Raw genomic sequence first — 143,832 nt, 5'->3', positions numbered from 1 at the left:
ATGCCGCGGTCAGAAAAAAAGCTGCCCAGGAGCAAAAAAAATTTTTTTTTCTCAAATGTAAAAACTGATGCTAGAATGTGATTCGGGGTGGAATTCCATGTTTAAAAATATTATTATTAGCTGTTTTTAAAAATCGAGTGTTTTTGCTGCCCGAGGAAGAAAACGCGTGATGCCGCGGTCAGAAAAAAAGCTGCCCAGGAGCAAAAAATTTTTTTTTTCTCAAATGTAAAAACTGATGCTAGAATGTGATTCGGGGTGGAATTCCATGTTTAAAAATATTATTATTAGCTGTTTTTAAAAATCGAGTGTTTTTGCTGCCCGAGGAAGAAAACGCGTGATGCCGCGGTCAGAAAAAAAGCTGCCCAGGAGCAAAAATTTTTTTTTCTCAAATGTAAATACTGATGCTAGAATGTGACTCGGGGTGGAATTCCATGTTTAAAAATATTATTATTAGCTGTTTTTAAAAATCGAGTGTTTTTGCTGCCCGAGGAAGAAAACGCGTGATGCCGCGGTCAGAAAAAAAGCTGCCCAGGAGCAAAAAAAAATTTTTTTTCTCAAATGTAAAAACTGATGCTAGAATGTGATTCGGGGTGGAATTCCATGTTTAAAAATATTATTATTAGCTGTTTTTAAAAATCGACTGTTTTTGCTGCCCGAGGAAGAAAACGCGTGATGCCGCGGTCAGAAAAAAAGCTGCCCAGGATCAAAAAAAATTTTTTTTCTCAAATGTAAAAACTGATGCTAGAATGTGATTCGGGGTGGAATTCCATGTTTAAAAATATTATTATTAGCTTTTTTTAAAAATCGAGTGTTTTTGCTGCCCGAGGAAGAAAAAAGTGATGCCGCGGTCAGAAAAAAAGCTGCCCAGGAGCAAAAAAATTTTTTTTTCTCAAATGTAAAAACTGATGCTAGAATGTGACTCTGGGTGGAATTCCATGTTTAAAAATATTATTATTAGCTGTTTTTAAAAATCGAGTGTTTTTGCTGCCCGAGGAAGAAAAAAGTGATGCCGCGGTCAGAAAAAAAGCTGCCCAGGAGCAAAAAAAATTTTTTTTTCTCAAATGTAAAAACTGATGCTGGAATGTGACTCGGGGTGGAATTCCATGTTTAAAAATATTATTATTAGCTGTTTTTAAAAATCGAGTGTTTTTGCTGCCCGAGGAAGAAAACGCGTGATCCCGCGGTGAGAAAAAAAGCTGCCCAGGAGCAAAAAAATTTTTTTTTCTCAAATGTAAAAACTGATGCTAGAATGTGACTCGGGGTGGAATTCCATGTTTAAAAATATTATTATTAGCTGTTTTTAAAAATCGACTGTTTTTGCTGCCCGAGGAAGAAAACGCGTGATGCCGCGGTCAGAAAAAAAGCTGCCCAGGAGCAAAAAAATTTTTTTTTCTCAAATGTAAAAACTGATGCTAGAATGTGACTCGGGCTGGAATTCCATGTTTAAAAATATTATTATTAGCTGTTTTTAAAAATCGAGTGTTTTTGCTGCCCGAGGAAGAAAACGCGTGATCCCGCGGTGAGAAAAAAAGCTGCCCAGGAGCAAAATTTTTTTTTTCTCAAATGTAAATACTGATGCTAGAATGTGACTCGGGGTGGAATTCCATGTTTAAAAATATTATTATTAGCTGTTTTTAAAAATCGAGTGTTTTTGCTGCCCGAGGAAGAAAACGCGTGATGCCGCGGTCAGAAAAAAAGCGGCCCAGGAGCAAAAAAAAATTTTTTTTCTCAAATGTAAAAACTGATGCTAGAATGTGATTCGGGGTGGAATTCCATGTTTAAAAATATTATTATTAGCTGTTTTTAAAAATCGACTGTTTTTGCTGCCCGAGGAAGAAAACGCGTGATGCCGCGGTCAGAAAAAAAGCTGCCCAGGAGCAAAAAATTTTTTTTCTCAAATGTAAATACTGATGCTAGAATGTGACTCGGGGTGGAATTCCATGTTTAAAAATATTATTATTAGCTGTTTTTAAAAATCGAGTGTTTTTGCTGCCCGAGGAAGAAAACGCGTGATGCCGCGGTCAGAAAAAAAGCTGCCCAGGAGCAAAAAAAAATTTTTTTTCTCAAATGTAAAAACTGATGCTAGAATGTGATTCGGGGTGGAATTCCATGTTTAAAAATATTATTATTAGCTGTTTTTAAAAATCGACTGTTTTTGCTGCCCGAGGAAGAAAACGCGTGATGCCGCGGTCAGAAAAAAAGCTGCCCAGGATCAAAAAAATTTTTTTTTCTCAAATGTAAAAACTGATGCTAGAATGTGATTCGGGGTGGAATTCCATGTTTAAAAATATTATTATTAGCTTTTTTTAAAAATCGAGTGTTTTTGCTGCCCGAGGAAGAAAAAAGTGATGCCGCGGTCAGAAAAAAAGCTGCCCAGGAGCAAAAAAATTTTTTTTTCTCAAATGTAAAAACTGATGCTAGAATGTGACTCTGGGTGGAATTCCATGTTTAAAAATATTATTATTAGCTGTTTTTAAAAATCGAGTGTTTTTGCTGCCCGAGGAAGAAAACGCGTGATGCCGCGGTCAGAAAAAAAGCTGCCCAGGAGCAAAAAAAATTTTTTTTTCTCAAATGTAAAAACTGATGCTGGAATGTGACTCGGGGTGGAATTCCATGTTTAAAAATATTATTATTAGCTGTTTTTAAAAATCGAGTGTTTTTGCTGCCCGAGGAAGAAAACGCGTGATCCCGCGGTGAGAAAAAAAGCTGCCCAGGAGCAAAAAAAATTTTTTTTCTCAAATGTAAAAACTGATGCTAGAATGTGACTCGGGGTGGAATTCCATGTTTAAAAATATTATTATTAGCTGTTTTTAAAAATCGACTGTTTTTGCTGCCCGAGGAAGAAAACGCGTGATGCCGCGGTCAGAAAAAAAGCTGCCCAGGAGCAAAAAAATTTTTTTTTCTCAAATGTAAAAACTGATGCTAGAATGTGACTCGGGCTGGAATTCCATGTTTAAAAATATTATTATTAGCTGTTTTTAAAAATCGAGTGTTTTTGCTGCCCGAGGAAGAAAACGCGTGATCCCGCGGTGAGAAAAAAAGCTGCCCAGGAGCAAAAATTTTTTTTTCTCAAATGTAAATACTGATGCTAGAATGTGACTCGGGGTGGAATTCCATGTTTAAAAATATTATTATTAGCTGTTTTTAAAAATCGAGTGTTTTTGCTGCCCGAGGAAGAAAACGCGTGATGCCGCGGTCAGAAAAAAAGCGGCCCAGGAGCAAAAAAAAATTTTTTTTCTCAAATGTAAAAACTGATGCTAGAATGTGATTCGGGGTGGAATTCCATGTTTAAAAATATTATTATTAGCTGTTTTTAAAAATCGACTGTTTTTGCTGCCCGAGGAAGAAAACGCGTGATGCCGCGGTCAGAAAAAAAGCTGCCCAGGAGCAAAAATTTTTTTTTCTCAAATGTAAATACTGATGCTAGAATGTGACTCGGGGTGGAATTCCATGTTTAAAAATATTATTATTAGCTGTTTTTAAAAATCGAGTGTTTTTGCTGCCCGAGGAAGAAAACGCGTGATGCCGCGGTCAGAAAAAAAGCTGCCCAGGAGCAAAAAAAAATTTTTTTTCTCAAATGTAAAAACTGATGCTAGAATGTGATTCGGGGTGGAATTCCATGTTTAAAAATATTATTATTAGCTGTTTTTAAAAATCGACTGTTTTTGCTGCCCGAGGAAGAAAACGCGTGATGCCGCGGTCAGAAAAAAAGCTGCCCAGGATCAAAAAAAATTTTTTTTCTCAAATGTAAAAACTGATGCTAGAATGTGATTCGGGGTGGAATTCCATGTTTAAAAATATTATTATTAGCTTTTTTTAAAAATCGAGTGTTTTTGCTGCCCGAGGAAGAAAAAAGTGATGCCGCGGTCAGAAAAAAAGCTGCCCAGGAGCAAAAAAATTTTTTTTTCTCAAATGTAAAAACTGATGCTAGAATGTGACTCTGGGTGGAATTCCATGTTTAAAAATATTATTATTAGCTGTTTTTAAAAATCGAGTGTTTTTGCTGCCCGAGGAAGAAAACGCGTGATGCCGCGGTCAGAAAAAAAGCTGCCCAGGAGCAAAAAAAATTTTTTTTTCTCAAATGTAAAAACTGATGCTGGAATGTGACTCGGGGTGGAATTCCATGTTTAAAAATATTATTATTAGCTGTTTTTAAAAATCGAGTGTTTTTGCTGCCCGAGGAAGAAAACGCGTGATCCCGCGGTGAGAAAAAAAGCTGCCCAGGAGCAAAAAAATTTTTTTTTCTCAAATGTAAAAACTGATGCTAGAATGTGACTCGGGGTGGAATTCCATGTTTAAAAATATTATTATTAGCTGTTTTTTAAAATCGACTGTTTTTGCTGCCCGAGGAAGAAAACGCGTGATGCCGCGGTCAGAAAAAAAGCTGCCCAGGAGCAAAAAAATTTTTTTTTCTCAAATGTAAAAACTGATGCTAGAATGTGACTCGGGCTGGAATTCCATGTTTAAAAATATTATTATTAGCTGTTTTTAAAAATCGAGTGTTTTTGCTGCCCGAGGAAGAAAACGCGTGATCCCGCGGTGAGAAAAAAAGCTGCCCAGGAGCAAAAAAATTTTTTTTTCTCAAATCTAAAAACTGATGCTAGAATGTGATTCGGGGTGGAATTCCATGTTTAAAAATATTATTATTAGCTGTTTTTAAAAATCGAGTGTTTTTGCTGCCCGAGGAAGAAAACGCGTGATGCCGCGGTCAGAAAAAAAGCTGCCCAGGAGCAAAAAAATTTTTTTTTCTCAAATGTAAAAACTGATGCTGGAATGTGACTCGGGGTGGAATTCCATGTTTAAAAATATTATTATTAGCTGTTTTTAAAAATCGAGTGTTTTTGCTGCCCGAGGAAGAAAACGCGTGATGCCGCGGTCAGAAAAAAAGCTGCCCAGGAGCAAAAAAAATTTTTTTTTCTCAAATGTAAAAACTGATGCTAGAATGTGATTCGGGGTGGAATTCCATGTTTAAAAATATTATTATTAGCTGTTTTTAAAAATCGAGTGTTTTTGCTGCCCGAGGAAGAAAACGCGTGATGCCGCGGTCAGAAAAAAAGCTGCTCAGGAGCAAAAAAATTTTTTTTCTCAAATGTAAAAACTGATGCTAGAATGTGACTCGGGGTGGAATTCCATGTTTAAAAATATTATTATTAGCTTTTTTTAAAAATCGAGGGTTTTTGCTGCCCGAGGAAGAAAACGCGTGATGCCGCGGTCAGAAAAAAAGCTGCCCAGGGGCAAAAAATTTTTTTTTCTCAAATGTAAAAACTGATGCTAGAATGTGACTCGGGGTGGAATTCCATGTTTAAAAATATTATTATTAGCTGTTTTTAAAAATCGACTGTTTTTGCTGCCCGAGGAAGAAAACGCGTGATGCCGCGGTCAGAAAAAAAGCTGCCCAGGAGCAAAAAAATTTTTTTTTCTCAAATGTAAAAACTGATGCTAGAATGTGACTCGGGCTGGAATTCCATGTTTAAAAATATTATTATTAGCTGTTTTTAAAAATCGAGTGTTTTTGCTGCCCGAGGAAGAAAACGCGTGATCCCGCGGTGAGAAAAAAAGCTGCCCAGGAGCAAAAAAATTTTTTTTTCTCAAATGTAAAAACTGATGCTAGAATGTGACTCGGGCTGGAATTCCATGTTTAAAAATATTATTATTAGCTGTTTTTAAAAATCGAGTGTTTTTGCTGCCCGAGGAAGAAAACGCGTGATGCCGCGGTCAGAAAAAAAGCTGCCCAGGAGCAAAAAAATTTTTTTTTCTCAAATGTAAAAACTGATGCTAGAATGTGACTCGGGGTGGAATTCCATGTTTAAAAATATTATTATTAGCTGTTTTTAAAAATCGAGTGTTTTTGCTGCCCGAGGAAGAAAACGCGTGATGCCGCGGTCAGAAAAAAAGCTGCCCAGGAGCAAAAAAAATTTTTTTTTCTCAAATGTAAAAACTGATGCTAGAATGTGATTCGGGGTGGAATTCCATGTTTAAAAATATTATTATTAGCTGTTTTTAAAAATCGAGTGTTTTTGCTGCCCGAGGAAGAAAACGCGTGATGCCGCGGTCAGAAAAAAAGCTGCTCAGGAGCAAAAAAATTTTTTTTCTCAAATGTAAAAACTGATGCTAGAATGTGACTCGGGGTGGAATTCCATGTTTAAAAATATTATTATTAGCTTTTTTAAAAAATCGAGGGTTTTTGCTGCCCGAGGAAGAAAACGCGTGATGCCGCGGTCAGAAAAAAAGCTGTCCAGGGGCAAAAAATTTTTTTTTCTCAAATGTAAAAACTGATGCTAGAATGTGACTCGGGGTGGAATTCCATGTTTAAAAATATTATTATTAGCTGTTTTTAAAAATCGAGTGTTTTTGCTGCCCGAGGAAGAAAACGCGTGATCCCGCGGTGAGAAAAAAAGCTGCCCAGGAGCAAAAAAATTTTTTTTCTCAAATGTAAAAACTGATGCTAGAATGTGACTCGGGGTGGAATTCCATGTTTAAAAATATTATTATTAGCTGTTTTTAAAAATCGAGTGTTTTTGCTGCCCGAGGAAGAAAACGCGTGATGCCGCGGTCAGAAAAAAAGCTGCCCAGGAGCAAAAAAAATTTTTTTTCTCAAATGTAAAAACTGATGCTAGAATGTGACTCGGGGTGGAATTCCATGTTTAAAAATATTATTATTAGCTGTTTTTAAAAATCGAGTGTTTTTGCTGCCCGAGGAAGAAAACGCGTGATCCCGCGGTGAGAAAAAAAGCTGCCCAGGAGCAAAAAAAAATTTTTTTTCTCAAATATAAAAACTGATGCTAGAATTTGATTAGGGGTGGAATTCCATGTTTAAAAATATTATTATTAGCTGTTTTTAAATATCGAGTGTTTTTGCTGCCCGAGGAAGAAAACGCGTGATGCCGCGGTCAGAAAAAAAGCTGCCCAGGAGCAAAAAAAATTTTTTTTCTCAAATGTAAAAACTGATGCTAGAATGTAACTCGGGGTGGAATTCCATGTTTAAAAATATTATTATTAGCTTTTTTTAAAAATCGAGGGTTTTTGCTGCCCGAGGAAGAAAACGCGTGATGCCGCGGTCAGAAAAAAAGCTGCCCAGGGGCAAAAATTTTTTTTTTCTCAAATGTAAAAACTGATGCTAGAATGTGACTCGGGGTGGAATTCCATGTTTAAAAATATTATTATTAGCTGTTTTTAAAAATCGACTGTTTTTGCTGCCCGAGGAAGAAAACGCGTGATGCCGCGGTCAGAAAAAAAGCTGCCCAGGAGCAAAAAAAAATTTTTTTTCTCAAATATAAAAACTGATGCTAGAATTTGATTAGGGGTGGAATTCCATGTTTAAAAATATTATTATTAGCTGTTTTTAAATATCGAGTGTTTTTGCTGCCCGAGGAAGAAAACGCGTGATGCCGCGGTCAGAAAAAAAGCTGCCCAGGAGCAAAAAAAATTTTTTTTCTCAAATGTAAAAACTGATGCTAGAATGTGATTCAGGGTGGAATTCCATGTTTAAAAATATTATTATTAGCTGTTTTTAAAAATCGAGTGTTTTTGCTGCCCGAGGAAGAAAACGCGTGATGCCGCGGTCAGAAAAAAAGCTGTCCAGGAGCAAAAAAAATTTTTTTTCTCAAATGTAAAAACTGATGCTAGAATGTGACTCGGGGTGGAATTCCATGTTTAAAAATATTATTATTAGCTGTTTTTAAAAATCGACTGTTTTTGCTGCCCGAGGAAGAAAACGCGTGATGCCGCGGTCAGAAAAAAAGCTGCCCAGGAGCAAAAAAAATTTTTTTTCTCAAATGTAAAAACTGATGCTAGAATGTGACTCGGGGTGGAATTCCATGTTTAAAAATATTATTATTAGCTGTTTTTAAAAATCGAGTGTTTTTGCTGCCCGAGGAAGAAAATGCGTGATGCCGCGGTCAGAAAAAAAGCTGCCCAGGAGCAAAAAATTTTTTTTCTCAAATGTAAAAACTGATGCTAGAATGTGACTCGGGGTGGAAATCGATGTTTAAAAATATTATTATTAGCTGTTTTTAAAAATCGAGTGTTTTTGCTGCCCGAGGAAGAAAACGCGTGATGCCGCGGTCAGAAAAAAAGCTGCCCAGGAGCAAAAAAAAATTTTTTTCTCAAATGTAAAAACTGATGCTAGAATGTGATTCGGGGTGGAATTCCATGTTTAAAAATATTATTATTAGCTGTTTTTAAAAATCGACTGTTTTTGCTGCCCGAGGAAGAAAACGCGTGATGCCGCGGTCAGAAAAAAAGCTGCCCAGGAGCAAAAAATTTTTTTTCTCAAATGTAAAAACTAATGCTAGAATGTGACTCGGGGTGGAATTCCATGTTTAAAAATATTATTATTAGCTGTTTTTAAAAATCGAGTGTTTTTGCTGCCCGAGGAAGAAAACGCGTGATGCCGCGGTCAGAAAAAAAGCTGCCCAGGAGCAAAAAAAATTTTTTTTCTCAAATGTAAAAACTGATGCTAGAATGTGATTCGGGGTGGAATTCCATGTTTAAAAATATTATTATTAGCTGTTTTTAAAAATCGACTGTTTTTGCTGCCCGAGGAAGAAAACGCGTGATGCCGCGGTCAGAAAAAAAGCTGCCCAGGAGCAAAAAATTTTTTTTCTCAAATGTAAAAACTAATGCTAGAATGTGACTCGGGGTGGAATTGAATGTTTAAAAATATTATTATTAGCTGTTTTTAGAAATCGAGTGTTTTTGCTGCCCGAGGAAGAAAACGAATTGATGCCGCGGTCAGAAAAAAAGCTGCCCAGGAGCAAAAAAAATTTTCTTTCTCAAATGTAAAAACTGATGCTAGAATGTGACTCGGGGTGGAATTCGATGTTTAAAAATATTATTATTAGCTGTTTTTAAAAATCGAGGGTTTTTGCTGCCCGAGGAAGAAAACGCGTGATGCCGCGGTCAGAAAAAAAGCTGCCCAGGAGCAAAAAAATTTTTTTTTCTCAAATGTAAAAACTGATGCTAGAATGTGACTCGGGGTGGAATTCCATGTTTAAAAATATTATTATTAGCTGTTTTTAAAAATCGAGTGTTTTTGCTGCCCGAGGAAGAAAACGCGTGATGCCGCGGTCAGAAAAAAAGCTGCCCAGGAGCAAAAAAAATTTTTTTTTCTCAAATATAAAAACTGATGCTAGAATTTGATTAGGGGTGGAATTCCATGTTTAAAAATATTATTATCTCAAATTATCTCAAATGCTAAAAACTGATGCTAGAATGTGACTCGGGGTGGAATTCGATGTCAGAAAAAAAGCTGCCCAGGAGCAAAAAAATTTTTTTTTCTCAAATGTAAAAACTGATGCTAGAATGTGATTCAGGGTGGAATTCCATGTTTAAAAATATTATTATTAGCTGTTTTTAAAAATCGAGTGTTTTTGCTGCCCGAGGAAGAAAACGCGTGATGCCGCGGTCAGAAAAAAAGCTGCCCAGGAGCAAAAAAAATTTTTTTTTCTCAAATATAAAAACTGATGCTAGAATTTGATTAGGGGTGGAATTCCATGTTTAAAAATATTATTATTAGCTGTTTTTAAATATCGAGTGTTTTTGCTGCCCGAGGAAGAAAACGCGTGATGCCGCGGTCAGAAAAAAAGCTGCCCAGGAGCAAAAAAAATTTTTTTTCTCAAATGTAAAAACTGATGCTAGAATGTGATTCAGGGTGGAATTCCATGGTTAAAAATATTATTATTAGCTGTTTTTAAAAATCGAGTGTTTTTGCTGCCCGAGGAAGAAAACGCGTGATGCCGCGGTCAGAAAAAAAGCTGCCCAGGAGCAAAAAAATTTTTTTTTCTCAAATGTAAAAACTGATGCTAGAATGTGACTCGGGGTGGAATTCCATGTTTAAAAATATTATTATTAGCTGTTTTTAAAAATCGACTGTTTTTGCTGCCCGAGGAAGAAAACGCGTGATGCCGCGGTCAGAAAAAAAGCTGCCCAGGAGCAAAAAAAATTTTTTTTCTCAAATGTAAAAACTGATGCTAGAATGTGACTCGGGGTGGAATTCCATGTTTAAAAATATTATTATTAGCTGTTTTTAAAAATCGAGTGTTTTTGCTGCCCGAGGAAGAAAATGCGTGATGCCGCGGTCAGAAAAAAAGCTGCCCAGGAGCAAAAATTTTTTTTTCTCAAATGTAAAAACTGATGCTAGAATGTGACTCGGGGTGGAAATCGATGTTTAAAAATATTATTATTAGCTGTTTTTAAAAATCGAGTGTTTTTGCTGCCCGAGGAAGAAAACGCGTGATGCCGCGGTCAGAAAAAAAGCTGCCCAGGAGCAAAAAAAATTTTTTTTCTCAAATGTAAAAATTGATGCTAGAATGTGATTCGGGGTGGAATTCCATGTTTAAAAATATTATTATTAGCTGTTTTTAAAAATCGACTGTTTTTGCTGCCCGAGGAAGAAAACGCGTGATGCCGCGGTCAGAAAAAAAGCTGCCCAGGAGCAAAAAATTTTTTTTCTCAAATGTAAAAACTAATGCTAGAATGTGACTCGGGGTGGAATTCCATGTTTAAAAATATTATTATTAGCTGTTTTTAGAAATCGACTGTTTTTGCTGCCCGAGGAAGAAAACGCGTGATGCCGCGGTCAGAAAAAAAGCTGCCCAGGAGCAAAAAAAATTTTTTTTCTCAAATGTAAAAACTGATGCTAGAATGTGACTCGGGGTGGAATTCCATGTTTAAAAATATTATTATTAGCTGTTTTTAAAAATTGAGGGTTTTTGCTGCCCGAGGAAGAAAACGCGTGATGCCGCGGTCAGAAAAAAAGCTGCCCAGGAGCAAAAAAATTTTTTTTTCTCAAATGTAAAAACTGATGCTGGAATGTGACTCGGGGTGGAATTCCATGTTTAAAAATATTATTATTAGCTGTTTTTAAAAATCGAGTGTTTTTGCTGCCCTAGGAAGAAAATGCGTGATGCCGCGGTCAGAAAAAAAGCTGCCCAGGGGCAAAAAATTTTTTTTTTCTCAAATGTAAAAACTGATGCTAGAATGTGACTCGGGGTGGAATTCCATGTTTAAAAATATTATTATTAGCTGTTTTTAAAAATCGACTGTTTTTGCTGCCCGAGGAAGAAAACGCGTGATGCCGCGGTCAGAAAAAAAGCTGCCCAGGAGCAAAAAAATTTTTTTTTCTCAAATGTAAAAACTGATGCTAGAATGTGACTCGGGGTGGAATTCCATGTTTAAAAATATTATTATTAGCTGTTTTTAAAAATCGAGTGTTTTTGCTGCCTGAGGAAGAAAACGCGTGATGCCGCGGTCAGAAAAAAAGCTGCCCAGGAGCAAAAAAAATTTTTTTTTCTCAAATGTAAAAACTGATGCTAGAATGTGATTCGGGGTGGAATTCCATGTTTAAAAATATTATTATTAGCTGTTTTTAAAAATCGAGTGTTTTTGCTGCCCGAGGAAGAAAACGCGTGATGCCGCGGTCAGAATAAAAGCTGCCCAGGAGCAAAAAAAATTTTTTTTCTCAAATGTAAAAACTGATGCTAGAATGTGATTCAGGGTGGAATTCCATGTTTAAAAATATTATTATTAGCTGTTTTTAAAAATCGAGTGTTTTTGCTGCCCGAGGAAGAAAACGCGTGATGCCGCGGTCAGAAAAAAAGCTGCCCAGGAGGAAAAAATTTTTTTTTTCTCAAATCTAAAAACTGATGCTAGAATGTGATTCGGGGTGGAATTCCATGTTTAAAAATATTATTATTAGCTGTTTTTAAAAATCGAGTGTTTTTTCTGCCCGAGGAAGAAAACGCGTGATGCCGCGGTCAGAAAAAAAGCTGCCCAGGAGCAAAAAATTTTTTTTTTCTCAAATGTAAAAACTGATGCTGGAATGTGACTCGGGGTGGAATTCCATGTTTAAAAATATTATTATTAGCTGTTTTTAAAAATCGAGTGTTTTTGCTGCCCGAGGAAGAAAACGCGTGATGCCGCGGTCAGAAAAAAAGCTGCCCAGGAGCAAAAAAAAATTTTTTTTCTCAAATGTAAAAACTGATGCTAGAATGTGATTCGGGGTGGAATTCCATGTTTAAAAATATTATTATTAGCTGTTTTTAAAAATCGAGTGTTTTTGCTGCCCGAGGAAGAAAACGCGTGATGCCGCGGTCAGAAAAAAAGCTGCTCAGGAGCAAAAAAAATTTTTTTCTCAAATGTAAAAACTGATGCTAGAATGTGACTCGGGGTGGAATTCCATGTTTAAAAATATTATTATTAGCTTTTTTTAAAAATCGAGGGTTTTTGCTGCCCGAGGAAGAATACGCGTGATGCCGCGGTCAGAAAAAAAGCTGCCCAGGAGCAAAAAAAATTTTTTTTTCTCAAATGTAAAAACTGATGCTAGAATGTGATTCGGGGTGGAATTCCATGTTTAAAATATTATTATTAGCTGTTTTTAAAAATCGAGTGTTTTTGCTGCCCGAGGAAGAGAATGCGTGATGCCGCGGTCAGAAAAAAAGCTGCCCAGGGGCAAAAAATTTTTTTTTTCTCAAATGTAAAAACTGATGCTAGAATGTGACTCGGGGTGGAATTCCATGTTTAAAAATATTATTATTAGCTGTTTTTAAAAATCGACTGTTTTTGCTGCCCGAGGAAGAAAACGCGTGATGCCGCGGTCAGAAAAAAAGCTGCCCAGGAGCAAAAAAATTTTTTTTTCTCAAATGTAAAAACTGATGCTAGAATGTGACTCGGGCTGGAATTCCATGTTTAAAAATATTATTATTAGCTGTTTTTAAAAATCGAGTGTTTTTGCTGCCCGAGGAAGAAAACGCGTGATCCCGCGGTGAGAAAAAAAGCTGCCCAGGAGCAAAAAAATTTTTTTTTCTCAAATGTAAAAACTGATGCTAGAATGTGACTCGGGGTGGAATTCCATGTTTAAAAATATTATTATTAGCTGTTTTTAAAAATCGACTGTTTTTGCTGCCCGAGGAAGAAAACGCGTGATGCCGCGGTCAGAAAAAAAGCTGCCCAGGAGCAAAAAAATTTTTTTTTCTCAAATGTAAAAACTGATGCTAGAATGTGACTCGGGCTGGAATTCCATGTTTAAAAATATTATTATTAGCTGTTTTTAAAAATCGAGTGTTTTTGCTGCCCGAGGAAGAAAACGCGTGATGCCGCGGTCAGAAAAAAAGCTGCCCAGGAGCAAAAATTTTTTTTTTCTCAAATGTAAAAACTGATGCTAGAATGTGACTCGGGGTGGAATTCCATGTTTAAAAATATTATTATTAGCTGTTTTTAAAAATTGAGTGTTTTTGCTGCCCGAGGAAGAAAACGCGTGATGCCGCGGTCAGAAAAAAAGCTGCCCAGGAGCAAAAAAATTTTTTTTTCTCAAATCTAAAAACTGATGCTAGAATGTGATTCGGGGTGGAATTCCATGTTTAAAAATATTATTATTAGCTGTTTTTAAAAATCGAGTGTTTTTGCTGCCCGAGGAAGAAAACGCGTGATGCCGCGGTCAGAAAAAAAGCTGCCCAGGAGCAAAAAAATTTTTTTTTCTCAAATGTAAAAACTGATGCTGGAATGTGACTCGGGGTGGAATTCCATGTTTAAAAATATTATTATTAGCTGTTTTTAAAAATCGAGTGTTTTTGCTGCCCGAGGAAGAAAACGCGTGATGCCGCGGTCAGAAAAAAAGCTGCCCAGGAGCAAAAAAAATTTTTTTTTCTCAAATGTAAAAACTGATGCTAGAATGTGATTTGGGGTGGAATTCCATGTTTAAAAATATTATTATTAGCTGTTTTTAAAAATCGAGTGTTTTTGCTGCCCGAGGAAGAAAACGCGTGATGCCGCGGTCAGAAAAAAAGCTGCTCAGGAGCAAAAAAATTTTTTTTCTCAAATGTAAAAACTGATGCTAGAATGTGACTCGGGGTGGAATTCCATGTTTAAAAATATTATTATTAGCTTTTTTTAAAAATCGAGGGTTTTTGCTGCCCGAGGAAGAAAACGCGTGATGCCGCGGTCAGAAAAAAAGCTGCCCAGGAGCAAAAAAATTTTTTTTTCTCAAATGTAAAAACTGATGCTAGAATGTGACTCGGGCTGGAATTCCATGTTTAAAAATATTATTATTAGCTGTTTTTAAAAATCGAGTGTTTTTGCTGCCCGAGGAAGAAAACGCGTGATCCCGCGGTGAGAAAAAAAGCTGCCCAGGAGCAAAAAATTTTTTTTTTCTCAAATGTAAAAACTGATGCTAGAATGTGACTCGGGGTGGAATTCCATGTTTAAAAATATTATTATTAGCTGTTTTTAAAAATCGACTGTTTTTGCTGCCCGAGGAAGAAAACGCGTGATGCCGCGGTCAGAAAAAAAGCTGCCCAGGAGCAAAAAAATTTTTTTTTCTCAAATGTAAAAACTGATGCTAGAATGTGACTCGGGCTGGAATTCCATGTTTAAAAATATTATTATTAGCTGTTTTTAAAAATCGAGTGTTTTTGCTGCCCGAGGAAGAAAACGCGTGATGCCGCGGTCAGAAAAAAAGCTGCCCAGGAGCAAAAATTTTTTTTTTCTCAAATGTAAAAACTGATGCTAGAATGTGACTCGGGGTGGAATTCCATGTTTAAAAATATTATTATTAGCTGTTTTTAAAAATTGAGTGTTTTTGCTGCCCGAGGAAGAAAACGCGTGATGCCGCGGTCAGAAAAAAAGCTGCCCAGGAGCAAAAAAATTTTTTTTTCTCAAATCTAAAAACTGATGCTAGAATGTGATTCGGGGTGGAATTCCATGTTTAAAAATATTATTATTAGCTGTTTTTAAAAATCGAGTGTTTTTGCTGCCCGAGGAAGAAAACGCGTGATGCCGCGGTCAGAAAAAAAGCTGCCCAGGAGCAAAAAAATTTTTTTTTCTCAAATGTAAAAACTGATGCTGGAATGTGACTCGGGGTGGAATTCCATGTTTAAAAATATTATTATTAGCTGTTTTTAAAAATCGAGTGTTTTTGCTGCCCGAGGAAGAAAACGCGTGATGCCGCGGTCAGAAAAAAAGCTGCCCAGGAGCAAAAAAAATTTTTTTTTCTCAAATGTAAAAACTGATGCTAGAATGTGATTTGGGGTGGAATTCCATGTTTAAAAATATTATTATTAGCTGTTTTTAAAAATCGAGTGTTTTTGCTGCCCGAGGAAGAAAACGCGTGATGCCGCGGTCAGAAAAAAAGCTGCTCAGGAGCAAAAAAATTTTTTTTCTCAAATGTAAAAACTGATGCTAGAATGTGACTCGGGGTGGAATTCCATGTTTAAAAATATTATTATTAGCTTTTTTTAAAAATCGAGGGTTTTTGCTGCCCGAGGAAGAAAACGCGTGATGCCGCGGTCAGAAAAAAAGCTGCCCAGGAGCAAAAAAATTTTTTTTTCTCAAATGTAAAAACTGATGCTGGAATGTGACTCGGGGTGGAATTCCATGTTTAAAAATATTATTATTAGCTGTTTTTAAAAATCGAGTGTTTTTGCTGCCCGAGGAAGAAAATGCGTGATGCCGCGGTCAGAAAAAAAGCTGCCCAGGGGCAAAAAATTTTTTTTTTCTCAAATGTAAAAACTGATGCTAGAATGTGACTCGGGGTGGAATTCCATGTTTAAAAATATTATTATTAGCTGTTTTTAAAAATCGACTGTTTTTGCTGCCCGAGGAAGAAAACGCGTGATGCCGCGGTCAGAAAAAAAGCTGCCCAGGAGCAAAAAAATTTTTTTTTCTCAAATGTAAAAACTGATGCTAGAATGTGACTCGGGGTGGAATTCCATGTTTAAAAATATTATTATTAGCTGTTTTTAAAAATCGAGTGTTTTTGCTGCCTGAGGAAGAAAACGCGTGATGCCGCGGTCAGAAAAAAAGCTGCCCAGGAGCAAAAAAAATTTTTTTTTCTCAAATGTAAAAACTGATGCTAGAATGTGATTCGGGGTGGAATTCCATGTTTAAAAATATTATTATTAGCTGTTTTTAAAAATCGAGTGTTTTTGCTGCCCGAGGAAGAAAACGCGTGATGCCGCGGTCAGAAAAAAAGCTGCCCAGGAGCAAAAAAATTTTTTTTTCTCAAATGTAAAAACTGATGCTAGAATGTGACTCGGGGTGGAATTCCATGTTTAAAAATATTATTATTAGCTGTTTTTAAAAATCGAGTGTTTTTGCTGCCTGAGGAAGAAAACGCGTGATGCCGCGGTCAGAAAAAAAGCTGCCCAGGAGCAAAAAAAATTTTTTTTCTCAAATGTAAAAACTGATGCTAGAATGTGACTCGGGGTGGAATTCCATGTTTAAAAATATTATTATTAGCTGTTTTTAAAAATTGAGGGTTTTTGCTGCCCGAGGAAGAAAACGCGTGATGCCGCGGTCAGAAAAAAAGCTGCCCAGGAGCAAAAAAAATTTTTTTTTCTCAAATGTAAAAACTGATGCTGGAATGTGACTCGGGGTGGAATTCCATGTTTAAAAATATTATTATTAGCTGTTTTTAAAAATCGAGTGTTTTTGCTGCCCGAGGAAGAAAACGCGTGATGCCGCGGTCAGAATAAAAGCTGCCCAGGAGCAAAAAAAATTTTTTTTCTCAAATGTAAAAACTGATGCTAGAATGTGATTCAGGGTGGAATTCCATGTTTAAAAATATTATTATTAGCTGTTTTTAAAAATCGAGTGTTTTTGCTGCCCGAGGAAGAAAACGCGTGATGCCGCGGTCAGAAAAAAAGCTGCCCAGGAGCAAAAAAAATTTTTTTTCTCAAATGTAAAAACTGATGCTAGAATGTGACTCGGGGTGGAATTCCATGTTTAAAAATATTATTATTAGCTGTTTTTAAAAATTGAGGGTTTTTGCTGCCCGAGGAAGAAAACGCGTGATGCCGCGGTCAGAAAAAAAGCTGCCCAGGAGCAAAAAAAATTTTTTTTTCTCAAATGTAAAAACTGATGCTAGAATGTGATTCGGGGTGGAATTCCATGTTTAAAAATATTATTATTAGCTGTTTTTAAAAATCGAGTGTTTTTGCTGCCCGAGGAAGAAAACGCGTGATGCCGCGGTCAGAAAAAAATCTGCCGAGGAGCAAAAAAAATTTTTTTTCTCAAATGTAAAAACTGATGCTAGAATGTGATTCGGGGTGGAATTCCATGTTTAAAAATATTATTATTAGCTGTTTTTAAAAATCGAGTGTTTTTGCTGCCCGAGGAAGAAAACGCGTGATGCCGCGGTCAGAAAAAAAGCTGCCCAGGGGCAAAAAATTTTTTTTTTTCTCAAATGTAAAAACTGATGCTAGAATGTGACTCGGGGTGGAATTCCATGTTTAAAAATATTATTATTAGCTGTTTTTAGAAATCGAGTGTTTTTGCTGCCCGAGGAAGAAAACGAATTGATGCCGCGGTCAGAAAAAAAGCTGCCCAGGAGCAAAAAAAATTTTCTTTCTCAAATGTAAAAACTGAGGCTAGAATGTGATTCGGGGTGGAATTCGATGTTTAAAAATATTATTATTAGCTGTTTTTAAAAATCGAGGGTTTTTGCTGCCCGAGGAAGAAAACGCGTGATGCCGCGGTCAGAAAAAAAGCTGCCCAGGAGCAAAAAAAATTTTTTTTCTCAAATGTAAAAACTGATGCTAGAATGTGACTCGGGGTGGAATTCCATGTTTAAAAATATTATTATTAGCTGTTTTTAAAAATCGAGTGTTTTTGCTGCCCGAGGAAGAAAACGCGTGATGCCGCGGTCAGAAAAAAAGCTGCCCAGGAGCAAAAAAAATTTTTTTTTCTCAAATATAAAAACTGATGCTAGAATTTGATTAGGGGTGGAATTCCATGTTTAAAAATATTATTATTAGCTGTTTTTAAATATCGAGTGTTTTTGCTGCCCGAGGAAGAAAACGCGTGATGCCGCGGTCAGAAAAAAAGCTGCCCAGGAGCAAAAAAAATTTTTTTTCTCAAATGTAAAAACTGATGCTAGAATGTGATTCAGGGTGGAATTCCATGTTTAAAAATATTATTATTAGCTGTTTTTAAAAATCGAGTGTTTTTGCTGCCCGAGGAAGAAAACGTGTGATGCCGCGGTCAGAAAAAAAGCTGCCCAGGAGCAAAAAAATTTTTTTTTCTCAAATGTAAAAACCGATGCTAGAATGTGACTCGGGGTGGAATTCCATGTTTAAAAATATTATTATTAGCTGTTTTTAAAAATCGAGTGTTTTTGCTGCCCGAGGAAGAAAACGCGTGATGCCGCGGTCAGAAAAAAAGTTGCACAGGAGGAAAAAAAATTTTTTTTTCTCAAATATAAAAACTGATGCTAGAATTTGATTAGGGGTGGAATTCCATGTTTAAAAATATTATTATTAGCTGTTTTTAAATATCGAGTGTTTTTGCTGCCCGAGGAAGAAAACGCGTGATGCCGCGGTCAGAAAAAAAGCTGCCCAGGAGCAAAAAAAATTTTTTTTCTCAAATGTAAAAACTGATGCTAGAATGTGATTCAGGGTGGAATTCCATGCTTAAAAATATTATTATTAGCTGTTTTTAAAAATCGAGTGTTTTTGCTGCCCGAGGAAGAAAACGCGTGATCCCGCGGTGAGAAAAAAAGCTGCCCAGGAGCAAAAAAAATTTTTTTTCTCAAATGTAAAAACTGATGCTAGAATGTGACTCGGGGTGGAATTCCATGTTTAAAAATATTATTATTAGCTGTTTTTAAAAATTGAGGGTTTTTGCTGCCCGAGGAAGAAAACGCGTGATGCCGCGGTCAGAAAAAAAGCTGCCCAGGAGCAAAAAAATTTTTTTTTCTCAAATGTAAAAACTGATGCTAGAATGTGACTCGGGGTGGAATTCCATGTTTAAAAATATTATTATTAGCTGTTTTTAAAAATCGAGTGTTTTTGCTGCCTGAGGAAGAAAACGCGTGATGCCGCGGTCAGAAAAAAAGCTGCCCAGGAGCAAAAAAAATTTTTTTTCTCAAATGTAAAAACTGATGCTAGAATGTGACTCGGGGTGGAATTCCATGTTTAAAAATATTATTATTAGCTGTTTTTAAAAATTGAGGGTTTTTGCTGCCCGAGGAAGAAAACGCGTGATGCCGCGGTCAGAAAAAAAGCTGCCCAGGAGCAAAAAAAATTTTTTTTTCTCAAATGTAAAAACTGATGCTGGAATGTGACTCGGGGTGGAATTCCATGTTTAAAAATATTATTATTAGCTGTTTTTAAAAATCGAGTGTTTTTGCTGCCCGAGGAAGAAAACGCGTGATGCCGCGGTCAGAATAAAAGCTGCCCAGGAGCAAAAAAAATTTTTTTTCTCAAATGTAAAAACTGATGCTAGAATGTGATTCAGGGTGGAATTCCATGTTTAAAAATATTATTATTAGCTGTTTTTAAAAATCGAGTGTTTTTGCTGCCCGAGGAAGAAAACGCGTGATGCCGCGGTCAGAAAAAAAGCTGCCCAGGAGCAAAAAAAATTTTTTTTCTCAAATGTAAAAACTGATGCTAGAATGTGACTCGGGGTGGAATTCCATGTTTAAAAATATTATTATTAGCTGTTTTTAAAAATTGAGGGTTTTTGCTGCCCGAGGAAGAAAACGCGTGATGCCGCGGTCAGAAAAAAAGCTGCCCAGGAGCAAAAAAAATTTTTTTTTCTCAAATGTAAAAACTGATGCTAGAATGTGATTCGGGGTGGAATTCCATGTTTAAAAATATTATTATTAGCTGTTTTTAAAAATCGAGTGTTTTTGCTGCCCGAGGAAGAAAAAGCGTGATGCCGCGGTCAGAAAAAAATCTGCCGAGGAGCAAAAAAAATTTTTTTTCTCAAATGTAAAAACTGATGCTAGAATGTGATTCGGGGTGGAATTCCATGTTTAAAAATATTATTATTAGCTGTTTTTAAAAATCGAGTGTTTTTGCTGCCCGAGGAAGAAAACGCGTGATGCCGCGGTCAGAAAAAAAGCTGCCCAGGAGCAAAAAAATTTTTTTTTCTCAAATGTAAAAACTGATGCTGGAATGTGACTCGGGGTGGAATTCCATGTTTAAAAATATTATTATTAGCTGTTTTTAAAAATCGAGTGTTTTTGCTGCCCGAGGAAGAAAATGCGTGATGCCGCGGTCAGAAAAAAAGCTGCCCAGGGGCAAAAAATTTTTTTTTTCTCAAATGTAAAAACTGATGCTAGAATGTGACTCGGGGTGGAATTCCATGTTTAAAAATATTATTATTAGCTGTTTTTAAAAATCGACTGTTTTTGCTGCCCGAGGAAGAAAACGCGTGATGCCGCGGTCAGAAAAAAAGCTGCCCAGGAGCAAAAAAATTTTTTTTTCTCAAATGTAAAAACTGATGCTAGAATGTGACTCGGGGTGGAATTCCATGTTTAAAAATATTATTATTAGCTGTTTTTAAAAATCGAGTGTTTTTGCTGCCTGAGGAAGAAAACGCGTGATGCCGCGGTCAGAAAAAAAGCTGCCCAGGAGCAAAAAAAATTTTTTTTCTCAAATGTAAAAACTGATGCTAGAATGTGACTCGGGGTGGAATTCCATGTTTAAAAATATTATTATTAGCTGTTTTTAAAAATTGAGGGTTTTTGCTGCCCGAGGAAGAAAACGCGTGATGCCGCGGTCAGAAAAAAAGCTGCCCAGGAGCAAAAAAAATTTTTTTTTCTCAAATGTAAAAACTGATGCTAGAATGTGATTCGGGGTGGAATTCCATGTTTAAAAATATTATTATTAGCTGTTTTTAAAAATCGAGTGTTTTTGCTGCCCGAGGAAGAAAACGCGTGATGCCGCGGTCAGAATAAAAGCTGCCCAGGAGCAAAAAAAATTTTTTTTCTCAAATGTAAAAACTGATGCTAGAATGTGATTCAGGGTGGAATTCCATGTTTAAAAATATTATTATTAGCTGTTTTTAAAAATCGAGTGTTTTTGCTGCCCGAGGAAGAAAACGCGTGATGCCGCGGTCAGAAAAAAAGCTGCCCAGGAGCAAAAAAAATTTTTTTTCTCAAATGTAAAAACTGATGCTAGAATGTGACTCGGGGTGGAATTCCATGTTTAAAAATATTATTATTAGCTGTTTTTAAAAATCGAGTGTTTTTGCTGCCTGAGGAAGAAAACGCGTGATGCCGCGGTCAGAAAAAAAGCTGCCCAGGAGCAAAAAAAATTTTTTTTCTCAAATGTAAAAACTGATGCTAGAATGTGACTCGGGGTGGAATTCCATGTTTAAAAATATTATTATTAGCTGTTTTTAAAAATTGAGGGTTTTTGCTGCCCGAGGAAGAAAACGCGTGATGCCGCGGTCAGAAAAAAAGCTGCCCAGGAGCAAAAAAAATTTTTTTTTCTCAAATGTAAAAACTGATGCTAGAATGTGATTCGGGGTGGAATTCCATGTTTAAAAATATTATTATTAGCTGTTTTTAAAAATCGAGTGTTTTTGCTGCCCGAGGAAGAAAACGCGTGATGCCGCGGTCAGAATAAAAGCTGCCCAGGAGCAAAAAAAATTTTTTTTCTCAAATGTAAAAACTGATGCTAGAATGTGATTCAGGGTGGAATTCCATGTTTAAAAATATTATTATTAGCTGTTTTTAAAAATCGAGTGTTTTTGCTGCCCGAGGAAGAAAACGCGTGATGCCGCGGTCAGAAAAAAAGCTGCCCAGGAGCAAAAAAAATTTTTTTTCTCAAATGTAAAAACTGATGCTAGAATGTGACTCGGGGTGGAATTCCATGTTTAAAAATATTATTATTAGCTGTTTTTAAAAATTGAGGGTTTTTGCTGCCCGAGGAAGAAAACGCGTGATGCCGCGGTCAGAAAAAAAGCTGCCCAGGAGCAAAAAAAATTTTTTTTTCTCAAATGTAAAAACTGATGCTAGAATGTGATTCGGGGTGGAATTCCATTTTTAAAAATATTATTATTAGCTGTTTTTAAAAATCGAGTGTTTTTGCTGCCCGAGGAAGAAAACGCGTGATGCCGCGGTCAGAAAAAAAGCTGCCCAGGAGCAAAAAAAATTTTTTTTCTCAAATGTAAAAACTGATGCTAGAATGTGACTCGGGGTGGAATTCCATGTTTAAAAATATTATTATTAGCTGTTTTTAAAAATTGAGGGTTTTTGCTGCCCGAGGAAGAAAACGCGTGATGCCGCGGTCAGAAAAAAAGCTGCCCAGGAGGAAAAAAATTTTTTTTTCTCAAATGTAAAAACTGATGCTAGAATGTGACTCGGGGTGGAATTCCATGTTTAAAAATATTATTATTAGCTGTTTTTAAAAATCGAGTGTTTTTGCTGCCTGAGGAAGAAAACGCGTGATGCCGCGGTCAGAAAAAAAGCTGCCCAGGAGCAAAAAAAATTTTTTTTCTCAAATGTAAAAACTGATGCTAGAATGTGACTCGGGGTGGAATTCCATGTTTAAAAATATTATTATTAGCTGTTTTTAAAAATTGAGGGTTTTTGCTGCCCGAGGAAGAAAACGCATGATGCCGCGGTCAGAAAAAAAGCTGCCCAGGAGCAAAAAAAATTTTTTTTTCTCAAATGTAAAAACTGATGCTGGAATGTGACTCGGGGTGGAATTCCATGTTTAAAAATATTATTATTAGCTGTTTTTAAAAATCGAGTGTTTTTGCTGCCCGAGGAAGAAAACGCGTGATGCCGCGGTCAGAATAAAAGCTGCCCAGGAGCAAAAAAAATTTTTTTTCTCAAATGTAAAAACTGATGCTAGAATGTGATTCAGGGTGGAATTCCATGTTTAAAAATATTATTATTAGCTGTTTTTAAAAATCGAGTGTTTTTGCTGCCCGAGGAAGAAAACGCGTGATGCCGCGGTCAGAAAAAAAGCTGCCCAGGAGCAAAAAAAATTTTTTTTCTCAAATGTATAAACTGATGCTAGAATGTGACTCGGGGTGGAATTCCATGTTTAAAAATATTATTATTAGCTGTTTTTAAAAATCGAGGGTTTTTGCTGCCCGAGGAAGAAAACGCGTGATGCCGCGGTCAGAAAAAAATCTGCCGAGGAGCAAAAAAAATTTTTTTTCTCAAATGTAAAAACTGATGCTAGAATGTGATTCGGGGTGGAATTCCATGTTTAAAAATATTATTATTAGCTGTTTTTAAAAATCGAGTGTTTTTGCTGCCCGAGGAAGAAAACGCGTGATGCCGCGGTCAGAAAAAAAGCTGCCCAGGAGCAAAAAAATTTTTTTTTCTCAAATGTAAAAACTGATGCTGGAATGTGACTCGGGGTGGAATTCCATGTTTAAAAATATTATTATTAGCTGTTTTTAAAAATCGAGTGTTTTTGCTGCCCGAGGAAGAAAATGCGTGATGCCACGGTCAGAAAAAAAGCTGCCCAGGGGCAAAAAAATTTTTTTTTCTCAAATGTAAAAACTGATGCTAGAATGTGACTCGGGGTGGAATTCCATGTTTAAAAATATTATTATTAGCTGTTTTTAAAAATCGACTGTTTTTGCTGCCCGAGGAAGAAAACGCGTGATGCCGCGGTCAGAAAAAAAGCTGCCCAGGAGCAAAAAAATTTTTTTTTCTCAAATGTAAAAACTGATGCTAGAATGTGACTCGGGGTGGAATTCCATGTTTAAAAATATTATTATTAGCTGTTTTTAAAAATCGAGTGTTTTTGCTGCCTGAGGAAGAAAACGCGTGATGTCGCGGTCAGAAAAAAAGCTGCCCAGGAGCAAAAAAAATTTTTTTTCTCAAATGTAAAAACTGATGCTAGAATGTGACTCGGGGTGGAATTCCATGTTTAAAAATATTATTATTAGCTGTTTTTAAAAATTGAGGGTTTTTGCTGCCCGAGGAAGAAAACGCGTGATGCCGCGGTCAGAAAAAAAGCTGCCCAGGAGCAAAAAAAATTTTTTTTTCTCAAATGTAAAAACTGATGCTAGAATGTGATTCGGGGTGGAATTCCATGTTTAAAAATATTATTATTAGCTGTTTTTAAAAATCGAGTGTTTTTGCTGCCCGAGGAAGAAAACGCGTGATGCCGCGGTCAGAAAAAAAGCTGCCCAGGAGCAAAAAAAATTTTTTTTCTCAAATGTAAAAACTGATGCTAGAATGTGACTCGGGGTGGAATTCCATGTTTAAAAATATTATTATTAGCTGTTTTTAAAAATTGAGGGTTTTTGCTGCCCGAGGAAGAAAACGCGTGATGCCGCGGTCAGAAAAAAAGCTGCCCAGGAGCAAAAAAAATTTTTTTTTCTCAAATGTAAAAACTGATGCTAGAATGTGATTCGGGGTGGAATTCCATTTTTAAAAATATTATTATTAGCTGTTTTTAAAAATCGAGTGTTTTTGCTGCCCGAGGAAGAAAACGCGTGATGCCGCGGTCAGAAAAAAAGCTGCCCAGGAGCAAAAAAAATTTTTTTTCTCAAATGTAAAAACTGATGCTAGAATGTGACTCGGGGTGGAATTCCATGTTTAAAAATATTATTATTAGCTGTTTTTAAAAATTGAGGGTTTTTGCTGCCCGAGGAAGAAAACGCGTGATGCCGCGGTCAGAAAAAAAGCTGCCCAGGAGCAAAAAAAATTTTTTTTCTCAAATGTAAAAACTGATGCTAGAATGTGACTCGGGGTGGAATTCCATGTTTAAAAATATTATTATTAGCTGTTTTTAAAAATTGAGGGTTTTTGCTGCCCGAGGAAGAAAACGCGTGATGCCGCGGTCAGAAAAAAAGCTGCCCAGGAGCAAAAAAAATTTTTTTTTCTCAAATGTAAAAACTGATGCTGGAATGTGACTCGGGGTGGAATTCCATGTTTAAAAATATTATTATTAGCTGTTTTTAAAAATCGAGTGTTTTTGCTGCCCGAGGAAGAAAACGCGTGATGCCGCGGTCAGAATAAAAGCTGCCCAGGAGCAAAAAAAATTTTTTTTCTCAAATGTAAAAACTGATGCTAGAATGTGATTCAGGGTGGAATTCCATGTTTAAAAATATTATTATTAGCTGTTTTTAAAAATCGAGTGTTTTTGCTGCCCGAGGAAGAAAACGCGTGATGCCGCGGTCAGAAAAAAAGCTGCCCAGGAGCAAAAAAATTTTTTTTTCTCAAATGTAAAAACTGATGCTAGAATGTGACTCGGGGTGGAATTCCATGTTTAAAAATATTATTATTAGCTGTTTTTAAAAATTGAGGGTTTTTGCTGCCCGAGGAAGAAAACGCGTGATGCCGCGGTCAGAAAAAAAGCTGCCCAGGAGCAAAAAAAATTTTTTTTTCTCAAATGTAAAAACTGATGCTAGAATGTGATTCGGGGTGGAATTCCATGTTTAAAAATATTATTATTAGCTGTTTTTAAAAATCGAGTGTTTTTGCTGCCCGAGGAAGAAAACGCGTGATGCCGCGGTCAGAAAAAAATCTGCCGAGGAGCAAAAAAAATTTTTTTTCTCAAATGTAAAAACTGATGCTAGAATGTGATTCGGGGTGGAATTCCATGTTTAAAAATATTATTATTAGCTGTTTTTAAAAATCGAGTGTTTTTGCTGCCCGAGGAAGAAAACGCGTGATGCCGCGGTCAGAAAAAAAGCTGCCCAGGGGCAAAAAAATTTTTTTTTTCTCAAATGTAAAAACTGATGCTAGAATGTGACTCGGGGTGGAATTCCATGTTTAAAAATATTATTATTAGCTGTTTTTAAAAATCGAGTGTTTTTGCTGCCCGAGGAAGAAAACGCATGATGCCGCGGTCAGAAAAAAAGCTGCCCAAGAGCAAAAAATTTTTTTTTTCTGAAATGTAAAAACTGATGCTGGAATGTGACTCGGGGTGGAATTCCATGTTTAAAAATATAATTTTTAGCTGTTTTTAAAAATCGAGTGTTTTTGCTGCCCGAGGAAGAAAACGCGTGATGCCGCGGTCAGAAAAAAAGCTGCCCAGGAGCAAAAAAATTTTTTTTTCTCAAATGTAAAAACTGATGCTGGAATGTGACTCGGGGTGGAATTCCATGTTTAAAAATATTATTATTAGCTGTTTTTAAAAATCGAGTGTTTTTGCTGCCCGAGGAAGAAAACGCGTGATGCCGCGGTCAGAAAAAAAGCTGCCCAGGAGCAAAAAATTTTTTTTTTCTCAAATGTAAAAACTGATGCTGGAATTTTACTCGGGGTGAAATTCCATGTTTAAAAATATTATTATTAGCTGTTTTTAAAAATCGAGTGTTTTTGCTGCCCGAGGAAGAAAACGCATGATGCCGCGGTGAGAAAAAAAGCTGCCCAGGAGCAAAAAAATTTTTTTTTCTCAAATGTAAAAACTGATGCTAGAATGTGATTCGGGGTGGAATTCCATGTTTAAAAATATTATTATTAGCTGTTTTTAAAAATCGAGTGTTTTTGCTGCCCGAGGAAGAAAACGCGTGATGCCGCGGTCAGAAAAAAAGCTGCCCAGGAGCAAAAAAAATTTTTTTTTCTCAAATATAAAAACTGATGCTAGAATGTGATTCGGGGTGGAATTCCATTTTTAAAAATATTATTATTAGCTGTTTTTAAAAATCGAGTGTTTTTGCTGCCCGAGGAAGAAAACGCGTGATGCCGCGGTCAGAAAAAAAGCTGCCGAGGAGCAAAAAAATTTTTTTTTCTCAAATGTAAAAACTGATGCTAGAATGTGATTCGGGGTGGAATTCCATGTTTAAAAATATTATTATTAGCTGTTTTTAAAAATCGAGTGTTTTTGCTGCCCGAGGAAGAAAACGCGTGATGCCGCGGTCAGAAAAAAAGCTGCCCAGGGGCAAAAAAATTTTTTTTTTCTCAAATGTAAAAACTGATGCTAGAATGTGACTCGGGGTGGAATTCCATGTTTAAAAATATTATTATTAGCTGTTTTTAAAAATCGAGTGTTTTTGCTGCCCGAGGAAGAAAACGCATGATGCCGCGGTCAGAAAAAAAGCTGCCCAAGAGCAAAAAAATTTTTTTTTCTGAAATGTAAAAACTGATGCTGGAATGTGACTCGGGGTGGAATTCCATGTTTAAAAATATTATTTTTAGCTGTTTTTAAAAATCGAGTGTTTTTGCTGCCCGAGGAAGAAAACGCGTGATGCCGCGGTCAGAAAAAAAGCTGCCCAGGAGCAAAAAAATTTTTTTTTCTCAAATGTAAAAACTGATGCTGGAATGTGACTCGGGGTGGAATTCCATGTTTAAAAATATTATTATTAGCTGTTTTTAAAAATCGAGTGTTTTTGCTGCCCGAGGAAGAAAACGCGTGATGCCGCGGTCAGAAAAAAAGCTGCCCAGGAGCAAAAAAATTTTTTTTTCTCAAATGTAAAAACTGATGCTGGAATTTTACTCGGGGTGAAATTCCATGTTTAAAAATATTATTATTAGCTGTTTTTAAAAATCGAGTGTTTTTGCTGCCCGAGGAAGAAAACGCGTGATGCCGCGGTCAGAAAAAAAGCTGCCCAGGAGCAAAAAAAATTTTTTTTCTCAAATGTAAAAACTGATGCTAGAATGTGACTAGGGGTGGAATTCCATGTTTAAAAATATTATTATTAGCTGTTTTTAAAAATCGAGTGTTTTTGCTGCCCGAGGAAGAAAACGCGTGATGCCGCGGTCAGAAAAAAAGCTGCCTAGGAGGAAAAAATTTTTTTTTCCCTCAAATGTAAAAACTGATGCTAGAATGTGACTCGGGGTGGAATTCCATGTTTAAAAATATTATTATTAGCTGTTTTTAAAAATCGAGTGTTTTTGCTGCCCGAGGAAGAAAACGCGTGATGCCGCGGTCAGAAAAAAAGCTGCCCAGGAGCAAAAAATGTTTTTTTCTCAAATGTAAAAACTGATGCTAGAATGTGATTCGGGGTGGAATTCCATGTTTAAAAATATTATTATTAGCTGTTTTTAACAATCGAGTGTTTTTGCTGCCCGAGGAAGAAAACGCGTGATGCCGCGGTCAGAAAAAAAGCTGCCCAGGAGCAAAAATTTTTTTTCTCTCAAATGTAAAAACTGATGCTAGAATGTGATTCGGGGTGGAATTCCATGTTTAAAAATATTATTATTAGCTGTTTTTAAAAATTGAGTGTTTTTGCAGCCCGAGGAAGAAAAGGCCTGATGCCGCGGTCAGAAAAAAAGCTGCCCAGGAGGAAAAATTTTTTTTTTCTCAAATGTAAAAACTGATGCTAGAATGTGACTCGGGGTGGAATTCCATGTTTAAAAATATTATTATTAGCTGTTTTTAAAAATCGAGTGTTTTTGCTGCCCGAGGAAGAAAAGGCCTGATGCCGCGGTCAGATAAAAAGCTGCCTAGGAGGAAAAAAATTTTTTTTCCTCAAATGTAAAAACTGATGCTAGAATGTGACTCGGGGTGGAATTCCATGTTTAAAAATATTATTATTAGCTGTTTTTAAAAATCAAGTGTTTTTGCTGCCCGAGGAAGAAAACGCGTGATGCCGCAGTCAGAAAAAAAGCTGCCCAGGACCAAAAAAATTTTTTTTTCTCAAATGTAAAAACTGATGCTAGAATGTGACTCGGGGTGGAATTCCATGTTTAAAAATATTATTATTAGCTGTTTTTAAAAATCGAGTGTTTTTGCTGCCCGAGGAAGAAAACGCGTGATGCCGCGGTCAGAAAAAAAGCTGCCCAGGAGCAAAAATTTTTTTTCTCAAATGTAAAAACTGATGCTAGAATGTGATTCGGGGTGGAATTCCATGTTTAAAAATATTATTATTAGCTGTTTTTAAAAATCGAGTGTTTTTGCTGCCCGAGGAAGAAAACGCGTGATGCCGCGGTCAGAAAAAAAGCTGCCAAGGAGGAAAAAAATTTTTTTCTCAAATGTAAAAACTGATGCTGGAATGTGACTCGGGGTGGAATTCCATGTTTAAAAATATTATTATTAGCTGTTTTTAAAAATCGAGTGTTTTTGCTGCCCGAGGAAGAAAACGCGTGATGCCGCGGTCAGAAAAAAAGCTGCCCAGGAGGAAAAAACTTTTTTTTTCTCAAAAATAAAAACTGATGCTAGAATGTGATTTGGGGTGGAATTCCATGTTTAAAAATATTATTATTAGCTGTTTTTAAAAATCGAGTGTTTTTGCTGCCCGAGGAAGAAAACGCGTGATGCCGCGGTCAGAAAAAAAGCTGCCCAGGAGCAAAAAACTTTTTTTTTCTCAAAAATAAAAACTGATGCTAGAATGTGATTTGGGGTGGAATTCCATGTTTAAAAATATTATTATTAGCTGTTTATAAAAATTGAGTGTTTTTGCTGCCCGAGGAAGAAAACGCGTGATGCCGCGGTCAGAAAAAAAGCTGCTCAGGAGCAAAAAAATTTTTTTTTCTCAAATGTAAAAACTGATGCTGGAATATGACTCGGGGTGGAATTCCATGTTTAAAAATATTATTATTAGCTGTTTTTAAAAATCGAGTGTTTTTGCTGCCCGAGGAAGAAAACGCGTGATGCCGCAGTCAGAAAAAAAGCTGCCCAGGACCAAAAAAATTTTTTTTTCTCAAATGTAAAAACTGATGCTAGAATGTGATTCGGGGTGGAATTCCATGTTTAAAAATATTATTATTAGCTGTTTTTAAAAATCAAGTGTTTTTGCTGCCCGAGGAAGAAAACGCGTGATGCCGCAGTCAGAAAAAAAGCTGCCCAGGACCAAAAAAATTTTTTTTTCTCAAATGTAAAAACTGATGCTAGAATGTGACTCGGGGTGGAATTCCATGTTTAAAAATATTATTATTAGCTGTTTTTAAAAATCGAGTGTTTTTGCTGCCCGAGGAAGAAAACGCGTGATGCCGCGGTCAGAAAAAAAGCTGCCCAGGAGCAAAAATTTTTTTTCTCAAATGTAAAAACTGATGCTAGAATGTGATTCGGGGTGGAATTCCATGTTTAAAAATATTATTATTAGCTGTTTTTAAAAATCGAGTGTTTTTGCTGCCCGAGGAAGAAAACGCGTGATGCCGCGGTCAGAAAAAAAGCTGCCAAGGAGGAAAAAATTTTTTTTCTCAAATGTAAAAACTGATGCTGGAATGTGACTCGGGGTGGAATTCCATGTTTAAAAATATTATTATTAGCTGTTTTTAAAAATCGAGTGTTTTTGCTGCCCGAGGAAGAAAACGCGTGATGCCGCGGTCAGAAAAAAAGCTGCCCAGGAGGAAAAAACTTTTTTTTTCTCAAAAATAAAAACTGATGCTAGAATGTGATTTGGGGTGGAATTCCATGTTTAAAAATATTATTATTAGCTGTTTTTAAAAATCGAGTGTTTTTGCTGCCCGAGGAAGAAAACGCGTGATGCCGCGGTCAGAAAAAAAGCTGCCCAGGAGCAAAAAACTTTTTTTTTCTCAAAAATAAAAACTGATGCTAGAATGTGATTTGGGGTGGAATTCCATGTTTAAAAATATTATTATTAGCTGTTTATAAAAATTGAGTGTTTTTGCTGCCCGAGGAAGAAAACGCGTGATGCCGCGGTCAGAAAAAAAGCTGCTCAGGAGCAAAAAAATTTTTTTTTCTCAAATGTAAAAACTGATGCTGGAATGTGACTCGGGGTGGAATTCCATGTTTAAAAATATTATTATTAGCTGTTTTTAAAAATCGAGTGTTTTTGCTGCCCGAGGAAGAAAACGCGTGATGCCGCGGTCAGAAAAAAAGCTGCCAAGGAGCAAAAAAATTTTTTTTCCCAAATGTAAAAACTGATGCTAGAATGTGACTCGGGGTGGAATTCCATGTTTAAAAATATTATTATTATCTGTTTTTAAAAATCGAGTGTTTTTGCTGCCCGAGGAAGAAAACGCGTGATGCCGCGGTCAGAAAAAAAGCTGCCTAGGAGGAAAAAATTTTTTTTTCCTCAAATGTAAAAACTGATGCTAGAATGTGACTCGGGGTGGAATTCCATGTTTAAAAATATTATTATTAGCTGTTTTTAAAAATCGAGTGTTTTTGCTGCCCGAGGAAGAAAACGCGTGATGCCGCGGTCAGAAAAAAAGCTGCCCAGGAGCAAAAAACTTTTTTTTTCTCAAAAATAAAAACTGATGCTAGAATGTGATTTGGGGTGGAATTCCATGTTTAAAAATATTATTATTAGCTGTTTATAAAAATTGAGTGTTTTTGCTGCCCGAGGAAGAAAACGCGTGATGCCGCGGTCAGAAAAAAAGCTGCCCAGGAGCAAAAAAAATTTTTTTTCTCAAATGTAAAAACTGATGCTGGAATGTGACTCGGGGTGGAATTCCATGTTTAAAAATATTATTATTAGCTGTTTTTAAAAATCGAGTGTTTTTGCTGCCCGAGGAAGAAAACGCGTGATGCCGCGGTCAGAAAAAAAGCTGCCAAGGAGCAAAAAAAATTTTTTTCTCAAATGTAAAAACTGATGCTAGAATGTGACTCGGGGTGGAATTCCATGTTTAAAAATATTATTATTATCTGTTTTTAAAAATCGAGTGTTTTTGCTGCCCGAGGAAGAAAACGCGTGATGCCGCGGTCAGAAAAAAAGCTGCCCAGGAGCAAAAAAATTTTTTTTTCTCAAATGTAAAAATTGATGCTAGAATGTGACTCGGGGTGGAATTCCATGTTTAAAAATATTATTATTAGCTGTTTTTAAAAATCGAGTGTTTTTGCTGCCCGAGGAAGAAAACGCGTGATGCCGCACGGTCAGAAAAAAAGCTGCCCAGGAGCAAAAAATTTTTTTTTCTCAAATGTAAAAACTGATGCTAGAATGTGATTCGGGGTGGAATTCCATGTTTAAAAATATTATTATTATCTGTTTTTAAAAATCGAGTGTTTTTGCTGCCCGAGGAAGAAAACGCGTGATGCCATGGTCAGAAAAAAAGCTGCCCAGGAACAAAAAATTTTTTTTTCTCAAATGTAAAAACTGACGCTAGAATGTGACTCGGGGTGGAATTCCATGTTTAAAAATATTATTATTAGCTGTTTTTAAAAATCGAGTGTTTTTGCTTCCCGAGGAAGAAAACGCGTGATGCCGCGGTCAGAGAAAAAGCTGCCCAGGAGCAAAAAAATTTTTTTTTCTCAAATGTAAAAACTGATGCTAGAATGTGATTTGGGGTGGAATTCCATGTTTAAAAATATTATTATTAGCTGTTTTTAAAAATCGAGTGTTTTTGCTGCCCGAGGAAGAAAACGCGTGATGCCGCGGTCAGAAAAAAAGCTGCCCAGGAGCAAAAATTTTTTTTTCTCAAATGTAAAAACTGATGCTAGAATGTGATTCGGGGTGGAATTCCATGTTTAAAAATATTATTATTAGCTGTTTTTAAAAATCGAGTGTTTTTGCTGCCCGAGGAAGAAAACGCGTGATGCCGCGGTCAGAAAAAAAGCTGCCCAGGAGCAAAAATTTTTTTTCTCAAATGTAAAAACTGATGCTAGAATGTGATTTGGGGTGGAATTCCATGTTTAAAAATATTATTATTAGCTGTTTATAAAAATTGAGTGTTTTTGCTGCCCGAGGAAGAAAACGCGTGATGCCGCGGTCAGAAGAAAAGCTGCCCAGGAGCAAAAAAATTTTTTTTTCTCAAATGTAAAAACTGATGCTGGAATGTGACTTGGGGTGGAATTCCATGTTTAAAAATATTATTATTAGCTGTTTTTAAAAATCGAGTGTTTTTGCTGCCCGAGGAAGAAAACGCGTGATGCCGCGGTCAGAAAAAAAGCTGCCAAGGAGCAAAAAAAATTTTTTTCTCAAATGTAAAAACTGATGCTAGAATGTGACTCGGGGTGGAATTCCATGTTTAAAAATATTATTATTATCTGTTTTTAAAAATCGAGTGTTTTTGCTGCCCGAGGAAGAAAACGCGTGATGCCGCGGTCAGAAAAAAAGCTGCCCAGGAGCAAAAAAATTTTTTTTTCTCAAATGTAAAAATTGATGCTAGAATGTGACTCGGGGTGGAATTCCATGTTTAAAAATATTATTATTAGCTGTTTTTAAAAATCGAGTGTTTTTGCTGCCCGAGGAAGAAAACGCGTGATGCCGCGCGGTCAGAAAAAAAGCTGCCCAGGAGCAAAAAATTTTTTTTTCTCAAATGTAAAAACTGATGCTAGAATGTGATTCGGGGTGGAATTCCATGTTTAAAAATATTATTATTATCTGTTTTTAAAAATCGAGTGTTTTTGCTGCCCGAGGAAGAAAACGCGTGATGCCATGGTCAGAAAAAAAGCTGCCCAGGAACAAAAAATTTTTTTTTCTCAAATGTAAAAACTGACGCTAGAATGTGACTCGGGGTGGAATTCCATGTTTAAAAATATTATTATTAGCTGTTTTTAAAAATCGAGTGTTTTTGCTTCCCGAGGAAGAAAACGCGTGATGCCGCGGTCAGAAAAAAAGCTGCCCAGGAGCAAAAAAATTTTTTTTTCTCAAATGTAAAAACTGATGCTAGAATGTGATTTGGGGTGGAATTCCATGTTTAAAAATATTATTATTAGCTGTTTTTAAAAATCGAGTGTTTTTGCTGCCCGAGGAAGAAAACGCGTGATGCCGCGGTCAGAAAAAAAGCTGCCCAGGAGCAAAATTTTTTTTTTCTCAAATGTAAAAACTGATGCTAGAATGTGATTCGGGGTGGAATTCCATGTTTAAAAATATTATTATTAGCTGTTTTTAAAAATCGAGTGTTTTTGCTGCCCGAGGAAGAAAACGCGTGATGCCGCGGTCAGAAAAAAAGCTGCCCAGGAGCAAAAATTTTTTTTCTCAAATGTAAAAACTGATGCTAGAATGTGATTCGGGGTGGAATTCCATGTTTAAAAATATTATTATTAGCTGTTTTTAAAAATCGAGTGTTTTTGCTGCCCGAGGAAGAAAACGCGTGATGCCGCGGTCAGAAAAAAAGCTGCCCAGGAGCAAAAAAATTTTTTTCTCAAATGTAAAAACTGATGCTAGAATGTGATTCGGGGTGGAATTCCATGTTTAAAAATATTATTATTAGCTGTTTTTAAAAATCGAGTGTTTTTGCTGCCCGAGGAAGAAAACGCGTGATGCCGCGGTCAGAAAAAAAGCTGCCCAGGAGGAAAAAACTTTTTTTTTCTCAAAAATAAAAACTGATGCTAGAATGTGATTTGGGGTGGAATTCCATGTTTAAAAATATTATTATTAGCTGTTTTTAAAAATCGAGTGTTTTTGCTGCCCGAGGAAGAAAACGCGTGATGCCGCGGTCAGAAAAAAAGCTGCCCAGGAGCAAAAAACTTTTTTTTTCTCAAAAATAAAAACTGATGCTAGAATGTGATTTGGGGTGGAATTCCATGTTTAAAAATATTATTATTAGCTGTTTTTAAAAATCGAGTGTTTTTGCTGCCCGAGGAAGAAAACGCGTGATGCCGCGGTCAGAAAAAAAGCTGCCCAGGAGCAAAAAAATTTTTTTCTCAAATGTAAAAACTGATGCTAGAATGTGATTCGGGGTGGAATTCCATGTTTAAAAATATTATTATTAGCTGTTTTTAAAAATCGAGTGTTTTTGCTGCCCGAGGAAGAAAACGCGTGATGCCGCGGTCAGAAAAAAAGCTGCCCAGGAGGAAAAAACTTTTTTTTTCTCAAAAATAAAAACTGATGCTAGAATGTGATTTGGGGTGGAATTCCATGTTTAAAAATATTATTATTAGCTGTTTTTAAAAATCGAGTGTTTTTGCTGCCCGAGGAAGAAAACGCGTGATGCCGCGGTCAGAAAAAAAGCTGCCCAGGAGCAAAAAACTTTTTTTTTCTCAAAAATAAAAACTGATGCTAGAATGTGATTTGGGGTGGAATTCCATGTTTAAAAATATTATTATTAGCTGTTTATAAAAATTGAGTGTTTTTGCTGCCCGAGGAAGAAAACGCGTGATGCCGCGGTCAGAAAAAAAGCTGCCCAGGAGCAAAAAAATTTTTTTTTCTCAAATGTAAAAACTGATGCTGGAATGTGACTCGGGGTGGAATTCCATGTTTAAAAATATTATTATTAGCTGTTTTTAAAAATCGAGTGTTTTTGCTGCCCGAGGAAGAAAACGCGTGATGCCGCGGTCAGAAAAAAAGCTGCCAAGGAGCAAAAAAAATTTTTTTCTCAAATGTAAAAACTGATGCTAGAATGTGACTCGGGGTGGAATTCCATGTTTAAAAATATTATTATTATCTGTTTTTAAAAATCGAGTGTTTTTGCTGCCCGAGGAAGAAAACGCGTGATGCCGCGGTCAGAAAAAAAGCTGCCCAGGAGCAAAAAAATTTTTTTTTCTCAAATGTAAAAATTGATGCTAGAATGTGACTCGGGGTGGAATTCCATGTTTAAAAATATTATTATTAGCTGTTTTTAAAAATCGAGTGTTTTTGCTGCCCGAGGAAGAAAACGCGTGATGCCGCGCGGTCAGAAAAAAAGCTGCCCAGGAGCAAAAAATTTTTTTTTCTCAAATGTAAAAACTGATGCTAGAATGTGATTCGGGTTGGAATTCCATGTTTAAAAATATTATTATTAGCTGTTTTTAAAAATTGAGTGTTTTTGCTTCCCGAGGAAGAAAACGCGTGATGCCGCGGTCAGAAAAAAAGCTGCCCAGGAGCAAAAAAATTTTTTTTCCTCAAATGTAAAAACTGATGCTAGAATGTGATTTGGGGTGGAATTCCATGTTTAAAAATATTATTATTAGCTGTTTTTAAAAATCGAGTGTTTTTGCTGCCCGAGGAAGAAAACGCGTGATGCCGCGGTCAGAAAAAAAGCTGCCCAGGAGCAAAAAATTTTTTTTCTCAAATGTAAAAACTGATGCTAGAATGTGATTCGGGGTGGAATTCCATGTTTAAAAATATTATTATTAGCTGTTTTTAAAAATCGAGTGTTTTTGCTGCCCGAGGAAGAAAACGCGTGATGCCGCGGTCAGAAAAAAAGCTGCCCAGGAGCAAAAAACTTTTTTTTTCTCAAAAATAAAAACTGATGCTAGAATGTGATTTGGGGTGGAATTCCATGTTTAAAAATATTATTATTAGCTGTTTATAAAAATTGAGTGTTTTTGCTGCCCGAGGAAGAAAACGCGTGATGCCGCGGTCAGAAAAAAAGCTGCCCAGGCGCAAAAAAAATTTTTTTTCTCAAATGTAAAAACTGATGCTGGAATGTGACTCGGGGTGGAATTCCATGTTTAAAAATATTATTATTAGCTGTTTTTAAAAATCGAGTGTTTTTGCTGCCCGAGGAAGAAAACGCGTGATGCCGCGGTCAGAAAAAAAGGTTCCAAGGAGCAAAAATTTTTTTTTTCTCAAATGTAAAAACTGATGCTAGAATGTGACTCGGGGTGGAATTCCATGTTTAAAAATATTATTATTATCTGTTTTTAAAAATCGAGTGTTTTTGCTGCCCGAGGAAGAAAACGCGTGATGCCGCGGTCAGAAAAAAAGCTGCCCAGGAGCAAAAAAATTTTTTTTCTCAAATGTAAAAACTGATGCTAGAATGTGACTCGGGGTGGAATTCCATGTTTAAAAATATTATTATTAGCTGTTTTTAAAAATCGAGTGTTTTTGCTTCCCGAGGAAGAAAACGCGTGATGCCGCGGTCAGAAAAAAAGCTGCCCAGGAGCAAAAAACTTTTTTTTTCTCAAAAATAAAAACTGATGCTAGAATGTGACTCGGGGTGGAATTCCATGTTTAAAAATATTATTATTAGCTGTTTTTAAAAATCGAGTGTTTTTGCTGCCCGAGGAAGAAAACGCGTGATGCCGCGGTCAGAAAAAAAGCTGCCCAGGAGCAAAAAAATTTTTTTTTCTCAAATGTAAAAACTGATGCTAGAATGTGATTCGGGGTGGAATTCCATGTTTAAAAATATTATTATTAGCTGTTTTTAAAAATCAAGTGTTTTTGCTGCCCGAGGAAGAAAACGCGTGATGCCATGGTCAGAAAAAAAGCTGCCCAGGAACAAAAAAATTTTTTTTTCTCAAATGTAAAAACTGACGCTAGAATGTGACTCGGGGTGGAATTCCATGTTTAAAAATATTATTATTAGCTGTTTTTAAAAATCGAGTGTTTTTGCTTCCCGAGGAAGAAAACGCGTGATGCCGCGGTCAGAAAAAAAGCTGCCCAGGAGCAAAAAACTTTTTTTTTCTCAAAAGTAAAAACTGATGCTAGAATGTGATTTGGGGTGGAATTCCATGTTTAAAAATATTATTATTAGCTGTTTTTAAAAATCGAGTGTTTTTGCTGCCCGAGGAAGAAAACGCGTGATGCCGCGGTCAGAAAAAAAGCTGCCCAGGAGCAAAAAACTTTTTTTTTTCTCAAAAATAAAAACTGATGCTAGAATGTGATTTGGGGTGGAATTCCATGTTTAAAAATATTATTATTAGCTGTTTATAAAAATTGAGTGTTTTTGCTGCCCGAGGAAGAAAACGCGTGATGCCGCGGTCAGAAAAAAAGCTGCCCAGGCGCAAAAAAAATTTTTTTTCTCAAATGTAAAAACTGATGCTGGAATGTGACTGGGGATGGAATTCCATGTTTAAAAATATTATTATTAGCTGTTTTTAAAAATCGAGTGTTTTTGCTGCCCGAGGAAGAAAACGCGTGATGCCGCGGTCAGAAAAAAAGCTGCCCAGGAGCAAAAAACTTTTTTTTTCTCAAAAGTAAAAACTGATGCTAGAATGTGACTCGGGGTGGAATTCCATGTTTAAAAATATTATTATTAGCTGTTTTTAAAAATCGAGTGTTTTTGCTGCCCGAGGAAGAAAACGCGTGATGCCGCGGTCAGAAAAAAAGCTGCCCAGGAGCAAAAAATTTTTTTTTTCTCAAATGTAAAAACTGATGCTAGAATGTGATTCGGGGTGGAATTCCATGTTTAAAAATATTATTATTAGCTGTTTTTAAAAATCAAGTGTTTTTGCTGCCCGAGGAAGAAAACGCGTGATGCCATGGTCAGAAAAAAAGCTGCCCAGGAACAAAAAATTTTTTTTTTCTCAAATGTAAAAACTGACGCTAGAATGTGACTCGGGGTGGAATTCCATGTTTAAAAATATTATTATTAGCTGTTTTTAAAAATCGAGTGTTTTTGCTTCCCGAGGAAGAAAACGCGTGATGCCGCGGTCAGAAAAAAAGCTGCCCAGGAGCAAAAAAATTTTTTTTCTCAAATGTAAAAACTGATGCTAGAATGTGATTTGGGGTGGAATTCCATGTTTAAAAATATTATTATTAGCTGTTTTTAAAAATCGAGTGTTTTTGCTGCCCGAGGAAGAAAACGCGTGATGCCGCGGTCAGAAAAAAAGCTGCCCAGGAGCAAAAATTTTTTTTTCTCAAATGTAAAAACTGATGCTAGAATGTGATTCGGGGTGGAATTCCATGTTTAAAAATATTATTATTAGCTGTTTTTAAAAATCGAGTGTTTTTGCTGCCCGAGGAAGAAAACGCGTGATGCCGCGGTCAGAAAAAAAGCTGCCCAGGAGCAAAAAACTTTTTTTTTTCTCAAAAATAAAAACTGATGCTAGAATGTGATTTGGGGTGGAATTCCATGTTTAAAAATATTATTATTAGCTGTTTATAAAAATTGAGTGTTTTTGCTGCCCGAGGAAGAAAACGCGTGATGCCGCGGTCAGAAAAAAAGCTGCCCAGGCGCAAAAAAAATTTTTTTTCTCAAATGTAAAAACTGATGCTGGAATGTGACTCGGGGTGGAATTCCATGTTTAAAAATATTATTATTAGCTGTTTTTAAAAATCGAGTGTTTTTGCTGCCCGAGGAAGAAAACGCGTGATGCCGCGGTCAGAAAAAAAGGTGCCAAGGAGCAAAAATTTTTTTTTTCTCAAATGTAAATACTGATGCTAGAATGTGATTCGGGGTGGAATTCCATGTTTAAAAATATTATTATTAGCTGTTTTTAAAAATCGAGTGTTTTTGCTGCCCGAGGAAGAAAACGCGTGATGCCGCGGTCAGAAAAAAAGCTGCCCAGGAGCAAAAAAATTTTTTTTTCTCAAATGTAAAAACTGATGCTAGAATGTGACTCGGGGTGGAATTCCATGTTTAAAAATATTATTATTAGCTGTTTTTAAAAATCGAGTGTTTTTGCTGCCCGAGGAAGAAAACGCGTGATGCCGCGGTCAGAAAAAAAGCTGCCAAGGAGCAAAAAAATTTTTTTTTCTCAAATGTAAAAACTGATGCTAGAATGTGACTCGGGGTGGAATTCCATGTTTAAAAATATTATTATTATCTGTTTTTAAAAATCGAGTGTTTTTGCTGCCCGAGGAAGAAAACGCGTGATGCCGCGGTCAGAAAAAAAGCTGCCCAGGAGCAAAAAATTTTTTTTTTCTCAAATGTAAAAACTGATGCTAGAATGTGACTCGGGGTGGAATTCCATGTTTAAAAATATTATTATTATCTGTTTTTAAAAATCGAGTGTTTTTGCTGCCCGAGGAAGAAAACGCGTGATGCCGCGGTCAGAAAAAAAGCTGCCCAGGAGCAAAAAACTTTTTTTTCCTCAAAAATAAAAACTGATGCTAGAATGTGATTTGGGGTGGAATTCCATGTTTAAAAATATTATTATTAGCTGTTTATAAAAATTGAGTGTTTTTGCTGCCCGAGGAAGAAAACGCGTGATGCCGCGGTCAGAAAAAAAGCTGCCCAGGAGCAAAAAAAATTTTTTTTCTCAAATGTAAAAACTGATGCTGGAATGTGACTCGGGGTGGAATTCCATGTTTAAAAATATTATTATTAGCTGTTTTTAAAAATCGAGTGTTTTTGCTGCCCGAGGAAGAAAACGCGTGATGCCGCGGTCAGAAAAAAAGCTGCCCAGGAGAAAAAAAATTTTTTTTTCTCAAATGTAAAAACTGATGCTAGAATGTGACTCGGGGTGGAATTCCATGTTTAAAAATATTATTATTATCTGTTTTTAAAAATCGAGTGTTTTTGCTGCCCGAGGAAGAAAACGCGTGATGCCGCGGTCAGAAAAAAAGCTGCCCAGGAGCAAAAAACTTTTTTTTTCTCAAAAATAAAAACTGATGCTAGAATGTGATTTGGGGTGGAATTCCATGTTTAAAAATATTATTATTAGCTGTTTTTAAAAATCGAGTGTTTTTGCTGCCCGAGGAAGAAAACGCGTGATGCCGCGGTCAGAAAAAAAGGTGCCAAGGAGCAAAAATTTTTTTTTTCTCAAATGTAAAAACTGATGCTAGAATGTGACTCGGGGTGGAATTCCATGTTTAAAAATATTATTATTATCTGTTTTTAAAACTCGAGTGTTTTTGCTGCCCGAGGAAGAAAACGCGTGATGCCGCGGTCAGAAAAAAAGCTGCCCAGGAGCAAAAAAATTTTTTTTCTCAAATGTAAAAACTGATGCTAGAATGTGACTCGGGGTGGAATTCCATGTTTAAAAATATTATTATTATCTGTTTTTAAAAATCGAGTGTTTTTGCTGCCCGAGGAAGAAAACGCGTGATGCCGCGGTCAGAAAAAAAGCTGCCCAGGAGCAAAAAAATTTTTTTTCTCAAATGTAAAAACTGATGCTAGAATGTGACTCGGGGTGGAATTCCATGTTTAAAAATATTATTATTACCTGTTTTTAAAACTCGAGTGTTTTTGCTGCCCGAGGAAGAAAACGCGTGATGCCGCGGTCAGAAAAAAAGCTGCCCAGGAGCAAAAAACTTTTTTTTTCTCAAAAATAAAAACTGATGCTAGAATGTGACTCGGGGTGGAATTCCATGTTTAAAAATATTATTATTAGCTGTTTTTAAAAATCGAGTGTTTTTGCTGCCCGAGGAAGAAAACGCGTGATGCCGCGGTCAGAAAAAAAGCTGCCCAGGAGCAAAAAAATTTTTTTTCTCAAATGTAAAAACTGATGCTAGAATGTGATTTGGGGTGGAATTCCATGTTTAAAAATATTATTATTAGGTGTTTTTAAAAATCGAGTGTTTTTTCTGCCCGAGGAAGAAAACGCGTGATGCCGCGGTCAGAAAAAAAGCTGCCCAGGAGCAAAAATTTTTTTTCTCAAATGTAAAAACTGATGCTAGAATGTGATTCGGGGTGGAATTCCATGTTTAAAAATATTATTATTAGCTGTTTTTAAAAATCGAGTGTTTTTGCTGCCCGAGGAAGAAAACGCGTGATGCCGCGGTCAGAAAAAAAGCTGCCCAGGAGCAAAAAAAATTTTTTTTCTCAAATGTAAAAACTGATGCTAGAATGTGACTCGGGGTGGAATTCCATGTTTAAAAATATTATTATTAGCTGTTTTTAAAAATCGAGTGTTTTTGCTGCCCGAGGAAGAAAACGCGTGATGCCGCGGTCAGAAAAAAAGCTGCCAAGGAGCAAAAAAATTTTTTTTTCTCAAATGTAAAAACTGATGCTAGAATGTGACTCGGGGTGGAATTCCATGTTTAAAAATATTATTATTATCTGTTTTTAAAAATCGAGTGTTTTTGCTGCCCGAGGAAGAAAACGCGTGATGCCGCGGTCAGAAAAAAAGCTGCCCAGGAGCAAAAAAATTTTTTTTTCTCAAATGTAAAAACTGATGCTAGAATGTGACTCGGGGTGGAATTCCATGTTTAAAAATATTATTATTATCTGTTTTTAAAAATCGAGTGTTTTTGCTGCCCGAGGAAGAAAACGCGTGATGCCGCGGTCAGAAAAAAAGCTGCCCAGGAGCAAAAAACTTTTTTTTTCTCAAAAATAAAAACTGATGCTAGAATGTGATTTGGGGTGGAATTCCATGTTTAAAAATATTATTATTAGCTGTTTATAAAAATTGAGTGTTTTTGCTGCCCGAGGAAGAAAACGCGTGATGCCGCGGTCAGAAAAAAAGCTGCCCAGGAGCAAAAAAAATTTTTTTTCTCAAATGTAAAAACTGATGCTAGAATGTGACTCGGGGTGGAATTCCATGTTTAAAAATATTATTATTAGCTGTTTTTAAAAATCGAGTGTTTTTGCTGCCCGAGGAAGAAAACGCGTGATGCCGCGGTCAGAAAAAAAGCTGCCAAGGAGCAAAAATTTTTTTTTTTCTCAAATGTAAAAACTGATGCTAGAATTTGACTCGGGGTGGAATTCCATGTTTAAAAATATTATTATTATCTGTTTTTAAAAATCGAGTGTTTTTGCTGCCCGAGGAAGAAAACGCGTGATGCCGCGGTCAGAAAAAAAGCTGCCCAGGAGAAAAAAAATTTTTTTTTCTCAAATGTAAAAACTGATGCTAGAATGTGACTCGGGGTGGAATTCCATGTTTAAAAATATTATTATTATCTGTTTTTAAAAATCGAGTGTTTTTGCTTCCCGAGGAAGAAAACGCGTGATGCCGCGGTCAGAAAAAAAGCTGCCCAGGAGCAAAAAACTTTTTTTTTCTCAAAAATAAAAACTGATGCTAGAATGTGATTTGGGGTGGAATTCCATGTTTAAAAATATTATTATTAGCTGTTTATAAAAATTGAGTGTTTTTGCTGCCCGAGGAAGAAAACGCGTGATGCCGCGGTCAGAAAAAAAGCTGCCCAGGAGCAAAAAAATTTTTTTTTCTCAAATGTAAAAACTGATGCTGGAATGTGACTCGGGGTGGAATTCCATGTTTAAAAATATTATTATTAGCTGTTTTTAAAAATCGAGTGTTTTTGCTGCCCGAGGAAGAAAACGCGTGATGCCGCGGTCAGAAAAAAAGCTGCCCAGGAGCAAAAAAATTTTTTTTTCTCAAATGTAAAAACTGATGCTAGAATGTGACTCGGGGTGGAATTCCATGTTTAAAAATATTATTATTAGCTGTTTTTAAAAATCGAGTGTTTTTGCTGCCCGAGGAAGAAAACGCGTGATGCCGCGCGGTCAGAAAAAAAGCTGCCCAGGAGCAAAAATTTTTTTTTTCTCAAATGTAAAAACTGATGCTAGAATGTGATTCGGGGTGGAATTCCATGTTTAAAAATATTATTATTAGCTGTTTTTAAAAATCGAGTGTTTTTGCTGCCTGAGGAAGAAAACGCGTGATGCCGCGGTCAGAAAAAAAGCTGCCCAGGAGCAAAAAATTTTTTTTTCTCAAATGTAAAAACTGATGCTAGAATGTGACTCGGGGTGGAATTCCATGTTTAAAAATATTATTATTAGCTGTTTTTAAAAATCGAGTGTTTTTGCTGCCCGAGGAAGAAAACGCGTGATGCCGCGGTCAGAAAAAAAGCTGCCCAGGAGCAAAAAAAATTTTTTTTTCTCAAATGTAAAAACTGATGCTAGAATGTGACTCGGGGTGGAATTCCATGTTTAAAAATATTATTATTAGCTGTTTTTAAAAATCGAGTGTTTTTGCTGCCCGAGGAAGAAAACGCGTGATGCCGCGGTCAGAAAAAAAGCTGCCCAGGAGCAAAAAACTTTTTTTTTCTCAAAAATAAAAACTGATGCTAGAATGTGATTTGGGGTGGAATTCCATGTTTAAAAATATTATTATTAGCTGTTTATAAAAATTGAGTGTTTTTGCTGCCCGAGGAAGAAAACGCGTGATGCCGCGGTCAGAAAAAAAGCTGCCCAGGAGCAAAAAAATTTTTTTTTCTCAAATGTAAAAACTGATGCTGGAATGTGACTCGGGGTGGAATTCCATGTTTAAAAATATTATTATTAGCTGTTTTTAAAAATCGAGTGTTTTTGCTGCCCGAGGAAGAAAACGCGTGATGCCGCGGTCAGAAAAAAAGCTGCCCAGGAGCAAAAAAATTTTTTTTTCTCAAATGTAAAAACTGATGCTAGAATGTGACTCGGGGTGGAATTCCATGTTTAAAAATATTATTATTAGCTGTTTTTAAAAATCGAGTGTTTTTGCTGCCCGAGGAAGAAAACGCGTGATGCCGCGCGGTCAGAAAAAAAGCTGCCCAGGAGCAAAAATTTTTTTTTTCTCAAATGTAAAAACTGATGCTAGAATGTGATTCGGGGTGGAATTCCATGTTTAAAAATATTATTATTAGCTGTTTTTAAAAATCGAGTGTTTTTGCTGCCTGAGGAAGAAAACGCGTGATGCCGCGGTCAGAAAAAAAGCTGCCCAGGAGCAAAAAATTTTTTTTTCTCAAATGTAAAAACTGATGCTAGAATGTGACTCGGGGTGGAATTCCATGTTTAAAAATATTATTATTAGCTGTTTTTAAAAATCGAGTGTTTTTGCTGCCCGAGGAAGAAAACGCGTGATGCCGCGGTCAGAAAAAAAGCTGCCCAGGAGCAAAAAAAATTTTTTTTTCTCAAATGTAAAAACTGATGCTAGAATGTGACTCGGGGTGGAATTCCATGTTTAAAAATATTATTATTAGCTGTTTTTAAAAATCGAGTGTTTTTGCTGCCCGAGGAAGAAAACGCGTGATGCCGCGGTCAGAAAAAAAGCTGCCCAGGAGCAAAAAATTTTTTTTTCTCAAATGTAAAAACTGATGCTAGAATGTGACTCGGGGTGGAATTCCATGTTTAAAAATATTATTATTAGCTGTTTTTAAAAATCGAGTGTTTTTGCTGCCCGAGGAAGAAAACGCGTGATGCCGCGGTCAGAAAAAAAGCTGCCCAGGAGCAAAAAAATTTTTTTTTTCTCAAATGTAAAAACTGATGCTAGAATGTGACTCGGGGTGGAATTCCATGTTTAAAAATATTATTATTAGCTGTTTTTAAAAATCGAGTGTTTTTGCTGCCCGAGGAAGAAAACGCGTGATGCCGCGGTCAGAAAAAAAGCTGCCCAGGAGCAAAAAAAAATTTTTTTTCTCAAATGTAAAAACTGATGCTAGAATGTGATTCGGGGTGGAATTCCATGTTTAAAAATATTATTATTAGCTGTTTTTAAAAATCGAGTGTTTTTGCTGCCCGAGGAAGAAAAGGCGTGATGCCATGGTCAGAAAAAAAGCTGCCCAGGAACAAAAATTTTTTTTTTCTCAAATGTAAAAACTGATGCTAGAATGTGACTCGGGGTGGAATTCCATGTTTAAAAATATTATTATTAGCTGTTTTTAAAAATCGAGTGTTTTTGCTGCCCGAGGAAGAAAACGCGTGATGCCACGGTCAGAAAAAAAGCTGCCTAGGTGTAAAAAAATTTTTTTTTTCTCAAAAGTAAAAACTGATGCTAGAATGTGATTCGGGGTGGAATTCCATGTTTAAAAATATTATTATTAGCTGTTTTTAAAAATCGAGTGTTTTTGCTGCCCGAGGAAGAAAACGCGTGATGCCGTGGTCAGAAAAAAAGCTGCCCAGGAGCAAAAAAAATTTTTTTTCTCAAATGTAAAAACTGATGCTAGAATGTGATTTGGGGTGGAATTCCATGTTTAAAAATATTATTATTAGATGTTTTTAAAAATCGAGTGTTTTTGCTGCCCGAGGAAGAAAACGCGTGATGCCGCGGTCAGAAAAAAAGCTACCCAGGAGGAAAAAAAAATTTTTTTTCTCAAATGTAAAAACTGATACTAGAATGTGATTCGGGGTGGAATTCCATGTTTAAAAATATTATTATTAGCTGTTTTTAAAAATCGAGTGTTTTTGCTGTCCGAGGAAGAAAAGGCCTGATGCCGCGGTCAGAAAAAAAGGTGCCCAGGAACAAATTTTTTTTTTCTCAAATGTAAAAACTGATGCTAGAATGTGATTCGGGGTGGAATTCCATGTTTAAAAATATTATTATTAGCTGTTTTTAAAAATTGAGTGTTTTTGCTGCCCGAGGAAGAAAAGGCCTGATGCCGCGGTCAGAAAAAAAGCTGCCCAGGAGCAAAAAAAATTTTTTTTCTCATATGTAAAAACTGATGCTAGAATGTGATTCGGGGTGGAATTCCATGTTTAAAAATATTATTATTAGCTGTTTTTAAGAATCGAGTGTTTTTGCTGCCCGAGGAAGAAAACGCGTGTAGCTCTGAATTGGGCATTTGGTAATAGAAAATACTTGATAACCTGTGATCCATTGGGTCATAATTTCAGAAATATTTTTTATCTAAAGAGAGAAACAGAATGACCACGGGTAATGCAAAACAGCAGTGGGAGTGGAAGCAACTTCCTATTTCCTGTTGGCTTCCCCATTGACTTTCCTTGCGGGAAGCTGCAAGAACGCATTGAAAAATGACAATCGGGTGATCACGACTAAGTGTGGCAGAGTGGTGGCATGGCAGCATGGCAACACTGAAGTGGCCACAACCTTGCCAAATTTCAATCCTTCAACCCTACATGGATCCCGGATTTTGGATGCATTCTTTAAATTAGCCCATTCGAGGTACATTAATTCAAAAATTGTTGCCCTAGGATGCACCGTTTTACCCAAACAAAGGTTGCAAACAGACACGGGAGTTTTACTGGTATATAGATCCACCATAAAAGCATTCCCTATAAGTTTATCCCAGCCAACTAACCTCAAAAATGGTCTGAGCTTCTACAGATTGTGTCAGGGTTCCAAGTAATACACCCAATGGAATCAAAACTCCAAGGTAGGCATATCCCTCAAAGTGTAGATTTATTAGGTATGTCATATTGGCACATCTGGGGAAACCTGATTCTACCCCCCCTTCGGGTTTCCCCCTAGTTAAAAGTAAAGTTTTCTTTTCCCTGTCCATGCAGTCCATCACATGGTCCAATCAGGTCACAGGTCAAGGGTCACTTGGTCTCAGATCCCACCTCCTCGCACCTGGTGGGAAAGTCCTTGGTTCTCAGAGGAAGTAATTTTCTTTTGGCTACAATCCCCCAGCTATCTCTACCTTCCCCCTCCCCTTCTCACTCATCTCCAACTCATCTCTACTGTGGCAGACCTAAAGGTGCCAGGGGAAAATGGCTCCAGGTTGCATGGAACACACAAGGTTTCTGGGTGATGGCTCTTTGTATGCTGACTTCTGTGTGAGAAAGAATGTTAAATAATGTTAGATGCAGGGGTGAAATCCAACAGGTTCTGACAGGTTGTAGAGAACCGGTAGCAGAAATTTTGAGCAATTCGGAGAACTGGTAGCGGAAATTTTGAGTAGTTCAGAGAACTGGCAAATACCACCTCTGGCTGGCCCCAAAGTGGGGTGGGAATGGAAATTTTGCAATATCCTTCCCCCAGGAGTGGGGAGGGAATGGAGATTTTGCAGTATCCTTCCCCTGCCACGCCCACCAAGCCACACCCACCAAGCCACACCACACCACGCCCACCAAGCCTCGCCCACAGAACCAGTAGTAAAAGAATTTGGATTTCGCCACTGATTAGATGCTTCTTTACATGGAATATAATAAGCCTCCATTACTCCTGTGACCTTCATAATGAGGAGAACAATGTGCTGTGCTGTTTGTCATTTTGCTTCATGTTAGGGTGTGGCCCATAATGACCCAATTACATTTCCTGTACTTATATTGATACTATTGTCTCTGCATCAATTAAAAAAAATTGCTGTATTTTGCACTAGCCAATGGTGTCATTATGTTTCTAGAGTGCCTTGGATAAGTGTTCTTAATATACCCTCTTCACTCATTGGTTGCCTTCTGACAAACTCTTAATCGGATCAGTCATGAAATCCAGGCAAATTCCCTTTCAGGTGTTTTCTGGCACCCCCACAGTCAGATTACATGGATCAATAATCATTGTTTTGAAAATGGCGACTTTTCCTAGAAAGCAGTGAATATTCCATAAACCCAAGCATCAGGATAATCCTGATAAAGAATCGTTACTTCACTTGTCTTTTCCTCATTGGCCAGCCAGGCAGAAGTGGGAGTGGGGTTGCCACACAGTTGTCAATCAGTGATGGAGGCTGCGTTCAAGGATACCTATAATGAGAAATAGGTCAATGAAAATTCTGAGTCTTCCAGGAAAAAGGTGTCTGAAGGTTGCATCTTGGAAATGGGACTGGGTTTTTTTTTCTTTGATACCCTATTTTTCAGACTATAAGACACACCGGTGTATAAGACGCACCAAGATTTCGAAGAGGTAAATAAGAAAAAAAAAATTTTTTTGCCCTCCCCCAGTCCCCAGGAGCACTCTGCAGGCCTCCCAAACCCTCTGCGCCAGGGGTGAAATGCTCCCGGTTCGGACCGGATCGCCTGATCCGGTAGTGATGGCGGCGGGTGGTTCGGAGAACCGGTAGCAAAAATCCCTGCGCCCCCCCCATGCCCAGCTGAGCCATGCGATCATCAGAGGCTGTTTTTTTTTTTTTAACTTTTAAAAGCATTTTTTCTACAACCACTTTGGCCGAAAAAATGCTTTTAAAAGTAAAAAAAAAAAAAAAAGGCTCTGATGATCATGCGGCTCAGCTGGGATCGTCAGAGGCTTTTAAAAGCATTTTTTTCTGCAACCTCTTCGGCTTTACTCCCCCCACCAAGCCACGCCCACAGAACTGGTAGTACCAAATTTTACATTTCACCACTGCTCTGCACGTCCTGCTTTTGCGAAAAATGGGCCCATTTTTTTTGCAAAAATGGGATGAGCAGGGCGGGGCTTCTGGAGGCTAAAAATGGCTGTATTCGTATATATAAGATGCACCAACATTTCCACCCTCTTTGGGGGGTGGGGGGTGGGAGAAAGTGCATTTTATACTCTGAAAAATACAGTAATTTAAGACATGTTGCTGCTCATCGAAGCAGCTTCATCAGTCAGAACTGGTCAGTGAGGCAGAGAGTTGCTAGAATGTACCAACTCTTGCCACATCAATCTCAGGGGCTTCCTCCCCAAAATGCATTGCAATATGTCGATGAATTTGCAAAATTTCAAGACCATTCTAGTCATTTGTTTTGAACTTTGTAAGTTTCCAGTTGCGGTACATGGGCTGAAAAAATTGTTGAAGTGGTGCGAACTGGCTGAATCCCACCACTGATTCTATTCTATTCTATTCTATTCTATTCTATTCTATTCTATTCTATTCTATTCTATTCTATTCTATTCTATTCTATTCTATTCTATTCTATCCTCCCTGAGATTCTTCCTTTCAAGGAAGCATAAATTCCAGGGAACAGTTGGGTAAGGATTTAATTTCCAATTTTATTTAATGAAAAGAACAACATCGCTAATACTGTGGCCCTGGATAAATAAATCATGATAGGACAGTCTATGAATCACTCAGTTTTTTAATGCTCTCCTTTGGGTGCTACTTGCATTCAGATGGCACCATCTACTGAGAGCATTGAGAACAGCAGCCCGAAGTCTTGTCTCTGCTGGGCTTTAACAGGCTCACTTTTATGCTTGGACCATGGCCAGCACACAGCCACATACACACTTCCTGAGTGCAGAAATAGATCATGATATCTTCCTCCCACTACTTATCCATTGCAAATGCACCTTGTGGGCATTCCCCCCCCCCAACTTTGATTTGAAGCTGCTGTTTTCCAACGCAACTCATCTTCAATCCTTCACAATGGATGGTGTCTAGCACTTGGTCATATGAAACATATGAAGAACGGCTGCAGGAACTGGGTGTGTCTAGTTTAATGAAAAGAAGGACTAGGGGAGACATGATAGCAGTCTCCCAATATCTCAGGGGCTGCCACAAAGAAGAGGGAGTCAAGCTATTCTCCAAAGCACCTGAGGGCAGGACAAGAAGCAATGGGTGGAAACTGATCAAGGAGAGAAGCAACCTAGAACTAAGGAGAAATTTCCTGACAGTTAGAACAATTAATCAGTGAAACAACTTGCCTCCAATTCTATTCATTCTAGTAGAAGCTCCAATTCTGATTAGCTGCAGTGCCTGACACAGCTCCCTGTCTCTCCTCCAGCAGCTGGTCATTGCACTGGACAGCCCTTTCATCCCCACCCTGTGTTTTCCCCATCCTCTCTTTAAGTCTCCCAGGGGAGGCCCTTTCTCCTTCTGCCTAGGCTGCTCCCTTTGCTTTCTCACCTCTTGCCTCAGAAAACCCCTCCTTTCCCTTTATGTTTTTAAACAGCAACATAAGAATATTATCTTAATAATGAGCCTGAGTGGCGTAGGAGGCTAATGCCTCCTACTACGGCAGCATTTAACATCCAGCTGCCTGCAATTACTGCGAGTTCAATTCTCACCAGGCTCAAGGTCGACTCAGCCTTCCATCCTTTCTAAGGTGGGTAAAATGAGGACTCGGTTTGTGGGGGCAATAAGCTGACTTTGTATAAAATATACAAAAGTATGAAGGCTATTGCTTAATGCATTGTAAGCCACCCTGAGTCTCCGGAGAAGGGCGGCATATAAAAATAAATAAAAATAAAAAAATTATCTTAAGGCACAGCTGAGAGGAAGCAGCAATGTGAAAAGCAGGCAAGCATGGGGCGGGGGAGAGATCGCTTCACTCAGCTAGCGCCTAGTTAGGGCTGAAAGAAACCTTCTAAAGAACAGCTGAGAGTCGGAGCAAAGCAAGGAGACTGCTTCACTTGCTAGTGCCTCCTAAAGCACAGCAGAGAGTCGAGGGAGCAGGCAAAGCTGGGAAGATCCTTCACTCGCTAGTGCCTTGTTAGCGCCTCGTTACGGCTGAAAAAAAGCTTCGAAAGAGCTACATATCGGAGTATACGACACACCCAAATTTTCAGCCTCTTTTGGGTGGGGAAGAAAGGTGCATCTTATACTCCGAAAAATACAGTACATCATGAAACATGCAAATCAAAGGGAAGAAAAAAGAGAGGAGGGACTTCATGGCGATATTCCTAATTATTATTATTTTTTAAAAAGTGGCCACTAACATTCAATGGTTTTCATGGGAAGGAGATGACCAGGTTCGATTTAAGTCATGTCAGAACATGGAGGAAAAAAATAATAATCCTGGGTGTTGGAAGCATTTTGGTAATTATGACAATGGAATTTATAAACTCCTTGGAAATTAGAATGTATGTGTGTAGGAATGCCAGCCTATTTATTGTACAAATCAGGAAAGAATCAACTCATGCTCCAGATTTTCGGAGCCCATTTTCGGAGAAGACAGCTAGTGAAATGCTTTTCAAATATAACTGCCCTATCCATTTCTCACTTCTGCGTCATCTTCGCTAGCCTTTGATCTCTCTCACTCTCCAACTGTGGGGTTGCCCCTTGGTTATCTTTGGTGTAACATGTATACATGGACAGTACATCCTGGCAGCAGAAGCAGTACATACTTTCAAGAGGGCCTCTGGCTATTTCAGGTCAACTGTGTCCTTTTGAGTCTGATGGGTTTTTTTTTTTTTGGGTTAATGATAACTCTACTGTTTGTTTTGTCAGGATTCCAAAGAAGTTCCAAAAGAAGTGTCCTATCAAACCCAGCACCAGTTAACAGTGGTGTCCCCCAAGGCAACGTTTTAGGACCGTCACTCTTTCTGCTTTTCATAAATGACCTTTGCGATCATATTATAAGCAGCTGCGTCCTCTTCGCTGATGACGTAAAACTATTTAATACCACCAACAATGCTGCTGCCCTACAAAGTGACCTTGACTATGTGTCAGAATGGTCGCGCAATTGGCAACTCAAAATCTCAACTAACAAATGTTCTGTCTTACACATTGGCAACAAAAATACAAGCTGGGTGGATATGACCTCGTAGTTGACCCTCACTCTGTCAAGGACTTAGGAGTATTCATCTCGAATGATCTAAGCCCCAGAGCTCAGTGTAACAGCATTGCCAAAAAGGCATTAAGGGTTGTTAACCTAATTTTGCATAGCTTCTTCTCCGGTAACATTGTACTGCAAAGTAGGGCATACAAAACCTTTGCCAGACCAGTTCTCGAATACAGCTCGTCTGCCTGGAATCCACACTGTATATCAGACAATTGAGCAGGTCCAGAGGTACTGTATTTCACGAGAAGAGTACTCCACTCCTCTGCTCACAACAGAATCCCTTATGCCACCAGGCTCGAAATTTTGGGCTTGGACAACCTGAAACTACGTCACCTATGGTCTGACCTAAACATGGTACACAAAATTGCCTGCTACAGTGTCCTACCTGTCAACATCTACTTCAGCTTCAACCTCAATAATACACGGGAAACAATAGCTACAAACTCAAGGTAAACCGCTTCAAACTCGATTGCAGAAAATCAGTAACACTTCAGCAACAGAGTGGTCAATGCCTGGAATGTTCTACCTGCTACTTCCTCAATCCCCACAGTTTCAACCTTAAACTGTCTACCGTGGACCTCACCCCATCCCTAAGAGATCCGTAAAGGGGGCATGCATAAGTGCACCAGCGTGCCTACCATCCCTGTCCTACTGTCCCCATTTATTTGTACTCATTTCCTGTGTTCATGTCCATGTTTATACTTATACCTGTTATCTTGTACATGTTTGACTAACTAAATAAAAAAAAAGTTTGGGTTAATGTAATGAAGGCTGCAAGAGCTGTTCCATGGAGAAGAAGAAGGATGTTCTAGGGTGGAAGAGGTATTGACCACAAATGCTCATAAAGGTAAAGAATTTATGCAAGCAGCATAAGTTTGCCAAGTGCAATCTGAAATCCAGAATCTCTGGTCCCTTCCAGAAAACAGGCTCCTGCTGTCCTTCTGCCTTGCTGCTGTCAGACTCCAGAGGCTGCATATAACTATCATATGGCCTTGGCCCCCTCTCTGCCTCTGATGCAGAGCCCTTGTCTGAGCTTTCCCCAGCCCCCGGGACTGGCCCAGGTTCCTCCCCAACCTCCTCAGTGTTTGACTCTGCTGCCAGCTCTGCTGGCCGCCAGCGAGCCACAACAGTGTTACTTGGAACCCTGACATCAGGGTTCTCCATCAAGGGCCCAAACCAACTGGCAGAGGCAGTTTTAAGGCTCTTCTTGAAGGCCTGAAATGTGAGAAAAGATCTCATCTCCAGAAACAAGATGTTCCAAAGGGCAGGGACCATGGCAGAAAAGGCTCTTCTATATCCCACCAGCCAAAATCCTTGGCTGATGTGGTCCACAAGAACAAGTGGGGCTGGCCAATTCCATTGGGGCAAGACATTTCCTCAAATATCCTGTAGTCATATTAGTAGAGCAGAGGAGTGGTGCAGTGGCCTAGAGGTGGAGCTCTCGCCTCACAATCAGGAGGCTGTGAGTTCGATCCTAGGTAGAGGATCAATATTTCTCTCTCTGGACATAATGAGAATATATCTGCTGAACAAAACTCTGCATTGGTGACAAGAAGGGCATCCGGCCATTAAAACACTCTGCTAGCTCCGTTCAGTTGCCCAGACTCCATCCCGCAAGGGATTATGGGGTCATTAAAAGATGATGATGATGATGATATCAGTAGAGCTGAGCTGGACTCCTGCTAACTACATGGACATTCCAGGTACAATATTCTAATACTAGGTTACTTTGTTCTTTTAGAAATTTTAGGATCCCAATTATGTTCGTGCTGATCTGGGCAGTTGTGATACAGAGTCTCAAACGTCCATAGAACTCTACCTTGAAAGAAGGAATCATAGCCTTTCCTATCTAGAGACTAGCCAATCAGAAAAGGCAAGAATGGTTCAGGGTCCAAGAACACTGCTTTCCCTGGGAGAAATGCCAAGCTACAGTGAGAACTGAAATATCTTGATGATTTTTTATTGCACATATTTTAGAAGCAGAATCCAGTATTATGTGTGCAACACCATATAAATCAAGCTTCTAACTTTTTCCACCCGTTGAAAATATAATGGTCAGATAATAATGTCAGCTATTTAGTTGCCAATAACCGTCCTTGACTTATTCCATTATCGCACTTAAATGTTCCCCAGATATACAAACATTTGATTTGGGTAAAAACATGCAGATGTAAACACATGGCAGAACTTCCCTCTGCTTTTCTGTCCTATTTGCTAAATCCTCATTTCCAGACAAGAACAGTGGATCTGAAATTCTATTTTACTGGTGAGTTAGTTCACCTTTATTTTATTTTGCTTTCCTCCCGATAATCCAGTGTCCCACTAAATTATAAAAATAATATAATACGATTGGGAGGGCAAAGGTGAATTTGAGTTGTAGATATGTTCTCAGCATTTTCTTTTAACTAACGGTGTTGTATGGGATGGATTAGATAGCATCAGGGTATTCAATACTATCGTATACTGTAAAATAGTTGATTTGTAGAAAATAATTTGAGAGTGTTTTATAGCCAATCTAGTGAATAATTCTCAGGCTGTGTTGCAGCTGAAGTTTTCTAAATCTTGTGTCTATCTTGTCTAGTGGAGATGGGAAGCCTGTAGATCAGTGTTCTTCAACCTTAGTAACATTAAAACATGTGGACTTCGATTCCCAAGATTCCCTAGCCAGCCATGCCAGCTGGGGAATTCTGGTGGTCAAGGTTGAAAAACGCTACTTTAGACCTTGATATATTGGATTCCAACTCTCATTATCCCTGATCATTGACCACGATCAATAGAGCTTCTGATTGTTTATGCAGTCTACATGCAAAGTTTCTTTTTTCTTTCTCTTGATCGCAGAAACGAGAGTGAAGACAAATGGCAAGATTCCTAGATTTTTGTAGATCAGGAATTCCAGTTTAGCTCATAAGATGTTTGCTACCTTGCAACCTGAAGCATTCCTTGGTTAGAGGATAGAATAAAATAGAATAGAATAGAATAGAATAGAATAGAATAGAATAGAATAGAATAGAATAGAATAGATCTTTATTGTACACTGTATTGTACACTGATAGCATATGCACCAAAGACAAATTCCTTGTGTGTCCAATCACACTTGGCCAATAAAGAATTCTCTTTCTCTCTCTCTCTCTCTCTCTCTCTCTCTCTCTCTCTCTCTCTCTCTCTCTATCTATCTATCTATCTATCTATCTATCTATCTCATTCATCCCATCAGCATTATGAGTTGCTCACTTTACAGCATTCATTGCAAATATTATTAATAGATTGTATAGATCAGGACTAATGGAATACACGTGCTTGTTTAATGACTTTTCTTGTGAAGGTGATCGCTGCTGTAGCAGTCTACCCTTTGTTAACTGGTTTTCCTTTTTAGCTAAACTTATGTGTTGGTCAAAATCACCTATCAGTGTATTCACCATGAATGATGAAGGCCATTGTCAACCATATACTTTTCTTTTCCCAGAATTGGGAATTACATGCTCTGACGATGAGGCATTTCCTTTGGATGTTGTTCATTCCAGGTAAGGAAGTAGGTTTGATTTGTCTCAATCAATATAGCAATAGCAATAGCCGTCTCACTTAGACTTATATATCACTTTACAGTGCTTTCTAGCCCTCTCTAAGCGGTTTACAGAGTCAGCCTATTTGCCACCAATAATTTGGGTCCTCATTTTACCCACCTCGGAAGGATGGAAGGCTGAGTCAACCTTGAGCCTGGTGAGATTCGAACTGCCAAATTTGCAGTCAGCCGGCAGTCAGTAGAAACATGGTTTAAAATACATCACACTCCATTGCTCTCTCAATCTATGGCGAAACAGGGTCTAGAATTTAGATTAATAGGGGTAGAATTAAGGTTAGAGCAAATTACATGGAGTCAACTGGGTAGATGATATTTTTTTCATATTTGCTCAGGATCTGAAGCAACCTGAACATCCTGAGACTGGGATACTTAATGATCACCTTGCTCAATTCTATATGAAGGCTGAAACTACATCTATTAATACTGGCTATAATAACAGAATCTTGCAACTCTGACTCTGCATTCTCCTTCTACTCTTGCATCGATACTCATGTGAATTAGGGCAGGGGTAGGCTTCAAAAATTTTAGCAAGGGGTTCTCTGCCCGGTTGCTGGGTGGGCATGGCCATGGTGGGTGTGGCTTAGTCAGCCTCCTGCATCATCGCGGGGGGTGGGGGGTGGGCATTTTTGCCATCCCTGGGCTCTGGAGGCTTTCCATAAGTCTCCAGGAGGGTGAAAATGGCCTCCCCAGGTTCCGGAGACCCTCTGGAGGCTGGAAACGGGTCCATTTTTCGCCGTCCTCAAGCCTCCATATATGCGTCATGCATTAACCTGCATCCAAAATGGGTTGCGTGGGGACTCCTGGGAGGGGCGGTGTGGGGTGGGCAGGGCCAACCAGGAGTGGGATTTGGGGGTTCTCTGAACTGCACAGAATCTTAGCTAGTGGTTCTACCGAACCCCTATGAACCCGCAACAGCCCACCCCTGAATTAGGGTACTGGCTATTGCTTCCTCCCCCTTGTTGCTTTGGTAATAGATCCTGCCTTAATCTTCCGGTGGGTAATCTTTCTTATTAAACAATATTAGACTTATTATATCTTCCTTATTAGACAATACATAGTGCTTGCATTCTGGAACACACTTCACTTTGAACTTCATGAAGATCCCAGGATTGATCTTTCAGGCATTTTTTAACACTTGGATTTAATTGAGGCCTTGCCTGGGTGTATATAGCATGTATTCGTTTTCTGCATCAATACCAAAACGTTGATCATGATTTCTCCTCCATTGTAGGCTTTTGGTGTTATGAATCCCCGCTGAGGATCAATCCCAATTCCTTGGTGGCCTGGACAGGATCCTGTGTCTTAATCCCATGTCAAATTGAGGAAAGAATAAATTCTAAGAAAATTGTTGCCACTTCTGTGGTTTGGTATTTTCAGCCTATTTTGAATATGACTTTATTTGACTATGTTGGCAGCGTCTTATACAATAATTCCAGAATCCCAAACGAGGATGCAAACCTACCAACTATTGGTTTTGAGGGGCGAGTGAGGTTTGTTGGGGATTTAACCAAAGGAAATTGCAGCTTGATGATTACTCAGCTCCAGAAAAAAGACAATGGCACATATGTGATAAAAGTCACTGCATCTGTGGAAAATCAAAGTAATCCACAGATACTTCATACTTCAGCTACACTGAAAGTTTCTGGTAAGAACTTTGAAGAATGCTTTTCATTTCTTCTCTGACCTGGAGAGGTATTGCTCCTTAATTTGGATATAATCTCCAACATCTTGAAGTCTTGCTTGCAAGGTCTCCATTGAGGGTTTTCCATTCAGAGATGATGTTGAATTGCTATCATCAAGCAGAGAAAGGACCTAGAGGGCTACTCATAGAATAGAAACGCGTTGGTCTACATCGGGGTCTGCAACCTTAAACACTCAAAGAGCCATTTGGACCTGTTTCCCACAGAAAAGAAAACACCAGGAGCCACAAAACCTGGGTGGGCGTGGCCAACTTGACACCACTCACTTCCACCAGTCACATGACTCCCTAGCCACGCCTACCTAGCTGGTCATTAGGACAGAGAAATGGTTGTTAAAAAACACCGGGAACCACAAAACCCTTTTGAGATCTCTTTCTCTCTCCCTCCCTCCCTTCCCCCTCTCCCTCTCTCCCCCCCCTCTCTCTGTATCTCTCTGTCTCTGCCCTGGCCACTTCTCCATCCCCCGCCGTCATCCTTACCTTCTCAGGCCAGGCGAGGAGTGACTGGGAGGTGAGGGCGAGGGGTCAGGACAGCCAGTGGTGGGATCACCCAAAAGGGAGCCATAGAAGAGGGCCCAAAGAGCCGCATGTGGCTCCAGAGTCGCAGGTTGCTGACACCCGGTCTACATCTTGCTGCAGACTGGCAGAAGGATGTGACTTATGGAGAGTCGAGTTGCTGATGTTCAAGAAATTTCTTCTTGTCTAAGAACACTTGAAGTCCATAAAATCAAGCAAATCCTAAAATACGTTGTTTCACTGGCTTTTTTTTTTTTAATTTGATTTATATGCTGCCCTTCTCCGGAGACTCAGGGCGGCTTACAATGTGCTCAGCAATAGCCTTCATCCTTTTGTATATTTATACAAAGTCAGCTTATTGCCCCCACAAACTGGGTCCTCAATTTACCTACCTTAGAAAGGATGGAAGGCTGAGTCAACCTTGAGCCTTGGTGAGATTCGAACCTGCAGTAATTGCAGGCAGCTGGTCTTAATAACCAGCTTAATAACAGGGTGCCTTAGACCACTGTACTACCAAGGCTTTTAGTCTTTCCAACCCTTTCAACCTGATTACATTATCCTGTTGCATTAATACACACGCCATTTAGCATGTTGTGTCCCTTTCTGAATTCTTATTTATCAGGCCACAGTTTTTCTTCCTATTTGTATCCCTTTTTTATTTTCTGGATACAGATTTGTTTCCAAGTCCCAAATTGGAAATCTTGAAATGCCAAGAAAGGTGGGCCCTGCAAGTGGTTTGTTCTGTGCCTTCCCATTGCCCAGAAGATCCAATAACAATGAATTTCAAAGGCCTAGAGAAGCATTACCTGACTTCAGAAACTATGATGATGGATGATGGAGTACTGCGGAAGACAGTCACCATTCAACCAACTGCGAAACCTCGGAAGAAAACAATAACCTGCCAATTGAGCAACAAGGACATGTCACAGAAATCATCCATCATCCAGGAGCTAGACATGAAAAGTGAGTGTGAAGCTGGGAAGAAATGAAGGACCTTGGATGGGTTTTTCTGACAAGAATAGACAAGTCCATAAACCATTGGAAGTCCTTTTCATTTAGTATTGTTGCATTCAAAGTCCATCCTGTCTTTCTCTTTTGTCCTTTCCATATTATTGTCACTGGATTATGATCCGCCCAAATGTTTGAACCAATATTTACTTCTTGTATATTATCTATAAATTCTGTTGACGTCCATATCATATCTATCCTTGACCACGATAAATGTCTATTTGAATAAAAAGTGAATTGTTTTTCTTTCAAATGTTTTTGTCTCCAATATCTTTGAATACTCAGTTCTTCTATCATTGTGAAGAAGGATTTCCGCAATATTTGTCTAGATTTTTTGTTTATCTTCCTTGTTTTATAGTCCAAAGCTTGATTCCTGGTTATGAATATGGCCGTGGAAGTATTTTTTAAAAAAGCAGCTGAGATATACCATTTGACATGGCTTCTTTCAGGGACATTAAAAAAAATTACAAAATGACTGCATTTTTGAGAATATACATTATCTTCTGAAATATTATCCCTGTTTTGTTTTCTATACAAAGCTCCTCACTTTGACCTGTTGGCTTTATTTTTTCCAGATTGTCCCAATGATGTCCAGGTTTTCATTGTGAATGATCCACTCATAAAAGAAGGAGATATTGTCACTTTGAACTGCTCTGTGGGTGGTAGTACCTCTAGTACCATCTGGTTCAACTGGTGGAAGATTGATCTCCATGTAGCTAATTTTAAATACAGCAGTTTAAAGCTGTTGACCTTCCCTGCACATTTTGGACCAGTGACATCATACAAATGTGAAGCATGCAATACTTATGGCTGCACTTCATCTCCGCTGCTCACTGTGGATATCTTCTGTGAGTATTGCCAATTACTTAATCAGCAGAAAGCCCTGAAACATCAATTACTGGCAAATACAGCATGTTCAGGAGATGAAGCTGCTAGAAGAGGGAGATTGTAGGTACCACTCAATCAGTGTGAGTTAAGTGGCACCCAGGTGCAATTGGATTTTCCTCAATCTATTTAGATAGCAGAAAAATCAAAACACATCATGGGTCAAAAATAAAGCCTGGAGAGACTCACCTGGCACCTGTACTCTCTCTGTGTGTATGTGTGCTTTTGAGTTATTGTTGACTCCTGGTCTCTACCTGGACTACTCCTTGCATTTTTCTTAACAAAATTTCAGAAGTGTCTTGCCATTACCTTCATCCTAGGGCTAAGAGAGAGTAACTGGCCCAAACTGGCCGAAAGATGATTAGGGGAATTGGAGGCTAAAACATACAAAGAATGGTTGCTGGAACTGGATATGTCTAGTCTGATGAAAAGAAGGACTAGGGGTGATATGATAGCAATGTTCCAATATCTCCGGGCTGCCACAAAGAAGAGGGAGTCAAGCTCTTCTCCAAAGCACCTGAGGGCAGGACAAGAAGCAATACGTGGAAACTAATCAAGGAGAGACGCAACTTAGAACTAAGGAGAAATTTCCCGACAGTTAGAATAATTAATCAGTGAAACAACTTGCCTCCAGAAGTTGTGAATGCTCCAATACTGGAAGTTTTTAAGAAGAGGTTGGATAACCATTTGTTCGAAGTGGTGTAGGGTTTCCTGCCTGAGCAGGGGTTTGGACTAGAAGACCTCCAAGGTCCCTTCCAACTCTGTTATTCGGTTAAGGTCACCTACCGGGCTTCCTGCCTACTCACGTTCTTCTGGTTTCTATCCCAGAGTCTTAATCACTTTGGCTCTCACTTGCCATGTATTTCAACCCCAGTCCTAATCATCTTAGAACTTCACCATCTTATTGTTACTTACAGAGGATTTGCATATCCCTATGTGGAACCATTTTTACCTACAGTTATAGCCAATAATATGCTGGTCAATGTTTAACAATCAGTTCTGTCATTTCCATTGCTACCACTGCACCATGTTGTCAGACACTACATAGCTGATCAGCGTACTAGGTATCCTGGCTCAGTTCTGTTCTTACCTGGCTTGCAAAATTCAGAAAATTTAACAGTTGGTTTTACAAGCCAAGATGAGTTAGCTCTAACCCAGGGGTCTGCAACCTTAAACACTCAAAGAGCCATTTGGACCCATTTCCCACAGAAAAGAAAACACCGGGAGCCACAAAACCCTTCCCGTGCCTGACTATTTCTTGAGCAGCCACAAAACTAGCATATGTAGTTGAATTAAACATTCTGTTTTTCTTCTGAAACTTTTCTTGGATTTATCCATGGTTGGCCTACCGGGGGTTGAAAAGCTCAATAAATTGCGTGCCAGCAGGGGTTGCACATTGCTGGTTGTGACGCATATTTTGAATGACAAGGAGGCACAGCAGAGGGGTGAAAGAGCCATATGCAGCTCCAGAGCCGCAGGTTGCTGACCCCTGCTCTAACGCATCCTTAGTTCCAGTGCATGAAACCCAAGCGAAAGCAAATGCTTTTGCAGTTGGTGATGTTAATCTTATGCCTTTGTTTTATCTTGTTGCAGTTGCTCCCAGGGAAGTCAACATTCGGAAAAATCCAGGAGGCCAGATTGATGAAGGCATGAATGTTGTGCTGCATTGCGAAGTGGGTGAAGCAAACCCCACAAATCTCTTTTATACGTGGTATAAAGATGGGGAAATGATTTTATTGGATTCTCCCCATGCATACTTGAACCTTACAAACATAGATCCAGCACAAACTGGCAGCTACTGGTGTGAAGCCGGTAACAGTGTGGGCAAGGCACTTTCTCCAAAAATCACACTTCATGTTATCTGTGAGTAAAAGCATGAGACCATATGACAATGGATGTATGATCAAACCTAGTTCCTGTTACTAATCTCTAGTGATGGATGTTTGTGTAGCTTTAGTGGGAATTGGAGGTAAAGTTTCCCTTTCTTGGCCATTAAGATAGGAATCATAACGTGTTGATTAACAATTGGCAGCTTTTGAATGGAAGGTACATTTACACCAATGAAAGGCTTGTCAACTCACGAAGCATTCCTGACCTGCTCTCGAGTTCCCATAGGCAGGGGGATGGCGAATCAAGCCTCGCAGCTGCATCAAGGAACTTGAACATCAGTCAAAACAAAGCACATTCCAGCCAGCGATTGTGAAGGCCAACTCCAAGGAGACCCACAGTGGCCGAAGGGAGTAACTTCTACAGCCTGCGAAATTGCTTTGTTTGGAAATGTGACTGATAACACACCTTGGGGGGAGGGGGGAAACAGGGTCAGAGCCAAGGCACGAATTAAGTGAGGTCAGAGTTGGCTTGCTTTCGGGGTTCCGATTGACGCCCTAATTAAATCATGAGCCTTAAGCCAAGCTTCAGAAGAAATCCAGTTATTTATTAGGAGCGCCATGTTTGCACGAACCAAGTGAAGCCAACTTTGACCTCACTTAATTCGCACCTTGGGTCTGACCCTGTTTTCCCCATCCCCCAAGGTGTGTCACATTCCCCAACAAAGCAATTTCGCAGGCTGTAGAAGTCACTCCCTTTGGCCACTGTGGGTCTTCTTGGAGATGGCCTTGACAATTGCCAGCTGGAATGTGCTTTGTTTTGACTGATGTATAAATTCCTTGATGCAGCTGCGAGGCTTGATTCCCCATCCCTCTGCCTATGGGAACTTGAGAGCAGGTCAGGAATGCTTCGCAAGTTGACAATGCTTGTATTTTCAGATATATACATGTCATGATTTGAAAAACCTTTTCAGTTTGTGCTTTTCAAAGGCAGAGAAAGCCACGCAAAGAGAGAACCAGTCCATTGTAGTACTCCGTACCGTGAGAAAATATTAACATTGGTTCTGTCATAAACAATAAGCATAGAACACCATTGGACTGTGTCTGGCATGAGAAACCTTAATTATACCATGAAGTTGTTTCTGATTCCTAGCTTCGACACAGATATTCTCTATGAGATATTTCACCTAACATCTTATGAATTTTGGCCAAGGATACTAAAAATCTGATTAAAAAAAAAATTAGGACACACCATGTTTTCAAAAGTTGCCTATTCTTAACGTACAACATTTAGACGGGCTACATAAATATTTGTAAACCAGTGGTGAAATCCAATTTTTTTTACTACCGGTTCTGTGGGCGTGGCTTGGTAGGCATGGCTTGGTGGGCGTGGCTTGGTGGGTGTGGCAGGGGAAGGATACTGCAAAATCTCCATTCCCACCACACTCCAGGGGAAGGATACTGAAAAATCTCCACTCCCACCCTACTCTGGGGCCAGCCAGAGGTGGTATTTGCCGGTTCTCCGAACTCCTCAAAATTTCCGCTACTGGTTCTCCAGAGCCTGTCAGAACCTGCTGGATTTCACCCCTGTGGTAAACCATAATGATTTCTCTATTGCAGGTTTCCATTGCGATGAAAATCCAATAAGCATAGTTCCTAATTCTTTGTTTGCTTGGGAAAAATCCTGCGTGGTGATTCCATGCCACATCAATCAAATGCCCAGTTCTGGAACAGTCAACGCCACAGGCATAGTGTGGTATTTTAAGCCTTTTGGAAACAATATCTGGAGCGAGGGGAAAACTATCCTGTTGTACAACAGTTCTCAAACCTCTGGAACCATTACAACTGTATCTGATAATGCTTTACCGAGCCGGACATGGCTCATTGGGAATTTAACCAATAGAGATTGCAGCTTGCTGATCAGTCCAGTGCGAACACTTGACAGTGGAACGTATGAAGTAAAGGTGACTGTTTCAGTTGACAAGCACCCATGGCAATTCAAGCGGTTCCTTACTGCTACACTGAATGTCACAGGTAAGAAATGTTCAGTTTGAATCTCACCTGATAGAAAGCTCTGGGTTTTTTTTTATGTTGGTGTGTGTTTTTCCTGCAAGAAGCATCTTTGGTAATTGATAGCTTCTAGTATACAAATTAATGCAAGATTAAGGACAGATGATGTGTGTTCGCTAAGTTTTTATATATCTTGGTTCCCATCAGACTTTCTATCTCTCGTTGGCTTTAAAAAATAAAAATCTCCCCTCTCTTTTGTCTACATTTTGGATCACCTTCAAAGCTTCAGATCACAGGAAGGATAACAGAAACAGATTTCAATTTATCACAGAATCATAGGGGGTTCATCCCAAAGTGCATAGCTAAATGACTATGGAGATTCTCAGTCATCCAGGTCATGGTTGTCCCAAAGGTGCTTTTTCAAGGGACAACTGGACTTTCTGATTTTTCACTGAAGACGTTTCGCATCTCATCCAAGAAGCAGCTGCTTCTTCTTCTCCTTCTCCTTCTCCTTCTCCTTCTCCTTCTCCTTCTCCTTCTCCTTCTCCTTCTCCTTCTCCTTCCTTCTCCTTCTCCTTCTCCCTCTCCCTCTCCCTCTCCTCCTCCTCCTCCTCCTCCTCCTCCTCCTCCTCCTCCTCCTCCTCCTTCTCCTCCTCCTCCTCCTCCTCCTCCTCCTCCTCCTCCTCCTCCTCCTCCTCCTCCTTCTTCTTCCTTTTCTTCTTCTCCTTCTCCTTCTCCTTCTCCTTCTCCTCCTCCTCCTCCTCCTCCTCCTCCTCCTCCTCCTCTTCCTTCTCCTTCTAGCAAATGGCAAAAACCCCGGTTGTTTTGTCCGCTGATAAGTCAATCTAATGTGCAAACCCAGAAAAAGAATTAATTCACTAACCATGTAGCAAACAAAATAAACAGCTTGGTTTGGTAACCGCATGTAAATTGATTGTTGAATTCGTTTGTTTCCTGGGTTTGAACAATCTATTTTTATTGATTTTGCTAGGCTTATGGACTGCTCCAGTCATCAACAACTGTGTGCAATATATATCCCAACCCCCATAAATTGGTTTAAAAAAAATATAATAATAAAAAAAAGAAAACAAATCAATAATACTATACAAGCTACATATAACCCCAGGGACAATAATTAATATAACTAACAATTAAAAGAGGTTTCCTTATCAGAGACAAGAAGGTCATGGCATCCCAGCCTTTACTATATCACAAGCCAGCAAAAGCTACACAAATAAACCGCTGAGTTTTTAAGAGGCCTGAGTTAAGGATATTGAACAAAACCTCATAACTGAAAGGGCTGTTAGTTTTTAGGAAAAGGCTGCTTAGCCACCTCTCATGGATGGTTTTATTGAGTTAATAAATTAGACCAGATCATCCCTCTGGTCTTTTCCACCCAACAAGTTTATGATTTACAGAATCCAATTTCCTGCTCCTTAGAACTTCCCCAACAGGTCATTTTTTTTCCAGCTTCTGTTTTGGTGTGACTTGCTTGGGAATTCTGGGAGTTGAAGTCCACAAGTCTTAAAGTTGCCAAGGTTGAGAAACACTGCTCTGTTTGGACAGATACAGGAAAGGACCACCCATCATGCTATTGATAAGTACCATTGTTGAATAGCTGTTACCATTGAGAGGTTTTTCCAAATCTGAAATATTGGAGATTTTTTCCTTGGTAATAACGGTTTCATGACTTGGAGAGGAGTTTTATAGCCTCCTCCTTTATAATCTCTTCTGATTCTAATCTCAGCATCTTTTGTGCTTAGTCTAAAAGTATGCTATTGATTTTGCTTCCTCATTTGCAGAGTTACCTCCAGAGCCCACCCTGGAAACTGTTCCTGTAAAGACCCAAGAGAAAAAGCTAACCCAAGTGATATGTTCAGTACCTTACCGCTGCCCTCATAAGCTAGTAAACTTGACTCTCAATGGTTTAGAAGAGGAGCACTTTCCACCGCAAAAAAGGACAGTTGGAAATGGAGTGATTCAGACTGCCCTGAGCTTTGAACCAACGTGGGAGGACAATGGGAAAATGCTGAGCTGTTTGTTCAAGTCAGGGGCAGAAGTGTTATCTCAAAGCACTATGAAGTTGGACGTGAGATGTAAGTGTACAGTGGAGAAGGAAATTGCCCTTTTGAATGATGCTGCTGTCAGGATAGGATTTGGGACTAGAAGTTTAGGAATCCACCCAGCAAATGAACAGAAGGCCTTCAAGCAGGGGTGAAATCCAGCAGGTTCTGACAAGTTCTGGAGAACCGGTAGTGGAAGTTTTGAGCAGTTAGGAGAACCGGCAAATACCACCTCTGGCTGGCCCCAGAGTGGGGTGGGAATGGAGTTTTTGCAATATCCTTCCCCCAGGAGTGGGGAGGGAATGGGGATTTTGTAGTATCCTTCCCCTGGAGTGGGGTGGGAATGGGGATTTTGCAGTATCGCTCTCCTGCCATGCCCACCAAGCCACACCATGCCCACCAACCGGTAGTAAAAAAAAAAAATGGATTTCACCACTGCCTCCAAACATAGCATGGTTAGTTCTGAAACTAATGTAGTCATATCCCACCACTGCCACTACCGGCTTGCCCAAACTGGGGCAAACCAGTAGATACCCACCACTGGTGAGCTTGCATGAAAGCTGAAAGCTATGGAGTTCCATGAATGAATATTGTGAAGCTCAATGGTGTTGATATCTCTGTGTGTTTGTAAAAGAGCCCATGCATATACTATGCTGGATGTTCTGTTGCAATTTAGTTCCTTCCAAAAAGGAGAAATAGCATGGAAAGTGAGAGGGTTTAAATACACAATTTAAACATAGTTCTTTTTTCCCATAACCTCAACATGGTTCTCTTTTTCCATAATCTCAATGTGGTTCTCTTTTCCCATACCGTAATCTCATCGTATGTGTACTTTACATTGGGGCATTCTTTTGATGGATGTAGACCATAGCAGCTACAGTGAAGAAAGCAATGTAGATTAAAGGGAGGAATTAGACCAAAGTTTCTCAATCTTAGCAACTCAGCTGATTTCAACTCCAACAAGTCTGCTGGGAAATTCTGGGAGTTAAGATTCCAGATATTTTTAAATATGTGGATTTAATCAGGGATTGTTTCAACTAGTTCATTTTTGCCAGGCAATGCATATGGGTCTATACATACACATTCCTTAATATTATAATATACTCATGTCTATTTCCTCTACCGAGAAATGTATTGATTGAATAAGACCTTTTTATTTCACCAGGCTGGTCTGGCCTAACCTTTCCCATTCTTTTTTAATGTAAATTTTAATGTAAATTTTAATTTGTTCTTAACCTGGGGTTTTAAATTTGTCTTGGATTAAATTGATTTAATTCGATTTTACTTCTGCTCTTAATTTTTGTATTCTATGTGTTTTATCCTGTGCCTGTTCACCGCCCTGAGTCCTTCGGGAGTAGGGCGGTATACAAATGAAATGAAATGAAATGAAATTGATTTGATTTTCCAGATGCTCCCAAGGATGTCCAGCTTGTTATTTTAAATGATCTGCCCATTAAGGATGGAGATACCATCGCGATGAGCTGCTTTTTTGGCAGTAGTAAGCCCAGCGATAATTGGTACAACTGGTTTAAGTCAGATCCCTCTACGATTGAATATAAATATAGTGGTCCAAATTTAATGACCTACCCTGCAACATCTGGACCTTACAACACTTCTTATGAATGTGAAGTATGCAACAGGATTGGCTGCACTGCATCTGCAGTAGTCACAGTGGAGGTCTTGTGTGAGTAACACTAATGACTTTGAAAACTTGAATCACCAAAGAAAGGAAATACAATAATGCTCTCCAGAAGGCATGGGATTTTGTAGGGAGGAGAGGTAAACCAGTTAGCGAATGTATACTTAAGGTCAGGAGATGTGATGGGTGATGGCCTGAAAGCAGTGTTTTCAAGCTTGACAGCTTGAAGATTCGTAAACTTGAGATCTGGGAGTTGAGGTTATTTATTTATTTATTTTTGGTTTGATTTATATGACGCCCTTCTCTGGAGACTCAGGGCGGCTTACAATGCGTTAAGCAATAGCCTTCATACTTTTGTATATTTTATATAAAGTCAGCTTATTTCCCCCACAGTCTGGGTCCTCATTTTACCTACCTTAGAAAGGATGGAAGGCTGAATCAACCTTGAGCCTGGTGAGATTTGAACTTGCAGTAATTGCAGGCAGCTGATGTTAATAACAATGCATAATAACAGCGCTTTAGTCTGCTGCGCCACCAGGGCTCTTAATAATCTTCAAGTGGCCATGGTTGAGAAATACTGATCTGTGGGGATTCCTTCCTATGGAAATGGCCTCCTATGGAACAGAAGGGATGACCCTCCCCCTGAACTCACTCCCATGGATTTTCCAGAGTCTCTTTTAAGGGTCATTGAGGTAAGATGTCATTTTATTGTATTATATTATAACAATTTGAATTCCTAAGAGCCGTGGTGGCACAGTGGTTAGAATGCAGTACTGCAGGCGAACTCACTGCTCACTCCAGGAGTTTGATTCTGACGGGACTCAAGTTTGACTCAGCCTTCCATCCAGAGGTGGGTTCAGCAGGTTCTGGCCAGTTCTGGAGAACTGGTAGCGGAAATTTTGAGTAGTTTGGAGAACCGGTAGTAAAAATTCTGACTGGCTCCACCCCCATCTATTCTCTGCCTCCCAAGACCCAGCTGATCAGGAGGAAATGGGGATTTTGCAATAACCTTCCCCTGGAATGGGGTGGGAATGGAGATTTTACAGTATCCTTCCCCTGCCACGCCCATCAAGCCACACCCACAGAACCGGTAGTAAAAAATTTTGAAACCCACCACTGCTTCCATCCATCCAAAGTCGGTAAAATGAGGACCCAGATTGTTGTGGGCAATACGCTGACTCTGTAAACCGCTGTAGAGAGAGAGGGCTGTAAAACTCTATGAAGCGGTATATAAGTCTTAAGTGCTATTGCTGTTGCTATTTTGTACAATCGGACTTTTCTGCAGTAGAATTAACACGGGTTATAAGGTGGCATCCTTTTCCTGTGCTCGGTCCCAGATGGTGATATGGAAGGGGCAAGTCATCTCCATGTGAAACTTTATTCTGTCTTCCAGCTGCTCCCAAGGAGGTGAAAATTCTGCAACAGCCAGAGGGGCGCGTCCATGAATTTGCCAAGGTTGATCTGAAATGTGAAGTGGAAACAGCAAAGCCCATGGATCTGACTTTCAAATGGTATAGAAATGAAGAACTGCTGGATTTTACAGCCCATGTCCTGAGCATCTTCAAAACAGATCCCAACCATTCGGGCATTTATCACTGTGAAGCCGAAAACAGGGTGGGGAGATCACGGTCCCCGGCTTTTACACTGCATGTAGTTTGTGAGTAGTCGTTGTTCATACCTCTAGTTGCTATGCTTGAGACATCTTCAGTCATTAATCTGTTCCATCTCTCTTTGTACCTTTCGCCGTGCCCTTAAGACTTTACCGTTTCAACAGGCTGGGCTGGCTTAATAACGAATTTTAATGGGTGTTTTAGTTTTAATATAGGGGCCAAAATTATTTAATATGTTTTAAATTGTTTTTAAATTTTATGGATTTACGTATTTTATTGTGGCTGTGCGCCGCTCTGAGTTCCTTGGGAGAAGGGCGGTATAAAAAATTAAATAAATAAATAAATAAATAAATAAATAAATAAATAAAAAAAAAACATACTTTTTGCATTCTCCTTCTGGAAAAAATGAACAGTTGCAATGAGTTTGCATGCATTTCCTCCTAAAATATGCACTCTCCTCATAATCTAGACTCTTTTCTGGTGTTTTTCTACCTACCTTATAAAGGATGGAAGGCTGAGTCAGCCTGGCGAGATTCGAACCTGCAGTAATTGCAGGCAGCTGGTCTTAATAACAGGGTGCTTTAGACCACTGTACTACCAAGGCTCTACTTGTTACAAGTTACTACTACTATCTTGTAATAGTAACTCATAATCTGTTCCTCTTTGAGGTTGTAAAATCTAACTGGCACTATCTTAATGGCTCACAAGATAGTATTTATTTACTTCTTTCTTTCCCTTATACTTGAAGCTTCAAAGCATTAACCTTTGAGGAACAGAAGAATGGAAAAAGACTCTGACATGGAGAATGAATGGGTCCCATTGGAAGACCTGGAAGAAGTGAAATGGAGAAGAGAGGAAAAGAAAGAGAATTCATGCTATTTTCTTGTGGAGTTGGATTTATTTTACTTTACTTCATTTTAACTGTTACTTGAACATGTTTTTAAAGAAAGAAAAGTATAATTTTTTTTTTAAATAAAAAAGGACATTCTTAGAATCAGTGTCGGTGTGCTCCTTATATTGCTAAAAACTAATAAGAACAGGAAAGGCATTTGGTACCATGTCCATGAATTTTATAAGATACATCAACAAATTGCAGCTTCCTGCAATAACACCAGTGGAACTGCAAAAAACTGCGCTACTCGGAACATCGTACATCTTAAGAAGGTACTTGGTTGATAACTAGGACACTGGCAGCAACCCGTATCAACCATTAGCATCAGTTAGGGTTGCCAGGTCTGCTTCCAAAAAATAGCGGACAAGCAGGGTGGGGGTGGGGGGTTAAGTAGTAAAAAAATAAAAAAAAATTACAATTAAATTATATATTTTCTTATAAAAAAGAAAGTCTTTCGAGCGCTATAAACAAACTTAACCAACGTGTTGGAACATGGCGCAAAACTTCATGGAATTCGGACTCGCAAAACTTACGTACCATTTCATCATAAAGCTTTTGAATAAAAAAAATGTCCACTATTTTGTGAAAAAAAAATAGTGAACATAATGTGAAAAAAGCGGACTGTCCGCTCAAATAGTGGACACCTGGCAACCCTATTTTCAGTTGACTGAGTTTCATGTTTAATGAATAAAGTAAATAATAATAATAATAATAATAATAATAATAATAATAATAATAATAGAAGAAGAAAAAAGAAAAGAACAACAAAAAAGTGCAAGAAAAAGTTAAGAGATACAGAAATGATTTCCAAACTTCTTTTGCAACAGACAATTACTCCTAAAGTGGTCGCAGATCATCTGTTTCGCGGAGGTGTGTTTGGCAGTTCTCCCCTTCTCCCCCTCATCTCCTCACCTCGTGTCACATCACTGCAAGCAACTAAAGGAAATGGCGGCCGGCAACTGTGCAGGCGCTTAATTAGGTCTTATTCTGGGGTGGTGGTGGTAGGGCTTATATTCAGCCCATGCGCAAATGACGTGATAGGGCCTACTTTTGGGGTAAGTCCTATTTTCGGGGAAGCACGGTATAATCTGATTGTCATGCCTGGAAGCCATATTACCTTTGTGCCTTGAGGATCCAGGCCTGCCACAATCATACCATGGGAAGTTGGGAGTGGGGATTGCATGAGTGTAGTAGAGATAGCCATAACAAACTTCTCTAAGAGAAGTTCAAGGCCATGCTGTCCAGCAGCTGTGCAAAGAGGAAATTGGAGGATGTCTTCTGTTAGGGAAAGAACTGATTGGAGCTGTGTGTACATGTGGGAGATGTGGGCAAGATCTTGAACTTTCTTTTGTGTGAGGAAAACCCGGAAGCTTTCAGATTCGGGTTTTCCCAAATGTGCCAATATGACATCCCTCATAAAAGTTAGCTTTGAGGAACTTCAAGCCTCGGAGTTTGATTTCGTTGGGGGTGTTACTTGGAACTCTGACACTGATTATAATTACAATCTAATCTGGGGGTTAATAGTGAACACTTTGGGGAACTCGGATTTAGTCATAGCTTTTCCCCAGCTTGGTCATTGTTTGTCACAAACAGGTTAAGCTATTTGAAAATTCAACTCAATCCAGAAAATTTTCATTGTTAAACTGCAGTTGTCAAACAATAATTTTCTGAAGTGATATTAATCATGCAGCTAATTCAAATTATCAAGCATCAATTCAGAATTTTCGAATTGTGCTATTTTGCAGCTTCAGTCTTACTGGTATTTTCTGCCTAAAATAGATACGGGAAGTGGGTGAAATTAAATGAAAGAAAACTATCTGTACCCCACCCACCCCCGAAGCTTCTTTTTTATTCACTAAATGAACCTGCTACACCTGGTAGATCATTTGCACATCTGCATAGAAATAAGAACTGTTTCTGAACATCACTTATAGTTTATTTTTTGTGTTGAAGCAATCAGATTTTTTTTTTTTGGTAAATGTAATAGAATCCTAAAACTGAAAGTCATTTGAAAGTCACTGAAACTAGCACTCTGTCAATGGTCAAGCATCTCAGAGAGATGGCCTTCCAGCTTTTCTTTGAAGACCTCTAGGAGAACTCATCATTTCATGTGGCAGCCAATGGGAACAGCCAGATATCCTTAGCTGTCCCAATCTCTGACACTAAGAGAGATTACATTTACATTTTATATTATATTATATTACATTTACCAAAAAAATAATAATAATCTGATTGCTTCAACACAAAAAATAAACTATAAGTGATGTTCAGAAACAGTTCTTATTTCCATGCAGATGTGCAAACGATCTGCCAGGTTTAGCAGGTTCATTTAGTGAATAAAAGAGAAGATTTTTTGGGGGGGGGTACAAATAGTTTTCACTCAATGAAGAATCTTGTTCTCTGGCTCCCGGCAACCACTAAACAGGGCGAGTAAGAGCTCTTAGACTGCTACCAAAATGAAACCAAGCTTGACCTTAGCGGATGCATGCAGATCTTGTGTCACTCGAGGGTGGCAAGAAGGAAATAACAGTGGCAGATGTGTGTGGAGCTTGGAGACACAAGCTTTTTGACCATAGCAGAGAAAGGATTGCTGTGTTCTCTTGTCTCAGACTGCCCTATTGAGACAACGAGGAGCGGGATTCTTCAGGATCAAGTCAGTCACCTTCCAGAACCTCAATCTTGCAAGATCCAGTATGATCTACAAGGCAAGTAGCGATCGGTGGAATGGGCTTGCCTGTTATATTTTCTAACTTTTAGTGGCATGAAAAAATATTCAGCCTGATAGACACAAATATCACTTCGACTTTTGATTAAGGGGATTGCTTGGAAATAGTTCCCAAAAAAGAAACAGCTAAGAAACTGGAAATCAAACTGTAACAGAATCACCCATGGAGTGAAAAACCATTCCTAATTGGCATATTTCCATAAACACCCATTTTTTTAAAAAAAAATAATAATCTGGTGTTGTCAACTTTATTAATGACCTTTCGTATGAGTTAGTGGTACCTGCAATCTGAACTCTGCTCTCTTTCCCTAGGCTTAAACTTACAATGAGGTGTTTCTTATGGCTGCTCTTCCTTTCAGGTAACTGTTGTAAATGTGTGTAGAACAAGTGTGTGTGTGTGTGTGTGTGTGTGTGTGTGTGTGTGTGTGTGTGTGTAGGGGGGAGGGTCAGTATGTTCTGTCAAGGGACAATAGGGAATCTGAATTACATTAGATTGTAATAACAGAAAGTTTTTTTGTGAAGGCTGCCAAAAATAGTTTGTTCTATCCTTAGGGCTTTAGAGATGTAATAATAGGGATCATCCAAGGTTCAGAACTGAAATTCCTTGGAATGCCAAAATGGATGGGTAGAAATGAAGATATCACTTCTTACCTTGTGATACAACATTCAGTATATTTACCGGTTGCACTTTCCATTTCTGCTTTATGAGTTCGCTGTAAGATATTCTTTGCAAAAGATTTTGTTCCTATGCGGTTTTTTTTTTTAAAGAACAGAATAGTAGAGTTGGAAGGGAACTTGGAAATCTTCTAGTCCAACCCTCTGCTCAAGCAGGCAACCCTATAACATTTCAGACAAATGGTTATCTAACATCTTAAAAACTTCCAGCGTTGGATCATTCACAACTTCTGGAGGCAAGTTGTTCCACTGATGAATTGTTCTCACTGTCAGGAAATTTCTCCTTAGTTCTAGGTTGCTTCTCTCCTTGATTAGTTTCCACGCATTGCTTCTTGCCCTGCCCTCAGGTGCTTTGGAGAATAGCTTGACCCCCCCTCTTCTTTGGGGCAGCCCCTCAAATATTGGAAGACGATGTCACCACTACTCCTTCGTCTTTTAAATTCAGCTTCTTCTATGACTAGGAAAGTCAGTGTAGATTTCAACTTTCTGGACTTATTCTGCTGCATTTAGATGCTTTACTGGCAGAAAAAAAAATAAGTTCAATTTGTTCCATAGGGGTATTCTGTGATATTTTCATAATTTAATTATAGAATTTTAGATTGTTGAGAGTTTTTTTTTTCTTTTGCTATCTAAATAAACAGTCAATGAAGTTCAGGTAACTTCTGGACCATAGAGAGAAATTTAATAATTTTCAAAATCTTTCTAACGGAAGTGTAGACAAAAACAATCTCCTTGAGAATGTTATTGATATATCCCATGCTTTTGCAAACAGTAGCTTCCCCTGAAAATCTCCCACATTGGTTTTAAGTTTGCATAACTGTCAAAACAACCACAAAATGTGCTTTTTGTTACATTACATGACTAATGTCATGGCAAGGCTGGCTTTTCTTTTCTAAGAGGGGTGACGGTGGCGGCAAGTAAACCTGTTAAAAATAGTAAAAGTTAAATAAATAGGAACAACCTCAGATCAAACAAAAAAAAAATAATATTTTGTAATCTGGGTCTGAGGGAGATAATTGAAGTAAATCCAAGAGTTTATTCATAGCCATAGCAATAGCATTTAGACTTATATACCGCTTTACAGTGCTTTACAGCCCTCTCTAAGCAGTTTACAGAGTCAGCCTATTGTCCAAAACAATTTGGGTCCTCATTTTACCCACCTCGGAAGGCTGGAAGGCTGAGTCAACCATGAGCCTGGTGAGATTCGAACTGCCAAATTGCAGGCAGCCGGCAGTCAGCAGAAGTAGCCTGCAGTACTGCACTCTAACTACTGTGCCACCGTGGCTCATTCATTAATTTATTCATACTTACAGTTCACTTTTTAAAATATCATAATTATTACTGAGTTTCATTTAAACATTATGAGTGATAAAACCTAAATATAATACAATAAGCTATGACTATTTAGCTAATAAAAAAGTCATATTTATACAATTATAAGAGTAAATTTTTCAACATCAAACTGAACAGATTATAGAGAATTATATTTTTTCCATGTTTTATTCATTTTATTTATAATACTTTTCATCTCTATCGAACAGTGTGTGAACTGGGTACAATTCTTTTAAATATTTATAGTTCGCATACTGTATTTGTTGTTGTATTTGTTACAATGACATTGATAATATAACTATTTATCAAGATAATTTACAATAGTACATAACATCGTCATAAACTTCTCTCCGTAGTAATATTTTCTTTTCTTATATCTCCTTCCTAACTTCTGTTTTTATTCTCTAGCCATTGATAAAATACCTCCCACGTCAGAAAATATTCAGTATCTTCTCTGTCCTTAATGATAAGCATTAATCTGTCCATTTCTGCGCATTCCATTATTTTCTGAATTACCATTGATTGACCGACCTGACTGATAATATAAAGCCAATTCAAAAGCTAATTGTTGACAGATTTTTTTGAAGTCAAATTCTACAGTCTGGTGCATCCTTGCTTTAAAGCTTATGTACAGGTAGTCTCACTTAGTGACCACAATTGAGACTGGCAACTTGGTCACTAAATAACACAGTTGTAAATGTGTCCTGGTTGAAAAATACAGTGTGCCAATGGTGACCACATGACTGAGGGATACTGCAACGGTTATACATGTGAGGATTAGTTGCAAAGTACTAACTGAATGGTCATTGCATACAACAGTGGTTAAGTAAGATCTACATAGAAATACAGCTGACTGTACTGTACCTTTAGGAAGAATGTGATAGTTGCTGTAGGCTGCTGATACTGGAAGCTGGTGGTAAGACCTTCATTTTTTAAAGTAGGCTGATCTCCTGTTGTATAATGGAAGATAGGTTTCCATCAACTGGTCAAGGAAAGCCAGAACAGTTTGGGTTTTATGCAGGGAATGAGGGGGGAGAGATTTTGATATCTCTTTCAAGCAGCACTGTCTTCTGCTCAAAGGTATTTATCCATGTAGTAGGCTGTATTGTGATTATCCTTGTCATCTTCTCGTCTTTCACACCTCTCATCTTTCCTACTATCTTCTCCTATTGGTATATTATGATTTGTCAATTGTTGTTGTATCTTATGACCTATGACTGTTATGGTGAACCTATGGCACGTGTGCCACCGGAGCCATATCTGTGGGCACATGAGCCGTTGCCCTAGCTCAGCTCCAGCACACGTGCTAGCAAGCTGATTTTTGGCTCGCCCTGCTCATGCTGCCCCTCCCTTCCCAGGAATCAGTAAGTACAGGGCTCGTGCAGGAGCCCTGGGAGGGTGTTTTTGGCCTCTGGAGGGCCTCCGGTGGGGTGGGGAGCCATTTTTGCCCTTCCAAGGCCCCAAAAAAGCCTCTGGAGCCTGGGGAGGGTGAAAAACAAGTCTGCCGGGCCCACCGGAAGTCAGGAAATGGGCCGTTTCCAGCCTCCAGAGGGCTTCTGGGGGGTGGGTGGGCAAGCCTTTGGAGCCTGGGGAGGGCGAAAAATGGGCATACCGGGCCCACTTGTAACCTTTGTGCCACCCCATGCCAAAAGAGGGGGAGCATGAGGAGGGTCGTGTGCGCATGCGTGGGGTGCAGGAGGTGGGGGCATTGAATTATGGGTGTGGGCACGCGTGTGCGTGACCCCCCCGCTTCCCTCGCTTTTGACATGTGATGGCAAAAAGGTTAGCCATCATTGATCTATGATGTATCACTTTGTTCTTTGTGTGTACACTGAGAGCTTATGCACTGGAGACAAATTCCTTGTGTGCCCAATCACATTTGGATTCTATTCTATTCTATTCTATTCTATTCTATTCTATTCTATTCTATTCTGTTCTGTTCTGTTCTGTTCTGTTCTGTTCTGTTCTGTTCTATTCTATTCTATTCTATTCTATTCTATTCTATTCTATTCTATTCTATTCTATTCTATTCTATTCTATTCTTCTAAATTGGTGTGCTTTGGGATTGCTGCATTTTTCCCTCTTTGTAATGCAACTCCCTCTGAGCCTATCAACAGCTTTTTGGAAACTCTTTTCAACTTTGTGATGAAGGAGCAGTGACAAGGATGGAAATGGAAAGACCTCCTTGGAGGATCCAAGCGATGGCTCGATCATTGCATTTCTTTATGATAGTGTCACTTTTTATCCACTTCCAAACCGTGAGTAAAATCTGGAATGGGATGGAGGGTTTTCACCGTGGAAGTACGAAAACACTACTGACTTGTTGCTCTCTCAGTCCATTTTGTTTTGAGAGGTAAGGAGATGGATCTTAACCAAATATCATTATTTGATTCTCTTTTCAGGTTCTCTAGGCAATCCATTATCTGTGACACCCGAAAACCTAAGTATTTGGGAGGGATCTTGTGTGACCATTTCATGCAAAATCAAAGAGGAGCATAGTGGTCGACCTATCAACCAGGTGTCCTTTGCTTGGTATTTTAACCCTTCATTTGACAATGACCGACGTGAGTTCAGTGGAGAACTCTTATATAAGAGCAACCAGACAGCAACTGAAGTCCTTTCTGAACGTAGTAATCGAGTGAAATTTGTGGGTGATTTAAAAAGCGAAAACTGCAGTTTGAAAATTTCCCAGCTCCGCCGAAGTGATACAGGCACTTATGGGATCAGATTTTATTGGAAATCTGGACTATTGCCTAAGCAACAGAAATGGCTATCTAAAGTTACTATTACGGTTCGTGGTAAGTTTTTCTGAGATCTCTCTCTCTCTCTCTCTTTCTCTGTCTCTCTTCTATCTCCCTTCCTATCTCTATCAGTACAAAACCTTCCTTTTCAAAACATCACTAACAAACTTTGAACTTGCCACTTGCAGTCTATAGATGATTCCAGGCTATTAATTAGGACATAGCTTTCAAAGGCTGCAACAAGAAAATGGTGCTTTCCATCTATGGGTGTTTCACATACTCTATTTTCCTAATTCATCAGAAGGATGTATTCAATAGATTGGTCATATTTTCTCAAATGGGGATGAAAGATTGTCCAGAAACTTATCTTCCTCTTTACCTGTGAGTCTGCTCGACTGAAGCATAGTTATAATATATTGGGTCCTTTGCCCTTCCCTCTTTCCAATCAGGAGTGCTCAACCTGAGCCTTATTGCCACTGTGTCCTTCCCCAAAATACTTTGGATGCAGAATCCAAAAACCCTTTAGATATTGCTTCTGAATTATAATTTTTAATATGGTAGTGGGGGAGGGGGGTATATTAAATATATTGTACTTTTTGGAGTATAAGACACATTTTTTCTCCCCCTAAAAGTGGGTGAATATTGCGGTGCGTCTTATACACCCACCCACTGGCCCACAACCTTTGGCTGTTTTCGGCCTCCATGCATCGCATTTCTGGCCTCCACGTGTTGCATTTTCGGCTGGTTCCAGGCAGTGGGGATCGGCGGCGGTGAATGGGCCATGCTGAATGGGTGGCAGCAGCGAATGAGCACTGGCTGCGCCAAACAGGCCACAGCGACAGCGAACAGGCTACAGCAAATGGGCAGCGGTGAATGAGCCAAGGTGAACAGGCCAGTGGTGGGTTGCCCCCAGTTCGCACTGGTTCTATAGAACCGGTAGTAAAACCAGAGGGAGGCTCTGCCCACTGAGCCTGACGTCATTAAAATGCTTCTGCGCATGCGTGCGCAGCCCTATTGCGAACCGGTAGTAAAGGTAAGTAGAACCCACCCCTGCAACAGGCCACGGCGAATGGGCCACAGCAAATGGGCAAAGGCAGATTTGTTTTCTTGTTTTCCTCCCCCAAAAAGGTACGTGCGTCTTATACTCCAGTGCATCTTATAGTCCGAAAAATACGGTACATTAAATGTAAAAGGGTTTTTTTTTTTTTTGCTTTCCTTTCTCCACTCCAGAGTTCAGTCTGTGAGTATATGATAAAATACTGGTTTGAATGTGATAGATTTCTAAATGAATAAATTTTCATTTAATGAAATGGCTTTCATTAAAAAGCAATTCAACTTTATTCAACATCTGTGTAAAATATTTCCTTCCTTCAATTATCTGATTGCAGGAACCCCTTCAGAACTGATTCAAACGAAGTCCCCACAAATGGAAGAAAACAACACGTATATAGTGGCATGTTCAATACCTTATCATTGCTTAGATGAGCCCATAAAATTGTCTATCCAAGGATTAGAAGGTCGTCATCTTCCGTCCCCAAAATCTGATCTTCTGACCACTAACATCGAAATAGTAAAGACTGAACAGACTTTCATGGCCACTTGGAAGGACCATGAGAAACAATTGACATGCTTGCTAAAAACCTATGATGGGAGAGAAACAACGAAACAGTTTGCAAATCTGATGGTGAAATGTGAGTGTTGTTTTTTTTTAAGAATAGAATAGAATTCTTTATTGTCCAAGTGTGATTGGACACAAAAGAAATTTGTCTTGGTGCATATGGTCTCAGTGTACACAAAAGACAAGATACATTCGTTAAGAATCATAAGGTACAACACTTAATGATAGTCATCGGGAACAAATAAGCAATCAAAACATATTAGGAAACAGTCAGTATGAATCTTAAGATACCAGCAACAAGGTTACAGTCATACAGTCATAAGTGGGGGGAGATGGGTGATAGGAACGATGAGAAGATTAATAGTAATGCAGACTTAGTAACTAGTTTGACAGTGTTGAGGGAATTATTTGTTTAGCAGAGTGATGGCGTTCGGGAAAAAACTGTTCTTGTGTCTAGTTTAATGGGATAAAAGCTGATGCAGGGGTCAGGGGTATACCTAGGATATGGCCAAATCTACAAGATGGTGGACACAATTGGGTTGATCAAAGCTTTGTCTATTTTTAAATGCATCCTATGTGGACCACAACCTGAGGACGTCCATGGCAATGGTGACATATGGAAAGAATACTTTGTCTAATATGAATAATGAAGGATGGACAATTTGAGTTGTTTGCTTTGTTGTACAGAAGAACCTCCATGTGTAAAATGAAGACCTTTTGCAATCATGACCTTCAAAAATTTCCATCTCTGTTTTCTAGAAATTTCAGGGAAAGGGTTATAGATTCCATACAGTGGCTGTGTACATACACGTCACAACCAATTATGTAACAATATAGGACAGGAGTGTCAAACTCGTGGCGTCACGGCAGCGTCATATGATGTATCGTGACTTTTCCCCCCTTTCGCTAAACCAGGCGTGGCCAGTGCGTGACACATCTGGGCTGCGGGCTGCGAATTTGACAGCCCTGATCTAGGAACTGCATTCAGAAAACAACCAAGCTAGTTTGTTTGGTTTTAATCTCAGTTAGTTATAGTTTGGGCAGGAGAGAGACCTGCTCTGATGATCAAATGTATGTTTAGGTCTAGCTTGCTGCATGAATCCAGGAAAACTGGTTTAATACAATATCTAAATTAAGTATGTTGTTTATACCAAACTAATGGCTCTTGAGAAGCCTAAATTGCATGGCTCAATATTGTAATGCTTCCTATAATAATTTCATCCTTCTGTGAGAGACAATATTCCAAATTAGGCACAAGGCTACAAACATTCCACGGACTAAAAGGGGAACAAGGTTAGGCATTTTTTGCTGAGTAAAAAGTATTATTTAAAAAAATTATTTAATGCCGACTCATCCTTGACTCTGGGAATCTCTTATGAGATTGAAATGAATTGTGTCTCTGAGGTAACTATAATTCTGAAGACTGTAATTTGAATTCCGGAACATTTGATCTTAATTGTGTCAATCATTTTTCTCAAGCATTTTTGCTTTGTTTTATTTTAATTCTGAATCTTGTTTGTTTTTAGATGCTCCCAAAGGAGTTAAAGTGAATGCTGATCCTGGAGGTGCAGTCAAAGAGGGAAACAAGCTCACTCTGGAATGTACAGTTAGAAGCAGTAATCCACCTGGGCTTTCTTATCAGTGGTTTAAGGATGGTAAAATTTGGAACGATTGGCTACCGGATGCCAGAAGAGAGTTTTATAGTTTAAAAGAAACAGATTCTGGCAGTTACAGCTGTAAAGCTAAAAACGACATTGGAAGTATCAACTCTGGAAGTCTGACAATCGACGTCCAGTGTGAGTTGATTAATTAATTGCCCCTGAGTACCAATTCTCTCTTAAGGCCTCTTCACTGTCCAGTTCTTCTGAAGATATTTTCATCTTCCAAAGGGAAGGTCATGTACACTCATCTGCCAATAAGACAATCTTTGAAGTTTTAACTAAAATTCCCATGAAAAATATGTCACCTTCAGATTCAGTAAGCTAGTAACCCTAGAAATGTTTGCATGTTTTAATTTTCACAAGTGGTTTATCTGTGGACAATCCATGGATTATCCATTTTTCATGGTACTTTGGTTAAAAATGTGAGGGTCATCTTATCCACAGATGGGCTTGAATTTAAGTAGGTACAGAATATATGGGTAGTTTAAAAAAGTATTACCTTATATACTTGTAGATAAACCCATCTATAGATAAACCAAACCCAATTTTTCAGTGCCCACAGCCAGCAGTTTGATCCGGACTGGCTCAAGCTTGATTCAGCCTTCCATCCTTCTGAGGTCGATAAAATGAGAACCCAGATTGTTGGGGGCAATATGCTGACTTTACAAGCAGCTTAGAGAGGGCTGTGAAGCATTGTGAAGTGATATATAAGTCTAAGTGCTATTGCTATTGCTATTTTTCCAGAAACCAACTTTCCTGGTTTTTGGCAAAAAAAATGCTAAACAATGGTTTTGCTTAACAACCATGGTGTTTGCTTAATGACCATCTCAAAAAAGATCATAAAATCAGGGAGGGGGGGGAGAGAGGGAGAGGGAGATACACACACACATACACACACAGAGAGATACAATGACACAACAAAAATTGCAGGCTCAATTACAGTACTCAGCTTTGTTATCATCTTCTTGTCCACATGAAATTGATTTATTCCCTTGCCCCTTCAGGAGAAAGAAATTGCCAAACATCTGCCTTACAAAAAACCTGAAATCAATTTTGTTTTAAATCCCCAGATCCGCCAAAAGTCAATATTATAATGCCACCATCACCCATCCAAGAAAAGAACAATGTGGTTTTGAGATGTTCAGCCACCGGCAACCCTCCCATCGGTGGTTATAAATGGTACAAAAGCAGCACATCTGGTATTATCACGACTGGATCGGAACTGCGATTTGAGGCAATTCAACCCGAGAATTCTGATACCTATCATTGTGTGGTCCACAATGAGATAGGTAATTCGAATGCCTCTGTCACACTGAATGTTCACTGTAAGTAGAAACAGATCCTGGCACTGGAAATTGTACAAAAACAAAACAAAACCCAGAAGGCTGTTTAATCCACATGGCTGTATATTACTTATAGATTAGCAGGAGATCTTTTACATTGTCCGCTCCCCAGTGTTGCTGGGGATGTTGAGAAAAAGACACAGTTGTTTTAAACCACTGTGGAAAACTGCTCCATTCAAGGGCCAAAGAACCACTTGGAGACTAAGCACTGCACAGCCCCAGTCCTATATCTCCTCTCCTCCAATAAGGCCAGGGGTGAAATTCAACATGTTCTGACAGGTTCTGGAGAACTGGTAGCGGAAATTTTGAGCTGTTCGGAGCACCGGCAAATACCACATCTGGCTGGTCCCAAAGTGGGGTGGGAATGGAGATTTTGCAGTATCCTTCCCCTACCATGCCCACCAAGCCACGCCCACCAAGCCCCACCATGCCCACCACCAAGCCATGGCCACAGAATGGGTAGTAAAAAAAAATGGATTTCATTACCGAATAAGGCACACTTCAGAAAAGCAGAAGTGAGATCCATATAACGTCCTTTGGAAGCCACTATATGGAAGGGTAAAATACAGATTTCCAGATTCTATTGCAGTTGAATTGGTGACAATTTTTTTTTTCATTCTAAAAGTATCAAAGTTATGGAACTCTTTCTTCAATACCAAAGTCCTGGAGGTGAAACTCACAAGTCCCTTGAATGATACAAATTTGTCTTCCCTACCTAACAGTGACAACAAAAGATAACGTTCTGAAGTAGCTCTAATTATGAGCTGGCCAGCCTACAAAATCTCCGCCTGGAACTGCTGTTTATATGTACTTTTTATTTATTGACATTTTCTCCCAATCCGTAGCACTGCAATATTTTGCAGGCTGCAGCACATTGCACATTGCACCATCTCGGCAAAGAAGTAAATAAGGGTTGCTGGACTTCTGTTACCAACCTGTCTCGGGAACCAGTGCCTCTGCTAATTCAAAGTGGGGTACAACTTTGCAGAGATGCTTCAGAGCAGGGGTCTCCAACCTCGGCAACTTTTTAAGACGTATGGACTTCAACTCCCAGAGTTCCTCAAGCTGGTGAGGAACTCTGGGAGTTGAAGTCCACAAGTCTTAAAGTTGCCAAAGTTGGAGACCGCTGCCTCAGAGAATTCTGAAATCAACACCGCAAAGAACCTTTTTCAAAAACCGGAGAACTCTATAGTCCAGGGATGGCTAACCTTTTTGCTGTCGCATGCCAAAAGTGAGGGGAGCATGGAGGGGTTGCGCATGCACGTGCCCACACCCATAATAAAATGCCCCCCACATGCCCACCCTTTGCCCATGTGCGCATGACCCCCCCCATGTTCCCCCTGTCCCCCGCACATGCACACATGACTGCCCATGCTCCCCTGCCACCACATATGCGCACGTGACCCCCGTGCTTTCCCTGTTCCCCTGCGTATGCACACATGACCCCCCCACAGCCCATTTTGGGCCTAATAGGCCTCCCTGAAGCCTCCTGGGACCAAAAATGGACTACGAAGAGGGGGTATGCCGCACCCCCTGCGGTCCATTTTGGTGCAGGGGGACACGCTGCTCCCCCTGCACTGCTCCTCCCCTGCACATTCGTGTGCGACCCCCCATGCATGCATGTGCACCCCCCGCATATGCACGCATGTCTCCCACATGTGCCCCGCCCCTGCACCAATGACCCAAAATCAGCTGGCTGGTAGGAGATATTTGCGCACGCATGGAGAAGGTGAGCTGGGCGACAGCTCGCGTGCCCGCAGAGAGGGCTCCGCGTGCCACAGGTGGCACGGCTGCCATAGGTTCGCCATCATGGCTATAGTCTATCTACTGCATTAAAAACAACAACACCCTATCGATTTTGTTTTGCAGATCGCCCCAAGGATGTCCAACTTTTTCATTTAAATCATTTACCCATAAAGGAAGGAGACCAAGTCATTTTGAACTGCTCTGTGGGCAGTAGTTACCCCAGCATCAACTATTACATATTTGTTGGGTCAAGTGGCGACACGCGCAGAACTCCTCGCTCGTCACTGGTGTTCATCGCATTACCTGCACTACACACTTCTTACAGATGCGAAGCATGTAATAGTGTTGGCTGCACTTCCTCCCCAAGCATCACTTTTGATGTCCTCTGTAAGTAAGAATAATTATATGATGAGCTGGAAACCTTTAAAGCAGCTAAATTGTTCCCAGGAGGGACCCACAAAAGCATTGGCCATTCCAGTCTTGGATAGAGCAAATATAAGAAATTGAAGGTGGAATAAATTATTTTAGGAAACTCAAGTTATAAATCTTTCCATTTAGACTGAAGGAGCACAATTTTGTTTGGGTTCAGAACTATACACCACATTTTGGGGTAGCACACCAACTCTAAAAAAAAAAGATTAATTAATTAACTTTGGACTGAATTTAAATGTAAACGTTAAAATGGATATATTCATATGCTCAAAGCATTTCTCCTTTTTGGTGTGTTAGAATTAGAATTTCAACTGTAACTTTGGGAGGTGTTCTGATGGAGATATAGCAGAAGACCCTGCTATGGGCACCCATCCTAGCTTTATTTTATTGATTCGTTATTCTTCTCATCTTTCCTATTACCTATTTCCTTATGTTCTTATGACTATACATAACTTTGTTGCTTGTATCTTTCAAGTATATTGCTTTATTTAGTATCCTAGTATGGTTTATGTTGATTGCTTATTTAGTATCCTATGACTAACACCAAGTATTGTATCTTATTATTTATGATGAATGTATTTTTTATAATAACTTTGATCATGATTTATCACTTATTGCTTTTATGTACACTGACAGCTTATGCACTGGAGACAATTTTCTTGTGTGTGCAATCACACTTGGCCAATAAAGAATTCTATTCTATTCTATTCTATTCTGTTCTGTTCTGTTCTGTTCTGTTCCGTTCCGTTCCGTTCCGTTCCGTTCCGTTCTGTTCCGCTCCGCTCCGCTCTGTTCTGCTGTGCTCCGCTCTGTTCCATTCCGTTCCATTCTATTCTTTGATAGAATTATAAAACTGCCTTATGTCAAGGAGCCCCAGGTGCACTCTCACCTCTATTTTTCTCCACAGTAAAAACCCTGGGAGAATGATTGCCCAAAGTCACTCAATTAGCATCTGTAGCTGAAGATGTACTTGAACCTGTCTCTCCTAGTCCAAGTTCAATATTTCAACCACAACCTCATATTTTTTAAAGAATTATTTTTATTTCTTATACACATAATGTAAATGTACATTGTCTTATACATAATTAGTCATACATATACATATTTTTCTTAAAGAAAGTATAAGAATAAGGCATTTTAGTTACATTTGGGATTGCTCTTCTACCCTTTCTTTTCCCTCATTTCACAACAAACCGTCTTCTCCTTCTTCTTTCTTTCCCTTCCCTCCCTCTCTACTTTCTCCCTCCTCCTCTCCTTCCTCTTTCCTACTTCCTCTTCCCCCACTCTGCTCCTCTTTCCCTTTTTCACCTTCTCTCCTACTCCTGTCCCCTGCTCTTTCCTCCTTTCCTTTCCCCTTTCTTCCATTCCTCTCTCTCCCTCTCCTCTTCTTACCCTCTACTCCTCTCGCCTTTCTTTCTCCTTTGTTGAACCACAACCTCATATTGACAAAGCTCCGGGCATAATCAAATCATTTTGGGGCATTGCCATTTAAGGTTTGTACAAGCAAACAAATGAGTAAAAATAAAATGCTTTAGAGTGGTTCGGGGGATACGTCAAAAGTTGAGAATGATTTAATTAAAGAGTCTATAGCTTTGGGTTCAAAAAGAAAAGCGGATGCTATTAGTTGAGTTGTTCAGTGTAGCTAATGTATGCCTCCGATGCTGGTCACTCTGGGCAGATGTTCAAGAGCAATAAGATATCACTCTCTGTGATATCTATCAATATCACAATAAGATGTTCAAGAGCAATAGGATATCACTCTCTGTGCTTGCATTTTTCCTTTTGTCCTACAGATGGCCCCAAAGATGTCAGGCTCAGTCAAGAACCTTCAGGGTTGGTCCTCGAAGGCAATTCTGTTCATCTGACTTGTAGTGTGAGCATGGCCAACCCCAAGGAACTCAGCTACACCTGGTATAAAGATGGGCAACTTCTGCCACTGAACTCTACAGAAAAGGTTCTATTCATCCAGAATGTCCAGTCAATGGATTCTGGCATCTACCATTGTGTATCAAAAAACATCATAACAAATGCAGAGTCTCCAATTATTAGGCTGAAAGTGAATTGTGAGTACAGATTCAGTGTATAGTCATGATGTCCTTGCTGTGCTCAATGGGCTTTCTCTCCTAGGTGAAGTCATTGTGGACTCAAGTTCGATTCTTGCTTACTGCTTTAGGCACAGTGACCTTGGGCCAATCCCTATTTTTCAGACCTAGGAAAGAGTCAAAGGGAAACTACTTTTGAAATTTTGTTCAAAAAAACTGCAGGACTTGTCCAGGCATTTGGCAGGAGTTGACAACAACAACAAAATGGAAAACCTACCATAGTGGTCATAGAACTCTTCTTTCTCCTTTGAAAAATGAAAGCTGCACTTCACGGAACATGGGGTAGTCTGCCATATTGGGTATGATTTGAGTAGAATCTAGTGGAATGTACTGCTGTCAGATGCAATCTTGACCCCAGAAGTGATTTTAAAAATGGAGAAGACATATTCAAGGGAGGACTGGAGGATCTATTATATTTGTTGTCCGATGACTCCCTTGCCAGTCATAGATTGTAGTTCTAAACAACAGTGAAAGGTGATTAAGGCCCTCAGATGCCTTTAGGTGATTGCTGTATGAGCAAAGACTATGGACTTGAGAAAGCAATGTTTTGCAATCTTGATAACTTTCAGATGTGTGGACTTCAACTCCCAGAATTCCACAACCAACATGACCATTGCTAATAATTCTAGAAGTGGAAATATCAGGAAATTACCAAGGTTGAGAACTAATGAATATAGATTCAGGGGTGAAATGCTACTGGTTCGGACCGGTTCACTTGAACCAGTAGTAAAAAAAAATGCTACCGGTTCGGGCAAACCAGTATTTCCGATGATCAGCTGTGCCGCATGATTTATATTCGCTAGAAGGCAGGAAATCCTGCTTTCTAGTGAATCTAAATCACGTGGCACAGCTGTCCCCACCTTGCTGTTCTATTTATCTTTGCAGACTGAGAAAAGGCTTCTTAATCCTCCTTTTTCAGCGCTGTGCTGTAGTGCATTTGCACACGCGAAGCGAACTGGTAACAAAGCAAACCAGTAGCAGAGCATTTCACCCCTGATATAGAAGCATATTTTTCCATCTATGTCTTTTCTTGAGTCCTTCTAAATTCCTTTGTCTTGCAGCAGATGCTGAGAATCAAATATACAAATGCTGGATTAAATTGAGTGACACTTCCTTTTTCTGACAGACGGACCTCGTAACGTTCATCTAACTCTAGACAAGAAAGCTGTTATTGAAGGCATGGATGTCAATTTGAGATGTGATAATGATGCTTACCCATCAGTGGCTACTTACAAGTGGTACTGGAAAGGAGAAGAAATCTTTATGGAGAGTTCCAAAATCTTAGTACTCAGGAAAATTAAGGTGGAGCAGTCAGGAGAATATCATTGCGAAGCATTTAATTCTATCTCTAATAAGGAATCACAGCTCATCACCATTAGTGTATCCTGTGAGTATTTCCCTTGAAAAATATTGTTATAGTTCAGTGGTGAAATTCAAAAATTTTTCCTACCTGTTCTGTGGTCATGGTTTGGTTTGGTGGGTGTGGCTTGGTGGGCATGTGACCGGGTGGGCATGACTGCACAACTGATTCACACACAATGTAAAAGCAGCTGGACTTCACACCAAATGGCCCCTGCAACAAGCAGGAACCTCACAGAGTCACAGAGAGCTCAAAAACAAACTCTCACACTTTACACAAAAATAACACAAAAGCTACACAACTGACTCACACACAATGCAAAAGCAGCTGGACTTGACACAAAATGGCCCTTGCAACAAGCAGGAACTTCACAGACAATCAGGCACATTGTGATTGTCTCACAGATGATTGGTAATAAGAAAAATGGTTAAAAAAAGTAAAAAAAAAAAAAGTTCCGACATTGCCCGGCACAGCTGATTGTCACACAGCTAATTGTCGGAACTATTTTTTTTACTTTTTAAAGCATTTTTTTTACTACCGGTTCAGGCAATTATTACTACTTGTTCAGGCGAACCGGCCCGAACCAGTAGCATTTCACCCCATTACAGTTCCTAGGTGAACATTCTTGATTAAGAAATTCTTGGCAATAGAAAGATAACTAGTCAAACCGAAACAAGCAACTTCATGTTCTGCAAATATTTTGGAGAGCAATTCTAAATGTTCACGTTGGCTTGGAGATTCATGAGAATAGAAATCAGGCTGGCTGATCCTAAAGTACAATTTTTTGAATGAGCAACTCATGGCTGAAGAATTCTCTATGACATTTAGTCTGTTGTCAGAGTGGGATTTATGTTTTCATACCTGGATTGAGGAGATAAATAGCAATACCACTTAGACTTATATACTGCTTTACAGTCCACTCTAAGCAGTTTACACAGTCAGTTTCAATGCCCCCAACAATCTGGGTCCTCATTTTACTGACCTCGGAAGGATGGAAGGCTGGGTCAATCTTGAGCCTGGTGAGACTTGAACTACCAAACTGCTGGCAGCTGGCAGCCAGCAGTCATCAGAATTAGCCTGCAGAAGTGCATTCTAACCATTGCGCCACCATGGCTCAAAGCTCAGAAGAAAGCTATAGATAATTTCTTAACAAACAAAGCAAAAATGAAAACGTAAAAAACAAAACCGAATGAAAAACCAGATGCCTCGATGCAATTTAATTCATATATTTTGCAAATTGTATTTCTCTCCTTCACACACTCTCTCTCATATTTATCCTAACATTCCCTAATGTATGGATTTTCAGTAAACCAGCTTCCATTGTATGATCTATTACTACCATACATTTCTGTACACAACTTTCCCAAATATATCCAACTTTTCCTGTGCAGCTTTCCCCCAGTATATACATTTGTCCCAATTATACACATTTTTTTTCATGTGTGTTTGGGCATTCACATGTAGGCGTGAATGTTTAAGCCAAGAGGAGTTCAGAGAACATTGCACATTAAACACCATTAAATTTATGTCTAGTTGAATTGAGCGAATAAGATTAAGCTTTAAGCCTTTTTTTTTTTTTTTTACTATTATCCTTACTGAGAATTGAGTCTCTGCAAAGTTATGTGCAGAATCAAAGCAAATAAAATGGCAGTACCTGAATGTTGTTCTATCGTTTACCGCTTTTGGGTTCCTCTGAGCATGCAAACTATGTGAATAGAAGCAGTGGTGAAATCCTCCGCTGTTTGCCACTGGTTTGCTGCCCGCACATGCACAGTGTGCGCCAGGAGTGGGTTCTAAATTTTTTTACTACCGGTTCTGTGGGCGTGGCTTATTTTGTGGGTGTGGCTTGGAGGTCATGTGACTAGGTGGGCGTGGCTAGCTGGTCAGAGTCATTTCTGGAAGGTCCTCGCACTTACGACCAGTCCTCGCACTTATGACCCGACTCATTTGTTTGCTTTTAACACTGATCAGCTGTAGGACGGCCCTTTGAAGCCCCGCGGCAAGAGTTTAAACAGCTTTTTTCCCTCTAGTCATCAGCTGGGACTCAAGAGGCAGCAATAGATTGGGGGTGGGACCAAATAAAAAGTAAGAATAACATTGGGAGGGCGGGGCGGAGAACCGGTTTGGTGACGTCATATCGTCACCGCTACCGGCTTGGCCGAACCGGACCGAACCGGGAGGAACCCACCACTGGTGTGCGCCAAATGTGCATTGCGTGCACATATGCGCAATGCACACCAAACGCATGCTGCACACACATGCGCAGAGTGCTCCAAATGCACGCTATGCGTGGAAAAAGGAAGCTTGGGAAGGTAAGTAGAACAATGAGGGGGGGAACAGCTGTGCCGTGTGGTTTAGATTCGCTAGAAAGCAGGATTTTCTGCTTTCTAGCTAAGATAAATCATGTGGCACAGCTGATAGTCAGAAATACTGGTTTGCCCGAACCGGTAGCTTTTTAAACTACCGGTTCACTTGAACTGGTAGCTTTTTGTTACTACCAGTTTGCCTGAACCGGTAGCTTTTTTTTTACTACCGGTTTGCCCAAACCACTAGTTTTTATTACTACCCGTTCACCCGAACTGGTGTGAACTGGTAACATTTCACCCCTGAATAGGAATATGATGGGGCATTGATTGGCATAGGTTTGATGAGCAAATAAGGTCATGGACTCAAGCTGACACAAAATCAAATCGAGATCCTGCTAAACTTTGTTATTTTTCATTTCTACTGTGCAGATAGCAAAGCTACACTGATGAAACGAACTTTGATTAGCCTTGGCATGGTTCTTGCCATTATTATCTTACTGGGGTTGCTGATTTATGGCTTGAAGAAATGGTAAGTGAGAGTCAATGGCCTGCAGGCAATGATCAACAATAGTCATGACGGACTACTGCTAGAGTAGGGTGCCCTGCAGTTATGAAGGATAGTGGGGAAAGTCACTTTTTCTAAGGCAGACTTTCGCTTAGTAATATTTTCAAGATTCTTTGCTCCATTGGCTGATGGGGGACACTTCAAAAGAAAGCCATGAGAGAAGAAGCGAGGTACCATCAAAATCAAATCAAACCTTTATTGCAGTCTAATTTAGGCCAGAGAGATTAAAATCAAATTGAATCAAAGGCTGAAATAAGACTCAGCAAACCAAATATCCTATTCAACGTGAATCTTAGAAGGGCAACTTACTAGTGGTGTTCAGCATGACATTGGGGTACAATGGTCTATATTAAAGGTAAAGGTAAAAGTTCCCTTTGCACATAATAATAATAATAATAATAATAATAATAATAATAATAATAATAATGATAATAATAATGATAATAATAATAATAATTTTATTTCTATACCGTCCTTCTCCCGAAGGACTCAGGGCAGTGTACAGCCAATTTAAAAACACAGGACACAACAATAATTAAAAATTAAAATAATTAAATAGATTTGGCCAATTTAAAACCCCAAAAATTTAAAATACCCCAATTTAAAATTATTATGTAGATAGCCCTGCTATCAACATATGTGCTAGTCGTTCCTGACTCTAGGGGGTGGTGTTCACCTCCATTTCAAAGCCAAAGAGCCAGCACTGTCCAAAGACATCTCCGTGGTCATGTGGCCGGCATGACTCAATGCCAGAGGTGCACGGAATGCTGTTACCTTCCCACCAAAGGTGGTCCCTATTTTTCTACTTGCGTTTTTTACGTGCTTTCGAACTGCTAGGTTGGCAGAAACTGGGACAAGTCACGGGAGCTCACCCCCGTTATGGGGCACTAGGGATTCGAACTGCTGAACTGCTGACCTTTTGATCAACAAGCTCAGCTTCTTAGCCACTGAGCCACCACATCCCTTATTGGTCTATATTGGGTGTTGCCAATTCTGCAGGAACCACTATAGTTTTGAAGAAGCAATCCGCACTTCTGGTAGGACTGGGTCCATCTCACAGGGACAGCAGCATGTTCCCAGTGGCATCACAGCATCCATCCTGTGAACTGGTTCCAAAACCATGACCTGGAGGTGGACCTAATTCTGTTTCTCCTCTTGCAGGAAGAAAAAAACACGTTCAGACATTGGCAGCACACAGAGGACAGGCTCGTTTTTTGTGAGGAAGGTTAAGTATCACTTTCTATTGTTTTCTATGGTACAGTAGAGGTGGAGAGGGCATTGAGGAGGATTCGTAGGCCTTTTAGCGCCCTTGCAGTTCTAATACCCTAAATGTTCCTCCTTCTTTCAAATCCAACGATTGTGTTATTAGCCTATAATACTTCTTCTCTATTTAGTAGCTGAGAATGAGATGCAGTGGAAGATCGTGTCTCTGTAACCTGCAATAGTTAGGTAGGAAAGAAAGAGGGGGGAAAAAGAGAAGGGAAGGGGAAGGAAAAAGAGGTGAAGGGGAAGGGAAAAGGGAAGGAAAAAAAGGAGAAGGAGAAGGGAGAGGAGAAGGGGAAGGGGAAGGAAAAAGAGGAGAAGGGGAAGGGGAAAGGGAAGGAAAAAAAGGAGAAGGAGAAGGGGGAGGAGAAGGGGAAGGGGAAGGAAAAAGAGGAGAAGGAGCAGGAGGGAGGGAGAGTGAGAGAGTGAGAGAGTGGGAGAGTGAGAGTGAGAGACAGAGAGAGAGAGAGAGACAGAGACAGAGACAGAGACAGAGACAGAGAGACAGAGACACACACACACACACACACACACACACACACACAGAGAGAGAGAGAGAGAGAGACAGAGAGAGAGAGCATAGTGGCTCCTAGATTGGAACTGTATTGTGGATGTAATGAAGGAAATTGGGGATGATCGCTCTTTCTCGTCTAACTTACCTCGTAGAGTTCTTGTAGAATTGAAAGTGAGAAGAGATATTAATATATCATCTTGAGCTTTCAGACGAATCAAAGGGGGACATCCGTGCAACAAATAAGTCATGAATGGATACAATTTGGCCAGCGCCCCGATTTTCATTTTCCAACAAGCTGCACTGATCAAATTCTTCCTCTTTACTGAAGCTATGAAAGTTGGAGGGTTAGTAGTCTTCCCTGGCTAGAATACTGAGGGTTTTTTTCCCCCTCCCCTTAGGCCAAGCGAGAAGGACTACCCAATAACAACTCCAGACCAAATGGAGGTAGAACAGGCAGCCCCCTAGACTGCCAGAATGAGGAGCAAGACGGCACCATTTCATATGCAAGACTCCAGTTCGCCCACAGTGGGTTACAGGACCGTACTATTTATTCCAGGTATGATGATGATGAAGTGATAAAGGATCTAAGAAATCATGAGGGATACACTGCTGGCTTCAGCTTTTAGAAGATTCTTGATAAGTTCTGCCCCTTCCCTTACTTTGCCTACTGCTTCCTCTTCACCATGGTTCCCACGGTCCATCTATTTGCCACTCCCTTTGGATCTCCAGCATCTTCTGGGAGAACAGAGAAGATGGACAAGCTGGGCTTCTCCTTGCTCATTTGGAGAGAGAATGTGAAGAGCAGGAAGGAGAAAAAAGAACAGCCACAAGATCAGGAGCTTACATGGATGGACAATGCCCGCCCCCCCCCCCCCACACAACTGATGCCACCAGGCCTGGACAACTCTTGGTGTTAATTCTGGTTCAATGCAGAGATCAAGAGAAAGTCCTTTAGATTAGGGATCTGCAGATCTTAGAAGGGGATGTTTGGATTCAATGAAGGCTAAAGTACAACGTATGTCCAAAGTCCTTTATCAAATGCCCAATTCTGCTCTTCTAACCAGTGGAATGAGTATTGTGTGCTTCCCTTTGCTTATTGGAAGTCACTTCTGAGCATCTGCAGGCCGAAATGGTCAACTGAAGTCACCTTGCAGAGGTGGGGTGACTTACATCCACAGGAGGCTACATTATGTCAGTTCGAAGATGGTCAGTTGTGATTCACACAGGGCTCCCTTAGACCTCCATGAGGCTGACTAGATATACCAAACAGCAAATTATTGCCTCCTTGGCTGCTGAAATGCCATACAGGAGGTCTATCTTTGAAACCACAGCCTTATTTTTCAGTGTATTTGATCTAATGTCACTTTAGTTCCAGTCTACGAAGAAGGATAGAGCAAAGTTCTTGTGGATCCTAAGTAAAAATAGAGTAAATCTAGGTAATGGTATACAAAAACATATGAAGTAGAAGTCAACTAGAGACACAAATTTATCTCCTATTATGACATCATAGGAGCTTTTCTTTTCTTTTCCATATTTTATTATTTATTTATTTATTTATTTATTTATTTTTGAATTTGTATACCGCCCTTCTCCCTGAGGACTCAGGGCGGTGAACAGCCAGATAAAAACACCAAATACAAATATTAAAACACATTTAAAAATATATATAGATTTGGCCCCGTTAATTAAAAACGATCAGCAAAACAGAACAATTGATAAAACCCTTAAAAAGAAATTAAGCCAGCCCGGCTTGTTGAAAAAAGAAAGTTTTAAGGGCACGGCGGAAGGCACTGAGGTCATGGATTCTCCTTATCTCAGGGGGCAACTGATTCCAGAGGGTAGGTGCCCCCACAGAGAAGGCCCTCCCCCTGGGGGTCACCAGCCTGCATTGTTTGGCTGATGGCACCCCGAGGAGGCCCTCTCTGTGGGAGCGCACGGGTCGGTGGGAGGTCGTCGGTGGCAGTAGGCGGTCTCGAAGATAGCTAGGCCCTATGCCATGGAGCGCTTTAAAGGTGATAACCAACACCTTGAAGCGCACCCGGAAGACCACCGGGAGCCAGTGCAGTTATCTCCCTCTCCCACTCCCTCTCGCCCTGTCCCTCTCCCTCTCCATCATCCATCCATCCATCCATCCATCCATCCATCCACCCACCCACCCACCCACCCATCCATCCATCCATCCATCCATCCATCCATCCATCTATCTATCTATCTATCTATCTATCTATCTATCTATCTATCTATCATAAAATATCGAAAAGAAAAGCTCCTATGTTACGTGTGTCTCTGTGTGTATTTAAAATGTTATTTTGAAGAGAAGAAACAAATGCCAGCAAGGCCATCAAATAATCTCACGCAGTTAATGTCTTCTTGATTACAGTGTCATGCAGCCAAAGGTGGGACTGGATTCCTCAGAGAACAGCGTGATCTACAGTGTAGTAAAGAAACCTTCATTCCACCCCAAGGTACATATCCTTTGAGCTGGATCCCTGTGGGTTATGAACGGAAGGCATTCTTGACTCTATAGCTCAGATATTGCTGGGGTTGCAGATCTCAGAATGCTCAGCCAGCACATACGGAAGGTATCTATTTGGGTAAGGCAGGTCCTTTTTCTTTCCTGTTTTCATAGCAGAGATAGAAAGGTTTGAGTAGATCATACAGATGAACAGAGATACTGTAAGTCTCCTACAAAGTGATCCATTCCTCATGCCATTTTTGGTGATAATACTCAATATTATTTTCTACCGATTTTCTATTTCAAAGATGAGGGCCAGGTACAGTAATGCCCAAAATTGTGGAAACCTTTTGGGAAAAGTGTATTTTCTAAAACTAGCTAATAACACCACTTTTTTGGGGGGAGTAGTACCATAAAATGATATATCCATGGAAAGATCATTTAATCAAGAATGTAATGCGATAACTTTTATGAAGGATTTGCTATTAGAATAGCAGTTACAGTATAAAGAAGAAAAGTGAAACACGTAGGAAAAACGAAATAGACAAAAATTACCACCATGTCAGTTAATCCTTAGTTGGGTAACTTTTAGCATGAATTACGGCCTTACAACATCTTCCCACGGAGTGAACCAAGTCTTTAAGTTCTGCAGCTGTTATAATGTGAAACCAAGATTGAAGGATTGCTTCTATTCACTGGGTTTTATTGCTGGGTCGCTTCTGACTAACAAGTTTCTTTAGTCAGCTCCATAGATTTTCAATTGGGTTAAAGGTCTGGGCTATTCCCAGGCCATTCCAGCAGTGGAATAGGATTATCTTGAAACTCCCCCCCTCCCCAAAAAAAGTGGTGTTATTAGCTATCAAACCTCAAAAATACACTTTCCCCAAAAGGTTTCCACAATTTTGGCCACGACTGTATATAGGAATGACCAGATGGGACCCTCACCAGATACATTTGGACTACAACTTCTATCACCCCCAGGCAGCCTGTCAGGAGACGGGCTGGCTTGAGATGATGAAATCTGAAATCCAGTTATATGAGAAAGTCATGGTCTTTTGATTCAGCTTCTTCTTTTCGGATTCTTTTTGTTGTTGTTGATACAATTCATGAGAAATGATCGTCCTTGAAATAACCATTTATATTTCTCTTAAGAAGACAAACATGTGCTTCCCTTTTTCTGGGCTGAGTTTCTGTATTTTATGATGTGGTCCCAAGGGCTTTTGCTGTTGATGCTCTTCCCTCTTGCGCTTGCCAGCTTTTATTTTCATAAAGTCCCTGTAGCTATTTTTGGCAACATGTAAAGCAGAAATTGAATCATGCACAAGGATGGGCAGTATGGGCTGATTTCCTATATTTCCTATATTTAGCATGAAATCTTCTTCAGTCCATCTCTGCATGAGCTTGTAGATTTATTTGAAAAATGGAAGGTCTGCAAAGATCTTTGTTTGCAATTGGCATGCACATTTTCCATATAGAATAGAATAGAATATTAGGCAGGAAGCCAGGTAGGTGACCTTAACAGAATAACAGAGTTGGAAGGGACCTTGGAGGTCTTCTAGTCCAACCCCCTGCCTAGGCAGGAAACCCTACATCACTTTATCCAACATCTTCTTTAAAACTTCCAGTGTTGGAGCATTCCCAACTTCTGGAGGCAAGTTGTTCCACTCATTAATTGTTCTAACTGTAAGGAAATTTGGTTTGGTGTCATCTGCAAATTTGATGAGTTCCCCATCTATCCTCTCGTCCAAGTCATTGATGAAGATGTGGAAGAGTACTGGGCCTAAAACAGAGCCTTAGGGTACTCCACTGCTTACTTCCCTCCATGTAGATGCAGTTCCACTAAGGACTACACGTTGAGTCCGGTTGGTCAGCCAGTTACAAACCCATCTGGTGGTGATGCTGTCACCATTTTTCTACTTTATCTAGTAGTAGGTTATGGTCTACTTTATCAAATACCTTACTGAAGTCCAAGTAAATTATATCAACAGTATTCCTCTGCTCCACTAATTTTGTCACTTTGTCAAAGAATGCAATAAGATTAGTCTGGCATGATCTATTTTTGACAAACCCATGTTGGCTTTTGGTTATTACTTTGTTTGCTTCTAGGTGTTCGCTAATTCGTTGCTTGATTCTCTTTTCCAGAATCTTCCCTGGTATTGAGGTCAGGCTGATAGGCCTGTAGTTTCTTGGATCTATTTTTTTCCCCTTTTTTGATGATATGTTTTTGTGTTGGCATATGCACTTTTTGCAAGCCAATTTTGCTTTATTTTTAAAGGTGCCATTTTAAAGAGATGACAGAGAAAGATGATAGAGCTTTTTAAATCTGCGATAATGAGAGTATGGGACTTTTTCAGTTGAAGTGTAGCTTTCTTGCAGTTTAGGAAGCGTGGCCATCTAAGTAGGCTTCATAATAACGAAAATCTGTATAATAGAAAACAGCAGGGTCGGCAGTATTCATCCCCTTTTCATCCATGAAGTAAGCTGACAAACACGCCACCACACAAAGAAAAATAGAAAAGAATTGTTCACTAAGAATAATTAAGAAAAACATAAGGGAATTTGAAAAACCACAAGCCAAATTTCGATAAGGTTGCATTGACTTCAAATCAGTTTTGATTAGGTGACATTCAAAAGGTGAGTTTCATTTGACTTGTTAGGTCAGGTTAAAAAATGTCAGCGGTGAAATCCTCTGAAGTCTGCTACCAGTTCTGTGAGTCTGCTACCGAGCGTGTGCTTTGCGCGCGGATGCACACTTTGTGCACATGTGCGCCTGACGCACACCTGCGCAGAGCTAAAAAAAGAACGTTTTGAAGCCTTCCGAGTCTGCAAAGGTAAGTAGAACAGCGAGGGGGGGGGGGAATCCGCTGTGCCACATGATTTAAGTTAGCTAGAAAGCAGAAAATCTGACAATTGTAGCTAATATAAATTGTGCATCACGGCTGATCGTCGGAAATACCGGTTCGCCCGAACTGGTAGCATTTTTTACTACCAGTTCGGGAGAACTGGTCCAAATCAGTAGCTTTTCACCTGAAAAATGTGGTCTACACTGACAGAACATGGCTCTCCAGAATTGCAGAGTGGAATCATTCTCAGGTCATTTGAAGGTGTTGATGACTGAACCTGTTCAGATTTAAGTACAGGTAGTCCTCGATTTACAACAGTTCACTTAGTGACCGTTCAAAAGTTACATGACTGAAAAAAAGTGACCTAGGACTGTTTTTCACAGTTATGCTTTTTGTAGCTTCCAATGATCGTGTGATCAAAATTCAGATGCTTGACAACCGGTTCATACTGATGACCATTGCTGTATTCAAAGGTCACATAATCATCTTCTACAACCTTCTGGGAAGCAAAGTCAGTGGGAAAAACCGATTCATTTAACAACCGGGTTACTAACTTATCCACTGCAGTGATTCACTTAGCAACTGTGGCATGAGAGGTCATAAAATGGGGCACAACTCCCTTAACAAATGTCTCGCTTAATGATAAAAAAATTTGGGCTCAATTGTTGTCGTAAGTGGAGGACTACCTGTATAAAGTTCACCCGAATCTACTATCCTTTGCCTAAACAAGTTCCTTCTCTTCCTGTTTTAGAATGACACCAAGATGGATTATGAGAATGTGACGAAGAAAGAAGAAGAGGAACTGCACTATTCTTCCTTGGTGAACCTAGCGCCACGCTCCCGTCCCACCAACATTGACTTAGAAACAGATTCTGAATCAGAAGACAGCATCCAATATGCAGCTCTGAAGCACTGATCTACTCAAGTTTGCAGAGATCAGGACTCTCCTGCTAGGGACTGGAAAGAGATTAGAGTTGGGCGTGTCTAAAAAAAAAGCTTTCTTTTTACAACTCTCTGGAATCTGAGAGTTCCGCGGGTAAAAGAAGAAAGATAAAATAGGATAAAGGGCTAATAAAGCCAGTATTTAAGTTTATATTGTGTGTCCAAGTCCACAACAGGAGGTATATAATGATCAGCTTTCAACATATAAACCTAATTCACTGGTCTTTTTCATGACTGCTAAAGCTTCTCTGTCTGATATTCAATCCACCTCTTAGAAACTATTATAGAGCAGCTCAAACTTGTTCATATAGATGCTTTTTTCAGGGGTGGGCATCAAAATTTTTAGCAAGGGGTTTTCTCTGCCCAGTTGCTGGGTGGGCGTGGCCTAGTTGGGCTCCTGTACCATGGCGGTGGGTGTGGGGGGACCGTTTTTGCCCTCCCTGGGCTTGGAGGCTTTCTTCAAGCCTCTGGGAGGACGAAAACAGCCTCCCCAGGCTCCAGAGGCCCTCTGGAGGCTGGAAATAGGCCTGTTTCTGGCCTTCCCAAACTTCTGGTAGGCCTGTTTTTCACCCTCCCTGTGCCTCTGCATGCGCCCTGCACTTACCTGCATCCAAAATGGGCCGCATGGGGACTCCTGGGAGGGCAGTGAAGGGCCAGCCAGGAGTGGGATTTGGGGGTTCTCTGAATTGCACAGAATCTTAGCTAGAGGTTCTCCCGAACCCCTGCAAACCCCCAGCAGCCCAGCCCTGGCTTTTTTTCCCAAGAAGCAACTGGGCTTTCTTGTTTTTCTTTGAAGGCATTTCGCTTCTCATCCAAGAAGCTTCTTCAGCTCTCCCAAAGTGCATAGCTAAATGTCTATGGAGATGCTCAGTCATCAAGATCATAGTTGTCCCCAGAGATGCTTTTTTCTTTTCAAGAGGCAGCTGGACTTTCTTATTTTTCTTTGAAGATGTTTCGCTTCTCATCTCAGAAGCTTCTTCAGCTCAAAAAGCACCTTTGGGACAAAAAACACCTTTGGATGACTGAGCATCTCCATAAACTTGTTCATATAGTTTGTTATATAGTTCATAGTTCACATATAGTTCATATACTTTCAATTCTGACAAATAGGACTTTTTCAGGCCAGAGATCTTCCTGACTAGACAACCCTAATTTGCTATCTAGGTCATCAGATTGTCTTATGTTGTATCTTCTACCATGGCACAGTTACTTCAAGCTTACCAGTTCCAACCATGTGAGATCTATTACCAATCAGTTCTTCAAAATAAATGAAGTGATAATCCCAGATACAGTTTTCCTTCTGTGCTTCTCAGAGTAGAGTTTGATATGTTCAGCCAAATACATTAAATCCAGCAATCTCAGCTTGATTAGCAGCTGTGTTTTTGTGAATGTGACTTAATGTGTTGGGCAAACTGAGCCCATTTGGTTAGTGTGTGGTTAAAAAAAAAGCTTATAAAATTGGGTATAACTCACTTAACAACTGCCTTCTCAGCAACGGAACTTCTGGTCCCAATTGTCATTGTAAATCAAGGATTACCTGTTATCTGTCATGAAGTCATTCCAAAATGTATGATGGCCCATTTTTTATATATTAGCGACAAGCTCATTCTGGGTTGTCCTCCAATGTTAAGAAGGTTTACTTTCCTGCTGAAGCAGCTTTCTGTTTTTCTACCTCATTCCCAAGATTTGTTAGGTTTGTTGTTGTTGTTGCTATTTGTTTTCTGGACAACAGATGGAGTCAAGTTGGTTTTCTCCTTGCCTGATGTTCTTCCAGGGAGGCTGTGGGTATAATCCAGGGGTGAAATCCAGCAAGTTCTGACAGGTTCTGGAGAACCGCTAACGGAAATTTTGAGCAGTTTGGAGAACCAGTAGCGGAAATTTTGAGTAGTTCAGAGAACTGGCAAATACCACATCTGGCTGGCTCAGGGTGGGGTGGGAATGGAGATTTTGAAGTATCCTTCCCCTACCATGCCCACCAAGCCACACCACACCCACCACGCCATGTCCACAGAAATGATAGTAAAAAAAATTGGATTTCACCACTGGTATAATCTCTCATAAAATTCATTTTCCTACTACCCTTGTTTTCCCCAAAATAAAACCCTGTCTTATTTTTTTTTGCCACCAAAAAAGACACTAGGTCTTATTTTCGGGGGTGGGGAATATCATCCACTGACTCACTTCACTTGCATGTGTTGCCCCTGGTCTCCTTTTTCCTGTCAGAGGCCTTCAGGAACTTCTTCTGCGGCCAGCAAGGCATTCATAAAAGCCTTGCCAGCTGCAGAAGAAATGGGCCCAGGTGTGCAAGGCCTGGCTGCAACTGTCTGAAAGTAAATAGTAGGGCAACTCCACCACCCCCATCCACCCTAGCTAAATTTTTACCCGTGCACCCTGGAGTGGGCAGAGTCTTAATTAGGGTTTATTTTGGGGGTAGAGTTTATATTGGGCGCACGTGTAAAATCCAAACTAAGACTTACTTTCAGGGTAGGTCATATTTTTGGAGAAACACAGCATAATATATTACCCAGTGGTGGGATTCAAGTAATTTAACAACCGGTTCTCTGCCCTAATGATTTCTTCCAACAACCAGTTTGCCATGCTGCTCAGAAAGTTAACAACCGGTTCTCCTGAAGTGGTGCGAACTGGCTGGATCCCGCCACTGGTGTTACCCATAACTAAAGGCTCCCTGGTATAAAAATCAACTTGCTAGAAATGTAGAACAGAAGAGGAATACGCTGGGCTGGAGATTTTTTTTTTCTCCTTGCTGGATTGGGAGTTTTTTTTAAGGAAAAGAAGAGTCCATATACCCATGTTGTAATGCTATAATCCAGATAATCCAAGCTGATTTGGAAAATCTGCTTCCCCTTCGACCAATTTATTAAGTACCAGAGAAAATTATAATTTGAAGAATGAAAGTAGATTTGGTACCTGTTTTCCTTGTCAAATGCTAGGCATGCAAATGACTTTGCAAGTCATTCTTATACCCTCTCCCTGGGTAAAGCCTCCTTCATCAACAAGTTTTAGTGGCACTTAAAGATACCAGCCATCAGCAAATCAAAAAACATTGTTGGAGGAAGGAGTTGCGGGGAGGAGAGTAAACCGTGCCCGCCACTTAGAGGGAAGGCAAACAACAGCTGTAGGCAGGGGAGGTCAAACAGCAATTTGGTCAATATTCTTCTTTCATTGGCTAGATAACTGTCAGAGAAGTCATTACAGGCCCCATTTCCCCTCTAACTAATTCCTGACCTTTGGGACATTTTATCAGATAACATCACCCTGTTTGCTTTCGTGCCAAGCAACTCTGTAGCAGGTTGATCTGCGATGGAAGTCTGGCTGATTGACGAGGCTGTTTTTGTTGACAGAATAGAGTCCGCACAGTTAAATGTAGTGTGGCAAAATGCTCAGCTATCTGGGGAAGACACACCTAAGGGCTGGGATGCTTCCAGAAGATGCTGACTCCGATGCCTTCAGAAACACCGGAGCTTCATGTACTGTACCAAAATAGAAAGAGCAACTTAGATTTACAGTATATACTGCTTCACAGTGCTTTCCAGACCTCTCTAAGCAGTTTTACAGAGTCAGCATATTGCCCCCAACAATCCGGGTCCTCATTTTACTGACCTTGGAAGGATGGAAGGCTGAAAAACTTTCCTAGCTCCCACCTCCCCAAACACAACAGTTTCTTGCATTGTGTGTTAGGTTCCAAGTAACGCATCCATCATAAATTGAACTCCGAGGCATTCCGTTTTCTTAAAGTACAAATTTATTTAGATACATCATATTGGCACTAACTGGTGAAAAGCCAGTACTAAAGTACCTGGGCTTTTCAACCCAATATAAGTTTCAGTTTCTCAAGTTTCCAAAACAACTGTCAAATTATCCTACCAAGATGGGAGCTGGTTGCTCAGCTACATCTCTCCTCCTCCTCTGATCAGCCAGACGTTGGAATGTGGTTGACTCGTCAATTAGGAATGCTATTTTGACTGAAGGCTCCATCCCCCCCTCAGCCCCCAAATGTGTCAAGCTGAATGCATGTCAGAATGCCCAAGGATACAAACAACCCCACACCCGAGTGGTGGGTTCCTCCCGGTTCCTCCCGGTTCTGCCGAGCCAGTAGCGGTGGCGATATGAGGTCACCGAACCGGTTCTGCCCCTCCCGCGTTATTCTTACCTTTTATTTGGCCCCACCCCCAATCTATTGCTGCCTCCTGAGTCCCAGCTGATCGGCTAGAAGGAAAAACACTGTTTAAACTCTTGCCGCGGGGCTTCAAAGGGCTGCCCTACAGCTGATCAGTGTTAAAAGGCAGTGTGGTGGTAGACCGGTGCCTCCAAAAACAAATGAGTAGACCAGTGCCTCCAAAAATAAATGGGTAGACCAGTGCCTCCCAAAAAAATGAGTAGACCAGTACAGTTCTGCAAGCAGTTAAAAGCTTGGTAGGCCAGTACCTCTGCTAAATCCTAAAGAATTGTCACATGATCATTAAGCCATGCCCACAAAATAAGCCATGCCCACAGAACCAGTAGTAAAAATATTTTAGAACCCACTCCTGCCACACCCCAATCAATTTCAGGCTTGACATTGTGATGGAAATCAGTAGATAGTATTAGTGACTCTTCAGTATGACAAATAGAGGGTTGAGTTTTGGCCCCAGTGCATGGATCATACATGTAATCAAAATGGCTGCTTCTCCAAGAGTGAATGAAGCTGGTGATGGGTTTGGGAAGCTGCCTTCTTTGACTTATTGCTTTGTTATATAGACTCTTAACTCAAGGACATGGTAGGGGGCCTTGGACACCGTTTCCCAGTCTTCTGAGTGTATACAGAAGACACTTCTGGTGGAATAGTTGGCAAAGACTGAATGTATTGCCACCATTGCTGCCTGCAAATCATAAATGGTGATTCTCCAAATCTATTTTGCTTTTTTTTTTTTTTTTGCTGAAGAAGTCAATAACATATACAGGTCGTCCTTGACTTACAGCAGTTCATTTAGTGACCGTTCCAAGTTACAACAGCACTGAAAAAAGAGACTTATGACCGTGTGTCACAGTTACGACCTGTGCAGCATCCACAAGATCATGCGATCAAAAGTCAGGCGCTCGGCATCTGGTTCATATTTATGACCGTTGTTGTGTCCTAAAGTCATACGATCACCTTTTGTGACCTTCCCCGCTATTACAGGTAGTCCTCGACTTACAACAGTTCATTTAGTGACAATTCAAATTTACAACGGCAATGAAAAAAAAGTTTTTCACACTTAACAACCATTGCAGCCTCTTCATGGTCACGTGATTTCAATTTGGATGCTGGACAACTAACTCACATTTATGACGGTTGCAGTGTCCCAGAGTCATGTCATCCCCTTTTGCGAGCTTTTGACAAGCAATGTTAATGGGGAAGCCAGATTCACTTAATAACCGGGTTACTTACTTATCAACTTAACAAATGAGGCAAGAAAGGTAAAATGGGGCAAAACTCACTTAACAAATGTCTCATTTAACATGATCTCAGAAATTTGGGCTCAATTGTGGCCATAAATTAAGGACTATCTGTATCTATCTGGCTCACCATCTTCTCAATAAGGAAATAAATCTTTGAGATAAATACTATCCCCCCTCAAAAAAGCTCCCCAGATGATTTCACTTTTAAAAAGAACAGTTTCTCTCTTTGATAGTGCTTACTTCAGGGTTGGGTTGCTGGGGGTCTCCCCAATAGGGGGAGAACCTCTAGCCAAGATTCTGTGCAGTTCAGAGAACCCCCAAATCCCACTCCTGGCTGGCCCTGCCCACCCAGCCCCTCCCCTCCCAGGAGTCTCCACGCAGCCCGTTTTGGATGCAGGTAAGTGCAGAGTGCACGCAGAGGCTCGGGGAGGGCGAAAAATGGCCTCACCAGCCTCCAGAGGACTTCCGGAGCCTGGGGAGTCTGCTTTTGCCCTCCCAGGGGCTCAAAGAAAGCCTCTGGAGCCCGGGGAAGACAAAAACACCCCCCCCATGCTGTGGTGCAGGAGGCCGACTAGGCCACGCCCACCATGGCCAAATCCACCCAGCAACCAGGCAGAGAACCCCTTGCTAAAATTTTTGAAGCCCACTCCTGGCTTACTTGCTAATTAAAATTGATCTGCCTATCATCAATCAGCCAGAGTTATATTTATGGATTCAAGCGTGAGTTCTGTTAAAGAGACAATTTTGTCCTTCCTGATTGACTCACTTTAGAGAATAAACTTTCCACCAGTCATCGGAGCATGTTTCCTTCCTGAAGAACTCAATCTATTTTCACTCTCAGGCAAATATAATACAATATGTTACTTAAATTATGCATACGCACGTGTGTGTATGTGTATATATATGTCTCTGCGTAATAGTTAAAAAAGGCATTGGTCAGCATCTGATAGTAATTTACAAAGGTTGAATCAAACTATTCTAAAAATACGAGTTCCAGGTATATTAGTAAAAAAAAAAAAAAAGAAGCAGACATACTGCGAACTCCGGAACTTAAGATTTTAAAATTTTAAAAGAATTAAAATTTTATTTTACTAAGCTTTTGTCAGCCATCTGCTGACATCGTCAGAGTATTAAACTATCATTGCAGATGTTAAGTCTTCACATTTACGACCTCCTCCATAGCCTCCCTTGTTGCTGCCCTGCTCTGATTGGGTTAGATGCGAGCAGGCAGCTAGCGGGAAATCACTATGTTCCTATTGGGTTCCGCCGATCTGACAGCCTCTATTTAAGCAGCTGTCAGACGGCAACAAGTTGTCACTAAGTCTACGCATGCGTACTGCGTTGATTGTTACAAGAGTTATCCTGTTAATAATAAAGCGTTGTGTTACGATAGCCAAGCCTCCATCTTCCTTGCCTCGTTCTTCCAGCTAGAACAGCAGAGATCTCTGCCTTTATATGCCATTAATCAATTTAGCCTCTTGCGCGTGTAATAGGCCCTTCCAGCCATCTCCCACTTGTAATCAGCTGTGTTGTTTTTGCTGTCGTCATGCTGGATGATGGAGACTTGATTCGTGCTGTTTCCTCCCTCCTAGCTTGCTTATCAGTGGGGGATGATGTTAACCTGTCAGCTATTGCAATTTGCTGCCTTGTCTGCGACCTTGTGGTCAGCCGGGTTTGTTTCTCAGTAATCCTATCTGTTGCAGTTTGAGACAGCCCTGCCAGGTTGCTCTGTGTTTCGTCAGGACCAACTGTGCCTTTACAGGCTGAGTCTGCATGCCCAGAGGTGGAGGGTGGGTGCCTTTGGTCTCTGCTCACTGATGGAAAGCCATCTCTGCTCCTCTTGCAGGCTCTTGCAGGTTCTTGCAGGCTTTGAGACACCTCCTGGTGTCCCAAAGCCTGGTAGGCCAGTGGCAGTTTGATATGCCTGTTGATGGAATTGTTATTGGAGAACCAGGCTTGTTTTAGTAGACGTCCTCCTTTAGTCTTATCATGGGCAATAACCTCAGCTTCTTGAAAATCAAATGTGTGGTTGTGTTCCTTCATATGCGTCCAGATCTGGGAGCAGTGTTTCTTGCATCAGACAGCCAGTTCGTGTTCATGTATCCTGGTCTGTAACCGCTTGGCCATTTCCCCTACATAATTGCTTGCACAATTACTACAGTTGATGTGGTAAACTATTGAAGATGTCTCCTCCTTGGATAATGCTTCCTTTTTGGTGCATCACTCTCATTCTCAATGTTTGGTCTGGCTTGTGTGCCACTTTGACTCCATGTGCCGAGAGGATGCATGAAGCAGTTTTGGATACCCCCTGTACATATGGGAGTACCCTCCACGCAGCATGCTGCATCCCATATGTACAGGGGGTGTCCGACACAAGGAACGCTTTCCTCGCACAAGCACGAAGCCGAAGACACCAGCCTGAAGATGACGAGTGGGACCTCGTCGAAATGTCGCCAAGATACTCTCAATCTTACATGGGAAAAGACCCGAATACACTAAAACTTGCATATATATATATATATATTGGCTTATTGACATCCTGCTTTAATTCAACATTAAAAGTATTATTAATGCAACGTGCTGATAAGAAAACAACATAAAACCAACGGGAATTGTTTACAGTGTAAGCTTTATCCACAGGGTGTTGGTGATTAAACAAAAAGTACAAATATTGGCCTCAATGATGTGTGATGGTTTGTCCCCTTTTTACACTTTGCACAATGTACATAAAGAAGAGTGTGGTTTGGATTTCATAATTACAGTCGCCATTATTGCCTTTTTTTTTTTTAACCCTCTCCTTTTCGACACCCTCAATTGTTCAGGATCCATTTAAAAGGAAGAATTAGTCCTTGGGTAATGGACCATAATGGAGTTGTTGTAAGCCATTATGGTCATAAAATTTTACAACTTCTTGGTGTCACTCAGCAGGTGAACACTGTGGTTGTAAGGGGAAACACTACAGCCAGGAAGCAAACCAAATGTTTCCTCTGGCACAGTTTTGCCAAAAATCAAAAGTGCCCGTTTTTTGAACATCGTTGCAAAATACCGTCATGTAACTGCAGGACATGGCAAATGGCCATATATATGACTGTGTTGGCAAGCAACGAAAAAGTGGTCACATGACCAGTGGGTGGGGTTTGCTTCCAGTTCATAAGTCCCCTTTTTAAGTTAGATTGTAATTACTCCCTGTAACTATCGGTACTTTCATCCAAAATATTGTGCCTGTATAACACGGTGGCTCAGTGGCTAAGATGCTGAGCTTGTCGGTTGAAAGGTCGGCAGTTCAGCGGTTCGAATCCCTAGTGCCACGTAACGGGGTGAGCTCCCGTTCCTAGTCCCAGCTTCTGCCAACCTAGCAGTTCGAAAGCACATAAAAATGCAAGTAGAAAAAATAGGGACCACCTTTGGTGGGAAGGTAACAGCATTCCGGGCACCTTTGGCATTTAGTCATGCCAGCCACATGACCACGGAGATGTCTTTAGACAGTGCTGGCTCTTCGGCTTTGAAACGGAGATGAGCACTGCCCCCTAGAGTCAGGAACGAATAGCATATATGTGCGAGGGGAACATTTACCTTTACCTTTATATGCTATGATCTTAATTCAGGGAGAATCATACAATATGATGAAAAAAAAAACCCCACCACCCATTAATGTGTAAGGTTTTAGATATTAGAGAATTCCAGTATCAGATGACTGATTCCTCATTTCCAGAGTCGCAGGAGTGCAGCAATGGCCCAGCTTTTAAGAGATTCAGATGTCTTTCGTCATCACTTGTTCCGTCTTCCGGTTCCTCGGATTACCTAGGCATACTGAGAAGCCCAGTGGGCCATGAGAAGCTTCGTATGACTTTCTGAGGTTTATGGCTTTATTGCCCTGGCTCACAGCCACTTTCACTGAACAAATTTTCACGGTCCATTTCACCAAAGAGCTGCCTTGTTCCATGCTTCTTGCATCTGCTCTTGCTCACTCATTCACTCACACACCCAACTATTTAACAGCTAAGCAGCCTGAGACCTTCTCAGCACTCCTGATGCTGTTTGAAAATAGACGGGAGAAATAAGTAGACAAGCAAAGCTTTGCTCCTTCCCGCTCATTGATGCTGATAGAATGCCAGTCTGGGAGATCATTTCTTTGGTGGTCTACGGGGCAACCATCCTCTTGGGATTGCCCTCCAATATCCTGGCCCTTTACATCTTCTACTGCCGTGCCAGGGTTCGCTTAACCCCCAACCTCATCTACATGATCAACCTTTGCCTTTCCGACTTGGTCTTCCTCCTTTTCCTACCTCTTAAGATGCTGGAAAAAGGAAAGATGGACTGGATGATGCCAGGCTTCCTATGTCCTCTTTACAATCTGATTCATTTTGGCACGATTTACACCAGCTCCTGTTTCCTAACGGCTGTGAGCGCAGGGCGATTTTTGGGAGCCGTTTATCCCCTCCATTATCAAGCTTACAAAAAGCCTTGTTATTCCTGCCTGGTTTCCGTGGGCATCTGGAGCTTGGTAGGATTCCACGGTGTCCTCCTCTTTGCTCTCGAGACCTCCAGGGACACCAACTCCAGCCTTTTCGCCGGGAACAGCTCTTCCTGCTACCGCAACTTCAGTGAAGACCAACTGGCTTTACTGGTCCCCGTGCGGCTGGAACTCTCTGTCGTCTTGTTCTTTCTCCCCTTGTTAATCACAACTTTTTGTTACGCTGGATGTATCCGTGTCCTGGTTGGATCACATCTCCATCTGCGGAAGAAACGCCGTGCGGTACGGGTGGCCGTGGCCACTTTGTCTGTTTTTGTCGTCTGTTTTGGCCCTTATAACATATCCCATGTGGTAGGCTTCATCAATGGGGAGGATGTTTGGTGGCGCACGGTGGCCCTACTTCCAACTGCGTGCAATGCTTTTCTGGACCCCCTCATCTTCTACTTCCTCTCCTCTGCCATGGATGATGGGATCGTTCAAGTTTGGCGCTCACTGAGAGACAAATATAGCTCCATCCGGATGAAGATTGTCTTGGCTCATGGAAAAGCAAAGACCCAACAGGGAGACAGGGGTGTTGCCTGAATTCTTCGTTTTCCGTGATGTCTTCTGTCCTGTGGTCTCTAACAAATGGGATTAGACCGTCATACTTTAACCATTCAGGGAAGGAGTTGGTCTTCTCAACATTTTCACGAGGAAGAACAAATGGGAGCTGTGCTGTGCATGGAACATATAGGCTGCCTGGCCAAATGACAAGCTAACTAATTTATACAGGTGAGGGACCAACTAAAGAAATGTTGTCTTAGGTCTGTACCTTTTTTTATTCTCAGTGCCTTTACCTGGCACCAAGAAGACAGCAGTTGAATTTGATGGGTCTAAGTGAGGGATCTGCCCAGTGGTAAAATCCAAATTTTTTAACTACCGGTTCTGTGGGCGTGTCTTGGTGGGCGTGGTGTGTCTTGGTGGGCATGGCTTGGTGGGCATAGCAGGGGAAGGATACTGCAAAATTCTCATTCCCTCCCCACTCTTGGGGGATGGATATTGCAAAATCTCCATTCCCACCCCACTCTGGGGCCAGCTAGACGTGGTATTTGCTGGTTCACTGAACTACTCAAAATTTCCGCTGCCGGTTCTCCAGAACCTGTCAGAACCTGCTGGATTTCACCCCTGGATCTGCCCCACCCAAGTGGAAACCGGTCTTGCAAAGCTTTCGATGAGGTTAATAGCAGAAACTGTGGAGAAGTGAGAAGATTCAACGGCAACCTCCTGTTCACATTTTTGGAATTAGAGTGGAAAGATGAATTGGACAACAGACTTGGTGTAAACAATCCAGAAGAGTTATACATTCTGAGATCTTTTATTTTCTCTGGGAAATGGTCTGCAGAAACCGAGCTCACCACTTGGGTGTAGGCATGCATTTCTCAAGGGCTAAGCAGCTCACAGCTTTGAATGTGATCAAATGCATGTTATCTGCGCCAGTAGGGCACAAATAATTGTTTATTTAAAATATACTGAGGGAAAAAAACTGACAGAGGGTCCTTAACTTTTATATTTTCTTAATATGTCTTATGTAAATGAAGATTTTGTCCCTTTTTGAGTAGGGAAGTTGTCTCTTGTATGCTCTTTTAGTACCTTGGAAATAATATTTCAGGTTCTTCCTTACAGCCAGTGGCTGTTAACAGCAAAAAAACAAAAACAAAACAAAAAAACAGAGGGATGAATAGAATCTTTCTTTTCCCCTCTTTCTTAGACGCCTTCTTCCTAATATTTGGTGATGGAGGCAACCCTCCCTTTCTGTATAGCTGGGTTTATGTAGAGGAAAAACAGGGAGACCTTTCAACTCATTCCTTCTCAGTTTAAGCTATCTCAGAATTATGGGGAAAAACAGAAGGGGAAACTCTGTGTCCTTCACCTTGAGTCTCCAAATGAAAGGAGAGACAGGCAACTAATCAATCATAAAACAATAGTATGGAGCATTCAGTGCACTCGTGCAGATGTTTGCACAGACATGAGCTTTCCCACACAAAAGATTCCCCTTTTTGAAAATGGATGCCCAGCTTGCTGTTAATGAGTGAGGTTGCAAAAAGGATTGCAATGTGGTCCAGGGGAGCTCAATGTTTTCTCACTTGTAGCCTTAGCTGCATCAGTATCACAGGAGAAAGGGAACCAGATGTCTTCTGCTCACAGATATCTTCTACTCCCTTGATTCCACTCTCAAACTGCTGTTGTATTATGAGTTACCTTGTGGTAAAATGGGCAATCTATAAATTTAATAGATGACACACACACAGAGGATATAGACAGATGATAGACAGATAGATGATAGACAAATATATAGATGATAGATTTTATATCTATCTTTGATTTTATATCTAGATTTTATATCTATGATAGTAGATAGATAGATAGATAGATAGATAGATAGATAGATAGATAGATAGATGATAGGTAAGTAGATAGGTAGATACATAGATGATAGCTAGATAGATGATGATAGATAGATAGATAGGTAGATAATAGATAGGTAGATAAATAGATACATAGATGATAGATACATAGATGAAAGATAGATAGATAGATAGATAGATAGGTAGATAGGCAGATGATAGATAGGTAGGTAGGTAGATAGGTAGATAGGTAGGTAGATACATAGATGATAGCTTGATAGATGATGATAGATAGATAGATAAATAAATAGATAGATAGATAGATAGATAGATAGATAGATAGATAGATAGATAGATGATAGATAGGTAGATAGTAGATAAATAGATACATAGATGATAGCTAGATAGATGATAATAGATAGATAGATAGATGATAGGTAGGTAGGTAGGTAGATACATAGATGATAGTTAGATAGATGATAGATAGATAGATAGATAGATAGATAGATAGATAGATAGATAGATAAATAGGTAGGTAGGTAGGTAGATAATAGATAGGTAGATAGGTAGATAAATAGATACATAGATGAAAGATAGATAGATGAAAGATAGATAGATAGATAGATAGATAGATAGATAGATAGATGATAGATAGGTAGATAGGCAAATGATAGATAGGTAGGTAGGTAGATACATAGATGATAGCTAGATAGATGATGATAGATAGATAGGTAGATAGGTAGATAAATAGATACATAGATGATAGATGCATAGATGATAGCTAGATAGATGATAATAGATAGAAAGATAGGTAGATTCAAAGTTATAACAGCACTGGGGGAAAAAGTGACTTACAAACAGTATGTACACTTATGATTGTTGCAGCATCTCCAGGGTTACATCATCAAAATTTGGGTGCTTGACAACGGGTATGTATTTATGACTGTTCTCATGGGATTGCCGTTTGTAACCTTCCCAGCCAGGTTCTGACAAGGAAAGTCAGTGGGGCAATCGTGCTTAACAACTGCACGATTCGTTTAACAAATGCAGTGACTCACTTAACAATTGTGGCAAAAAATGTCATAAAATTGGGTGTGATTCATTTAATAACCCTTTTGCGTAACGATGGAAATTCTGGTCCTATTGCAGTTGTAGGTAGGGGATTACTTGTATGTAAAACAGATTTTTTTTCTGGACTAGAAAGATTTCTCAAACTTTCTTTTTTTCTTGGCATATTCTAGTCCAGTGCTCTGGTGTTCAGGTTGAAGGGGGACATGATGCTTCACACTTTCATTTCAAACAAATATTTTAGACTGACAATTTATTTAAATCTGCTGTGACTGTTCCAGTAATGGAGATGCTTCTATATTTATAATGAAGGTTCATGGTAGTTCAGATACCAATGAAACTAAAGCAGATGTTAATTATGATTATAATATTATTATATTATATTGGGGCCAGTTTGGTTTTACATTCACAGATTAGACCTTAGATTTATGAAATTAAATCTATTTGGGGCCAAGACTAAAGTGTGTACATATAATTTATTAAGAGGGCTGCTTTATAAAAGTCAACATTGAGCAATCTCTCGCCAAACTCATTTGCTGACTTCATGGATTTCTTTCTTGGTCACAACATGGAAGTGGTTTGTCATTGTCTCTCCACCGGGTTTTTTCCCCCCTAAAATTTCCCAATATATTATTTATTTTTTATTTATTTATTAGTTCAATTTATATGTCGCCTTATTCTCTTCAAATTTGAATTATTTAGAGAGCCGCATCCAAGATCTGATTCTGCTTGAGTCAAGCATGAAAGATCAGGTTCACATGCAAAGGTCCAGTTAATCTTGGGATTTATTGCTAATCACACTTATGCACAAGAATCTTCTTAACTAATAATTAGCACCTGCTTGGGGTTAAGGATCAATAGAATTCAAAGGAGGTTGGACTTAGTTTGCTTGTGGCTACCTAGAGTTCCTAGGCCCGTGATGGCGAACCTATGGCACGCGTGCCACAGCTGGCACACGGAGCCATATTGGTGGGCACACAAGCGTTGCCCTAGCTCAACTCCATCATGCATGCGTGCACTGGCCAGCTGATTTTTGAGCCTTCTGGGCCCACCGGAAGTCAACAAATGGGCTGTTTCCAGCCTCCAGAGGGTCTCCGGGGGGTGGGGAAGGCTGTTTCTGCCCTCCCCACACTCCTAGAAAGCCTCTGGAGACTGGGGAGGGCAAAAAACGGGCCTACCAGGCCCACCGGGCCATCACATGCTAATAGCGGGGAGACCATGGGGGCTCATGTGCGCATGCGTATGGGGGCAGGGTGCATAGAATTATGAATGTGGGCACATGCGTGTGCGACCACCCCACACTCCCTCAGCTTTTGGCACCCGATGGCAAAAAGATTAGGCATCACTGTTCTAGGTTGACCCAGTGGTGGGATTCAAATAATTTAACAACCAGTTCTCTGCCCTAATGACTGGCTGGGTGGGCGTGGCCATGGTGGCCATGGCCAGGGGTGTGTGACAGGCAGCACTTAGCCTTCTGCACCCCCCTAGGAGCAAAATGGGCCATGGGAGATTCCCCTCCCGTGCCCCGTTTTGGGCCTAGTAGGCCTCCCTGCAGCCTCCTGGGAGTGAAAATGGGCCACGGTGGGGGGGGGGTGTAGCGTGCCGTGCCCCATTGCGGGCCTAGAAGGCCTCCCTGCACTTACCTGGGAGCCAAAATGGGACACGTGGGGACCACTTTGAGGGGAGAGGCAGGGTGGAGCCAACCAGCAATTTAATTACCGGTTTTCTCGAACCAGTCTGAACCAGCTGAATCCCACCACATCCCTCTTTTAACTGCTCCACTAGGTTCTGCCATCCTTTTACAGTTTAGCTCTTAAAATATTGACTTGAAAAGCCATAAAATAGCCCATTCTTCCATCAATAAATCTTTAGACCAAGCCTAAACAGAGACTTTCACCACACAATATTTTCCTAAATAAAGATATCTCTCCTTTATCTCATTTTTCCCCTATTTTTGTGGCTTTTTAAGACAATATTTTAAAAGCTAAGCAGAGTCAGATCTGCTTAATATTTGGATGAGATTTTGGCCCCACTTCAATTTTAGCTATTCTGTTAGAAGATTAAAATTCAATAAATGTATTTCATGACAATAAATAATAGAGTGAAACAATAGAAGTAAACTGTATCCTTTCACAAATCAGCTCTTTCTATTAGATAATGATCTGTCCAAATACTTGGATTTTTTTTTAAAAAAATAATGATCATTATTCTTCCACCTTTGATTTTTGTTCCTCCTAACGTGGTAAGTAAAGGTACATCAGAATTAAACCTGGGTCTTAATATCTAGATGCAACAGATTAGGAGACCAAACTAGAAAACAAGGAACTCCCATCATGACCATTAACCACAATGTCTGGGTTTGATGTGAATTGGAGTCCAACAGTGTTTGCATTTTTGGAATAGCCCAATCATACAGTTGGAGCAATGCCATATCAACCATCACGTTCTAGTGATTTTCCTGAGAATGTGAATTACTTTTCTTGGTTTCAACTGCTTCCTCATTTGGTCAAAAACTTGGGTGACTAGAGATTCCTTTTTTTTTGGCTAGTCCTATTTCTCAACTATGTCTGACAGTACACGGACGTGTTTGGGGTTAGGTGGAAGAAGCATTGGATTGATTTTTTTTTAAAAAAAAATAATTACCATATGAAATTTCTTTCTTTCTTTCTTTCTTTCTTTCTTTCTTTCTTTCTTTCTTTCTTTCTTTCTTTCTCTTTCTTTCTTTCTTTCTTTCTCTTTTCTTTCTTTCCTTCCTTCCTCTCTCTCTCTCTCCCTCCCTCCCTCTTTCTTCCCTCTTTCTTTCTTTCTTACTTTCTTTTTCTTTCCTTCCTTCCTTCCTTCCTTCTTTTCTTCCTTTCTTTCCTACTCTCTCTTACTCTTTCTTTCTTTCTTTCTTTCTTTCTTTCTTTCTTTCTTTCTTTCTTTCTTTCCTCCCTCCCTCCCTCTTTCTTTCTTTCTTTCCTTCCTCCCTCCCTTCCTCTTTCTTTCTTTTCTTTCTTTCTTTCTCTCTTTCTTTCTCTCGCCTTTCTTTCTTCCTTCCTTCCTTCCTTCCTTCCTTCCTTCCTTCCTTCCTTCCTTCCTTCCTTCCTTCCTTCCTCCCTCCCTCCCTCCCTCCCTCTCTCTCTCTCTCTCTCTCTTTCTTTCCATATCATCAAATTCCATGCTATCTTTGACAATTCACAATGAACCACATACCGTTAATACCTTCTGTTTGTTTCAAGAAGGGATTAGCTAAAGGAAGTTGATTTTTTTTTTTTTTTGGCCCCGTAAGATTGAAACATAGCATTTTTTCTTTCTTGTCCTGTCCCCTCTGTCATTGTCAGAACATGGCTAGTTGAAAACCTATTAGGCATACTGGTAATCTGTTCATTACCTTGGGTTTAACAGTCTCCTCAAATTCTCGGGAAGTTACCTTCCTGAGTATTATATGAATAGAGGGTCAGCAATATCAGGCTGGGTGGAATAGTAATCTATAAGGCAAGTCAGATAGTATTAAAAAGGCCAAAAAAAATCTTTTCTTTGAGTTTTATGTAGCTTGAACTAATATTACATCAGTTCTCAAGAGCATTCTAGATTTTTGACATTCTGTATTTGCCTTACTTTAAACGTTGCTCCTTTACATCAAGAGCCCCACTATGATAGATTGAGAAATTACAGGAACAGTTTTCACAAAAACCACATGTATTTCCTTTTCAGGACATCTTCCCTTGTTGTCTGCAGCACTCAGTGCAGTTTCACAATGTTTTATTTGGGTTTCTGAACAATCGTAACAAGAGTATGGGGACAAGTTTTGGATAGATATCAAACAAATCTGGCCTATTTCAGAAAAAGTCCTCATCTGGAGCATTAAGCAGGACTTGAAAAGAAGACCTTTGGATACCTGTCTATGCTAGCTATCATTACCCAAACTCTCATGGTCAGTATCTCTCGATTAGGTCCTAGTGGCCATTCCTTACGTTGCTGAAAGTGTGGTTTACCAATTGAGAAAGAGGATATTGTTATGCAAACAACCAGCTGCAAGCTTCCCCATTGTGAGTGGGGAAGAATTAGAAAGATAATTCAGAAAGTCTCCAGGGATAAATTGTTTCGAAACCAAAAACACTTCAGTTGCTACAGAGAGAAGAAACCTGTAAAAACCATGCTTGGAAAAAAAAAATTGATTGAAGAAGTTGCCCAAAAGCCAAAAATCACCTCTTCTCTCCAAGTTTGGTTTCTATGCTCCATCAATACCACGACACGAATTGGCATCGTCACCAAATACGGATGGGGTATCTGCTGTGAGTTTCTTTAAGTATCCACCAATCACAAGACAGAAACACTGCCTTGCACTTCCTGCTGCCCCCACAATGGCCAGAGTCATCAGCCTAGATCAAGGTGTCACTTTCATATTTGCTTCAGGAGGCCTTTGTGTATGGGAGTGGGGTGGGAAACCTGCTTAAAACCAGGGGTGGGCTGCTGGGGGTTCGGGAGAACCTCTAGCTAAGATTCTGTGCAGTTCGGACAACCCCCAAATCCCACTCCTGGCTGGCCCCTCCTGCCCCTTCCTGCCCCTCCCAGGAGTCCCCATGCTGCCCATTTTGGATGCAGGTAAGTGCAGAGTATACATGGAAGCTTGGGGAGGGTGAAAAACGGGCCTACCGGAAGTTCGGGAAGGCCAGAAACGGGCTTGTTTCCAGCCTCCAGAGGGCCTCTGGAGTCTGGGGAGGCTGTTTTCACTCTCCCGGAGGCTCAAAAGAAGTTTCCAGAGCCCAGGGAGGGCAAAAACGCCCCCCCACCGTGGTGCAGGAGGCCAACTATGCCACACCCACCATGGCTACGCCCACCCAGCAACTGGGCAGAGAACCCCTTGCTAAAGTTTTTGAAGCCCACCCCTGCTTAAAACCATGATAAATGGGACAGCCAAACGGGAACAAGTGGCAGGTACATGATGTATAGGATATGCTTGCCAAAACCCATCCCTGAAAGTAATCTCAGAGTCAAAACATTGGTTTTCAGTAAGAACGAACACAGCCGCTAAGAAAAATAACCGAATCATTTATTTCAGCATAGAAAAATACACATTTGAGGCCTAAAGCTTTTGTATACAGGCAGCTACTTCAACAGTAATCACTCAGAAAAGCACAAAGATCTTTCTTTCCCTATGGTGTCAGGCGGATGGCTTCTTCTGAATCTCTGCAGGTTTTATCTACCACAATCTAGTTGCATACAAATGTCCCACCAAAACCAACAAGGTGAAATACGGTGTGTTGGTTCCAGAATGATATATGTGAACGTTGCAATTGATGCTTCTCACAAAACTGAAAATTGTATTCAGGAGATTCAAAGTAATCTCACATCAGTGTTCATTTCAGGCTCTGCTAAAAAAACAAAAACAAAAAAACCAAAAGTAGATCTAGGCTAGTGAATCTTCTAGGCAGACGTGACCTTCTGGAGATGTTGTGTTCTGCTGGCAGAATGGTCCTACTGTCTTATTCCCTCCCTATCTTACTCCAAGATTTAAAAGTTGGGATAGCTGCTTCTAAGACCAAAGCAGTGGTGGAATTCAAATTTTTTTACTACCGGTTCTGTGGGCGTGGCTTGGTGGGCATGGTGTGGCTTGGTGGGCATGGCAGGGGAAGGATACTGCAAAATCCCCATTCCCCACTCAGGGGTGAAGAATTTTTGGTGGGTGGGGGTGTGTCTGGGGATTGTCATGTGTGTTGGGCTTGGTCTCTGGGTGTTATGTGAATTTTGTTGTATGGGTATACTATGTATATATGTACAATGACAATAAACTTTATATATTCCCTCTCCACTTCTTAGAGAAGGATATTGCAAAATCTCCATTCCCACCCCACTCTGGGGCCAGCCAGAGATGGTATTTGCCGGTTCTCCGAACAACTCAAAATTTCCACTACCGGTTCTCCAGAACCTGTCAGAACCTGCTGAATAGCATCTCTGGGCCAAAGAACTAAATAGCTGAACAGAAATATAATTAACCCTTGAGTCTGAGAGAAGCTTACCCAAACAATTCCTTCAAATGAAGATATCATATTGGACAAATATTTTTAAGAGATACTGATCCATCACAAGTTTTGTGGCTGTCAGAGGAGTGGAGTTGCAGCTATCAAGTGCTAAAAGAAAAGAATGATCTAACTGGTCTTGGGCTATGAACAGAACCAGCTCATTATGACAAAAAAAGCACCTAGTGAAATTTTTTTAAGGAGATGGGCTGCTTTGAGAAAATAATTACTGTGTTATTAATGTGTACCCATCAGCTGATGGTGGCAAAAATCTGTCACAGTGACCCAGCTGGTTATCCATATGTATTATTGTTTACTTGTGACAAAGTCTCAAATATTCATGAAGTCTGGAGTCTTTGGCCAAAAAAGCGAATATGGAATTCTCTGCAAGTCTTGAAACTCTGAGAACTATAAGCAGATGTCATCTTATCTTTGGTAATAGTCAAAATAACTCAAAGTTGCTACAAGCAAGTCAGGAGCAGCAGGCAAGTTTTCCAAACATGATTTGATTGTTAAGTGTTGTCACTCAAAATGAAATTTCTGCAGGCATTATTTCAAATTTCACACTCGCTTGGATATATTTGGTGGTGTGATCATGTTTAGCTTAGGTGTTCTTGGGAGTCAGAAGTTTCTGCTCTGTATAATGAGACTTTTCTGAGTGATCACTCGTCTAATGTCATAGATGGTTCCAGAGTTGCAAAAGGGGTGGGGGTACTAGATCCTGCCAGTATGCTGGGGAGGTTTCCAAGAGATAACTCACCAGCTTGTCCTTTTTTGTCATTGTCCCTACAAAACTTGCAGCAACATGGACAGCAAGGTGATGCATGATTCCGGAACTTCTTGCAGATGCCAATCCAACATTCTGTAAATGTCCTCCGGATGGTGGAGGAAGAAAAGAAGAAAATGACAGGATCCAACACCGTATTGAGGGAAGTCAGGCAGAACGTCTCTGTTCTCCAGGGGGGGCTTTTTTTCATTACAAAGCCCACAACGTGGGAGATATTGTAGGGAGCAAAGGCCAGAGTGAAATTGAGCAAGGTAGCCACAGCTAAGCCCATGGCCCTTTGCCTCTTCTGAGGCTTAATGTTTGGCATGGCATTTAAGATGCGGATCACGTTAGCATAGCAGGAAACAGTGACAAGGAAAGGAAGTAAGAAGAGGACAAAGAAGAGCTCCAGGCGGAAAGGGAGGACAATCTCACTCTGTTTGGGGGAGAAGTCATGGTAGCAAGTGACATTGGATGTATGACTCCACGAAGTTCCAGGGAGGTAGTGAACAATGAAGACAATGCAGCCACAGTGGGAACAAGCCAAAAACCAGAAGAAAAGGCTGGCAATTCTTGCGTAGGTTGGTCTACGGTTCAACTTGTGCTTGACAGGGTAGGCAATACACAGGTAGCGCTCGATGCTGACTCCCATGAGGAACAGGAGGCTGATATAAATGCTGCTGTAGAAGAAGAAGTTTGCCAGTGGGCAAAGAATGGAAGGAAGAGGCCATGTGAAACGTTGGGCAACTTCTGCCATCTTGAAGGGCAAAAAGAACAGAAGGAAAAGGTCAGAAATAGTCAAATTGAGCAACAGGATATCTATGGGGACCGGCTTGCGACGTACTTTCCTCAGAAAGGAGTAGCAGGCCAGAAGGTTGCAAGGCAGACCAATGACGAAGGCAATGATATAGATAGTAAGGACCACGGTTTTGTTCTCCATCTTCTCAGATTCTGTAAAGGAATTTGACATAATCAGATTTAAAAATAAAAAATAAAAAAAAACCCAACAAAAGTGTTTCTTATTCCTCAAGGCTGAAGGATATTTTTCTGTCTCTGGGGATAGTCTCAGTTGGCCCTTTGGGGAAAGGATGAATCGGTTTCCTCAATGGTCCTAAAAAAGATTTTCCAATGCTCTAGTGGTGCTCAGATCTTTTATTTATTTATTTATTGTTTGTTTGTTTGTTTGCTCATCAAACATGTACAAGATAGCAGGTATAGGTATAAACATAAACAAACACTAGTGGTGGTATTCAGCCGGTTCTATCCGGTTCGGATGAACCAACAGCAGCGGCTGCGGGAGGCTCCTCCCACCTGCCCAGACATCATCATGTCTTATTTTTGACACTCTGTGCTTGCACGCGCTCACATTTGCAAACCGGTAGTGAAGGTAAGTGAATGCCACTCCTGAAACAAACATAAACAAAGGAAGTAAGTACATATAAATGGGGACAGTAAGACAGGGATGGTAGGCACACTGGTGCGCTTATGCACGTCCCCTTTACATGCCTCTTAGGAATGGGATGAGGTCCATTGTAGACAGTTTGAGGTTGAAGCTGTGAGGGTTTGAGGATGTAACAACAGAGTCGTGTAGAGCATTCTAGGCAGTGGTGGGTTGCTACTGGTTCTCACCGGATCGGACAAACCGGTAGCAGCGACAGCGGGAGGCTCCACCCACCTGCCCGGATGCTTCTGCACATGAGCAGAAGCTTCTGTGCATGTACAGAAGCACTGCATGCACGTGAACTGGTAGCGATGGGCTTTGGAACCCGCCCCTGATTCCAGGCATTGACCACTCGGTTGCTGAAGTTGTATTTTCTGCAATCGAGTTTGGAGCGGTTTACCTTGAGTTTGTATCAATTGTTTGTCCAGGTATTATTGTGGTTGAAGCTGAAGAAGTTGTTGACAGGTAAGACGTTATAGCAGACAATTTTGTGTACTATGCTTAGATTGGACAGCAGATGGTGCAGTTCCAGATTGTCCAAGCCCAGAATTTCAAGCCTGGTGGCATAAGGGATTCTGTTGTGAGTAGAGGAGTGGAGTACTCTTCTCGTGAAATACCTCTGGACCTGCTCAATCGTCTTAATGTCTGATATACAGAGTGGATTCCAGCAGGGGTGAAATGTAAAATTTGTTACTACCGGTTCTGTGGGCATGACTTTGGGGGGTAATGTGACTGGGTGAGCATGGCCAACTTTTTTTTTTAACTTTTCAAAGCATTTTTTCTAAAAATACCTCTCTGCTGCTCAGGAAACTCAGCTGGGATCATCAGAGACTTTTCAAAGCATTTTTTTTATCACCTCTTTGGCCAAGAGGTTGCAGAAAAAAATGCTTTGAAAAGCCTCTGATGATCCCAGCTGAGCTGCGCGATCATCAGAGGCTTTTATTTTTTTACTTTTAAAAGCATTTTTTCGTCTGAAGAGGTTGTAGAAAAAATGCTTTTAAAAGTAAAAAAAAAAGCCTCTCATGATCCTGTGGTTCAGCTGGGTATGGTGGTATGGTGGTAGTGGGGGGGCAGGGATTTTTGCTACTGGTTCTCCAAACCACCCGCCGCCATCGCTACCGGATCAGGCGATCCGGTCCGAACCAGCAGCATTTCATCCCTGAAATTCATTCCAGGCGGATGAGCTGTATTCAAGAATTGGTCTTGAATTATCGTCAACAATTATCCATGGATACATCATCTTCCCTCTTCTGCTCATTTGACTACATAGAGGCAACTTTAGTTCATCTTTTTTCCCCCCTGATTCTCTAACCTGACGCCAGCTCGCAACTTCTTATACTTGTATATTCTTGTATACCAAACAGTTTCCAAATTATTGTATTTTTGGAAGATGTTTGGAATACTTCTAAGCTTATGGTGTATTCATACAGACAGATGGAGGACATGATCAGACTGGATATTGATGATTTGTAAAAATTGTAGAGTAAAACATCAGAATATTATTATTTAATAGATTTATTAAGGTGTCCTGACTTCTAAAAAAAAAAAAGATTTAATGAAAGAGCTTGTTACATTGGATTCTTATGATTTTAAAGTGTGACTATTTCATCCCAAAACAATGTGATGTTGTATTACATGCCAAGAACACATCTAAAGTATGCTTTGCGAAATTCTCAAAATTCACTTTGTCCATATAATTCATGGAAGACCAGTACCTTGGAATGATCTATTAGACAGTTGGGTCAATTCTGGTTGGAGTAGAGGGTTCTGGAAATATTTGACACCAAGCCATCAAGGGTTTTATAGAGCAATACCAGCACCTTAAATTATACCTGGAAGTCATTCACTAATGGATACAGGCAGGGCTTGCATAATTAGTATTATAAGTTCCCAACACTGAGAACCAATTTTTACATGGGCTGCTGCATTCTGGACCAATTGCAGTATCCAAGTAGTCTTCAAGGGCAGCCCTATGTTAAGTGCATTGCAGTAACTCAACTGCATGGCAATGAAGATGTGAGTTACAGTACCTAAGCTCTCCTTAGCTGACAAGATCACCAGTGAGCCTGGTGGCTCAGCAGACAGCATTGTGATTAACACCAGCTGTCTGCAATTACTATAAGTTCGAATCTCACCAGGCTCAAGGTTGACTCAGCCTTCCATCCTTTCTAAGGTAGGTTAAATGAGGACCCAGATTGTGGGGGTAATAAACTGACTTTGTATAAATATACAAAGTATGAAGGCTGTTGCTTAATGCATTGTAAGCCGCCCTGAGTCTCCGGAGAAGGGTGGCATATAAATCAAATTAAAAAAAAAAAGATTAAAACTGATACCTAGCAAAAGAATCCTCTAGTTATAACCTCTACATGCTGTTTATGGAGGAGCAGTCCAGAAAGACTTTCAAATTGCAAATCTGTTTTGTTCGGATGTGTACAGACCATTCTATGTATGTAAATGGATTTAGCTTCCATCTATTTGCTTCCATACAAACCTTTACAATCTCCATGCATGGGGCAAGCATGCTGACAATATGCCCCTTATTGGCCAAGGTGTTGATTTATAGAACTGGGCAGGGGTGAAATCTACTTACCTTTCCTACCAATTCAGAAGTGCAAGCGTGTCACGTGCGCGCTTAGGACCTCTGCGCATGCCCATAACCAGTGGTGGGATTCAGCCAGTTCACACCACTTCGGGAGAACCGGTTGTTAACTTTCTGAGCAGTTTAACAAACTGGTTTTTGGAAGAAATCATTAGGGCAGAGAACCGGTTGTTAAATTACTTGAATCCCACCACTGCCCATAACCCTTCTGCAAATCTGCAGAGGGTAAAGAAAGGTTACTTCCTGGTTAAAAACAGGAAGTAACGATGATTGGGCAGGTGAAAGGAGCCTCGCTCTGCCATTGCTACCGGTTCTCCGAATCACTGGCCACCATCGCTACCGGTTCAGTCGAACCGGTCCAAACTGGTAACATTTCACCCCTAGAACTGGGTATCATCAAGATATATCTCTATATCTCTATATATATTGGAAAAAGAGAATTTATATCTATATATCTTTATCTATCATCTATCTATCTATCTATCTATCTATCTATCTATCTATCTATCTATCTATCATCTAGAGATAGAAATATAGATATATATATCTCTGATAGGAAAACATGTAGATTTTAAACCTGAACTGTTTTTATTATTATTATTATTATTATTATTATTATTATTATTATTATTATTATTATTATTATTATTATTTTCTGATGTTTTCTAACATCAGAAAAATGTGCTAAGCAAAGTATATATTTAATATTGCATGTCTTAAGAACGGCGAGGATTATATTTGTACAATATTGGAAAAATGAAGAAACACCACAAGACGAAAATTAGGAAGATACTAGATTGTGCAGAAATGGACAGACTTACGCTGAAGATTAAACAGAAAAAAGACACAGAATATTATCAAACATGGACTTTATTTTACCAGTGGTTGGAAAAAAAGAGGTGGAGATTAGGAATGTAATCTCTATTGTTAAGCAAATTAAATAAAATAGACAACACGATGTTTATTAAGCACTAACAAAATGTAAACAACAGAAAAGCAATAAAATCTTCTTTTTTTAAAAAAAGTACCTCTAATCCCCAGCCCCAAGTGAACCGTGGACAATGGTACTAAGAGCCACTGAAAAATCAGGAGGGATATACCAGCCATGTCTAAAGTTTACCTTAAGTAATCCAAGAGAATACTAATGCAATCTCTGCCCTCATTCAAAATCTTGTTTAATCTTCAGGACCTATTGTCAGATGACAATGAGACAGACGTTCTCTAAACAGCTTGAAATGCTGTTGTTGCCTGTGGAATTCATACAGAGCTAATAGTCTAGTATTAAATGTTTTGTTAATATCACTAGGTGTTCTGATTTGTATATTTTGGGGGTTTAACCCCTATTAACTTGTAAACTACTGCTACTGAAATTTAAATGCAAATAATATATCACTGAATCACCATTAGCTGTTTTCCACAGCAAAACCCCCATTTGGTTTCTCTGTTCGGAACTCTGTTCATGTTATGAGTCTCAAACAGCCTTCCTTTCATATCAGAGAATTCCTCCTACTGAATTTCAAATGTTCCATTAGAGAGTAGAAGTTTTTGGCTTTGAGTTCTGAACTCTTCAGAGTAAAATCTGAGTCCCTAACATCCCATTGCATGATTCAAAAAGAAGACTTTTTGACACCATTGCAAAGAAAAAGAGGAGAATCTTATTAGCATATTGTGTACAAGTATTTATTCTTGCCTCTTTCGCACGTTCTTATAATCCCAAATAATTCTATCAGTTTCTGGTAACTTCAGTGCCAACCCTTTCTTTGACTATAACTCATTTTATCCATACGTTTGCTTTTATATTTAATTCATTTTTTATTTAAAATCTTACCTGTATTCTAGTGAAGTGAGATCACAAACTTCTAATACTGATCCAGTTGAAGGATACCGATGCCTACATGAAAAAGTGAAAGCATCTGTGAGTGACAGCAGAGAAATGAAGTTATATTTGCAGAAACTGTGGTCATCAGTAGAAAAAAAAGGAACTTTTTACCAGTAGAACAAGAATAATTTGAAATATCTGGTATGCTCGGGAGGAAGTTTTAAATGATGCTGCAAAACTCCTCAATTGCACAATTTACAGCCCTTTATTTATTCCTTATTTAGTTGGGGGGGCAAATCACACTTTGGTGAGAATAAAAGCCTTCTCAGGTTGACCTACAATTGGGAGGGATGCGTCCACACAAGTTGCTCAAAAAAGTCAAGATGGGGCATACCGTCATTTATAGAAACTCTTCCTACCTTTTGTATGTATTGTAAATGTCACAAGAGAGGACAAAAGTGGGATGAAAAAGAATCCTTATACCAACAGGAATTTTCCAAAGCTTCAAGTTATTTTATGGTCCCAGCACAACATCAATTCTACAGAATGGCGGATATAGTATATTACAGAAGTGAATACACCCCCTCACATTTTGTAAATATTTAAGTATACCTTTTCATGTGACAACACTGAAGAAATGACACTTGGCTACAGTGTAAAGTAGTGAGTATACAGCTTGTAAAACAGTGTAAATGTTCTGTCCCCTCAAACGCAACACACAGCATTTAATGTCTAAACTGCTGGCAACAAAAGTGAGTACACCCCTAAGTGATAATGTCCAAATGGGGCCCAAAGTGTGAATATTTTGTGTGGCCACCATTATTTTCCAGTACTGCCTTAACCCTCTTGGGCATAGAGTTCACCAGAGCTTCATAGGTTGCCACTGGAGTCCTCTTCCACTCAGGGATGGATTCTAATTTTTTTTATTACCGGTTCTGTGGGCGTGGCTTACTTTGTGGGCATGGCTTGATAGTCATGTGACAATTATTTAGGATTCAGCAGAAGTACTGGTCTACCAGGCTTTTAACTGCTTGCAGAGCTGTACCGATCTACCCATTTATTTTTGCAGGCACTGGTCTACTCATGTATTTTTGCAGGCACCGGTCTATTCATTTGTTTTCTTTTAACACTGATCAGCTGTAGGGCGGCCCTTTGAAGCCCCGCGGCAAGAGTTTAAACAGTTTTTTTCCCTCTAGCCATCAGCTGGGACTCAGGAGGCAGCAATAGATTGGGGGTGGGGCTAAATAAAAGGTAAAAATAATGCAGGGGGTGGGGGGGCAGAGGGGGCAGAATCATTTGGTGATGTCATATCGTCACCGCTACCGGCTCGGCGGAACCGGGCGGAACCGGGAGGAACCCACCACTGCTTCCACTCCTCCATGATGACGTCACAGAGCTGGTGGATGTTAGAGACCTTGTGCACCTCCATCTTCCGCTTCAGGATGCCCCACAGATGCTCAATAGGGTTTAGGTCTGGAGACATGCTTGGCCAGTCCATCACCTTTACCCTCAGCTTCTTTAGCAAGGCAGTGATCGTTTTGGAGGTGTGTTTGGGTTTGTTATGTTGGAATACTGCCCTGCGGCCCAGTCTCCGAAGGGAGGAGATCATGCTCTGCTTCAGTAGGTCACAGTACATGTTGGCATTAATGGTTTCCTCAGTGAACTGTAGCTCCCCAGTGCTGGCAGCACTCATGAAGCCCCAGACAATGACATTTCCACTACCATGCTTGACTGTAGGCAAGACACACTTATCTTCATACTCTACATCTGGTTGCCACCACACATGCTTGACACCATCTGAACCAAATAAGTTTATCTTGGTCTCATCGGACCACAGGACATAGTTCCAGAAATCCATGTCCTTAGTCTGATTGTCTGCAGCAAACCATTTGTGGGCTTTCTTCTGCATCATCTTTAGAAGAGGCTTCCTTCTGGGATGACAGCCCTGCAGACAAATTTGATGCAGTGCATGGCGTATGGTCTGAGCACTGATAGGCTGACCCCCCCCTGTCAACCTCTGCAGCAATGCTGGCAGCATTCATAGGTCTATTTGCCGAAGCCATCCTCTGGATATGACGCTGAGCACAGGCACTCAACTTCTCTGGTCGACCATGGTGAGGCCTGTTCTGAGTGGAACCTATCCTGTTAAACCGCTGTATGGTCTTGGCCACCATGCTGCAGCTCAGTTTCAGGGTCTTGGCAACCTTCTTATAACCTAGGCCATCTTTATGTAGAGCAACAATTCATTTTTTTCAGATCCTCGGAGAATTCATTGCCATGAGGTGCCATGTTGAACTTCCAGTGACCAGTATGAGAGAGTGAGAGCAATAACACCAAATTTAACACACCTGCTCCCCCTTCACACCTGAGACCTTGTACCACTAATGAGTCACATGACACCAGAGAGGGAAAATGGCTACTTGGGACCCATTTGGATATTATCACTTAGGGGTGTACTCACTTTTGTTGCTACCAGTTTAGACATTAATGACTGTGTGTTGTGTTATTTTGAGGGGACAGCACATTTACACTGTTATACAAGCTGTATACTCACTACTTTACACTATAGCCAAGTGTAATTTCTTCGGGGTTGTCACATGAAAAGATATACTTAAATATTTACAAAATGTGAGGGGGTGTGTTCAGTTATACTGTAGGTTTGCACAATGCTAGACTAAGCTATTTTAGGATTGGGGAATTCAGAGTAGGCCTGCCGTGGGAACCTAATCATACCTTCCCACAGTTAGTATGCGGTGGGAAGCTGTCTGTCCTCTGAACCGACAATATGGATTATTTGTTGAGACATAGTCTGTGATGCAAACATAGCAACAATATCTGCATATGGCAGCGTTTCATTCACCTTGGGTGATCTTAGAAAAGTTAAGCAGGATCAGACTTTTTTAGGATGGAAGATTCAAAGGCTCTGGACTAGAATGAGAACTTTAAAAAACATCCAGAAGTGAGCCATAACAAAACACTTCCCTACTGTTCCTAATAAAACACGATGAGCATAGATATCTTTCCTAATCTATTCATATCCAAGGTTTCAGGTTTTGATGTACTAGATGTCAGCAAGTAGCTTTTGAAGTGATATCTCTGTTAGTCCCATTTCCCTGAAAATAAGACCTAGAATGTTTTTTACTTGTGCACCTAATATAAGCCCTACCCCCAAAATGCCCACCCATTCTATCTGGTTGCTCATGGTGCTGTGGCTATGAGGCATGGTGGGGGGGGCGGGGTGGAGCTGGCCCACATGCCCCCACATCGGCTTACCTCAGAGCCTCCACAGCCAGGCCATCCATGCGCTGACACCTGCCTCTCCTATGTGGTGGCAGCACCAACAGCCCTGTGCAGCAAGAGCCCACGTGGCCTCTGGCCCACTTCTTCTGCTTGCTCATAGATGCAACAGAGCAGGAGGCCGAGTGGCGTGTTGGTAGCGCAGCCATGAGGTGAGGCAGGTTTCGGGACATGGATGGCCTTGCTGCAGGGGGTGCTGAGGTAAACTGTGCAGGGCGTGTGGGGTAGCTCCACTACCCTTTGCCTTGCGGTGCTGGCACTGACGTGCCACATGGCCTCCTGCCCCGCTGTGAACAAGCAAAAGAAGTGGGCCTCCCTTACATGAGGACCCAGTTTGTGGGGGCAATAAGCTGACTTTGTATAACTATACAAAAGTATGAAGGCTATTGCTTAACGCATTGTAAGCCGCCCTGAGTCTCCGGAGAAGGGCGGCATATAAATCAAATTAAAAAAAAAAACATTAAGACACCCACCCCCAAATAATCCCAAGTGTTTATTTTTGGGGCCCAAAAGAAAATAAGACCCAGTCTTATTTTCAGGAAACATGGTGTTTTGCAAGAAAAAACCCCCCACAGTCTTGTGACTTATTAAAAACTTATTAATTTTATTATCAGAGAGGTTTTGATGTATTAAGAGTTTTGGGCACAGTTGATGATGGATAGAAGAGAACAGAAAAGGGCAATGAGGAGACGATCTGAAACAAGAGGATAAAATTACTGTGGAATGGAAATGCAGAGTTACAAAAGAATGACCATGTAGTTGTGATTAAAACGACATGTATTTTAAACAATTACTTTTGCAATTATGCTCAGAATGGTCAGCGACAAAAAGAAATGAGGCCACAAAAATACACCAGAAAATGTGGAGAAAACTGGCTCATAAAGCCACCGAGAATTGGACATGATTGAATGGATAACATCACCATCATCTCTTCTGCAGTATGAAACACAACAAAGCCTGCTATTGGGCTCATATTTCATACTTCAAATTTCTAGGTTCTATCATATCTCAAAACCTAAAATGGACAGCTAATATCAAAAACGTCATCAAAAAAACACAAAAAAGAATGTTCTTTCTGCGCCAACTCAGGAAATTCAAACTGCCCAAGGAGCTGCTGATACAGTTCTACAGAGGTATTATTGAGTCTGTCATCTACACCTCTATAACTGTCTGGTTTGGTTCTGCAACCCAACAAGACAGACACCAACTTCAGAGGATAATTAGTACTGCAGAAAAAACAATTGCTACCAACCTGCCTCCCATTAAGGACCTGTATACTGCACGAGTCAAAAAGAGGGCTGTGAAAATATTTACAGACCCCACACATCCTGGACATAAACTGTTTCAACTCCTACTCTCAAAACAGTTTTTTTCCCCGAACGCCATCACTCTGCTAAACAAATAATTCCCTCAACACTGTCAAACTATTCACTAAGACTGCATTACTATTGCAATTAATCTTCTTGTCCTTCCTATCACCCATCTCCTCCCACTTATGACTGCATAAGTGTAACTTTGCTGCTTCTATCCTTATGATTTATATTGATTTCCTGATTGCTTAATTGTACCCTATGACTATTATTAAGTATTGTACCTTATGATTCTTGATGAATGTATCTTGTCTTTTTATGTACACTGAGAGCATATGCATCAAAGACAAATTCCGTGTGTCTGTCTGTCTGTCTGTCCGTCCATCCGTCCATCCATCCATCCATCCATCCATCCATCCACACAGGGTAGATGCGGGATACAATTTTTAAAAACTCCTCATCTCATTTCAGATTCTTCCCTCCTGTTTTTCCTTTGAAAGAAGAGAATTTTATATTTATATATAATGTGAAGTAGAATGAGAACCTTAAAACACATCTCCAATTGATGTCACAATGCAATGGTAGCCCAAAGGGGAGCTATTTGCTTGCAGACAATTCAATATTGGCTTGAGTATTGAAGGATATCTGCAATATATGATATTTCAGAATGAAAGATGCGAAGCCTGGCAGAACATCAATATTAAACCCACTGTAACAACATTGCCAAAAAGGCATTAAGAGTTGTTAACCTAATCTTGCATAGCTTCTTCTCTGATAATATCACACTACTAACCAGAGCATACAAAACCTTTGCTAGACCAATTCTCGAATACAGCTCATCTATCTGGAACCTGCACTGCATATCGGACATTAATACAATTGAGTGTGTCCAGAAATATTTCACAAGAAGAGTCCTCCACTCCTCTGCTCGCAACAAAATACCTTATGCCACCAGACTTGAAATTCTGGGCTTTGAAAACTTAGAACTACACCGCCTTCGGTCTGACTTAAGCAGATAAAATTATCTGCTACAACATCCTACCTGTCAATGACTACTTCAGCTTCAACCACAACAATACACGAACACACAACAGATACAAACTTAAAGTGAACCGCTCCAAACTCGACTGCAGAAAATATGACTTCAGTAACAGAGTGGTCAATGCCTGGAATGCGCTACCTGACTCTGTGGTTTCATCCCAAAACCTCCAAAATTTTAACCTAAGACTGTCTACTGTTGACCTCAACCCATTCCTAAGAGGTCTGTAAGTGGCTTGCATAAGTGCACCAGTGTGCCTACTGTTCCTGTCCTAATTTGTATTTCCTCTATTTGTATTCATTTCATGTGTTCAATTCATGCTTATACTTATATATATTATCTAATACATTCTTGAGAAATATAAATAAAAAATAAAAAAATAAGCGAGCAGGTTGCTTCATGTAGTCTAAACCAGAAATGCATAGAAGAATGCAGGAAGATTGTGGTGAATCAGTTACTTTTTCTGAGTTTTCAAATAAAAGGAGAAGTTACTGTGGTTTCTAAACTGTTTCAACTCTTTTCCAAGAAGCAGATAGGAGGAAATCATGACCACCCAGTGAAAAGGCTAAAAGACTGAAAACCCTTGCACTTAGTTACCTAGTTTAAATCAGTGGGCTGTGTTACTGTCAACACGGAAATGACTCATACATAACATCCTTCCTTTGTAAGCTGCTAGGGCCTGTGTAGATCTGTTTGTAATCTACATTTTACAGTTTAAACAGTAGAAATACTGTTCACTCAAGCACTCGTCACTTCCCGTCTGGACTACTGCAATGCTCTCTACATGGGGCTCCCCTTGGGGTGCACCCAGAGGCTCCAGTTGGTCCAGAATGCGGCCGCGCGGGGGATTATGGGAGCGACGGGGCGCTCCCATGTGACACCTCTCCTGCGTGAGCTGCACTGGCTTCCTGTGGTCTTCAGGATGTGCTTCAAGGTGTTGGTGACCACCTTTAAAATGCTCCATGGCTTAGGGCTGGGGTATTTACAAGACCGCCTTCTGCCGCCAATAGCCTCCCACCGGCCAGTACGCTCCCACAGAGAGGGACTCCTCAGGGTGCCGTCGGCCAGACAATGTCGGCTGGTGACCCCCAGGGGGAGAGCCTTCTCTGTGGTGGCACCTGCCCTCTGGAACGACCTACCCCCAGAGACATGCGTGATACCAGACCTCCGGACTTTTCGTCGGGCCCTGAAAACACATCTTTTTCACCTAGCCGGGCTGGCTCGATCCCATCCCTTCGGTTTTAATTTGTAATTGGTTTTAATCTGGGTTGTTTTAAATGGATAGCCAAAATTATTTAACGTTTTTTAAATTGCTTTTAAATTTTATATGTTATGTTTTTACCATGGCTATTCACCGCCCTGAGTCCTGTTGGAGAAGGGCGGTATACAAATTAAATAAAAATAAAATAAAATAAAAATAAAGAAATAATCTGAAAAAAAAACCCTAATCTGATATTGGTGGTACAAAGCCACCAATATCCCACGACTTTCTGTAAACATGAGTATTATGTGGCTGCTCATATGCGACATACATCGCTGCTAATCACACTCGGCAAAGAATCCCGGGGATGGTTGCCAGCTTTCTTTGTGTGTGTGTGTGTGTGTGTGTGTGTGTGTGTGTGTGTGTGATACAAAAGGTTTTATTTAAACATCTTTCCATCAAAAGTAACAAAACTGCAAAAATTTGAGTCATTGCAGAAGAGTTTATGGCTCTCCAAACTCCACTAAAGTGGTCTGAACAAATTCCAAAAATGTTACTTCAATATTCTGGAGATAGAGTAATCATAAATCAAGGCTGAATTAAGTTTCTTACTGTCTCCTGTAAGGCTTTTGCTCTTTCCACCTCTTCTTAGTATTGTAGCTTGCAAGCATTTTCATACTACCTGAGCTGAGACAAATGGGTGCTATTCCCAAGCTGGTTTGACATCGGGGAAGGAGGCCTAGGACATGACTTGGGCAGGCTCAATTGAAAATCCCGCTCCCTGACACGTTTCTTTTCCTGTAGTTCAGCCATTGTGGGTTTATTCATTTTGTCTTGCAGCTCAGTACAGGGGTGGGTTCTAAATTTTTTTACTACTGGTTCTGTGGGCGTGGCTTATTTTGTGGGAGTGGCTTGATGGTCATGTGACAATTCTTTAGGATTTAGCAGAGGTACTGGTCTACCAGGCTTTTAACTGCTTGCAGAGCCGTACTGGTCTACTCATTTGTTTTTGGAGGCATCGGTCTATTCATTTGTTTTTGGAGGCACTGGTCTAATTTGTTTTTGGAGGCTTCACCTGGAATGTGCCGACATGAAGCTCCTAATAAATAACTGGATTTCTTTTGAAGCTTGGCTCGAGGCTCATGATTTAATTAGGGCATCCATTGGAATACTGACACCTTGGTTTTTAATCATGCTTTATGGATTATTGCAAGCCACTCAAGTCATTGTATGAGATAAATAGCCATCCAAACTGGTCAGTGTGTAACGGTTTATGGAGGCTGTTTCTCTCCAGTTTGAGTACCAAGTTCCCTGTTCGATATGAAGATGCAAGGTGACCGGAACATGTACTCTTATTAAATGCAGGAGGGGAACAAAGAGGACGAAAGGATTATCACTCCTTTAAACATATTGATTATTTGGAGTTTAATAACAACAGAAAATATAGCATCTTCCATGGTCTGGATGCAACCAGATACAACCAGTTTCCAAACTCATTAACTCCTTCATTTATTTTTGTTTCTCCTCTACAATGTTAGCTGAATTTCCCAGGGCTCAAATCAATATGACAAGTACAATTGAGAGAATGTCCCCACTGAGCATCAAATGGAAAACCTTCCACTTATACATAATTGCATTCAATAAAGTACACACATTGATTTGTCCTGCCTGATGGTTGATGAGAAGATGAGAAAAAGCTTTGCCATGGGCGTATTGAAGGGAAAGGCTAAAGGACACATTTCAAAGAAGGAGTGAAGAGCGTCTCTCAGAACAGTGGGTGGATTTTTCCCCACTCTGGCAAATGAATGAGTTGACAAGCAATAGCAACATGTGAAAAATTGGAAAGAGGAGGAAAACAGTACATATTCGAGGATAGAGACTTCTTTCCTTCCCTTTGCTAGGGTTCCAACTGAAAGGTAAGGATGGCATTACACTTTATTCTTGGTGCTTAAGAAAATACCTATGGTGTTTACTTGGAAAGAACATAGAAGAGATACGCTATTGTTTTCTTCTAGGTTACCTTTCTAACTTTGCAATTTAGTCTACAATCCTGGGATTCTCTTGTGGTCTCCACCCACAATAATACAATTGAGCGAGTCCAGAGGTATTTCATGAGAAGTGTCCTCCACTCCAGTGGTGGGTTTCAACATTTTTTACTACAGGTTCTGTGGGTGTGGCTTGGTGGGCGTGGCATGGTGGGCATGGCATGGGAAGGATACTGTAATATCTCCATTCCCACCCCACATCAGGGGAAGGATACTGTAAAATCTCCAGTCCCACCCCAATCCAGGGGAAGGTTATTGCAAAATCCCCATTTCCTCCCGATCAGCTGAGACTCGGGAGGCAGAGAACAGATGGGGGTGGGGCCAGTCAGAATATTTACTACCGGTTCTCCGAACTACTCAAAATTTCCGTTACCGGTTCTCCAGAACTGGTCAGAAACTGCTGAAACCCTCCTCTACTCTACTCCACTCCTCTGCTCACAATAGAATACCTTATGTCACCAGGCTTGAAATTTTGGGCTTGGACAACCTAGAACTACGCTGCCTACGGTCTGACCTAAGTATAGTACACAAAATTGTCTGCTACAACCTGTCAATGACTACTTCAGCTTCAACCTCAACAATATACGGGCAAACAATAGATACAAACTCAAGGTAAACTGCTCCAAACTCGATTGCAGAAAATATGACTTCAGCAACAGAGTGGTCAATGCCTGGAATGCTCTACTGGACTCCATTGTTACATCCTCTAACCCACACAGCTTCAACCTTCAACTGTCTACTGTGGACCTCACCCCATTCCTAAGAGGTCCATAAAGGGGGCGTGCATAAGCGCACCAGCGTGCCTACCGTCCCTGTCCTACTGTCCCCATTTATTTGTACTCATTTCCTGTGTTCATGTCCATGTTTATACTTATACCTGTTTTCTCGTACATGGTTGACAAGCTAAATAAAACAAAAAATAAAAATAAACAGACGCCTATTAAATCCATTCTCGATTCGCTTCCAAACCTGGACAAGATCGGTCAGCGCTCCTACGACCATTGCTGCCTCTCCCAGAAAGATTTCCATTTTCAGATTGCAATAGTAGTTCTTGTCAAGAGTGCTGACATTCTTAGCAGAAAACGAAGGTTTCGTTTCATGTGGTTGAAAACTTGTAGTTGAAATACACTTTTGAGTGCATTTTCCCAACATAATATCACGCATTTGATCCTAATTATGGCAATTTTTCAGGCCAAGGGCCACAAGGAGTTTGGTGTGGTGTGCTAAGGATACCATACAAAGATAGGAGGAGAAAGGACAAAGAAGTGATAAGGCCTGCAAACGGTAAATTCAATTGGATTTTATTAAAACCATCAGTATCGTTCCTATGATTACATCTTTACTTTTTAAAGTGACATTCACAAGACAATTGTCTACTTCTTGATCTCTTGGTCCATCACCCCCTTTAAGAAACAGCTGGCCTATATCCATGTGCCATTCTGTTTAACTTGGTAGCAGGTGTTTTTCTCACAAATAAATATAGCAAGCCATATAATTAATCCCAGTGAGTCCAATGCCAAAGTTTTCTGCAAAGATTTCCTTCAACCAACTCCTGAAATGGGACAAAAACATTTTCTTGGACATAGTATAGTTCCCCTTTCCCAGTGGAAGTCTTCTCCCTGGGTATTTTTTTTCTTTTTGAGAAAGGAAGGCATGAAAAAAAAAATTAAAGAAAAGGGAGGTACTGTCTTATTTGGAGCAGAATGTATGTAGTTAGCTTGATCATTGCATGACTCATTTTATAATTTTTGATGATGCTGGAAGAAAAGGAGAACGAGGAGGAAGACAAAGCAGTTAGCATGTACTAGTTAGTAGTCTTATATCCAGCTGCCAGTAGGTGGAACCAGCAACGTTTAAAAAGACAAGGAGAATCTAGTAAGAATTTTGATTTTGGAGGAAAAAGTTTCCATCCAGCTGATATCTTTGGAATAAAATAAGTTATCTTGTTATTCAGATTAGTAGCAGTGGTGGATTGTTTGCCATGGACCAAGGTTTTTTTTTTTTTTGGCTAACCCAGGTGTCAGCAACCTGTGGCTCCGGAGCCGCATGCAGCTCTTTTGGCCCTCTGCTGTGGCTCCCTATCAGGTGATCCCACCACTGGCTGGCCCCACCCCTCACCCTCCCCTCCCAGTCACTCATTGCCTGGCTTGAGAAGATAAGGGCGATGATGGGGAATGGGGAAGCCGCCAGGGCAGAGACAGAGAGATACAGAGGGGTGGGGGAGAGAGGGAGAGAGTGGGGAGGGAGGGAGAGAGAGGGAAATGTTTTTTAACAACTGGCTCTCTGCCCTAATGACTGGCTGGGTAGACATGGCTAGGGGGGGGTCATGTGACTGGTGGAAGTGAATGACGTCGAGTTGGCCACGCCCACCCAGGTTTTGTGGCTCCCGGTGTTTTCTTTTCTGTGGGAAACGGGTCCAAATGGCTCTTTGAGTGTTTTAAGGTTGCAGACCCCTAGCCTTATAAGAACAAGCAAGACAGCTTTGATTAGTACTCCCAGTTCTAGAGAAGATGACAAACCCTCCTTAGTGTGAGGCTGTTATTGGTCATGTGTCCCACCTAGTCTGACGATTCGATGGATGAGGTCAAAAAAAGCTTCTTCCTTGCTTGCTGGAAATATAGAAAGATGCTGAATTCTCCCGAGGAGGAAAAGGCCTGATTCTTCAGCAGAGAGAGAGAGAGAGAAGGAGGGAGGGAGAGGGAGAGAGAAGGCAATAAGGTTCGGCTGATGAAGAAAGGAAGGACCTACCAGCTATTAATGTAGTGAACCTTTTAAAGAATTCAAATTGGTTTCAAGCATTTTATGGTCAGAGGAATAGGTTATATCTTGATGTGAAAGGCTGGTAGATTTTTTATCACAGGAGTACAGTTTTTAGGATACATGGAGATTCCCCCATTGGCCATATACCGAAGTTTAAAGTTACTTTAAGAATTTACATATCTTGTAGGTCTCTTGGGGTTAATGTACTTGCTTAAATAGAAGCAAGAATGCATTGGGGAATGTAGGTGAAACATAGTGAGTCACTCATGGGTTGATAAGAGTATAGGAAGGGGAAAGTGTCATTATGTGGAAAGTGTTAAACCTTCCACATAATGACACTAGTTAAGATGTCCTCATTGACCTAACAGAAAGACTATCAGACAGCAAGCAAGCATTTTGGAGGTTGGATATTATGTCTGTCCCTCTACAGCAGGAGTCCCCAAACTTGGCAGCTTTAAGGCTTGTGGATTTCAACTCCCAGAATTCTCCAACCAGCAAGATTCAACTTATAAGCATTCCTTAATGCTTAAGGAACAGCATTAATGATAGAAATAAAGAGAGGAAATTTACCAATATTACTAGTAGCTATCTATGCCCCCAATAGAACCAGGGAGAATATTACAAAAAATTACATGAATGGATAATTACAATGGAATATAGGAATATTTCCATAGTAGGGGACTTTAACGGGATAATAGATAATAGATACAGAAAAAAATTATAAGTGCAGCAAAGACAATAAAAAAAAAGGGACAAATTGCCTAAATCCTTCTTTAACATGATACAAGAATTAAATCTAATAGATATTTGGAGGACCTTGTACCCAAATGAAAGAAAGTACACTTTTTACTCTAACCCCCAAACATCATGGTCCAGAATAGATATGCTATGGGCAAATAAAGAATTAGGATTGGAACTGGAAACAGTAGAAATTAACCCCAATATATGGGCAGACCATAACCCCCTGGAAGTAAAATGGAGGGCCCCAAAAAGAAAGAAGATTTGGAGATGGAGACTAAATTTGCAAGTTTTAAGAGAGAAGGAATATATAGAAAAGATAACGGGAGAACTGAGATTATTTTTCAAAGAAAATAAAAAGCAACATACCTCCCTAACCAATCTATGGGATACGATGAAAGCGAACCTAAGGGGGGTAACAATAACATATAATGCCCATAAAAACAAAGAAAAATGGAAGGCACATAACACTCTCCAAGAAGAAATTGGAAATATGGAAAAGAAACTCCAACTAAGCCCAGGAGACAAAATGGTCAAAGAGAAATTAACAGTACCGAGGCATAAAATGAATATATTAGATCAGGAGGAGATGGCAAATAAACTCAGACAATCCAAACAATATTATTTCGAGAACGCAAACAAGACGGGCAGATGGCTGGCCTATAAATTAAAGAAAGAATATGAAAGGCGGATCATCCAACAACTGGAAGACAAGAAAGGAAACTTGCGGAATAAAGAAGAGGACAAAATCGAAATTGCTCAAGAATATTATACAGAGCTTTATAATAAGGAGGATGTATTAACAGAAAAGATTGAAGAATATTTTACAGGAGGAAGGGTCCCTACAAATAGGAGAGGAAGAGAGAGAAAGGCTAAACAATGAAATTACAATTGAAGAATTAAGAATGGCAATTTCAAAACTTAAAAATAACAAAACACCAGGCCCGGATGGTCTCCCAGGAGAAATTTATAAAAAAATTGACGAAATAATAACACCAAAACTATTGGAGATATGTAATGAGGCCCTATTGGAAGCAAAAATACCAGATTCGTGGAGGAAAGTGTATACGTTAGCAAAAATTTATCCAAATGTAAGCCCCAAATGTTGGAAGTGTGGATATCACCAAGGTACCTTCTTTCACATGTGGTGGTCCTGTCCCGAAGCGATGAGGTATTGGAGAAAAATTCAAAATTGGCTACAAGAATCAACAAATGAAAAAATCGAATTGATACCTGAAACATTTCTCCTGGGAATACTAAAGATGAAATATCGGGGGAAAAAAACGATATCTAATCATACATATACTCACTGCAGCAAGAATAGCCTGCGCCCAATATTGGAAAGGAAAGGACACACCACCAGAGGAACATATTATTCAGAAAGTTCTAGAGTATGCTGAAATGAACAAATTAACATTAGAATTAAATGAGAAAGAAGACTCAGAATATTATACGGTGTGGGATGATTGGTACAGGTGGATTGATAATAGAATAAAGAAATAGATAAAAGTTAATATAAATCTTAAGATGCATATGTAAATTATGTTACATTACGATGAAAAGTAAAAGAAGAATCAATCTAACCTGTGTAGAAAAATAATACTCTTTGACTGATTGTACTGTATTGTATTATAAATAAATTTCAATAAAAATTAAAAAAAAAAGAATCAAGATCATGTGAAGTGTTAATACCAATTTATAATGCCTTGGTAAGGCCACACTTGGAATACTGCATCCAGTTTTGGTCACCACAATGTAAAAAAAAATGTGGAGACTCTATAAAGAGTGCAGAGAAGAGCAACAAAGATGATTAGGGGACGGGAGGCTAAAATACATAAAGAACAGTTGCAGGAACTGGGTATGTCTAGTTTGATGAAAAGAAGGACTAGGGGAGATATGATAGCAGTCTTCCAATATCTCAGGGGCTGCCACAAAGAAGAGGGAGTCAAGCTCTTCTCCAAAGCACCTGAGGGCAGGACAAGAAGCAATGGGTGGAAACTAATCAAGGACAGAAGCAACTTAGAACTAAGGAGCAATTTCCTGACAGTTAGAACCATTAATCAGTGGAACAACTTGCCTCCAACTTCTTAAACACTAGAAATTTTTAAGAAGATGTTGGATAACCATTTGTCTGAAATGGTGTAGGGCTTCCTGCCTGGGCAGGGGGTTGGACTAGAAGACCTCCAAGGTTCCTTCCAACTCTGTTATTCTATTCTATTCTATTCTATTCTATTCTATTCTATTCTATTCTATTCTATTCTATTCTATTCTATTCTATTCTATTCTATTCTATTCTATTCTATTCTATTCTATTCAATATCTGTCTATCTGTCCAACAACAAAGAGACACATTTTTTCTGTGCTTTAGAGAAAACTAATATGAACTTAAGATGTGATTAAAGCACCTCAGACAGGGAGAAGCAGGTTGCAATACTTATTCTTCCATTTAGCCTAAGTGTAACTTTCTCATTTTTGCTATTCAGAAGATAAAAATTCCTTGGAGCAACAGTGGAAAACACCCTCATCCCAATAAAGAACCAGGAAAAGAAAAATTCACTCACTTGATCCATTACAGCTGACGGGAATCTCTAGAGCAGTTGATCTGTGCCTCTGGAACAGCCAGTGAAAACGAAAGATGGCAGACAAAAAGAGAAGATTTCTGACAAAAATCTTTTTTAAAAATAGGGGCTTCATGTACCCATGAAGCTTTACAAGCTGGAATGGAAAGTTAAAACTAAGCAAGGATGCTCTGTGATTTGTCTGTTTACATTCAGGCTCCTGGGTTTTTATCTCTCGTACACAGTGTGATTATACTGAGCTTCTTTCCCATGATTTATTACTTGGAGATACAAATAAATAATATTCTCACTCGGATGGTAACCCCACCTCCTATACACACACTGTTTGTTTCTGAACCGTGGCAACTTTAAGATAGATGAACTTCAACCCCCAGCCTTCTGCAGCCAGCACGCTGGTGAGAATTTTTTGTTTTGTTTTAATCGCAATAATACGCGTGCGAACAACCGCTTTAAACTCTGTGTAAATCGTTCTAAACTTGACTGTAAAAAAAATATGATTTCTGTAATAGAGTTGCCAAAGTCTGGAATGCTCCACCTCAGGGGTGGGCAACTGTGGCCCTTTTACAACCTGTGGACTTCAACTCCCAGAATTCCTGAGACAGCCAAGCCAAGCTGGCTTGTCACAGTTGCCCACCCCTGCTCTACCTGATTCAGTTGTCTCAGCTACAAATTTTCACAGTTTCAGTCACAAATTGACTTCCGTGGACCTTGCATCAGTGGTGGGTTGTCCCCAATTCGGGCCAGTTCTCAAGAACCAGTAGTAAAACCGATGGGAGGCTCCACCCACCATCCCGGATGTCGTCATAGGTGATCTGCACGTGCGCTGAAGCTTCTGCGCATGTGCGATCCTGTTGCAAACTGGTAGTAAAGGTAAGTAGAACCCACCCCTGGAGCCTGGATATTAAAATTCCTGTAGGTCAAAGAATCTATATTAGAGTTTGTCACTATTTTTCATTCCTTCGTGCCTTGCTCCCTCTCTGCTTTGGTCTTTCACCAAATATGGCTTCAAGGAGGTTTACAAGTTTTAACTATAAAAACACAAAATATCATAGGCAAGGCAGACTTCAAATTTATGAGACCGGCTTGCTTTTTAAGTTATCTTAATCAGAGGCCCACCAGTGAGAGACCCAAGTACAATAATGATATATTGAAATTGATATAACAACCCTAGGCAAAGAATTGCAGTTAAAAGATATTACATATCAGAGGGACCAAATTAGAAGGATGAGGGAGAGCTTTGTGTAAGAACATGCTTGGTACCAAAAAAAAAAAAAAGTGAACAAAAATGGAAAAATCAACAAAATTTAAATAATAGAAAGGCATACTGATAAAACAATAAAATGCATTGTTGATGGATTAATACATAATGCACAAATCTATTTGTGGAGTGATTCCTGGATTTGTGCACGAGTAAAGTTTCATATCAAAGTAAATTTGTTGCATTTATGTAGAATTTTTTTTTCAGGGTTTCTCAATGCATTTGTACCCACATTAGTAACCTAGTAAGAAATGAGTTCCAAATTATGAAACGGGAAGGGGGAAAAAATCTGTACCCCATAAGGTAAAGGTAAAGGTTCCCCTCGCACATATGTGCTAGTCGTTCTCGATTCTAGGGGGCAGTGCTCATCTCCATTTCAAAGCAGTAGAGCCAGCGCTGTCCAAAGATGTCTCTGTGGTCATGTGGCCGGCATGACTAAATATCAAAGGTGCACGGAACGCTGTTACCTTCCCACCAAAGGTGGTCCCTATTTTTCTACTTGCATTTGTTACGTGCTTTCGAACTGCTAGGTTGGCAGAAGCTGGGATAAATAACAGGAGCTCACCCTCTTACGTGGCACTAGGGATTCGAACCGCTGAACTGCCGACCTTTCGATCGACAAGCTCAGCTTCTTTAGCCACTGAGCCACCACGTCTCTTGTACAATAAAGATGACAAATTCATCCAGGTATGACAAAGAAACGTGGAGTGCTTACCCTCAGTCTGGCCTGGACCTCCTGAAAGAAAAAGGTTCATGATTATTAACAAAAGAACGAAGAAAGATAAATAGAAAGGGAAGGAGAAATATAAAAAAATAAATAAATAAGGCTATGGTATTCATTTTCATGTTTAAGCATACACATTTATTTTCAGTGCTGAAAACAGACCTTAACCAACTAACTGTTGATTCATTAAATAAAAATTCAAAATGATTGTAACAAAAACAAAAAAGTGTATCCTGAACAACCGTGTATGGGTATTTTTGCAATTCAAATGTGAGCCCTTTTTTATTTTAAGAGATGCCCAAAGAGCTTTCCAAAACACCAGAAGAATTGAGGCCTTTGAACTATGGGGCTGGAGAAGACTCCTGCGAGTCCCTTGGACTGCAAGGCGATCAAACCGGTCAGTCCTAGAGGAGATCAACCCTGACTGCTCTTTAGAAGGCCAGATCCTGAAGATGAAACTCAAATGCTTTGGCCACCTAATGAGAAGGAAGGACTCACTGGAGAAGAGCCTAATGCTGGGAAAGATGGAGGGCAAAAGAAGAAGGGGACGACAGAGAATGAGGTGGCTGGATGGAGTCACTGAAGCAGTTGGTGTGAGCTTAAATGGACTCCAGGGGGTGGTAGAGGACAGGAAAGCCTGGAGGAATGTTGTCCATGGGGTTGCAATGGGTCGGAGACGACTTTGCAACTAACAACAACAACATGGCATTACTTGCTTAAAATGGGACAAGCCAGTTCTGCTTGGTTTGAGGTACCCATGTGCTCGTTTTGCTCAACGGGGTCCTGAATATCTGGCTCTGGGTGCAACCCTCCTGGCTCCTTTCTAAATAATGGCTTTCAAAATGATGTTACCTAGTTAGGGTAATGACATCTCTGCAAGAACACAAGCAAGCTCAGAGAGCACCAAGGACCCCTCACAATGACCCACATATCTGTGGGACACAACTTGGCCTGGCTCCAAATGACAAAGCTGTTTCCCAGCTTGATGATATTTCTCTAGGCAGATTTCTTGCAATAATATTTACTGCCTGGCATGTTTCTAAATATTTGCATTGGTGGTAACAGTCTGATAGTATACCGCAGCGGTGAAATCCAGCACGTTCTGGCAGGTTCTGGCGGAAATTTTGAGGAGTTCAGAAAACCAGCAAATACCACCTCCCGCTGGTTCCAGAGTGGAGTGGGAATGGAGATTTTGCAATAACCTTCCCTCAGGAGTGGGGAGGGAATGGAGATTTTGCAGTATCCTTTCCCTGCCATGCCCACCAAGCCACGCCCACCGAGCCACACCACACCACACCACACCACGCCCACCAAACCACACCCACAGAACCGGTAGTAAAAAAATTTGGATTTCACCACTGGTATATCACTATCTCCCTGTTCCTTGTGCATGTTATATCCTCTTCCATGCCTTTTTCCTCTTCAAGTAACTTCCTAGATTTCCAACCAGTGGAAACCAAAGGTTTGAATACGGAGGTCAGGAAGAGGACAACAGATGTTATCTTAATATTTCTCCCTTCTGCTCACGCTAGGAATGCAAACACGTTGTCAAAATAGGACAATTGTTCACTATTCTCAAGAATCACACATTTGCATGGACATAAACTCCAAACTGGCTCAACAGTCCACAGCTGGTTTGCACAAATTATACTGCACAGCTAGGCCAGCTGACTTAACTAGACCACAGGATAACGGCCTTCTCCCCATAACTCTAAACCACATGATATGCAACACTGGTCATTCTAATTGTGTGTGCTCTTTCTAAAGCAAAGAAAGCTACTGAATGCGTTGTCTCTGGCAACAAGAAGGTAACAATTTTTTTTTCATTCCTTACCCTTTTTGTGCAATTGGTTTAGACATTTTTCCAGGAATTAATATGTACTCCATGCTGACCAACTCTAGCAACTGATCAACTTTTTTAAAAAAATCTGCAATGCCTACAAAGTAGGAGTGAAATCCAGCAGGTTCTGACAGGTTCTGGAGAACCAGTAGCGGAAATTTTGAGTAGTTCGGAGAACCGGCAAATACCACCTCTGGCTGGCCCCAGAGTGGGGTGGGAATGGAGATTTTGCAGTATCTGTTCCCTGCCATGCCCACTAAGCCATGCCCACCAAGACACACCCACCAACACACACCACACCACGCCCACCAAGCCACGGCCACAGAACTGGTAGTAAAAAAATTTGGATTTCACCACTGCTACAAAGGATGATTTGAAAGGCTCTTCTCACCAACTCCCCCTGTCTGGGGAATTCTAGGAACTGAAGTCCACACGTCTTAAAGTTGCCATTCATCTAGACCAAAGTAGCACAAAAGTTGCATTAACAGAGGGATACAATCAAGATCAGGGTAGGTACTAATACCACTCTATAAAGCCTTAGAAAGACCACACCTAGAGTACTGCATCCAGTTTTGGCCACCACACTATAAAAAAGATGTTGAGACTCTAGAAAAAGTGCAGAGAAGAGCAACCAAGATGATTTGGGGACTGGAGGCCAAAACATACGATGAATGGTTGCAGGAACTGGGCCTGGCTAGTCTAGTGAAGAGAAGGACCAGGGGAGACATGATAGCAGTGTTCCAATATTTGAGGGGCTGCCACAGAGAGGACGGGGTCAAGCTATTTTCCAAAGCACCTAAAGGCCAGACAAGGAGTAATGGATGGAAACTGAACAAGGAGAGATTCAACCTAGAAATAAGGAGAAACTTTCTGACAGTGAGAACAATCAACCAATGGAACAGAAGTTGCCTTCGGAAGTGGTGGGAGCTTCATCACTGGAGGCTTTCAAGAAGAGATTGGACTGCCATCTGTTAGAAATGGTGTAGGGTCTCCTGCTTGGGTGGGGGGTTGGACTAGATGACCTATAATGTCCCTTCCAACTCTGTTAATCTGTTTAAAAACTTTTATATTTAGGAATAATGGCATAAAGGTGCTGGTTACTTTTTAGATCAGTCTCTCTCTCAGCGTAAGCCTACTCACACAGTTGTTCCAAGTATAAAGGCAGAGTGTGCAAAGCCATGCAGAGTAGGGAAAAGGTGAGAAATAAAACCATAATGAAGAAATAAATGTCAAGCCATAAAAGCTATCATTTCATCCATTCGGATGGTAGCAGTGATGGCGGAGAACAATGCAACTTCTGTCACAGCAAGAGTGTAGCTCTGTATGAAATAATTTTTGCGGTGTTCTTGGTGCTTTCTGAGCTTATTTTTTCGCAAACATTTCATTAACCAAACTAGGTAACATCATCAGTGCTAGTAAGGAGTGAGGTTTGCTCTCTGTTTAAATTCTTCTAGTGACTTGCCCTGTCAGTTTTGGTGGGGGTGGAAGCTCTTTGGTTAGGCTGATTATTGTTTGTTCATTTGACAGTACCTTAATTGGGGTATTGTTTACTTATTTATTATTGCTCTGATGTTAACCTGGGGGTTAGTCTATGCTCATTTGGGTGCTGATTG

The 143,832-nt window shown here is 40.2% G+C and overlaps 4 protein-coding genes across 4 annotated transcripts; 3 read left to right on the top strand and 1 right to left on the bottom strand.

Annotated features, from left to right (window-relative positions):
* The first annotated feature begins 53,254 nt into the window (after positions 1 to 53,254).
* LOC117669260 (B-cell receptor CD22-like) lies at positions 53,255 to 68,915 on the top strand. Its single transcript, XM_087876710.1, has 11 exons — positions 53,255 to 53,351; positions 54,549 to 54,606; positions 55,897 to 56,310; positions 57,553 to 57,843; positions 58,464 to 58,736; positions 60,367 to 60,636; positions 62,220 to 62,633; positions 64,412 to 64,705; positions 66,081 to 66,356; positions 67,705 to 67,968; positions 68,670 to 68,915. The coding sequence occupies exons 2-11, from the start codon at positions 54,573 to 54,575 to the stop codon at positions 68,681 to 68,683; spliced, it is 2,544 nt and encodes an 847-aa protein (XP_087732836.1). The 5' UTR covers positions 53,255 to 53,351; positions 54,549 to 54,572; the 3' UTR covers positions 68,684 to 68,915.
* Positions 68,916 to 71,854: 2,939 nt separating this feature from the next.
* Positions 71,855 to 98,721, top strand: LOC117669261 (B-cell receptor CD22-like). Its single transcript, XM_034423562.3, has 13 exons — positions 71,855 to 71,897; positions 75,948 to 76,343; positions 77,675 to 77,977; positions 79,431 to 79,700; positions 80,636 to 80,890; positions 82,778 to 83,041; positions 84,880 to 85,149; positions 86,315 to 86,575; positions 89,284 to 89,383; positions 90,581 to 90,644; positions 91,595 to 91,752; positions 93,577 to 93,661; positions 97,246 to 98,721. The coding sequence occupies exons 1-13, from the start codon at positions 71,864 to 71,866 to the stop codon at positions 97,408 to 97,410; spliced, it is 2,625 nt and encodes an 874-aa protein (XP_034279453.2). The 5' UTR covers positions 71,855 to 71,863; the 3' UTR covers positions 97,411 to 98,721.
* An 8,262-nt stretch (positions 98,722 to 106,983) lies between these two features.
* Positions 106,984 to 107,931, top strand: LOC117669241 (G protein-coupled receptor 42-like). Its single transcript, XM_034423534.2, has one exon. The coding sequence runs from the start codon at positions 106,984 to 106,986 to the stop codon at positions 107,929 to 107,931; it is 948 nt and encodes a 315-aa protein (XP_034279425.1).
* Positions 107,932 to 115,815: 7,884 nt separating this feature from the next.
* Positions 115,816 to 123,509, bottom strand: LOC117669262 (free fatty acid receptor 2-like). Its single transcript, XM_034423564.3, has 2 exons — positions 123,438 to 123,509; positions 115,816 to 118,520 (listed from the first exon to the last, which is right to left on the bottom strand). Exon 2 carries the CDS (start codon positions 118,507 to 118,509, stop codon positions 117,466 to 117,468), a length of 1,044 nt encoding a protein of 347 aa, XP_034279455.2. The 5' UTR covers positions 118,510 to 118,520; positions 123,438 to 123,509; the 3' UTR covers positions 115,816 to 117,465.
* Positions 123,510 to 143,832: the final 20,323 nt, after the last annotated feature.

This window comes from Pantherophis guttatus, chromosome 10, assembly GCF_059756535.1.
Source record: "Pantherophis guttatus breed Tessera chromosome 10, ASM5975653v1, whole genome shotgun sequence".
Classification (NCBI taxonomy): domain Eukaryota; kingdom Metazoa; phylum Chordata; class Lepidosauria; order Squamata; family Colubridae; genus Pantherophis; species Pantherophis guttatus.
Note: the sequence above shows the minus strand (reverse complement) of the source record. Positions and strands in the feature narration are given on the sequence as shown.

Coding starts and splice junctions, on each gene's coding strand:
- LOC117669260 (XM_087876710.1), top strand. CDS start 54,573: ATGAGGCATTTCCTTTGGATGTTGTTCATTCCAG. Junction 60,637..62,219: donor AATCACACTTCATGTTATCT/GTGAGTAAAAGC, acceptor TCTCTATTGCAG/GTTTCCATTGCGATGAAAAT. Junction 62,634..64,411: donor TGCTACACTGAATGTCACAG/GTAAGAAATGTT, acceptor CCTCATTTGCAG/AGTTACCTCCAGAGCCCACC.
- LOC117669261 (XM_034423562.3), top strand. CDS start 71,864: ATGAGGTGTTTCTTATGGCTGCTCTTCCTTTCAG. Junction 79,701..80,635: donor TCTGACAATCGACGTCCAGT/GTGAGTTGATTA, acceptor TTAAATCCCCAG/ATCCGCCAAAAGTCAATATT. Junction 83,042..84,879: donor CATCACTTTTGATGTCCTCT/GTAAGTAAGAAT, acceptor TTTGTCCTACAG/ATGGCCCCAAAGATGTCAGG.
- LOC117669241 (XM_034423534.2), top strand. CDS start 106,984: ATGCCAGTCTGGGAGATCATTTCTTTGGTGGTCTACGGGGCAACCATC.
- LOC117669262 (XM_034423564.3), bottom strand. CDS start 118,509: ATGGAGAACAAAACCGTGGTCCTTACTATCTATATCATTGCCTTCGTC.